The sequence below is a fragment of the Salmo salar genome, chromosome 03, assembly GCF_965601325.2.
Source record: "Salmo salar chromosome 03, fSalSal1, whole genome shotgun sequence".
Classification (NCBI taxonomy): Eukaryota; Metazoa; Chordata; class Actinopteri; order Salmoniformes; family Salmonidae; genus Salmo; species Salmo salar.
Genome location: NC_138293.1, coordinates 61,263,102 through 61,405,032, shown reverse-complemented (window position 1 = coordinate 61,405,032; position 141,931 = coordinate 61,263,102). Strand labels below are relative to the sequence as shown.

General features: G+C 43.9%; 7 protein-coding genes and 2 non-coding genes across 22 annotated transcripts; 7 read left to right on the top strand and 2 right to left on the bottom strand.

Moving 5' to 3' along the window:
• Positions 1–1,026: 1,026 nt before the first annotated feature.
• LOC106600791 (1-phosphatidylinositol 4,5-bisphosphate phosphodiesterase delta-3-A) lies at positions 1,027–27,025 on the top strand. Its single transcript, XM_014192451.3, has 15 exons — positions 1,027–1,783; positions 11,739–11,906; positions 18,633–18,861; positions 19,771–19,900; positions 20,770–20,995; positions 21,329–21,530; positions 21,644–21,788; positions 22,235–22,387; positions 22,612–22,752; positions 22,868–23,021; positions 23,255–23,371; positions 23,823–24,001; positions 24,190–24,325; positions 24,783–24,932; positions 25,026–27,025. Exons 1-15 carry the CDS (start codon positions 1,687–1,689, stop codon positions 25,172–25,174), a joined length of 2,376 nt encoding a protein of 791 aa, XP_014047926.1. The 5' UTR covers positions 1,027–1,686; the 3' UTR covers positions 25,175–27,025.
• A 6,441-nt stretch (positions 27,026–33,466) lies between these two features.
• nmt1a (N-myristoyltransferase 1a) lies at positions 33,467–47,647 on the top strand. 6 transcript variants are annotated; one of them, XM_014192456.3, is made up of 12 exons: positions 33,467–33,620; positions 35,790–35,898; positions 36,167–36,311; positions 42,999–43,117; positions 43,295–43,386; positions 43,591–43,707; positions 43,899–44,069; positions 44,185–44,293; positions 44,451–44,621; positions 44,880–45,047; positions 45,699–45,836; positions 46,220–47,647. In XM_014192456.3, exons 1-12 carry the CDS (start codon positions 33,511–33,513, stop codon positions 46,238–46,240), a joined length of 1,470 nt encoding a protein of 489 aa, XP_014047931.1. In that variant the 5' UTR covers positions 33,467–33,510; the 3' UTR covers positions 46,241–47,647. The 6 variants fall into 6 exon arrangements, with proteins under 6 accessions (XP_014047931.1, XP_014047928.1, XP_082829776.1 ...); XM_014192453.3 differs by having other exon boundaries at positions 43,881–44,069; XM_082973650.1 differs by having other exon boundaries at positions 35,790–35,904.
• A 5,646-nt stretch (positions 47,648–53,293) lies between these two features.
• LOC106600792 (uncharacterized) lies at positions 53,294–56,350 on the top strand. The gene is made up of 5 exons (XM_082973649.1): positions 53,294–54,542; positions 54,787–54,983; positions 55,108–55,307; positions 55,432–55,531; positions 55,625–56,350. Exons 1-5 carry the CDS (start codon positions 53,990–53,992, stop codon positions 56,027–56,029), a joined length of 1,455 nt encoding a protein of 484 aa, XP_082829775.1. The 5' UTR covers positions 53,294–53,989; the 3' UTR covers positions 56,030–56,350.
• Positions 56,351–58,885: 2,535 nt separating this feature from the next.
• LOC106600793 (all-trans-retinol 13,14-reductase) lies at positions 58,886–72,393 on the top strand. Its single transcript, XM_014192460.3, has 11 exons — positions 58,886–59,276; positions 60,152–60,334; positions 60,974–61,215; positions 64,813–65,014; positions 65,208–65,405; positions 65,487–65,606; positions 66,324–66,462; positions 70,152–70,261; positions 70,950–71,119; positions 71,307–71,466; positions 71,656–72,393. Exons 1-11 carry the CDS (start codon positions 59,117–59,119, stop codon positions 71,799–71,801), a joined length of 1,830 nt encoding a protein of 609 aa, XP_014047935.1. The 5' UTR covers positions 58,886–59,116; the 3' UTR covers positions 71,802–72,393.
• Positions 72,394–76,556: 4,163 nt separating this feature from the next.
• Positions 76,557–79,673, top strand: cdk21 (cyclin-dependent kinase 21). Its single transcript, XM_014192765.3, has 7 exons — positions 76,557–76,722; positions 77,135–77,395; positions 77,587–77,719; positions 77,919–78,086; positions 78,271–78,431; positions 78,564–78,696; positions 78,811–79,673. The coding sequence occupies exons 2-7, from the start codon at positions 77,163–77,165 to the stop codon at positions 78,886–78,888; spliced, it is 906 nt and encodes a 301-aa protein (XP_014048240.2). The 5' UTR covers positions 76,557–76,722; positions 77,135–77,162; the 3' UTR covers positions 78,889–79,673.
• A 667-nt stretch (positions 79,674–80,340) lies between these two features.
• On the top strand, positions 80,341–117,856 carry LOC106600794 (supervillin). Of its 5 annotated transcripts, none has more exons than XM_082973646.1 (33): positions 80,341–81,933; positions 91,821–92,509; positions 93,187–93,351; positions 93,564–93,737; positions 94,371–94,405; positions 95,951–96,012; positions 97,288–97,436; positions 99,456–99,687; positions 100,281–100,828; positions 101,100–101,208; positions 102,475–102,525; positions 102,731–102,793; positions 102,971–103,045; positions 103,131–103,287; positions 103,398–103,493; positions 103,588–103,668; positions 103,844–104,045; positions 104,269–104,441; positions 104,716–104,835; positions 105,126–105,262; positions 105,479–105,626; positions 106,449–106,594; positions 106,883–107,058; positions 107,157–107,295; positions 107,657–108,100; positions 109,951–110,053; positions 110,171–110,378; positions 110,488–110,621; positions 113,061–113,216; positions 113,478–113,621; positions 116,264–116,376; positions 116,612–116,767; positions 117,182–117,856. In XM_082973646.1, exons 2-33 carry the CDS (start codon positions 92,175–92,177, stop codon positions 117,266–117,268), a joined length of 5,118 nt encoding a protein of 1,705 aa, XP_082829772.1. In that variant the 5' UTR covers positions 80,341–81,933; positions 91,821–92,174; the 3' UTR covers positions 117,269–117,856. The 5 variants fall into 5 exon arrangements, with proteins under 5 accessions (XP_082829772.1, XP_082829774.1, XP_082829773.1 ...); XM_082973648.1 differs by having other exon boundaries at positions 91,818–92,509; positions 103,134–103,287; XM_082973647.1 differs by having other exon boundaries at positions 91,818–92,509; positions 104,719–104,835.
• On the bottom strand, positions 117,657–125,849 carry tmem98 (transmembrane protein 98). 5 transcript variants are annotated; one of them, XM_014192469.3, is made up of 8 exons: positions 125,720–125,849; positions 123,285–123,522; positions 122,896–122,967; positions 122,522–122,653; positions 122,283–122,316; positions 122,077–122,192; positions 121,920–121,979; positions 117,657–121,747 (listed from the first exon to the last, which is right to left on the bottom strand). In XM_014192469.3, the coding sequence occupies exons 2-8, from the start codon at positions 123,413–123,415 to the stop codon at positions 121,546–121,548; spliced, it is 747 nt and encodes a 248-aa protein (XP_014047944.1). In that variant the 5' UTR covers positions 123,416–123,522; positions 125,720–125,849; the 3' UTR covers positions 117,657–121,545. The 5 variants fall into 5 exon arrangements, with proteins under 5 accessions (XP_014047944.1, XP_014047942.1, XP_014047943.1 ...); XM_014192467.3 differs by having other exon boundaries at positions 125,670–125,805; XM_014192468.3 differs by lacking the exon at positions 125,720–125,849 and adding an exon at positions 124,228–124,380.
• Positions 125,850–135,141: 9,292 nt separating this feature from the next.
• Positions 135,142–135,213, top strand: trnac-gca (transfer RNA cysteine (anticodon GCA)). Its single transcript has one exon. It is a non-coding gene; the product is annotated as a tRNA-Cys (tRNA).
• Positions 135,214–141,054: 5,841 nt separating this feature from the next.
• On the bottom strand, positions 141,055–141,126 carry trnac-gca (transfer RNA cysteine (anticodon GCA)). Its single transcript has one exon. It is a non-coding gene; the product is annotated as a tRNA-Cys (tRNA).
• Positions 141,127–141,931: the final 805 nt, after the last annotated feature.

Sequence of the window (141,931 nt, the reverse complement as noted above, 5' to 3'; positions counted from 1 at the left end):
TGGGATTTTCCCATAACATATCAGAGCCATATACTGTATTTAGATAAATATATGGATATGCATTATATTGTTCTATCCTTTGTCTCTGTTTTGATATTACACATCAAAGCTTACAGAGCCTGAATGGTTGTTCTAAAATGGATGCCTTTGGATCAGGTGTCATTAGTTATTAGGGGACCCAGTGCCATTCTGTGAGAGAGAGAGAGAGAGAGAGCGAGAGAGAGAGTGAAGAAGCTTGCATCTATGCTGTAGGGATAGGTCTGTAGATGGCCTGTGAAACATGCCTCTCTCCCCTAGGCCTGGAACCTACAGCTGAGCTCGCTCCTTCTCCTAATTATCCTCTTTATACCCTTATCGAAACCTAATTAAGTCCCAACCCCACGGGTTTGCCACTGCAGTATCGCAGACCAAGACCTGTTAATCTAATCCACAGTTAGTGTTTCCCCCACGGCTTACTTACAATGACATATAGCACATATTAACTCAAGTGCCCTTCAAAAGCATTTCTATTTGCACAAATTGACTTTGTATGTTAATAATATATGGATGCAGAAAAAGTAATAAATCATAATTTGGGCCCAGAGCTATTTGATCATGTTCATCACCACTGCAGCCTGGCTTTGAACAGAACAGCAGGATAGGCTATAGAAATAGCTTTATCTTCAGAATTAGGCCAGGCTACTTGCAGCCTCTGCGATATTATGAAACCGTTTAATCAATGTGTTAGAGGCATATTCAAAGTATACGGTTTATGCGTTTTGGCACTTTACTTGAATGATTTAACTGAATTTGGTTGTAATAAAGCGATAGCCAGATGATCCATTATTCTCATGACAGCGGCTTTCATACTTCAGTATTTCCTGCCTACACCCCACCCACCCATAATGGAGTTGAGATGACAGATTTGTACAACCATATATAACCGCTAGGTGGCGCCCAATGATAAGACTTTGAACGTGGGCTGCAGGTGGGTGGCGCTGTGTGTGTTAGTGGAAGTAGTAATGCAAAAAAAATGCAGTGTGAACGAAGCCTGTGTTTGGAGTGCGAAACACTGCTTTATGCCACCCGTCATTTTGGAGGGAGGAACTGAGCTAAAGAACACTAAATAAATGCAGATTGTAGGCTATATAGGATTAATTGCAATTCTTCATGAACCATGAAGTATAGTCTAGGCTATTAGATCGATTAAAATACCATAATAATAGACCCTACCTATGAAATAGGTCAGTGAGATTGTGAAACTTTCTTTTGGCCATGACCACAATGCCCCTGATAGGCTGCTATGTTAAAAGAAACTAGGCTTCACCCTGATAGGCTGTTATGTTAAAAGAAAGTAGACTATAGGCAGGCAGGCTATATGAACGTGTGACTGTGGGTACAAGTGATTTGATTTGCGTCTGTGGGTATAGTTTTCAAGAGTTTCTGCGCCCCTGGCTGAACTCAGATTACGCATTGCTATTAAATCACGCTGGTAGGGACTTCACATGGAAAGGGAATTAATTACTGTAGTGCGCTATCCTGGTGACGCAACGGAGTAACACACAACCCAAGACTTGCTGAAGAGTTAAACAACTGCACCTGCACTGGGAATTTGCGCTCCCCCAATACATACCCCTGACTTTTTCATATCAGTCAAGAGAGCAACGGACAGAAAACTACAACGAGGACAGCATTGGAACTTGCATCATGTTGGGCAGGAGCAAGAAACCTCCTACCGCCGTGCATCATGAACCCAAGGCAGTGGAATCCCAACCCAAGACGCAGGACCCACTTAGGAGACTGGGTAAGAGAATAGTGATTCTCATTGGTTTTAAAACGTTTCTTCTTCTGTCAATATTACTCTAATTTGTTTCCTTGAATCATGTTTAATTTTGCTACAACAGATATAAGAGCACATACTTCAGTTTTGCCTGTTGATTGTTTGACAAGTTATTACTTATTGTCTGGTGTATATGTGTGTTGCTCTGGTCCATAAGGGGGAAGAAATCAGTGCAGGGGTAAGGTTAATGACAGTTAGGCTATTGTGTTCCACATCCATTGGCATTGGTTTTTATTTTTCCAAGTTTTCAGGAGGCATTGAATGTTTACATATGGACATTAAGACTTCTTCTCATTGACAACTTATAATGCAAGGAAGATAAATGGAGAACAATATGCCTTGGCGGTAATCAGTTTTGCTAAACGAAATAAACTATTGCTTGAAATCCACTTATGCAATGGTCTTTGTAAACATACACACACAGAGGTAGAGAGAGAGAGTGTGTGTGTGTGTGTGTGTGTGTGTGTGTGTGTGTGTGTGTGTGTGTGTGTGTGTGTGTGTGTGTGTGTGTGTGTGTGTGTGTGTGTGTGTGTGTGTGTGTGTGTGTGTGTGAAAAGAGAGCTCAACTCAAGTGGAGAGTGTGTGTGGGAGCTGACAAGTGGTCATGTGTTTGTGCGGTGTCCAACAGCTCCCTGACCCCCAGGCTCTCCACCCCACTCCCATAGACCCTCACTCACCAATGAACAACTCTGACTCAGTGCCTAGCTCCCCCCGCCCCCACATGTGTTACATACACACAGATACTCACATGTACAGTACCTATTAAGGTACAGCAATGCATACAAACAAGACCATCAACACCATTTCAAAATAATGATTAAACATGTCACTCATTATTTATTTGCTCTTATTGCCATGAATGGGATGTGGGAAGGTTATACAAATGTAGTCCAAAGGGATGTAGCTAGATATAAAATGTAGCCAGTGTGTTAAAGTAGGAGGAATATCTGATTTAAGAATAATGTTATTGATTTCTTTGCCGCGAGCACAGGCAGATCAATATAATTTTTGATTGTTCCGTGGATCTAATTCATTTGTCCCAAACAGACAAGCTAGGCATGAGGGATATAAATCTGTAAACCTTTTGAAATTGTGTTGATTACTGATTCCCAAAACATTGAAATAAGATTGCATGTGCTTGCTAACCAAAACATGTGATAAAAAGTACTCTTTTGCCACTTACAGCACCAACAAGGGAAAGACATTTCAGCATTCATTTTGTGAAGTTGGTCTGGTATAGTAAACACTGAATGGTTGTGGGAACATTTGTGTGCTTTCAAACAGATTAACACCACTCTCTGCTTATTTCACCCTGTAAATCTTGTTCCCATTTCAATCTAGTAACATCTGTGTCTACTAGCATATGATCTAACAACTTAGAAACTTTAGAAATATACTTGAGTTTTCACTATCATTCAGTAAGATATCAAGTTGATACTCTTGTTTCAATTTAATCACGTCAGACTTGGTTCTATGACCAAGGGTTTCTATGACCTCTTGTTTTGAAAGCCTCTGAGATTAGCATACTGACCTGTGCTATCACAGAATCACTACACTAAACTTAGAAATATTTTAATTTGCATCCTGGTGGTCATATACCTTTGCCATTGAATGATTTGTGGGGTGCCTAACCCCATGTATGCATTGCTGTACCTTTTCAGGTACTGTACATGTGAGTATTTGTGTATGCAACACATGGGTGGGTGAAAAACGTATTATTTAATTAACTGTGTCATGCCCCATAAACTCTCCATGCATGAGGTCCTGTTAGTCATGACAGACCAAACTAACAGTATCAGATGGGTGTGTCTAACTGGCTAGAATGCAGGAGGTCAGAAGTACTGCTGGCCTTGCAGTTCTGACTTATCACAAGCTGTTTTGGCACATCAAATAGGTGAACCTAAGTCGCGCCAAAGGAGAACTTGCTTTTGAAAACAATTTGCTTTGTATTACAATGTCTCTTTTAACTTCTACCTATTTTGCCAGCATGTGAAATAGCATTCAGTAGTAGTATGGAATCTTTAGGGGAGGGTGATTTGTTTGGGGTATGTGTGAAGACACATTTTCCAAAGTAATGTCTCCATAGAGCTAGTTCCCAGTGGCCCTGTGTTTATCAGATGTTAGGGGTCAAAGGTTGTCTCCAAATGTCATTAACCCTGCAGATGCATACTGTCTAGCTGCAGAGAGGCTGCAATATCAGTGTCACGAACCGGCCCGTAACCCGTAACAAATAAGGGAGATCAAGAAGGGAGATCAAGAAATAACAAATGTATGTATTAACTAAAGTAAACTATAAACAAGTAACAATGGTGTGTGTAGTGTAAGTGAGTGGTTGCGTGCATAGATGTGATAATGAGGGGTGTTGAAATGTGCCAGAGCAAACAAAAAGCTTAAAAAATGCCACAATCAAAAATAACTGTCTGCGTTGAGTCTCCTCAATGAGCCCACACCCGAGCCCAGGTGTGTCCCATTTCGCTGACGACCCTCCCGGCTCCGCCCACCGACATCCTATTAAGGAAAACAAGAGCAAAGAGAGAGAATTCGGCAGACAGTGGGAGGGTCCACACACAGAGTGGGAGGGTCCCCCGTCCCGTCCCCATAAAACCAGGGACCCCAGAACACAACACCAACACAAAATACTGCAGACAGAGTGGAAGGGTCATCACATTTTTTTTCTTCTTTTTATTTCACCTTTATTTAACCAGGTAGGCTAGTTGAGAACAAGTTCTCATTTACAACTGAGACCTGGCCAAGATAAAGCAAAGCAGTGCGACACAAACAACAACACAGAGTTACACATTGAATAAACATGTATACAGTCAATAACACACTAGAAAAGTCTATATACAGTGTGTGCAAATGAGGTGAGATAAGGGAGGTAAGGCAATGGGCAATAAATAGGCCATAGTGGCAAAATAATGACAATATAGCAATTAAACACCGGAGTTATAGATGTGCAGAAGATGAATGTGCAAGTAGAGATACTGGGGTGCAAAGGAGCCAAATAAATAAATAACATTATGGGGAGGAGGTAGTTGGATGGGCTATTTACAAATGGGCTATGTGCAGTGATCTGTGAGCTGCTCTGACAGCTGGTGCTTAAAGTTAGTGAGGGAGATATGAGTCTCCAGCTTCAGTGAAATTTGCAGTTTGTTCCAGTCATTGGCAGCAGAGAACTGGAAGGAAAGGTGGCCAAAGTAGGAATTCGCTTTGGGGGTGACTCAGTGAAAAATACCTGCTGGAGCGCGTGCTATGGGTGGGTGCTGCTATGGTGACCATTGAGCTGAGATAAGGCGGGGCTTTACCTAGCAAAGACTTATAGATGACCTGGAGCCAGTGGGTTTGGTGACGAATATGAAGCGAGGGCCAGCCAACGAGAGCATACAAGTCGCAGTGGTGGGTAGTATATGGGGTGCTTTGGTGACAAAACGGATGGCACTGTGATAGAGTGCATCCAATTTGCTGAGTAGAGTGTTGGAGGCTATTTTGTAAATGACATTGCTGAAGTCAAGGATCGGTAGGATAGTCAGTTTTACTTATTTCCCTCATTAAAATGCAAATTATTTTATAACATTTTTGACATGCGTTTTTCTGGATTTTTTTGTTGTTATTCTGTCTCACTGTTCAAATAAACCTACCATTAAAATTATAGACTGATCATTTCTTTGTCAGTGGGCAAACGTACAAAATCAGCAGGGGATCAAATACTTTTTTCCCTCACTGTATCTTCATATGTGTGTAAAATAGATCTTAGATTTAATTCATACATTTTAGATGTGTAAGTCACAACAATAGACAGACACAGTGTGCTTAAACTAATAAAACACAAATTATTATTTTTCTTGTCTATAATGAGTACATTATATAAACATTCACAGTGTAGGTTGGAAAAAGTATGTGAACCCCTAAGCTAATGACTTCTCCAAAAGCTAGTTGGAGTCACCTAACCTGGAGTCGAATCAATGAGACGAGATTGGAGATTTTGGTTAGAGCTGCCCTGCCCCATAAAAAAAAACACTCACAAAAATGTAGTTTGCTATTCACAAGAAGCATTGCCTGATGTGAACCATGCCTTAAACAAAAGAGATGTCAGAAGACCTAAGATGAAGAATTGTTGCCTTGCATAAAGCTGGAAAGGGTAACAAAAGTATCTCTAAAAGCCTTGATGTTCATCAGTCCACGGTAAGACAAATTGTCTATAAATGAAAGAAATTTCAGCACTGTTGCTACTCTCCCTAGGAGTGTCCGTCCTTCAAAGTTGACTGCAAGAGCACAACGCAGAATGCTCAATGAGGTTAAGAAGAATCCTAGAATGTCAAGGGGTCTGAATACTTTCCCGAATGCACTATATTTTAAACAAATACATGTCTGTCATTGAACAATGCCATGATTAGATAGTTAAAAAAACCACACCAATCTCTCATCATTTCTTTAAACATCAAAAGCTAATTTACAAACATTTCTGAAAATGGATATATGGGGGTTTGGAATGAAACTCTTTATAGGTGTGATCTCAGAAAATCAGTGCCTTAATGTCAACCCTCTCAGCCTAGTTGTCCCATTCTTTGATGTGCTCTCCTCTCCGTATCAGGGTTCAACGTTTTCCTTGGCTTCTGTCCCAGTCTGTGTCTGAGAGCATTGTTTTGATTGAGTTCAACACTGCTGTTTCGACCTCAGTTGGCTCATTTCTTACCTAGTATCAGTACAACACTTGTGTTTACAGCAGGTCCCATGGAGCCAGTACTTAGTTCCACAGACAGACATGGAGAAAGATTTGTGATTCTCCTACATCAAATGTACTACATGTTGACTGATACATTCAACCATAATTCTATCCTCCTGATTCCTGCTTACAAGCAAAAACTAAAGCAGGAAGTACCAGTGACTCTCAATACGGAAGTGGTCAGATTGCGCGGATGCTACACTACAGGACTGTTTTGCTAGCACAGACTGGAATATGTTCCGGGATTCATCCAATGGCATTGAGAAGTATACCACCTCAGTCATCGGCTTCATCAATAAGTGCATCGATGACGTCGTCCCAACAGTGAACGTACGTACATATCCCAACCAGAATAAATGGATTACAGGCAACATCTGCATTGAACTAAAGGCTAGAGCTGCCGCTTTCAAGGTGAGCAACACTAATCCGGACGCCTGTAAGAAATCCTGCTGTGCCCTCAGACTAACCATGAAACAAGCAAAGTGTCAATACAGGAATAAGATTGAATCCTACTACACCGCCTCTGACGCTCGTCGGTTGTGGCAGGGATTGAAAACTATTACGGACTACAAAGGGAAACCCAGACGTGAGCTACCCAGTGACGCGAGCCTATCAGGCGAGCTAAATGCCTTTTATGCTCACTTCGAGGCAAGCAACACTGAAGCATGCACGAGAGCACCAGCTGTTCTGGATGACTGTGTGATAACGCTCTCAGTAGCCAATGTGAGCAAGACCTTTTAAACAGGTCAACATTCACAAAGCCGCAGGGGCCAGATGGATTACCAGGACGTGTACTCAAAGCATGCGCGGACCAACTGGCAAGTGTCTTCACTGACATTTTCAACCTCTCCCTGACAGAGTCTCTAATGCCTACATATTTCAAGCAGACCACCATAGTCCCTGTGCCCGAGGAGGTGAGGTACCCTGCCTAAATGATTACCGCAGCCAGTAGCCATGAAGTGCTTTGAAAGGCTGGTCATGGGTCACATCAACAGCATCCTCCCGGATACCCTAGACCCACTCCAATTCGCGACCACCCTAACAGATCCACAGATGACGCAATCTCAATCACACTCCACACTGCCCTTTCCCACCTGGACAAAAGGAACACCTATGTGAGAATGCTGTTCATTAACTACAGCTCAGCGTTCAACACCATAGTGCCCACAAAGCTCATGACTAAGCTAAGGACCCTGGGACTAAACACCTCCCTCTACATCTGGATCATGGACTTCCTGACAGTCCGCCGCCAGATGGTAAGGGTAGGCAACAACATGTCTACCATGCTGATCCTCAACACTTGGGCCCCTCAGGGGTGTGTACTTAGTCCCCTCCTGTACTCCCTGTTCACCCACGACTGCATGGCCAAACACAACTCCAACACCATCATTAAGTTTGCTGACGACACAGCAGTGGTAGGCCTGATCACCGACAATGATGAGACGGCCTATAGGGAGGAGGTCAGAGAACTGGCAGTGTGGTGCCAGGACAACAACCTTTCCCTCAATGTGAGCAAGACAAAGGAGCTGATCGTGGACTACAGGAAAAGGCAGGTCGAACAGGCCCCCATTAACATTGACGGGGCTGTAGTGGAGCGGGTCGAGAGTTTCAAGTTCCTTGGTGTCCACATCACCAATGATCTATCATGGTCCAAACATACCAAGACAGTCGTGAAGAGGGCACGACAAAACAATAATTGGCCTGGGTCCTCAGATCCTCAAGGTTCTACAGCTGCACAATCGAGAGCATCCTGACCGGTTGCATCATCGCCTGTTATGGCAACTGCTCGGCATCTGACTGTAAGGCACTACAGACGATAATGTGTACGGCCCAGGAGATCACTGGGGCCAAGCTTCCTACAATCCAGGACCTATATAATAGGCGGTGTCAGAGGAAAGCCCATAAAATTGTCAGGGACTCCAGTCACCCAAGTCATAGACTGTTTTCTCTGCTACCGCACGGCAAGCGGTACCAGAGCGCCAAGTCTAGGTCCAAAAGGCTCCTTAACAGCTTCTACCCCCAAGCCATAAGACTGCTGAACAATTAATCAAATGGCCACCAGACTATTACATTGACCCTCCCCATTTGTTTTGCACACTGCTGCTACTCGCTGTTTATTATCTATGCATAGTGACTTCACCCTTACCTACATGTACAAATAACTCTAACCTGTACCCCTGCACACTGACTCGGTACCGGTACCCCCTGTATATAGCCTCGTTATTTATTTTGATTATTTTTTTACTTTAGTTTATTTGGTAAATATTGTTCTTAGCTCTTGAACTTCACTGTTGGTTAAGGACTTGCAAGTAAGCATTTCACGGTAAGGTCGATGCTTGTTGTATTCGGCGCATGTGACAAATAAAGTTTGATTTGATTTTGATGTTTATTACAAATGAATGATCCCGTTTTATAATGGGTTTTCTGTTTTTACCCTGAGACATCTGGCTGTGTCTCAGGGTATTAGGTCCAACAATGGCCAGAAATCTCCCTATCTATTCTGTATCTTCACTATCTTCACTTACTTATTTCCTGTCTTGTTCCTCTCTCCACGTCTCACTCCTCCATATCCCAACCTTTTTATTTTGTCATTCACTTCTTCTGCTGTAGTAATTATCTCTTTCCTTCTTTTGCTCTCTCTCTGTTTTGAACCCCCATCTTGTTGTGTGCTTGGTTTCACATACCTTATTTATCGTTGCTAGCCAGCCAGGTTGTTATGCTGGCCCAAATGACGAAGTGCGTGTCAACAAAATTCTCCTTGGCTTGCTGTAGGAGCTGTGATGAACAGGGTACCCAGCTCATGGGCCTCAAAGCCCCTTCTTTCTCCCTTCACACCCACATGTGCTTCATTACAGCAGTGTTACTGTATGGAGTGCTTGATACTAAAACTCTCTCCTTCTTGGCTCGGTTGGCAGTGGGGGTATCCTGCATCCCTGAACATTTGCATATGTAACCATGTGCACAGATTTTTCATCCGTATTCCTGGATGGGGAGGTATAGGGACGGGACCGAGAGAAAATAATGGGGTTGAGGTCAGTGAGGTGACAACAGTAGGTCCAGGAATAATAATTTAACAGCCTCATAAGGGTTGGGGTTAGTGGTGTGAGGATGGGCAGAGCGAGAACACAGCTCAGTTAGGACAGCTTAGCATGGTCACTGACCTGCTGTTAATAGGGTCCTTGTGCTCAATGCTCAGCCTGTGGGAATTCCTTGCATGTGGTAACAGCTTGGTGACTGACTGTGTCAAAAACACGGTTGTTACGGTGGAGGCTTGGGGTTGGGGAGGAGGAGGAGAGGGGTTCTCTTTGTGTTTGACCAACGGCTTGAGAGAGAGACAGACAGACAGACATGGCTGGGCTCAGTTTGCTTCCCCCCTTTTCTACTGAGGGGAGTGGAGTGGGTGAGAGCACTGACCTGCTCATGGATACAGTCTCTCATAGCCCATGACTGCATTCCAAATGGCACCCTGTTCCCTATATAGTGCACAACTTTTGAGCAGGACCTAAATGCACCCTATTCCCTATAGTGCACTATTTTTGGTACTACTATGGGCCCTGGACAAAAGTAGTGCACTTTGTAGTGAATAGAGGTCAGCTCTGGAAGCCAGTGAAGAGCTCAGTCAGAGACTGGCATGGTATTGTCAGCATGAAGAACTCTGAAAGGGATTTTAGCTGATTCAAGAGAATAATAGATGAGGGCATCCATGGCCACAGTTTTTGAAATAAATCTTTGACGATATACTTGAGAGACTTAGAGAAGAGAGGAGGGAGGACGGGAGAGAGTTTCTTTCAGAGCACTCCTTTTGAAATCCTATTTTCTAGGTGAAAACACAGTTGAACAGTGTACGAGGTCCCATTCATCTACTGCAGAGAAGGAAAGAGGCATCCAACTGTCAGACGGAGAAACAGAGAAAATACTGTCTCTTTGTTTTCAGTAGTGTCTGAATGCAGTTCCAAGTACACAATACCATGTACACTTACAACATGACGGCGCATGTCTTGTTACAGCTCTGCCTATCTTTCCCCTCAATTTTCCATATTTGTCTGGTAACTCGGCTCTTAACATGGATGATAAAGCTGCTCAACATTTCTGATGTTGGTTTTTCTCTAAAAGGTCCCTTGTGACATGCACGTCAGGGATGGCAGGCTGTATCTGTGAATCACATTAGTATCAAGTAGCCATTAGCAGAGAGCGGTTTCCCTGGCTAGATGAGCTGCTGCAACTCCAGACTGACTGACTGACTGGTTGTTTGTGACAAACTGTTTCTGCAGCTCTGTAAACCCCTTTCCGGTTCTCTGTTGGACTGCCTCTGGCCTGTGAGGGAGATTAATCTGTGGAATATTGGCATTTGTTCCAAATCCTAGCATTCTACTTCTTCTTTTTGTTGTGCAGCGTTCCAAAGTCTGGCTTGGCTCATGCCGCATACCGCAACGAACCATGGAAAATAAACAACATGTTCTAACACACATGTAGAAAAGTGTGTCTTCTCTTCAAGTCAGTCGATTCCGTGGTGATTTCCTGCTTCAGTAATCTGAATGTCAACCTTGATGCAGCGTTGCTCCTTTCAGGGGTTTGTATATGAAACAAAGTCCTATGTTTAGGCCCTAGTTATGAGATCATGGCCTGTGTTTGTGAGTCATGGAGGCCGTGCTTCCAAAGGAAGATGACTGGTGTATGTATAAAGGTGAGTGAGTCATCCCTGGAACTCCCACTGCTGCCAAGCCCTCAACACACAACACAACCACAGTAGAGATATTGAAATGGGTTGTGCTTGACTGGTTTGTTAGCATACTTGTTCTCTTTCATAAATAACTCCCAACCCTCCCTTTTCATCCTCACATGATACTGAGTGTTTATGAGTCCCTATACAGTAAAATAAACGCCACAGTCATTTTACTGTAATAGCATGACGAGGGAAGGCCAAGAAGGAATATGGCTCATAGACTTCTACTGCCATTTACGACAGTAGAGCAGACAGACTGAACTCTCAATGAACTGCCAGCAGAGCTTGGTGTGGATGGCCTGCCATTGAATTAGACTAGAGTGAATGATATATGGGTGTGTTCAACAATGACATGGTATCAGTGACATACTATATTACATCCTACTGGAAAGTTCACAGTGATACTGCACGTTACCAAAAAGGGTATAACAGTGTATTTGACCATGACCTTGCGTGTGTGTGTGTGTTTCCAGGAGTGCTGGATGATGAGAATGTCCGTGCGATGATGCACGGTTCCAACATGGTGAAGGTACGCTCCCAGAGGTGGCAGAAGAGCCGCAGCCTGCGTCTGCTGGAGGACGGGGTCACCGTGTGGTGCGAGTCCACCAAGAGCTCCCGCAAGGCCAAGGCACAACAGACCTGTGAGTATACAATGGGGGACAGATGAGGAGGGGGGTAGATGAGGGGAAAGGGGAGGTATGGGGAGAGAAAAGAGAGAGATTGGATGAGGGGAAAAGAGTAGGTATGAGGAGGGGGAGAGAAAATAGAGGGGTGGGCGAGGAGAGAAAGGAGGCATAAGGGAGGAGAAGGAGAAATGATAAGGGTTCGGATTAAGGGAAAGGGAGGGTAGAGGGTAGGTGTAGATTGAGAAGAAAAGAAGAGAGGAGTGGGGATGGGGAGTGGTCACGAGAGGGGGATGTTTTGGTCTTTTTGCTTTTCAGGATCTGAGGCTTTCGCGATAGTTGGAAAGGAAGCTTAACTGGTATCAGATTAGGAGAAGTAGCCATGTATGAAGGGAAGACTATATACAGGAAAATAATCATGTATAAACAAACGAACAGGACTTCCACAAGCACACTCCCTGTTCTAGTCCATTCAACCCTCCTCTTAGACCTGATTCGGTAGACTAATTTAGCCAGCTCTTTGTCCTAAGCTGTTTAGGCTTTTCATGTTGACCAACAATAATGCCCTCTTATCTACATTTGCCTTTAATCATTTAAAGGGATACTATGATGTGAGCCAGGATTTAAGTCGGATGCTATAACCTGTGTAATTGTATGATACAGGTAACTGCCACAATAATGGAACCACTTGAGTAAATAAGGAATACAAAGTATATTGAAAGCAGGTGCTTCCACACGGGTGTGGTTCCTGAGTTTATTAAGCAATTAACATCCCATTATGCTTAGGGTCATGTAAATAAAGGCTCAGCATGCCATTATTTTGGCTACCATGTCCTCATAGGATGACAATGCTCCCATCTACAGTGCACGAGGTTTGTTGAGCATGAAAACGATGTAAACCATATGCCATGGCCGCCTCAGTCACCAGATCTCAACCCAATTGAATACTTATGGGAGATTCTGGAGCGGTGCCTGAGACAGCGTTTTCCACCACCATCAACAAAACATCAACTGATGGAATTTCTCTTTGAAGAATTGTGTTGTTATCCCTCCAATAGAGTTCCAGACACTTGTAGAATCTATGTCAAGGTGCATGGAAGCTGTTCTAGCTCGTGGTGGACCAACGCCCTATTAACACACTTTATGTTGGTGTTTCCTTTATTTTGGCAGTGTCACCTGTAGTAATGCATCCATATAGTACACACAAAATCTCCATACCTGCTGAAGGTTCATATCGGTCAACCACTGTTACAAAGAGGTGTAAAAGGACACAAGCTGCATTAGAAACAATGAACATAGACTTGTTATCCGTTAGCCTCAACATATGGGTTTACCTCAGCACGCTAATCTTTTGCAGGCAATGAGCCAATCAGAAAGGGAAGCAGGCACTTCATATTAGTGCTCTAATGATCACAACCCCCTTAAAGAGAAAAAGGAAATGTTGGCAGTAATCCTAGATGTTTTGGCCCATTAAACTGTGGGAACGCTATTTCTAATCATAAACCTTTGACTGTTTCCCCTTCCTCACACACACACACACACGCGCGCGCACACACATGCGCACACAGTCAAACACACACACACAGTTTTGTATTGCTATCTTTCTGGGGACCAATGAATTGATTTCCTTCCAAAATCCTATTTTCCCTAACCCCTAACCCTAAATCTAACCCTAACCTTAACCTTAACCTACCCTAAGCCCTAAGCCTAGCCTTAACCCCTAACCCTAAAACTATACCTAACCCTAACTCCTAAACCTAACCTTAACCCTGACCCGATTCTAACCCTAATTGTAAACCTAACCCCTAAGCCTAAAATAGCATTTTTTTCTCATGGGGACTGGCAAAATGTCGAATTTTCCTTGTTTTACTAACCTTGTGAGGACTTCTGGTACCCACAAGAATAGTTAAACAAAAAACACACACATACACACATTTAGGTCCCGTGTGGCTCAGTCGGTAGAGCATGGTGTTTGCAACGCCAGGGTTGTGGGTTCGATTCCCACGGGGGACCAGTATGAGGGGTAAAAAAATGTATGAAATGTATGCATTCACTACTGTAAGTCGCTGTGGATAAGAGCGTCTGCTAAATGACTAAAATGTAAATGTAAATGTCCTTGTGGGGAACAAAAAAATGTATTCCCATTCAAAATCCTGTTTTCCTGAACACTTAACCCTAAACCCGTAAACCTAAATATAACCCTAACTCTTAAACCTAACCTATAACCCTAAACCTAACCCATAACCCTAATTCTAACCTTAACCCTAATTTTAACCCTTAACCTAACACCTAAGCGTAAAATAGCCTTTTTCTTTGTGGGGACCAGAAAAATGTCCCCAATTGTGCTAACTTTCCTTGTTTTGATATTCTTGTGAGTTATGGTCCCCACAAGGATAGTAAAGCCAAAAACACACACACACAAAGTTCAATGGTTTAAGGAGAAGGATAAGTGGGCAGCCGGTGAAGCGCTTAGAGTACTCAGGCCTCCTAAAGCAGTAGTAAATCTCAGTATAATTTAATAGATCTACACCTTCAGGGTTTGCCTCTCAGATTGCTCTTGAAATATCCCTCCTCTCCATGTTCCATAGGACAAATATAGGGCTCCTCTGCCCTGCCCATAGGAATCTGATGGCACAGGCTAATTATTATTGTTGTTGGCATGCATGACGAAGTGTGTGTGTGTGTGTGTGTGTGTGTGTGTGTGTGTGTGTGTGTGTGTGTACACGCTTATGTCATATTATAGCCCTACCAAATGGGTAAACCTCTTTGACCTCCCAATTGCAGGGTTTGGCCGTGACCTGCCAACCACCACTACACTACTATCTTTGAGATTTGTCATTTAAAGAGTCTAAACATGTCTCTGACTCACATCATTTTATGAATTAGTGCTGGCGGTCCTTAGAGCTTTGGAGTTGCCGAAGTCAATCTGATTTATTTCTTTTCTTTTCATTTTTGAGTCATGCTGTACAAACATATTATACTAGTGATCTAGATAACACGCATGCAAACACCCCCACCTACACACAGAGTGGAAACACACATGCAAACACACCCACCTACACACAGAGTGGAAACAACACAGAGAAGTTTATGTCGACTCAATTCCAAAGTCGAGGTAATGAGTACAAGGTTTAAGAGATGCTTTGTGACGGGTTATAAATGTCAAGGTCAGGAGAGTACATTCATCATGTCGACTCAGACAGCATACAGCCACATTGGTTCACTTCAAGTGGAACACAACACTTCCTTAATACCTTCTAACACCCACTAGTCCGAGTCTGATAGCACTGCTGCTAACCTAACACACCCTGGGCTGGGAGGCAAGCTGAGGGGCAAAGGTTAAGAATGGGATAATGCTGATGGGAGGTTGTAATTGCATGACCTCCTTGTAACTCTCTCTTTCGCTCTACCTTCATCTCGCTCTCTTTATTTTTTTCTATCTCTCTTTCGCTCTCTCTCTCTCTCTCTCTCTCTCTCTTTCTCTTTCACTTGTTGCACAATCCACCCCCACTATGTCACTTCAGCAAGGCCTATTCCTCAGTCATGAAATTCAGATTATGTCCCTAGTTCTCTCCCATCGCTGTCTCTCAGGGACCCAGGAAGCACCCGCTGCTGTGGGAAATGGATACGGCCAGATCTATGTGTTTAGAGTTGGGCCAATGCGGTTCTGCATTATGATGCATTTACATGACACTTCAACATTCTATGGCAGCCATGTTAGCTCCCCATTAACATCACATGGGGAATATGTAAACAATGCTATGTAACTGAATGTCTAGAATTCGAGCAATATTCAAAATTCTAAAAGTTGTCCCAACTCTCTAAATATACAGTGCCTTCAGAAAGTATTCAGATCCCTTGACTTGTTCCACATTTTGCTACGTACACACAATACCCCATAATGACAAAGCAAAAACAGGTTTTGAGACATGTTTGCAAATGTATTAACATTTTTAAACAGAAATACCTTATTTACGTAAGTATTCAGACCCTTTTCTATGAGACTCGAAATTGAACTCAGGTGCATCCTGTTTCCATTGATCATTCTTGAGATGTTTCTGCAACTTGATTGGAGTACACCTGTGGTAAATTAAAATGATTGGACATGATTTGGAAAGGCACACACCTGTCTATATAAGGTCCCACAGTTGACAGTGCATGTCAGAGCAAAAACCAAGCCATGAGGTCGAAGGAATTGATTGTCCGTAGAGCTCCAAGACAGGATTGTGTCGAGGCACAGATCTGGGGAGGGTACCAAAAAATGTCTGCAGCATTAAAGGTCCCCAAGAACACAGTGGACTTCATCAATTCTTAAATGGAAGAAGTTTGGAACCACTAAGACTCTTCCTAAAGCTGGCCGCCCAGCCAAACTGAGCAATCGGGGAGATGACCAAGAACCCGATGGCCACTCTGACAGAGCTCCAGAGTTCCTCTGTGGAGAAGGGAGAACCTTCCAGAAGGACAACCATCTCTGCAGCACTCCACCAATCAGGCCTTTATGGTATAGCGGCCAGACAAGCCACTCCTCAGTAAAAGGCACATGACAGCCCACTTGGAGTTTGCCAAAAGGCACCTAAAGGACTCTCAGACCATGAGAAACAAGATTCTCTGGTCTGATGAAACCAAGATTGAACTCTTTGGCCTGAATGCCAAGCATCATGTCTAGACGAAACCTGCCACCATCCCTACGGTGAAGCATGGTGGTGGCAGCCTCATGCTGTGGGGGTGTTTTTCAGCGGCAGGGACTGGAAGACTAGTCAGGATTGAGGCAAAGATGAACGGAGCAAAGTACAGGGAGATCCTTGATGAAATCCTGCTCCAGAGGGTCACTGAGGATGTGTTTAGGGTTAGGGGTTCTTTCTTTTCTGGAGAGACCTGAAAATAGCTGTGTAGCAACGCTCCCCATCCAACCTGACAGAGCTCGAGAGGATCTGCAGAGAAGAATGTGAGAAACTCCCCAAATACAGGTGTGCCAAGCTTGCAGCGTCATACCCAAGAAGACTCTAGGCTGTAATCGCTGCCGAAGGTCCTTCAACAAAGTACTGAGTAAAGGGTCTGAATTCTTAGGTAAATGTGTTACTTCCAAAATTTGGAAAGATTTATAAAAACCTGTTTTTGCTTTGTCATAATGGGGTATTGTGTGTAGATTGATGTGGGGGAAAAACTATTTAATCAATTTTATAATAAGGCTGTAACCTAACAAAATTTGGAAAAAGTCAAGGGGTCTGAATACTTTCTGAAGGCACTGTATGTCTCCGGATAAGGCCTAATGTACAGTAGGATGAGAGGCCAGGTGGCTGATGTGGGGGTCAGGGCTTGTGACGTCATCTTCCCTCAACCAGGCCACAATTAGAGCCAGTGTGGTGGTGTTGCGGTATCACTTCAGTCACACCTGGCTAACGCTACAGAACATCGACAGGCCACAGGACAAAGGCAGGCTGACCACTTCAGCAGACAGCTACTGACAACACAAAAGCGGCTGTGTCGAAGGACATATGCATGCTCATTAACACATGCATGCATGCAGACGCGCGCGCGCACACACACACACACACACACAGGCAAATGCTGACTACAGGGGGTCTCAAGGGCCCCTCAGATGGGCTTTAGAGAATATGCACCGCACTTAACACTTCGGCTGTGCCAGTTTCTCACACACACACACACACACACACACACACACACACCACACTTCCCCCTACTCTCCGCATTGAAATGTCACCCTTGTCATGGAGCGATGGGTCAGGAATTTGTCAGCGATTTTGAGGAGGTGGAGAGGCGTGGGCTGTTCAGCAGAAAGAGGCCGTTGTCAGAAGAGACAGTTGTCTAGTGGCTGCCCCTGGCTCTGGCACAGTCAGCCCTGTGGCTGAGCCATCGTTGCTCTGTGTGTCACTATTTGCCTGGAAAGCTGATCCCAGTGTAGAAAGGCATTGCTAAATGTACTTAAATTAACTGACTGATTCTGAAAGCTACTCCACAAACCCAACCACAAATACATGATAATTCCATCTATTCAATTAATAAAGGGATATGGGGTTTGTCGTTGTAGTGGAGATAGTCTTATGTTTGAAACCTTCACTGGGCTCTATTCTGGATGTGTTGCAGGGAGGGTAATGGGGTAGTAGGCTGGTGTTGTGTTGCTGGGCAGAGGGTCAGCCATCACGTGTAAAGCCCTGCCCACTCCCACAGATGTTACTGTTTATAAATAAGAGCTGAAATACATGCTAATCTCTCTAGAAATCAATGAGAGCTGAAATACATGCTAATCTCTCTAGAAATCAATGAGACGGCGTCCTTCTTTCTTCCTTTATCTCTTTACACACACAAACACGCCATGGCATTGGGCCAAAGGTCCTGCCTACACTTGAGTGTCAGTTTGACTGCTGTGCCCTGAGTGTCGTGGAGTTGCCGGTTAAATTTGGATCTTGTCATGCAGATGAATGTAGGCCTGAGTCGTAAACATATTCTGCAGCCGCAGCTGACGCAGGTCTGTGTCTGTACAGGTCTTATTATTTAAGAGCCAAATCAGAACCGAGATGCCATGTCACACTGCTTCGTCGGTGTTACCACACTCCCCCTGAAGTTCACGACCTTTCAGCTCTGAGCCTCCCTCCAAGTTCCACGTGTTTTGGTGCCCTGTTTGTAATTCTGTTTATTCGTACACCCAGATTAATACAATCCCCCTCTCTGCTTCTCCCACCATCTCCTTTCCCACCTCCCCTCCCCCACCTCTCCCTGTGCCAGTCTCAGTGACAGAGGTGGAGTGTGTGCGTGAGGGCTGCCAGTCTGAGGCTCTGCGGAGGCTATCCGGGTCAGTACCAGAGAATCAGTGCTTCACGGTGGTGTTCAGAGGAGCCAGGAAGAGTCTGGACCTCCTCTGCTCCTGTGAGGAGGAGGCAAGGCGCTGGGTCAAAGGGATACGCACACTGAAGGAGCGCGTGGCCAACATGACCCAGAAGGAGAAACTGGACCAATATCCTTTACCCCCCCCCGTGGGCCTTTGTTGCGCTGTGCCAGGCTGCCAGCTTTCGACTCAAGGTAAATATAGTGCAGGCTGGGCAGCCAGGATCGCTATGGTGACTGACTTTGAACATAACACTGTCACAAGCACCATCCCACATCCACAGCATACCTAAGATGTGCAGCAATGGCCCAGCAAAAAGCACCGTCTAAATATAGTCTGAATATCCTGTCAAACATGATCCCTGGTATAGCCGCTGGGTTGTTAGCGACACGGGGGTACAACAGACACACCTGTGTAAAACGCAAAGCCAGATCTTGAGAACAGATAGAGCAGTAGGTGCTCTGGGACATGTCCAGGCTAGAGCGGTGCGGTTTTAAACTGGCAGGTCCCAGCGGTGTTTGCAGTAGATTGATAAAGACCATCCTTGCAAAAGCTCCTATTGTTGTGTGTGTGTCCTGGAAGAGGGAGGTGTCATATAGGCTCCTCTCTCTACGTCAGCCCTGTGTTCTATTCCATTAGAGGCCTTGGAGGAGGCTTTTAGTATTTTGACTTCAGATGGATGTTGGCACAACAGGACGTGTGTATCTACAGTCAACACACATCTGAATCATAGGCTGGGGTGTATTCCATTTCAATTCCTGGTAGTTGAATTAGACACTGATCCTCCTCGGAACGGTTACACAATTGGTTTCTGGATTGCTGTAAATTTAAGAAATGATGTAATTGACCCTTACCCATAGTTGGATGTGGGCTGTAATGTGCCCATATACACTATGCATGTGCATCAACTCTGCCTGTATGTATAGATGTGTTATGTGTCTATACATACTGTATATACCATAGTATGTACTTTTAAGGATGTGTTTCGGGTTAGAGGTTCGGTATGCTCCCCTGGTTGCTCTCCTTAACCCCCCACACCTGGATCCGTGGCTACCTGAGACGGGCTGATGAGAACGACGATGGGAAGATGAGTTACGACGAGGTCAAATGCCTGCTGCAGATGATCAACATAGACCTGAATGAACAGTACGCACGCTCGCTATTCAAGGTGAGCACGTGCTGTATATGTGTGCAGCATTCAGCATGCTTGTTTGTTAATGTGTATAGACCTTGACTTCATGGGTGTGTGCATGTGCGTATGTGTGTGAACGAGATGTTGCTGTTGGTTGAGGGCCATTGTTTACCCAGTGTGCTTTTTGGGGCTGCGTTTCACTCTCAGCCTGGAGTCTGTGTTCAATTACCAGCCCAGTGGCAAGCCAACCAGGAGGCCTTTCGTTCTCTTTCTCACTCTCTCACTCACTCACCACTCATTCTCTCTCCCTCTCCCGCCCTCTTCTCTCTACTGCTGTCTATCTGTCTCCCCTGACGGTCTTGTCCTCCCCCTTCCTTCATCTTCCCCCTCTCCCTTCTCCCCCTCTCCCCATCCCCTTCTCAAATGATCAGGCAGCCAGTCATTTCTCCATAGTTGAGCATTACTGCTAGCTAAGTCTCTCAGCTCCCCTCTCCGTTAATGTCCAGGTGTTTTCCTGCTCCTGCCTTCTCCAACCCTGCCTCTCCTCAGAGACTGAATATCAAACCAACTGCAGTGCAGTAATGTGTGGAGTGTATGTTTGTCTGTATGGTATGAATTATGGGAGTGGACGGGGTTGCTGGGCATTTGATAATATAAACATGGCTCACCTATAAGAATTGAAGATATTAACTTTGATCTAGCTCTCTGTTTTTAGGGAACCGCTTTGAAAATGTGTGGAGGGGTTGTGTATGTGAGAGTGTTTTAATCAGATCAGCCCTAACCAAGGTCTCTCTGTCTGTCCGTCCGTCCATTCGCCCATCTGTCTCTTTGTCCCTCCCTCCCTCTCCTCTGTCTGTCTGTCCCTCCTCCTCCTCTATTCGTCCATCCGTCCGTCCGTCTCTCAGAAAGCTGACCGGTCATGTGACGGCCGTCTGGACCACGTAGAGATCGAGGAGTTCTGCAGGGAGCTGATGAGGCGGCCGGAGCTGGACGCCGTGTTCAGACATTACTCTGGTAACGGCTGTGTTCTGTCCACCGCTGAGCTGAGAGACTTCCTGGGAGACCAGGGGGAGGACGCATCACTGATCCACGCTCAGAGCCTCATCCGCACCTATGAGCTCAACGACTGGGGTAGGCCGAAGAAACATAATTTTAGCCGTGGATTTTTCGGACCTTACATTTCACATTTTATTCATTTAGCAGACGCTCTTATCCAGAGCGACTAATCCAGAGTGCATACGTTTTCATATCTTTTTGTACTACATTCCTTATATTCACTGTGCTTTTATTTATCTCAATGTTTTATGCATTTATATTTTACATCATTTAATTGCTGCAAATTCAGGGCCAGTTCCGCACCTGACTTTATTTTCCCACAATCGTATGAGCATGTCTATACCCGTCTCTTCCTGTTCATAACCCTCGTAAAAGGTTGATGATTTCATGTGCGCCTCTTCCCTGCAGCCCAGAAGAACCAGTTCATGACCCAGAACGGTTTCACCGTGTACATGCTGTCCCTGGAGAACGATGTGTTTAACCCCGACCACGCCAGGGTGCACCAGGACATGACCAGACCTCTGGCCCACTACTTCATCTCATCCTCACACAACACCTACCTCACCAAGGACCAGGTCACCAGTGCCAGCAGCGCTGAGCCATACATCAGGTATTGAATACACACACATGCGCACACACAAACATACATATGCATGCGCATAGACACAAAACACATAAACACACATGCACACACACGCTAAGAATATGTACTGTGTGAACCAGGGCTCTGAACCAGGGCTGTCGCTGTGTGGAGCTGGATTGTTGGGACGGGGACAAAGGAGAGCCTGTCATCTACCATGGACACACCCTTACTTCTAAGGTGCCCTTCAAAGAGGTAATCGAGACCATCGCCCAGTATGCCTTCAAGGTGAGCAATTTATTAAAAAAATTACAACAAAATAAATACAACAAAAAGTGAGCGCACCTGGCCTGTGAGAGCCTGTTAGTGGGTTGGGGGGATGATGGACAGATGGTTGTGTGGTTTCACCTTAACCATCATGCCCATATGTCTTCTGTATGTGACTCTTTATGGAAAGCAAAGTATCCCTTATCTCAACAAAATAGAGTTAACAAGTAAATGGCAGCAGGCCAGTGGCTGAAAACAAATCTAGACTGTTGACTTTCTGCCTCTGCCAACATGCAGTTGAAGATACAGTCATAGTCTTGGCTCAGAGTCTAATAAGACTGTCCAACAGCTTCTTGGCCTCAGTGTAGTCCAGAATAAACCCTGGCTTATTACCTAATGAGCTTATGGTTTCTCTTACATTTTAATGAATGGCCTCTTATGAACCAACCCCTTGTTTTTTCCTTTAGGCCTCCCCGTACCCCCTGATCCTGTCCATTGAGAACCACTGTACGGTGGAGCAGCAGACGGTCATGGCCAGACACCTGCGCACCATCCTGGGCAAGAGGCTGCTCACCAAGCCCCTCAAAGACCAGCCTCTGAAGGACCTGCCCTCTCCTGAGGTACGGCACTCACCCCTGTCCCCAGCTCTCTACTCACCCCTGTCCCCAGCTCTCTACTCACCCCTGTCCCCAGCTCTCTACTCACCCCTGTCCCCTTCTGCCTAAGAAACCCGTTGTCTTTTTCTACTCTCTCTCCCATCCCTTCGCATGTTTATGGGACGATTGTGGAATACTAACAGGAGTATTTACATATGTTCTGAAGCATCTCTGTCTTCCCTCTGCAGGAGCTTAGGGGTCGTATCCTGGTGAAGGGGAAGAAGGATGTTCACCACCTGAACCAGCTGGGGAAGACCAGCAGCTTTGATACCAGCTCGGACGACGAGGCATCAAGCAGAAACAAAAAGGACAAAAAGGACCCTGCCAAGGTGCTACACATTTACCTTCCATGTGACTGAGACGGCACTGTAAGTCTACAGAAGTTGATCAGGAACATACAATATATCAAGCTTTTCTCATGTGCACTCTGTGTTTCTGGCTCAGGCGGTCTCATCTAAGCTGAGCCCAGAGCTGTCTGAACTGGTGGTGTACTGTCGAAGTGTCCCCTTCCGCGGGTTCCAACACTCTACCCAGAAACCACCCAATGAGATGTCGTCCTTCAATGAGAATGACGCCCTCAAACACATCAAGGACACAGGCAAGGGGCTTAGGAAGACATAACTCGAACCGAACCGTTTTCTGTGAATCAGTTCCTGATTAGATCCTATAATGACTCATAGTTCTTACTGGCACTGTAGTTGTAGAGAAAGTCATTGAATACACGGGTGCATTTGTGCATCATGTTGTCGTGCATATTTGTGTGTCTGTCTTTTTATTTGCGTTTGAGGTATTATAATGGAGCTCTTACCCTGTCCTCTCATCACCTTCCAGGAAAGCTGTTTGTCAGACACAACAGCAGGCAGCTGAGCCGGATCTACCCCTCTGGGCAGCGCCTCCAATCCTCCAACTACGACCCCCAGGATATGTGGAACGGCGGCTGCTCGATGGGTCAGCACTCTGGGCTGGAGCGGGGGTTGGAGGTGGGGTGGGGTGGGGTGGAGGAGGGAGTTGGTACAGGTGGCTCATTTATTTAACATTATCTAGCCTGGAAGTCCCTGGAGATAGAAAGCTATTTTACATTGGGCCTCCTCTGAGAGCATTGCAAATGTTTGGTGTTTGCCTCCTATTCCTCACTTCGCTTGTCATAATAGCTGACCTCACACTCTGCTGCCTGGTAAAGTGTGTTCTGTTGTTCATGTGTTGCGGTAGGTTGTTGTCTCTTTTCACACCCCTGCCTGTTTCTCTCTCCCTCTCTCTCTGTCTCTCTGTCTGTCTCTCTCTCTCTCTCTGTGTGTGTGTGTGTGTGTGTGTGTGTGTGTGTGTGTGTGTGTGTGTGTGTGTGTGTGTGTGTGTGTGTGTGTGTGTGTGTGTGTGTGTGTGTGTGTGTGTGTGTGCGCAGTTGCTCTGAATTTCCAGACTCCAGGGGAGCAGATGGATCTGAACCAGGGCCGCTTCCTGCCTAACGGTCGCTGTGGATACATCCTCAAGCCCAGCTTCCTGTGCAGCCCCAGCTCCCACTTCAACCCAGAGATCACAGGAGGTGGGCCAGGACACATCCCCACACAGCTCACCATACGGGTGAGAAACCTGCTGGGAATCAGATTCTGTTGTGGTGGTTTATATGTTGGAATAGTAGGGCACATTTTAGTTAGCAGTGTTATGGAAGCAGACCAAGGTAGTAAAATACTTCACTTTATTAGTAATTTTCATATTAGAATTTTATATACAAAGGCACAAAAAGTAATTTGGGGGGATTTTGTGTTCAGATAATATCAGCACAGCAGCTCCCTAAGATCAACACAGACAAGCCCAACTCCATTGTGGACCCGCAGGTGTGGGTGGAAATTCACGGGGTGGCCATTGATAATTCCAGAGACAAAACCCACAGAATCGACAACAATGGTAACCTTCCACTCATCTATTGCACATCTATTATATTCCCATTATAAACATGGATCACAAGGGTTGTATACACCCTTGAGTTCACATATTAACCATATTAGAAATATAATTAGAAGAACATAATAGTACTAGGAACACTTGACGTTTTACCATGAAATAACATAAGTATAGAGGGAACCAGTATGACTCCCAACACCCATGGCACTATTCCAAACAGAAAATTGATCCGGAACGTTATTCTGTACTCCCATATTTATTTTTACCATAATGATAATAAAGCATGATAGATACCCCAGCTACTCCATTATCTTTGCTCAGTACAGGTTTTCTCAGACATGTGAGCACCAGAAAATGATACTTCTCATGTAGAGTACCATTATCCCGGTCTGTGGAGTAGTTTCAGGCTGTGAATGGCGTTGGATGGCAGTGTCTGACAGCTCTCCTATGCCCCCTGCAGGTTTTAACCCACGCTGGGACAGCACTTTGAGCTTCCAGCTGCAGGTCCCTGAGCTGGCCCTGGTACGCTTTGTAGTGGAAGACCATGACCACAAAGCCAGGAACGACTTTGTGGGCCAGTACACCTTGCCCTTTACCAGCCTCCGTACAGGTACTAGGATACTGTCTCTGTATTGTAGGGGTGTTTGTGTAGCTAGTGTGTCTGTGAGGTGACACTGACACCAGTGGGTCTATTTTTCTCTAGGTTACCGCCATGTCCACTTGCTGAAGGCAGATGGCTCCAGCCTCTCTCCATCCACCCTTTTCATCCATGTCAAGGTGTCCGGTAAGGGGGTCCCCATCAAGACTGTGTCCGAGCGCATGGCCTTGGCTAAGAGCAATGGCAAAGCATGACCCATATCTACCTGAAGTGGTGCCACGCTTATCTGATAAGCGCCATGCTTATGTCTTGGGGGGGGAAAGTCTCCCTAATTGGGGTGAAAAGGACAAGCTGCTGCCTGCCTATGTCCCAGTGCTCTTTTAATACATCCCATTTAGAATTGGCAGGACATATAGGGCTCCCTGGCTACAGAGAGGAAGACATCATTCCTTCTCAGTCAAACCTGGATGGGAGTCTTGCCTGTTGATGAATAGTGTTAGCTGGGAGAGAAACTCACTGGCGTGTTGCTATTGTGGGAGTATTCTGTACTCTGTTGTCAGTGCATTCAGAGTGTTCATGTCTATTTCCATAGAGACATGACTTTGGCGCTGACCTGTTTTACACCAGAACTCTACCTGGCAGCCGTCTGCCTACTATGAAGCCAATATAGAGGGGTTTTTTTTCACTCAAAGCCAGGTTTGTGTCCTGGAGTCCCTGGAGCAGATCATGAAGATGTTTCCCAACATTTTTTACATATTTAAAGTTAAGAAGTATTTAACTTTTTTGCTACTTTTAGCTGATGTGTGGTGAGCGTTGTGGCACAAAAATGGTCACCGGGCATCACCCAGGTGGGTGCCGCATATTGATGGTGGATGAGGTGAGTTTCCCTCTACCATGTAAAGCTCTCGGAGTACCTCAGTTGGTAGAAAAGCACTATATAAATCCAATCAATTATTCAAACTTTTTTACTATTACAGAATATTATGTTTGAAACTTTTAGAAACGTTTTATCAGGGCAAGACTTTTAGTTGTGCTCCTTTTTCCAGGACAACGATAGTGTTTATTGACTAAATTTAATCTGTAAATTAAGTCTAGTTGTTGTTGTTGTATTGGTCTGTCACACCTGGCATGACACAGTCCAAAATACTGAATGAATGACTTAACCTTAGTGACAGAATTAATACATTTCAACACTTAATGTTTTTGTAATGTGTTTGCAACAAATTGTGTTAGTTGCAATTGATGAAACACACTTCTTTCTGTGTGAAATTGCTGATAGAAGTTTTTAGATTATATTTAACATTGTTGTAAAATGTTATATTCTAATGTAGTTACAGTATTCTAATTCTCTCAGTAAAATGAATTCATTTGCATACTGTATGTACTTTCTCTGACACTAACTTCCTTTTGCTAAATAAAAACAGCATCAAAGTCACAGAGGGTCAAATCAAGACTAATGCATCAAAGAAGCGTTTTATCACCGGGCATCATGATTACGTTGAATACATATAATTGAAGTATTAGCTTTCATGAATTTCCAAGGTCAGTTCTCATTTCAAAGCAGTAATCCATAATGCACTAGTAGAATGTATTGTTACTGGACTTTATTATGTGTATTCTTTCTTGTGATCATCTAAATTTAAATTCAAAGTCACTTAAATTTTGAAAACCGGCAAATGGTTTTGACAGTTTGAAATGCCTTATTTGCTTTATTTCAATGGAAACAGCTGTTAGTATTCTTTCTTGTAGTTGCTTAGACAGTATATACTTACCTGTTTACCTTAGTGTCTCTTTCATTGTGTACTTTTTTGTGACTTATTTCTTCATATGGGTCAGTGTGGGTCAGTGTTCATATGGGTCAGTGTTAAATCCAGCCACCAAATCTGAAAGGTCTCCCAGTCTATTTAACAACAAAAAGCACTTGAATCCAAACTTTGAAGATGGTGTGTCTTTATAGTACTATAGAAACAAATAATTTCCCTGAGCTTCCGGGGCAATATTCTCATTGACGTTACTATAGTAAGTGACATTAGTACAGTATTTCTTTGTCTGTGTGAAAGCCAAGAGAAGCATGTTCAGTTTTTATAAAAAGTTTTTTAACCCCATTGTGCCCTTCTGTATTTTCAAATTTGGCACACTATTTCAATGTTTTTGTGCTTGAATGGTGTTTGTGTGAGAAAACCGATTTATTTTTGAGGGAAGTGAAGTAGGAGATGGTATGCACACCATACTGACACACAACACACACAGAGCCGCCTCCTGCCATATAAATGAGTCGTATAAATCTCTAGTTAGTCTGTAGTGCTGGATTCATTGGAGACCATCAAACTATCACAACTCATTTAGTATCAGTGTAGATGATTAAACCCCCATTTGTAAGTTTTACTTGTTTCACCTATCCAGATGTTGTAAAGATGTATGAGTAATGTGAAATCAAGACAGATATCAGTGCATCATACAGTGGTGGAAAATGTACCCACTTGTCATACTTGAGTAAGGGAATAGGTACCTTTAGTAGAAAGTTACTTAAGTGAAAGTCACCCAGTAAAATACTACTTGAGTTAAAGTCTAAAAATATTTGGTTTTAAATACACTGCTCAAAAAAATAAAGGGAACACTTAAACAACACAATGTAACTCCAAGGCAATCACACTTCTGTGAAATCAAACTGTCCACTTAGGAAGCAACACTGATTGACAATAAATTTCACATGCTGTTGTGCAAATGGAATAGACAACAGGTGGAAATTATAGGCAATTAGCAAGACACCCCCAATAAATTAGTGGTTCTGCAGGTGGGGACCACAGACCACTTCTCAGTTCCTATGCTTCCTGGCTGACGTTTTGGTCACTTTTGAATGCTGGCGGTGCTTTCACTCTAGTGGTAGCATGAGACGGAGTCTACAACCCACACAAGTGGCTCAGGTAGTGCAGCTCATCCAGGATGGCACATCAATGCGAGCTGTGGCAAGAAGGTTTGCTGTGTCTGTCAGGGTAGTGTCCAGAGCATGGAGACGCTACCAGGAGACAGGCCAGTACATCAGGAGACGTGGAGGAGGCCGTAAGAGGGCAACAACCCAGCAGCAGGACCGCTACCTCCGCCTTTGTGCAAGGAGGAGCAGGAGAAGCACTGCCAGAGCCCTGCAAAATGACCTCCAGCAGGCCACAAATGTGCATGTGCCTGCTCAAACTGTCAGAAACAGACTCCATGAGGGTGGTATGAGGGCCCGACGTCCACAGGTGGGGGTTGTGCTTACAGCCCAACACCGTGCAGGACGTTTGGCATTTGCCAGAGAACACCAAGATTGGCAAATTCGCCACTGGCGCCCTGTGCTCTTCACAGATGAAAGCAGGTTCACACTGAGCACGTGACAGACGTGACAGAGTCTGGAGACGCCGTGGAGAACGTTCTGCTGCCTGCAACATCCTCCAGCATGACCGGTTTGGCGGTGGGTCAGTCATGATGTGGTGTGGGGTGGCATTTCTTTGGGGGGCCGCACAGCCCTCCATGTGCTCGCCAGAGGTAGCCTGACTGCCATTAGGTACCGAGATGAGATCCTCAGACCCCTTGTGAGACCATATGCTGGTGCGGTTGGCCCTGGGTTCCTCCTAATGCAAGACAATGCTAGACCTCATGTGGCTGGAGTGTGTCAGCAGTTCCTGCAAGAGGAAGGCATTGATGCTATGGACTGGCCCGCCCGTTCCCCTGACCTGAATCCAATTGAGCACATCTGGGACATCATGTCTCGCTCCATCCACCAACGCCACGTTGCACCACAGACTGTCCAGAAGTTGGCGGATGCTTTAGTCCAGGTCTGGGAGGAGATCCCTCAGGAGACCATCCGCCACCTCATCAGGAGCATGCCCAGGCGTTGTAGGGAGGTCATACAGGCACGTGGAGGCCACACACACTACTGAGTCCCATTTTGACTTGTTTTAAGGACATTACATAAAAGTTGGATCAGCCTGTAGTGTGGTTTTCCACTTTAATTTTGAGTGTGACTCCAAATCCAGACCTCCATGGGTTGATAAATTGGATTTCCATTGATTATTTTTGTGTGATTTTGTTGTCAGCACATTCAACTATGTAAAGAAAGAAGTATTTAATAAGATTATTTCTTTCATTCAGATCTAAGATGTGTTGTTTAATTGTTCCCTTTATTTTTATGAGCAGTATATATTTAAGTATCAAAGGTAAATGTAATAGCAAAAATATGCTTAAGTGTCAAAAGTAAAAGTGTAAATAATTTCAAATTCCGTTTTCTTGGTTTTAAAATGTACGGACAGCTAGGGCATACTTTAACACTCAGACATTATTTTCAAAAGATGCATTTGTGTTTAGTGAGTCAACCAGAACATAAGCAGTAGGAATGACCATGTGTTCTCTTGATAAGTGCGGGATTTTCACAATTTTCCTGTTCTGCTAAGCATTCAAAATGTAACGAGTACTTTGGGTTGTCAGTAAAAAGTACAATATTTCTTTAGGAATGTAGTGAATTAAAAGTTGTCAAAAATATAAATAGTAAAGGCCAGTGACACAAGCCTACTAGACGAGCTGAACTACTTCTTTGCTCGCTTCGAGGCAAATGACACTGAAACATGCATGAGAGCACGAGCTGTTCCGGACAATAGTGTGATCACGCTCTCCGCAGCCAATGTGAGTAAGACCTTTAAACAGGTAAGCATTCACAAGGCCGCAGGGCCAGACGGATTACAAGGACGTGTATTGCGAGCATGCGCTGACCAACTGGCAAGTGTCTTGACTGACATTTTCAACCTCTCCCCGTCCGAGTCTGTAATACCAACATGTTTTAAGCAGACCAACATAGTCCCTGTGCCCAAGAACACTAAGGTAACCTGCCTAAATTACTACTGACCCGTAGCACTCACGGCTGTAGCCATGAAGTGCTTTGAAAGGCTGGTCATGGCTCACATCAACACCATTATCCCAGAAACCCTAGACACACTCCAATTTGCATACCGCTCTAACAGATCCAGAGATGGTGCAATCTTTATTGCAATCCACACTGCCCTCTCCCACCTGGACAAAAGGAACACCTATGTGAGAATGCTATTCATTGACTACATCTCAGCGTTCAACACCATAGTGTCCTCAAAGCTCATCAGTAAGCTAAGGACCCTGGGACTAAACACCTCCCTCTGCAACTGGATCCTGGACTTCCTGACGGGCCGCCCCCAGGTGGTAAGGGTAGGTAACAACACATCCGCCACGCTGATCCTCAACACGCTGATCCTGAGCACGCACCTTCAGGGGTGCATGCTCAGTCCCCTCCTGCAGGGGCGAAAATCTGATATCAACTTTGGAGGGGACAATTACATTAAATTTTCTCAAGAGCAATTCCTGAGGGGTACACCAAAAGTAGTGCTGTAACACATAGCCTACATTGTAATATGGTAAATGTATATTGAGGAACCAAAGAAATAAGGTGTTTGCCGTACTCCTAACTACCGGTACCCAAAACTACACAACTAATCACAACAGCAATACCATTGCCTTTAACAAATCTTAGTTCAGTCACCAGTTTAAGTTGAGAGTGGGGGTATCCATGGCATTTTCCAATTATGTTCCTATTTTACAAGTTAAAAAAATGGAGAACGTTTCATAATGTTGCCAAACAAAGACTCAACAAACTTACCTGAGACTCCCTGTCTCTGCCAGTCTGTCCCTGCATATCTGTCCCCAACTCTGCTGTCTGTGTGCGATCTGTTGCCTGCTTTGCCTAATGACATCATTGTGAAACATTTCCATTAGAATTTCATTTCTTTCTTATGAACATTTTATCAACTAGTCTTTGAGATATTAGGCTACTAGGGTTCTTACTTTGCGTTTTGGTGTACTGAAAAATACTCTGATGTCCGTCTTTTATTTTTTTGCCATTTTTCTACCTGGCTGGCTGGCTACACACACACACACACACACACACACACACAGTGTGTAGGTTATTTACAGTAGGAGATGGGCTTCTATCATCTTATCTTTTATCATTCTATTTGGGCTTCGATCTAAAAGGTAGCTAGCAAATGTGAAACGGATTAAAATGACAAGAGTTGACAGCTGTATGAGTTCACCATTTACACAACATATGCTGCAACCTTTTGTAATTTTAATAGTTTGTTTCATATTGGCTGGCTTCCAACAATAGCTGAATTTGCAAAGCTAGCGAGCACCAATTCCGTTTCAGTGGTGTTTGCTATAATCTTTGCTACCCGGGTTAAATAAAGGTGAAATAAAATAAATAAAAAGTTCCCTTGCGACAATTTAGCTTTTGTACCGAGACCATTAAATATATTTAAGACAATGGTAGAAGAGAGTGTAGTTCTGTTCAGTTTGGACTTCAGTTTATCGCTAACCTTATCACAGGGACTTTGAAGCACTAATTTACATCATCTGCATGCTGATCTTGGAATAAATTGACGATAGCAAAGATTCCATCTTTGACGAGGCCACATAAATGGAATAGGTACTAGCTAGCTTAATAGTTAATATTTGTGCATATTCAGCTAGTGTGTGTGCGCGATTGACTGGATTAACCTCACGTCAGTTACGTTCATTGAGTGCCTTTCAGACAGTAGACACGACCCCTCTGTTACCTTGCCAACTAAGGAACTGGCAGTGGATCAAACCATTGTGAGGCAAAGGGTGGGGGGGTCGCAATCTTTTGAAACTTAAAAACGCGCTATTAAGTGTCTATAATCAGCACAATTGCTTTCATTGCGTATTATTAATATTATTTAAATTACATAGTTATGTTTCAGTGATATATTGGGGGGGACAAATCATATTTTTCCCAGGATGGGGGGGTCGTGTCCCCCCCGTCCCCCCCGGGATTTCCGCCCCTGCCCTCCTGTACTCCCTGTTCACTCATGACTGCACAGCCAGGCACGACTCCAACACCATTATTAAGTTTGCCGATGACAGAACAGTGGTAGGCCTGATCACCGACAACGATGAGACTGCCTATAGGGAGAAGGTCAGAGACCTGGCCATGTGGTGCAAGGACAACAACCTCTCTCTCAACGTGATCAAGACAAAGGAGATGATTGTGGACTACAGGAAAAGGAGGACAGAGCACATCCCCATTCTCATCAACGGGGCTGTAGTGGAGCATTTTGAGAGCTTCAAGTTCGTTGGTGTCCACATCACCAACAAACTAACATGGTCCAAGCACACCAAGACAGTCGTGAAGAGGGCACAACAAAACGCATTCCCCCTCAGGAGACTGAAAATATTTGGCATGGGTCCTGAGATCCTCAAAAGGTTCTACAGCTGCATCTTCGAGAGCATCCTGACTGGTTGTATCACTGCCTGGTATAGCAGCTTCTCGGCCTCCGACCACAGGGCACTACAGAGGGTAGTGCGTACGGCCCAGTACATCACTGAGGCCAAGCTTCCTGGCATCCAGGACCTCTATATCAGGCGGTGTCAGAGGAAGGCCCTAAAAATTGTCAAAGACTCCAGCCACCCTAGTCATAGACTGTTCTCTCTGCTACCGCATGGCAAGCGGTACCTGAGCGCCAAGTCTAGGTCCAAGAGGCTTCTACCCCCAAGCTATAAGACTCCTGAACATCTAATCAAATGGCTACCCAGACTATTTGCATTGCCCCCCCCCCCCCCCCCCTTTACGCCGCTGCTACTCTCTGTTATTATCTATGCATAGTCACTTCATAACTCTACCTACATGTACATATTACCTCGACTAACCGGTGCCCCCGCACATTGACTCTGTACCAGTAACCCCTGTATATAGCCTCACTATTGTTATTTTACTGCTGCTCTTTAACTACTTGTTACTTTTATTTCTTATTCATATTTTTTAAACTGCATTGTTAGTTAGGGGCTTGTAAGTAAGCATTTCACTGTTGTATTTGGCGCATGTGACTAATAACATTTGATTTTGATAACCCAGAACTCTTCTTAAGTAGTACTTCAGAGTATTTTTACTTAGCTACTATACACCACTGGGTCATGATTATACCCAGGTCAGGTGACAAGATTTGCTTGCACCCCCATACTGTCTATGAATGGCACATATCAACACAGGTGAGTCCAATGATGTATCTAATCCCTTGATTGCTGATGCCATATTTGCTCTTCCCAGAATGAGCCGTCCTCCATAGGAATGAATGGAAGTGTACAGTATTACAAATAAATATTTTAAGGACCAAATTACATGTATTCAAGTAACTTTGTTGTAGTGGGGACAGTAAAATAGATACTTTCTAAAAACAATACTTAAAGGAAATTTGTTTTAAATTGTTTCAATTTTTATTTTTAGTTCACATCTGAGCTATCATCTAGTGTATATATAAATCATTGAGTGAGTCACAACTACGTGACATTGCTTAATAGACAACTGAGGCTCAATCCTGTTTAGGGACATGTACCTTAAGAAGCCTTATGCATCCATTTGCCTGCTTCGAAAGTGTTGTTAAAATTAAGATTAAAATTTCACAACCTGTCACATGAATAACTACAGGAACCAGAATGCACCACAACAGTCGGCCAATAGTATCGCAGGTTGTGTTGAGGCGTTGAATGCACGCGGTGGTTCTTCACTTCCTGGTTAAAGATGGCGGATGAGAATGAGACAGCGCCGAAGCCGGAGAAAGAAGAGGAGGTAGAAGAAGACCATGGACACTGCAGTGATTGCGAAAATGAAGAGCATCACTTTGATGATGGGTAAGGGTGCAAACTTGTTTTTGTAGCATTATAGAAAATGTGTCATGCTCTTGCGCTCGTTTTAAAGATACGATACGATGCGAGCTAAGCTTGAGTATACCAATTCAACTAATCCCTCCCACTTTCTTTTGGACGATTGGTGATAACGGTTTACTAATTGCCTGCTTGTCGCTCTGATTGGATCTAAATTGGGTATTTTCCTGTTGTGGGCGGGGTTTCATGCCATTCCTCTGTTGCTTTTATCGCGAGGCATAGTTAACTACCATTGGTCACTGTACAAGAAATTGAACCCATTATTATGATACATTAAATACAGTTATGCGGTGAAGACCAACACAAATCAGATTGTAGTACAACATTAAACTGGAACACTTGGCATTCGAATAGAGAACAGCGTCCAAATGTTAAATACCACGTCGTAAGTCAAATGCGAAACTAATAACGTTAGCTAACTAGATAGCCAGCTATGCCTTTTTACGACGATGACTTGTTAGCTAGCTGACTCCCGAACTTGTGACACTGTCAAAAACAATCAGCATATTATTTACCCTGATGATGCATCGTTTGTTTTCCTTTTCAGCACAGCAACACCAGCATGATAGGTGCTAATTTATTTAGCATAGTTGGTTCATTCCCACCATGCGCTGCATTTTCTGTCCCCAGGAAATGTCTCTTCTTATTTAGTGTAAAATGTGGATTCCAAAAGGCTTTAAATATATGGTCGGGTGTACTTTACCATAACACAAAAATATGGCCCTTGAAAGTGAATGTTATGCATTTTTGAACATTATTTATCAACTTCCATGAGAAATGTAAGCCCTTGTTAAATTATCTTATCAATAACGTTTTTTCCATGGTTATTGTATTTTTTTATTTAAGATTTTCTTTGTGTCCCTGATAGTTTGTTGTAATTCTGCATTTAAGAAAACAATATTTTTCTAAAATGACACCACATTCAGGAAGTTGCATAATTTCTTTGGTGGGAAAACGGTGGTGCAAATGTACAACAATATAAACACACATTTTTATCTATTTTTCCATGCTTCATGTTGTTAGTCTGAATGGCCCACTCATACATTTCTACCCTGTTAGGCTAATTTATAGAGAACTAACCACATTTCATATGTTTAATAGAAAAGTTAAAATCCGGTTCAAGTGTTCACTATTATGCTAGCTCAATCTTGCGCACTCACAGAGCTATGGCTAATTTGAGTTCAAATTTCCACCCAGTTAGATTCCCCCCCCCCCCCCCCCCCAAAGAAAATAAGTGCCAGAGTTTGAGCTCTAGAGCTCCCTTATTTTGCCAGGAGAAAATGAAAGTAACTACTCAACATTCCTTCTGTAAATTGCAGGGTTGACCTAACCATATAGTGACATGTAGCTAGCTTGCTATTTGTTTATCTGGGATGCAACCATTGTCAAAACTCCCTTGCTTGCATTGAAGCTATATTTGTTCTGCCAACAATCAACAACAACCAATTTAAACTGGGTGTGGATTACAGCCCTTGTGTGGCTTGACGATGTCAGCGTGTATGCGAGCATCTGGAACCCTGCTAGGTAGATAAGTTAGCTATCAAATATTCATGTTAACGTTAGTTAGCTAAATGAAATGAAAGGGTGAATGGTTCTGGATGGTAGTTAGGCTCAACTGCTAGAATGGAAGCCTGTCGAATAAGCCATTGAATGCTTGGTCGTCTATTGTTCCTGTCAGTGTCCCCTTAACATCCCTCATACACACGTACACACAGACGCATAGCCACACATACTCCCCCCCGGGATCATGTGATTCACCATCTGTCCTGGTGCTACAAATACAGGCCAGTCCCTAGCCTCACTCCCCTCTTGGAAGCTAATGGGATTATCCCCTGTTCTTGTAAGTATGCTGCTGTCTCCCTGTCCTGCCCAGGAAATGGGGGTGGGGGCTCTTCTAGAGTCATTGATGATCAGGGGATGGAGGAATAACTCCAACCAATTTAAACTAGCTTGGGGATGAACTGTAAGTTATGTGTTTTTGAGACGAAAGGTCACCACATGCTTGTTGCCAACATATCTTTAAAAAAAAACGGTGTATTCTAGGTTGGTAATGAAGAGGACTGAAACAGTTGTGGCACTCTCCTGGCCTATGGAAAGTCTTATAGTTACATGTTTTGTTTTTTTGTCCTATGGTAGTGAGAAGGGCCAGGGAGATGACAGCGGTGCCAAGAAGAAGAAAAACAAAAAGAAGAAGAAGAAGTCTGGGGCAAATAAAGAACCTGCTGAGGAGGATCCGCTAGCCAAGGTAGATGTATGTACATGTGTGTAGGCCACATGAGTGAGTGTGGGGGCAAATGTCTTTGCCTTGTGTTTGTGTCCCTCTGTTTGTTCCTTTTGCGAGAGTAGTGCTAGAAAGACCGACATTGACTTATTGTTCTGTAACTTTTGAAAACGGACTCTACAAAACTGAATGGAGATTAGTGGGTGTGTTTGTCTGTGTAGACATTGTTTTGCATTTGGCAATTTATTTCCTTTTCAACCCTACATTACTCTTTCTCTCTCTCTCTACACAGGTGAACTCGCTGCCTGCTGATAAGCTGCAGGAGATCCAAAAGGCCATTGAACTGTTTTCTGTAGGTCAGGGCCCTGCCAAAACCATGGAGGAGGCAAGCCGACGCAGCTACCAGTTCTGGGACACACAGCCCGTCCCCAAGCTAGGTATGACATTTGGCAGGGGTACAGAGATGTCTCCACAACCTCACTGTAGTGACTAGTAGGGATTAACACGGGTACCGGGTTACCGGGAACTGTACTGGGACCACTCTTCACATTTTCCCAAAAAATAAAATGACAAGACATGGTCCAAGCAAGAAATTACTAAATTTCCCCCAAATGTCACACTAATGCAATTCCACAAAATACACATGTGCAGTAGCAGATTGGCAAAAATAAAATGGCACAATATCCAAGCAGGTTGTCTCATGGAAGCCTTGAACCTAGCGTATTTACTTCACAAAGTCGCCATAAATTCAAAGTTCATGCATAATTGACACTGCCGGACTTCAGACGAGACCCGAATGCAGTTTAGATTTCTTATCAGAACTGAAAATTCAACCATGGTCTGACCCAAGCTCGGTGAGCTGAAAACCCGAGCCCTGGTCCGACATCACAGAAATGAAATGAACCTGAAAAAAAAGCCACATTTCTAGAAAACAGTAGCGGAGGCGGGCGGAAGCGGAGTAAAAAGAGATGAGAAAACAGCCATTGGGCCTAGAAAAAGCGCAGAGAGAGAACACACCATAGTGATGCAAGTGGCTTTTGGTTTTCACTCGCATAGCAGCCTGTTCTACTCCTGACCTAAAGCCTGTGACTTGTCTGATAATCAATGGGATTTTGTGTCACAGATTCGCTCTATATTTGGTTAATTGATCTCTGTCTGGACAAGTGGAAGTGGTAGCTCATTTATTCGTTTGCTGATCTTTCACTGATCAGAAACATTTAGTTTGCAAAAATGTAGCCTAAATCAAGTGTATTATTTATCTTTTGACTCAAGTAGTAGCCTTATAGAGCCTAGGCTATTGTCCTATCATCCCAATCCCACTGAAACCCAAAATTCTGACTCCTGTCTCACATGATCAAAGAACTGTATATATTTTTTAAGAGTTGGTCCCTGTTAAGATACCTTGATATTTAAACCATTTCCTGTCCATCTCCCTGTTATTCATGAGCTGATCTGCTATCTCTGTAATCATCAAGTCAATTTAGCCAAATAGGTTATATTCTGTCATTTGTTGAGTTTATCGAGCAAGCTTAGCGACTTTGGTCTTTGACTTTTCTTTGGCTGCTGTTAAAGTTTTGAATGATTCGACAATGCTATGGCCTACTCGGGGTGTACTCTGTGCGTGCTGAGCACGCTCAGTGTCGAGCCTAGATCTACCGCTTAATTAGTTGAGGAACATAATAACGCTCTGAATTTTTGAACGGCCTGTTTCGCAATTCAGAACAACGTTATTGGTGATCAAAGTCCCATACACACTCGCCCTAGTTAGATAACCTATGGCCTCTACAAGTTTGTCTATCATCCCATCTGGTAGTGCCTGTCTTGACTGCATCAATTCGATGTAAAGAAGCTAGCTATGTTAGCCAGCTAATTTTTAGCTAGCTATAGTGCATTCGGAAAGTATTCAGACCTCTTGGCTTTTTCCACATTTTGTTATGTTACAGGCTTATTTTAAAGTTGATTAAATATTTTTTTTCCTTATCAATCTACATACAATTATCCATAACGACAAAGCAAAAACTGGTTTTTAGAAATGTAAATATCACATTTACGTAAGTATTCAGACCCTTTACTTAGTACTTTGTTGATATACCTTTGGCAGCGATTACAGCCTCCAGGCTTCTTGGGTATGACGCTACAACCTTGGCACATTCTTCTCTGCAGATCCTCTCAAGCTCTGTCAGGTTGGATGGGGAGCGTTGCTGCACAGCTATTTTCAGGTCTCTCCAGAGATGTTCGATCGGGTTCAAGTTCGGGCTCTGGCTAGGCCACTCAAGGACATTCAGAGACTTGTCCCGAAGCCACTCCTGCATTGTCTTGGCTGTGTACTTAGGGTCATTGTCTTGTTGGAAGGTGAACCTTCGACCCAGTCAGGTCCTGAGCACTCTGGAGCAGGTTTTCATCAAGGATCTCTCTGTCTTTTGCTTCGTTCATCTTTCCCTTGATCCTGACTTGTCTCCCTACCGCTGAAAAACATCCCCAGAGCATGATGCTGCCACCACCTTGCTTCACCGTAGGAGTGGTGCCAGGTTTCCTCCAGACGTGCCGCTTGGCATTCAGGCCAAAGAGTTCAATCTTGGTTTCATCAGACCAGAGAATCTTGTTTCTCATGATCTGAGAGTCCTGAGAGCAAACTCCAAGCAGGCTTTTTACTGAGGAGTGGTTTCTGTCTGTCCACTCCACCATAAAGGCCTGATTGTTGGAGTGCTGCAGAGATGGTTGTCCTTCTGGAAGGTTCTCTCATCTCCACAGAGGAACTCTGCAGCTCTGTCAGTGACCATCATATTCTTGGTCACCTCCCTGACTAAGGCCCTTCTCCCCCGATTGCTCAGTTTGGCCGGGCATCCAGCTCTCGGAAGAGTCTTGGTGGTTCCAAACTTGTTCCATTTTTTTTATTTTCACCTTTATTTAACTAGGTAGGCCAGTTGGGAACAAGTTCTCATTTACAACTGCGACCTGGCCAAGATAAAGCAAAGCAGTGCGACAAAAACAACAACAGAGTTAGACATGGGATTAGCAAACGTACAGTCAATAACACAATAGAAAAATCTATGTACAGTGTGTGCAAATGTAGTAAGATTAAGGAGGTAAGGCAATAAATAGGCCATAGTGGCGGAATAATTACAATTTAGCATTAACACTGGAGTGATGGATGTGCAGATGATGATGTGCAAGTAGAGATGCTGGGGTGCAAAATAGTAAAAAATAACAATATGGGGATGAGGTGGTTGGGTGGGCTATTTACAGATGGGCTGTGTACAGGTGCAGTGATCGGTAAGCTGCTCTGACGCTGATGCTTAAAGTTAGTTATGGAGATATTTCTCCAGCTTCAGTGATTTTTGCAATTCGTTCCAGTCATTGGCAGCAGAGAACTGGAAGGAAAGGCAGCCAAAGCAGGTGTTGGCTTTGGGGATGACCAGTGAAATATACCTGCTGGAGCGTGTGCTACGGGTGGGTGTTGCTATGGTGACCAGTGAGCTGAGATAAGGCGGGGGTTTACCTAGCAAAGACTTATAGATGACCTGGAGCCAGTGGGTTTGGCGACGAATATGTAGTGAGGGCCAGCCATCGAGAGCATACAGGTCGCAGTGGTGGGTAGTATATAGGGCTTTGGTGACAAAATGGATGGCACTGTGATAGACTGCATCCAATTTGCTGAGTACAGTGTTGGAAGCTATTTTGTAAATGACATCGCCGAAGTCAAGCATTGGTAGGATAGTCAGTTTTACGAGGGCATGTTTGGCAGCATGAGTGAAGGAGGCTTTGTTGTCATATAGGAAGCTGATTCTAGATTTAATTTAGGATTGGAGATGCTTGATGTGAGTCTGGAAGGAGAGTTTACAGTCTAACCAGACACCTAGGTATTTGTAGTTGTCCACATATTCTAAGTCAGAACCGTCCAGAGTAGTGATGCTAGTCGAGCGGGCGGGTGCGAGCAGCAATCGTTTGAAGAGCATGCATTTAGTTTTACTTGCATTTAAGAGCAGTTGGAGGTCACGGAAGGAGAGTTGTATGGCATTGAAGCTCGTCTGGAGGTTAGTTAACACAGTGTCCAAAGAAGGGCCAGAAGTATACAGAATGGTGTCGTCTGCGTAGAGGTGGATCAGAGAATCACCAGCAGCAAGAGCGACATCATTGATGTATACAGAGAAGAGATTCGGCCCGAGAATTGAGCCCTGTGGCACCCCCATAGAGACTGCCAGAGGTCCGGACAACAGGCCCTCCGATTTGACACACTGAACTCTGTCTGAGAAGTAGTTGGTGAACCAGGCGAGGTAGTCATTTGAGATACTAAGGCTGTTGAGTCTGCTGATAAGAATGCGGTGATTGGCAGAGTCAAAAGCCTTGGCCAGGTCGATGAAGACGGCTGCACAGTACTGTCTTTTATCAATGGTGGTTATGATATCATTTAGAACCTTGAACGTGGCTGGGGTGCACCCATGACCAGCTTGGAAACCAGATCGCATAGTGGAGAAGGTACGGTGGGATTTGAAATGGTCGGTGATTCCATTTAAGAATGATGGAGGCCACTGTGTTCTTGGGGACATTTTTTGCTACCCTTCCCCAGATCTCTACCTCGACACAATCCTGTCTCGGTGCTCTACAGACAATTCCTTCGACCTCATGGCTTGGTTTTTGCTCTGACATGCACTGTCAACTGTGGGACCTTTATATAGACAGGTGTGTGCCTTTCCAAATCATGTCCAATCAATTGAATTTACCACAGGTGGACTCCAAGTTGTAGAAACATCACAAGGATGATCAATGGGAACAGGATGCACCTGAGCTCAATTTCGAGTCTAATAGCAAAGGGTCTGAATACTTATGTAAACTTATGTATTTTTATGCATTTGCGAAGATTTCTAAAAACCTGTTTTCGCTTTTTCATTATGGGGTATTCTGTGTAGATTGATGAGAACCCTCCCCAATTTAATCAATTTTAGAATAAGGCTGTAACGTGGAAAAAGTCAAGGGGGCTGAATACTTTCCTAATGCACTGTACCTAGGCTATTTGAGGCTATTTTGCTGCTCTTCCTGTCCTTGTTTACTACAACTCCATTCAGAATAAACAACAGCCTACCTGATGATTGCTTGGTGTAGCTTTCACCTTCTCATTTAGCTAAATTAACTCTGTAATTTAATAATTCCATTTTGCATTGATTAGAGATCTCCCAAGTTGCTTGCTACACATGGAGCTAGTGCCATGTTGATTGGTTGACTATAATAACAAAAGCGTGTAACCAGTATAGGCTACGTTGTCTTTTTTTATGGGGCGCACGTCATAAAAACTACATTCAAAAGGTTGTTTTATTGACTTAAGAATTTCAAATGTCATGGTATATCCGTGTCACAAACTGAAAAATGTGTATATATATATATATATATATATATATATATATATATATATATATATATATATATATATATATATATATATATATAAATAAATAAATAAATGCAACATGCAACAATTTCATTGATTTTACTGAGTTACAGTTCATAAAAGGAAATCAGTCAATTGAAATGAATTCATTAGGCCCTAATCATATGACTGGGAATACAGACATGTGTCTGTTGGTCACAGATTCCAAAAAAAAAAGTATGGGTGTGTATCAGAATCAGTCTGTATCTGGAGTGACCACAATTTGCCTCATGCAGCGTGACACATCTCTTTCGCATGGAGTTGATCAGGCTGTTGATTGGCCTGTGGAATGTTGTCCCGCTCCTCTTCAATGGCTGTGCGAAGTTGCTGGATATTGGTGGGAACTGGAACACGCTGTCGTACGCGTCGATCCAGAGCATCACAAACATGCTCAATGGGTGACAAGTCTGATTATGCAGGCCATGGAAGAATTATTAATTGTCTGTAATTTATACCTGCCCATACCATAATCCCACCGCCATCATGGGGCACTCTGTTCACAATGTTGACATCAGCAAATCGCTGGCCCACACGATGCCATACACGAGACCTGCCTGGTACAGTCGAAACTGGGGTTCAGCCGTGAAGAGCACACATTTCCAGCTTGACAGTGGCTATCGAAGGTGAGCATTTGGCCAGTGAATTCGGTTGCAGCGCTGAACTGCAGTCAGGTGAAGACCCTGGTGAGGACAGCGAGCACGCAGATGAGCTTCCCTGAGACTGTTTCTGACAATTTCTGCAGAAATTATTTGTTTGTTCAAACCCACAGTTTAATCACCTGTCTGGGTGGCTGGTCTCGGACGATCCTGCAGGTGAAGAAGCCAGATGTGGAGGTCCTGGGCTGGCGTGGTTACACATGGTCTGCTGTTGTGAGGCCGGTTGGACGTACTGCCAAATTCTCTAAAATGATGTTGGAGGCTTATGGTAGAGAAATTAACATTAAATTCTCTGTCAACAGCTCTGGTGGACATTCCTGCAGTCAGCATTCCAATTGCATGCTCCCTAAAAACTTGAGACATCTGTGGCGTGGTGAAACATAACTTTACATTTTAGTGGCCTTTTATTGTCCTCAGCACAAGGTGCACCTGTGTAATGATCATGCTGTTTAATCAGCTTCTTGATATGCCACACCTGTCAGGTGGATGGATTATCTTGGCAAAGGAGAAATGCTCACTAACAGGGATGTAAACATATTTGTGCATAACATTTGAGAGAGAGAAGCTTTTTGTGCATATGAAACATTTCTGGGATCTTTTGTTTCAGCTCATGAAACATTTGACCTAGACTTTGCATGTTTTTATTTTTGTTCAGTGTAGATTAATTACATTTAGACAGGCTTTTCATTGTTAAAATAGGCATCTGATTTTATTTTTTTTATTCTAAAAAGTGGTAGTGACCTGAGGAGATTTGATATGAGTAGTCCAATTGGGCCCTATGTTTTTGGATTAAACCTCCTATAATGGCTTCCAAGTGACGCAGAGGTCTAAGGTATTGCATCTCAGTGCTAGAGGCGTCACTACAGACACTGGTTCGATCCCGGGGTAAGGTTTGGCCGGGGTAGGCCGTCATTATAAAATAAGAACAAATTCTTATCTGACTTTCCTAGTTAAAGGTTAAATTAAAAAAAGTATGCTTTGTATATTTACATTGAATATGCAGATTGCTAATAACCTCTTACATTGCGTTTTGTTGTTTACCTTAGGGGAGATGGTGACATCACATGGTTCCATCGAGCCTGACAAAGACAACATCCGGGAGGAGCCCTACAGCCTTCCTCCAGGCTTCACGTGGGACGCCTTGGACCTGGGCAACGCCGCTGTGGTGAGCAGGCTCCTCTACAACCCCTCCACCCCAGACTGAGTGTCCCAAAACAATATAGTGATAGCAATCAAAATACTTCACTTGTGGTTATTCCAACAGCTGACACCACTTTACCCTACTCAATTTAACCCTAGACCTTTTTCCCATGGCTCAGTCTCTTACTCTTCCTCCTCTTAGCTGAAGGAGCTGTACACTCTGCTCAATGAGAACTACGTGGAGGATGATGACAACATGTTCCGCTTCGACTACTCTCCAGAGTTCCTGCTCTGGTAACTCTTTATTTCTTAGCTACGTCACCTTTGTTACTCAGCTAGTCTCATTTATGTAACAATCTCTTTCAATAGAGAGCTATTTTATGTTAGTTGTGTCATCTTTTAAAGGCAGGAGTTGTTTTCTGACCAGGAAAACTTGGCCCTCAGGTTTTCTTTCATAGTTGGGAACTGACCTGCAATTGTAATGTCTCTCTCTGTCAGGGCTCTGCGCCCCCCCGGCTGGCTGCCCCAGTGGCACTGTGGGGTGAGGGTGAACTCCAACCAGAAGCTGGTGGGCTTCATCAGTGCCATCCCTGCCAACATCCGCATCTATGACCAGTCAGTGAATATGCATCATGCTCTTGTTCAAACACTTTTATTACTCCCATACACTGTAGTATTTTAATATAGCTAACAATAGGAATGTAATATTAATTTGCTCCTTGACTATATCATTTCATGTGTTAATTTGCTGTAAGAAGTCAGACATTAAGAGGCCTTTGTCACTTTAGACTGTTTTTGTCATTTAGAGATAAGAAGATGGTGGAGATCAACTTTCTGTGCGTCCACAAGAAGCTGCGCTCCAAGCGGGTAGCGCCAGTCCTGATCCGAGAGATCACCAGACGGGTCAACCTGAAGGGCATCTTCCAGGCTGTCTACACCGCTGGCGTGGTACTGCCCAAACCCGTGGGCACCTGCAGGTGGGTCACTGAGAGACATACCAACCACACCACACCAGACAGATACCCATCCAACCAAATGCATATGCTCTTAAACACAAAAACAAAGTGATTATAAAATCTGTTATCTGTATAGGTACTGGCATCGCTCTCTGAACCCACGCAAGCTGATCGAGGTGAAGTTCTCTCACCTGAGCCGGAACATGACTATGCAACGCACCATGAAGCTGTACCGTCTGCCTGAGGTGAGTCAGTGAGCAAAGCTCCATCTAGAGGTTATCCTCTGCACAACACCCGAACGCTCAGCCATCACCTGATGCCTCTATTTGAAATGTCTATTGTGTTGACATAAAACTCTCCATTGAAAAGGATTGCCATGACCTTCCATCTCCTTCTCTCCAGTCCCCAAAGACGTCTGGCTTGCGGCCGATGACCAGGAAGGATGTTCCGGCGGTGCATCGCCTGCTCCTGGAGTACCTGAGCCAGTTCCACCTGGCCCCCGTCATGAGCCCCGAGGAGGTGGAGCACTGGTTGCTGCCCCAGGAGAGCATCATCGACACCTACCTGGTCGTAGTCAGTACCATTGATAAAACGTACACTACCGTAGACACCTATAACATTACAACACCTTACACGCTTAGTATATATGGTATACACTAAGTAGACCATTACACACGACCATATATGGACAGCTACCCAGATAGCCTCTAGACACTTCTACCTCTAGACAACATTGTTCACATTATGTCAGAGCTCTGGAAATGCATTTCACACACATCTAAAATGGAGTGAATGTAAAGTCGGAGGATGTGTGTCTTCTCCCTGTGGCAGTCCTCTGGGGGCAAGGTGACGGACTTCCTGAGCTTCTACACGCTCCCCTCTACTATTATGAACCATCCAGTGCACCGCAGCCTTAAGGCAGCCTACTCCTTCTACAACGTGCACACCACCACCACCCTGCTGGACCTGATGTCTGACGCGCTCATTCTGGCCAAGTCGGTGAGTTGGTCCTCTTCAGGGGGTTGGGGGTCAAATGGGAGTTGGATTTGAGTACCAGGTCAAATATTTACTGTGTACACTGAGTATATCAAACATTAGGAATACTCCTAATATAGCGTTGCACCCCCACTTATTTGCTCTCAGAACAGCCTCAATTTGTCACAGGGATGTTGGCCCATGTTGACTCCAATACGTCCCACAGTTGTGTCAAGTTGGCTTGATGTCCTTTGGGTGGTGGACCGTGCTTGATACACACAGGAAAATGTTGTGTGAAAAATCCAGCAGCATTGCAGTTCTTGACACAAACTGGTGTGCCTGTTACGTACTACCATACCCGTTCAAAGGCAGTTAAATATTTTGTCTTGCCCATTCACCCTCTGAATGGCACACATATCTTAGTTGTCTCAACTTAAAATCCTTTTAGTCGGTCTCCTCCCATTGATCTACACTGATTTGAAGTGGATTTTAACAGGTGACATCAATAAGGGATCATTGCTTTCATCTGGATTCACCTGGTCAGTCTGTCATGGAAAGAGCAGGTGTTCTTAATGTTTTGTATACTCAGATAAAGATGAATTATACACAACTCAATCCCTCTCCGCTATCTCTCTGTATCCCCCTCTCTCACCCCTATCTATTGTCAATATCCAGAAAGGGTTTGACGTTTTCAATGCACTGGACCTGATGGAGAATAAGACTTTCCTTGAGAAGCTCAAGTTTGGCATCGGAGACGGAAATCTACAGTATTATCTGTACAATTGGAAGTGTCCTAGCATGGGATCAGAGAAGGTGCGTCATGATGCCCATAGTTCACATTGACTGATAGTTCAGTCAGTTCCTAGAGAGATGACTCTTTTTCGCATTGATATAAATTATCCATGGTAATATGACGATATTGAAAGAGTTTTGTGTTACCTAGACTGTACTGTAAACCAATGGGTCATTAGATCATGCCTATGGCGATATCCACCACTAAGAGCTAAATAGTTATTTTTTTCTAGTACAAAAGGAGGAAGTGTAATGAGAGAGGGAGGGAACCATTGACTTGATTATCTTGCTATCACAGTTAAGCCAGGCAGAGAAGTATACAGGCCTCACAGAACTCATCGTGTGTGTTCTCATTTTAACTTATGGTGAAACTATCATAAGCTTCCTTTTTCTGTGGTTCACAGGTTGGCTTAGTACTACAGTGACATCCCTCTTCACCCCCCCACTGAGCGTCACAGTTAGGCCAGGAGACCACAAAACGCACTGACCACCTGACAGATGGACCGATGGACTTCCTGCTTCAGGAAAGAGAACCCACCGCCCATTTTTACTTCTTGACCTTTGAACTTTGACCTGCACTACCGCTGCCAGGCAGGGAGTCGGGGGAGTTGGTCCTTCTCCACGCTCTCTCTCCCTCCCATCACATGGACCTTAAGCCATTTTAGTTACCATCCCAACTGAAGTCTGTCATGATTGTACCAGATATCTTATACACACAATGCACAATTCGCCAAATAACACACGCGTGTAACTACACAACATACATGTACTGTAAGACAAACATGATAGGAAAATTATACTAACACATACTGACCCAGGGGTGGGCAACTCAAGTCCTCGGGGGCCTGATTGGTGTCACAGTTTTTCTCCATCCCTAGCAAACACAGCTGATTTAATCAAATTGCATTCTAAACTGAAGATCATGATTAGGTGATTATTGGAGTCAGGTGTGTTAGCTGTGGCTGGGGCAAAACTGGGACACCAATCAGGCCCTCGAGGACTGGAATTGCCCACCCCTGCACTAGACGCTAACATTTTGTATTCCTTCATGTGTGCGATGCGCTTTTTCAAAACAAATCTCTCATCATCCCCGAAGTACAGTGTTAGAGAGAAAAAAATCGAAACAATCAAAAACATTTAAAAAGGAAGAACTAAACAAAAAATATATAAGGTAATTAATATCCGAAGTGGACACAAGACAAGGGCTTCTGTCAATGTTTTTATTCTTTTGCTATTGAGGCTTGAAACTGCAGATTTACTATCAACCCCTCAATTTTCTTCAATGTAGGCGTTCTAGACTTGACTCTGTACACAGCTGACCGAGGGGTAAATGAGGGGTTTTGTCCTTCATCTTTTTTTTTTAATATATATATTTTTTTGTCCCATCTTTACTAACTGTCGTGACTCATTCAGAAGCCCTGTTCAGAAGAAAATACAACGATGACCGTTTAAATGGAACAGCTGTCAACAAGAACTTAGTAGTTCGGACTTCTTTTTTTTAGTTTTCAGAAAAAGCTGCGGTCAGGAGAGCAGATATTTGGAGTAGGGAAATGGTTGGGTGGGGGCTGCTGAGACGGGGCATGGAAGGGACTGGATACTGTTTGTTGGTATAACACCTCTGAAATTGAGAATTGAAACTGTCAAGGATTCTGGGACCTGGGCCGGGGAGGGGGCGGGGTAACACCCCAAGTAAACGTTTTGTTTTTATGTAGAGTGTTGGATGGGATGCAAACCGAAATTAATAACGGGTCTCATGGTTTTATGATGCAGGAAAACAAATGTGAAGATGCAGGGGAATTTTTGTGCAAAATAAAATATAGAAGTTGCTGTGAGGTTTTGTAATGGTTGCTCTCAGGTGATTTCTATCCTTTAGTTTATCATGAAGATATTCACTGAGTTACTTCTGCCTTACCCATCACCCCTTGGTGGTCAAATTCGACTTAAGAGGTGTGACTCCAAAATCAGTCAAAACAATTCATTTGGATTCTTGTTATACTTGTGTTTCTTGTTCTGTAAATAATTTCCCATTAACCATTTGGTTTGAGTTTGCTATTTTAGTGCAGACATAAAGGTTATAACGTTCAAAGGAATTTCACAAAAAATGGTTTCAGACTACAATCATCTTTATAATTACTGCACCAGTGCCCAAAATGGATGTATACTGAACAAAAATATAAACACAACATGCAACAATTTCATTGATTTTATTGAGTTACAGTTCGTATAAGGAAATCAGTCAATTGAAATAAATTCATTAGGCCCTAATCTATGAATTGCATATGTCTGGGAATACAGATATGCATCTGTCGGTGACATATCTTAAAAAAAAGAAAGGAAGGGCCTCATAATGGCCTCAGGATCTCATGGTATTTCTGTTCATTCAAATTGCCATCGATAAAATGCGTTTGTGTTCGTGTTCTGGAGCTTATGCCTGCCCATACCATAATCCCACCATGGGGCACTCTATTCACAACGTTGACATCACCAAGCCGCTCGCCCACATGACACCATACACGTGGCCTGCGGTTGTGAGGCCGGTTGGACGTACTGCCAAATTCTCTAAACAACGTTGGAGGCTTATGGTAGAGAAATTAACATTCAATTTTCTGGCAACAGTTCTGGTGGACATTCCTGCAGTCAGCATGCCAATTACACACTCCCTCAACTTGAGACATCTGTGGCATTGTGTTGTGTGACAAAACCACATTTTAGAGTGGCCTTTTATTGTCCTACCACAAGGTGCACCTGTGGATTATCTTGGCAAGGGAGAAATGCTCACTAACAGGGATATAAACAAATTTGAGCACATTTGAGAGAAGTACGTTTTTTGTGAGTATGGAACATTTCTGTGATCTTTTAGTTCAACTCATGAAACGGCACACTTTACATGTTGCGTTTTATTTTTGTTGAGTGTATATTTGATCAACAAAACAGAATTGTATCCATAGTGTCATGCACAAACATCTAATTTACCTCTCATGGAGATATAACATTTGTAAGGCACGACACACTCCAATTCCACCACTGTTAATACTTTCCTCTGACTTAAAGACTTGGCCGTCTATCTTAATGTATTTAGTAAAGGTCGGCCTTTTGCTATGTGGTGACACTGCAGCATACACCCAAGCCAATCACTAAAAGTACAGATTCTTTAACTTTCTTTGTGTATTATTAATTGCTTGTGAGGCCAACTTGTATATACTATAAATTGTATCCTTGCTATGCCACATGTTATTTTAACCACTACATTACACACCGTGACCTCTGTTTTAGGTTCTTACTGGCTCCCAGACAACTATACCACTAGCTTTCTGAAATCATTGGTTTAGGATTCGAGATTGATCTGAACCTGCAGCTCTCAGATAAGACCGGTTTGGCAACTTAACGTTCTGATTAGATCAAGATAACCTGAAGAAAGAGGACCTTTTGAGACTTTATATTACTATGCAGGTAGGTTATGTTATGGCCTTTTCAACTTTGCTCTTTTTCTTTGATTGTTTCAGATCTGTTGAAACTGAAAAAATATAAAATGCGTAAGAGTTGATCGGATATAGATGGAAAACAAAGTTACAAATACATGCATTCCCTCGTTTTCACGATTCACAGAACTAAAAATCATCAGGTTCCCTTTAAATTGTCTTTATAATATCTTTAGGTTTTTAATAAATTAGATGGTTAGAACATAACATTACAACATCATTACAATCATTCCTAGTAAGGACATGATGAAAAATATCAATGATGATGTAATTGTAGCATTGTAAAACCTCTCTCCCCTTCCTCCCTCTCAGTTATAAGCATTCTACCTTCCTCACCAAACAACCCTTGTCCTTATATCATGAAAAGGATGGACATTGTGGTGGTTAATTTCTGCATTACCAAATGAGGAGAGTTACAAACACACCAGTCTGAGTTAAACTACATATTTAATAATTAAGATACTCTCGAATGAACCAGGAAGGTCTCTACACAACAATACAATGAGCTTTTTATACCAAAGAATCCACCCCTTCAACGTACATTGACGAACCACAAAAGTTAAGTTTTGTCTGAAAGATACCTATAAAACATAATAGACAGCAACTGCCTGTTGTGTCCTGGGGTAAGGAAATATTTTTGTCTTTAAATCTCTTCAGCTCTTGAGCATACTATTGTTTTCCAAGGACGTTCTTGCAGAGAGGGTTGGCAGCATCAGTTCCTCTTCACTTCACAGGATTGATCTCACTGATTCATGGAGAGGGTACGTGGATCTGGGTGGGTCACACTCCCTTAGATTAAGTGCTTACGATCAGTTGATCACTATCTATAATAGCTTATGCTTGACTATCACAGAAAACAACGAGCTCACAGAACAGGGCTCCGGGCAGCCGAGCGGAAATGGAGGAAAACTCGCCTCCCTGCGAACCTGGCATCCTTTCACTCCCTCCTCTCTACATTCTCCTCTTCTGTCTCTGCTGCTAAAGCCACTTTCTACCACTATAAATTCCAAGCATCTGCCTCTAACCCTAGGAAGCTCTTTGCTACCTTCTCCTCCCTCCTGAATCCTCCCCCCCCCCCCCCTCCTCCCTCTCTGCGGATGACTTCGTCAACCATTTTGAAAAGAAGGTTGACGATATCCGATCCTCGTTTGCTAAGTCAAACGACACTGCTGGTCCTGCTCACACTGCCCTACCCTGTGCTTTGACCTCTTTCTCCCCTCTCTCTCCAGATGAAATCTCGCGTCTTGTGACGGCCGGCCGCCCAACAACCTGCCCACTTGACCCTATCCCCTCCTCTCTTCTCCAGACCATTTCCGGAGACCTTCTCCCCTTCCTCACCTCGCTCATCAACTCATCCTTGACCGCTGGCTACGTCCCTTCCGTCTTCAAGAGAGCGAGAGTTGCACCCCTTCTGAAAAAACCTACACTCGATCCCTCCGATGTCAACAACTACAGACCAGTATCCCTTCTTTCTTTTCTCTCCAAAACTCTTGAACGTGCCGTCCTTGGCCAGCTCTCCTGCTATCTCTCTCAGAATGACCTTCTTGATCCTAATCAGTCAGGTTTCAAGACTGGGCATTCAACTGAGACTGCTCTTCTCTGTGTCACGGAGGCTCTCCGCACTGCTAAAGCTAACTCTCTCTCCTCTGCTCTCATCCTTCTAGACCTATCTGCTGCCTTTGATACTGTGAACCATCAGATCCTCCTCTCCACCTTCTCCGAGTTGGGCATCTCCGGCGCGGCCCACGCTTGGATTGCGTCCTACCTGACAGGTCGCTCCTACCAGGTGGCGTGGCGAGAATCTGTCTCCGCACCATGCGCTCTCACCACTGGTGTCCCCCAGGGCTCTGTTCTAGGCCCTCTCCTATTCTCGCTATACACCAAGTCACTTGGCTCTGTCATATCCTCACATGGTCTCTCCTATCATTGCTATGCAGACGACACACAATTAATCTTCTCCTTTCCCCCTTCTGATAACCAGGTGGCGAATCGCATCTCTGCATGTCTGTCAGACATATCAGTGTGGATGACGGATCACCAGCTCAAGCTGAACCTCGGCAAGACGGAGCTGCTCTTCCTCCCGGGGAAGGACTGCCCGTTCCATGATCTCGCCATCACGGTTGACAACTCCCTTGTGTCCTCCTCCCAGAGTGCTAAGAACCTTGGCGTGATCCTGGACAACACCCTGTCGTTCTCCACTAACATCAAGGCGGTGACCCGATCCTGTAGGTTCATGCTCTACAACATTCGCAGAGTACGACCCTGCCTCACACAGGAAGCGGCGCAGGTCCTAATCCAGGCACTTGTCATCTCCCGTCTGGATTACTGCAACTCGCTGTTGGCAGGGCTCCCTGCCTGTGCCATTAAACCCCTACAACTCATCCAGAACGCCGCAGCCCGTCTGGTGTTCAACCTTCCCAAGTTCTCTCACGTCACCCCGCTCCTCCGCTCTCTCCACTGGCTTCCAGTTGAAGCTCGCATCCGCTACAAGACCATGGTGATTGCCTACGGAGCTGTGAAAGGAACGGCACCTCCATACCTTCAGGCTCTGATCAGGCCCTACACCCAAACAAGGGCACTGCGTTCATCCACCTCTGGCCTGCTGGCCCCCCTACCTCTGAGGAAGCACAGTTCCCGCTCAGCCCAGTCAAAACTGTTCGCTGCTCTGGCACCCCAATGGTGGAACAAGCTCCCTCACGACGCCAGGACAGCGGAGTCAATCACCACCTTCCGGAGACACCTGAAACCCCACCTCTTTAAGGAATACCTAGGATAGGATAAAGTAATCCTTCTACCCCCCCCCCCCCCCCCCCCCCCCTTAAAAGATTTAGATGCACTATTGTAAAGTGGTTGTTCCACTGGATATCATAAGGTGAATGCACCAATTTGTAAGTCGCTCTGGATAAGAGCGTCTGCTAAATGACTTAAATGTAAATGTAAATGTAAATATCGTTTAGGACCATGAGTGTGGCTGAGGTGCACTCATGACCAGCTCGGAAACCAGATTGAATAGCGGAGAAGGTACGGTGGGATTCGAAATGATCGGTGATCTGTTTGTTAACTTGGCTTTAGAAAGGCAGGGTAGGATAGATACAGGTCTGTAACAATGGATCTCAGGATCTCGTCACGGTATCTCTGCATTCAAATTGACATTGATAAAATACAATTGTGTACATTATCCATAGGTTATGCCTGCCCATACCATAACCCCACTGCCACCACGTTGAAATCCGCAAACCGCTTTCCCACACAACGACATGCACGTGGTCTGTGGTTTAACTCCGTTGGCCTTACTGCCAAGTTCTCTAAAACGACATTGGAGGCAGCTTAGGATAGAGAAATTAACATTCAAGCCTCTGGCAACAGATCTGGTGGACATTCCTGCAGTCAGCATGCCAATTGCACGTTCTCTCATCTTGAGACATCTGTGGCATTGTGTTGTGTGACAAAACCACAGATTTTAGAGTGGCCTTTTATTGTCCCCCAGCACAAGGTGCACCTGTGTAGTGATCATGACGTTTAATCAGCTTCTTGATATGCCACACCTGTCAGGTGGATGGATTATCTTGGCAAAGGAAAATACTGACAGGGATGTAAACAAATTTGAGCACAACATTTGAGACAAATAAGCATTTTGTGCATATGGAAAATGTATTTATTTCAGGTCATGGGACCAACACTTTACATGTTGCGTTCATATTTTTTTTCAGTGTATTTTGTCAGCTCTTTCAACCCTGTCAGGGGGCTGGTCAGAGCTATTACATTTTTATATTTATCCATTAAAAGCAAAGGGGTCGAGTCTCTGGGGAAACAATTATCTTTATGACATTTCCTCTCTGCTGTGTCCAGGCAAATGTTATGTGCAATTTATGACACCACCTATTTCAATATGAACAATTCACTTGTCTCGATCATTGGCACCATTACTGCTGAATAATTACAGTCAAATCTCTGTACACTGACTGGCCTCACACCGTTCTCTTTTTTGACGCCTGCGGCCTCTTGCTGATGACGTTTTATTTAGGGGACGAAAGTTAGCTAGAATCGATAGCTAGCTACAACGCTTCAAAATGTATATATTAATGTTTTACGCATTGTAGCTTTGGTTTAAAGTCCCAATCCCGCGTAGACTTCAAGTATCGTTTCGATCATTTGCAGTGAAATGTTGGTGACGTTAACTAATTGAATTAATCTAATCATTTACAGAGATAGCTTGTAGGAAATGATTAGCTAGCGAGCTTGTTTTGTTGCTAGCAAGAGTAATGGGAACAACAATGGGAAAAGGGGATACCTAGCCAGTTGCACAACAATGTATTGAAATGTGTCTTCCGCATAATATGGTAGTAATGTAACTAGTTAGTGATCCAGCTTAGCTAGCTATGCTGACATTGTTTTTTGAGTTGCCAAGATAGCTGTAGTTTTAGGGTAATTAGCTAATATGATTGTTCTTAGTAAAATTCATATTACTCAGTGTGTATCTCTGGTTGACGCTCCAAGTGAGAGAGGCTTCGAGATGTTGTGGTCATATCAGTTATCAGAGAGGAAGAAATAAAGCAATAACTTACACTAGAAAATCTTTGACAATACCCAGTGTTGGTGTTTTTTTAAATAGACTAGCTACATACCGTCCTATAGAGCTCTAACCTGTGGTTGGTGTCTAAAGTCACAGAGACAGCCAGGTAGAGCTGTGCAAAGATGGATGTCCAGTTGTCTATCAGCTTCCTGAGGGACAGACTGGGTGGGGCCATTGAGGAGGCAGTGCGTACAGCAGTGGAGTCTGTGCTGTGTGAGACTGTGCGTCTGTTAACCGGGCTCCAAGGGGACCAGCAGCATGGACTTTCTTCAGTGACCCTGAGGGACCAGGACACCCTGGGACTGAAGCAGAGGTTAGAGGCCCCCAGCGGGGGTGACTGGAGGGTGCAGGCTGGGTCTTCAGGGGCATTCTGTAACACAGGACCGAGGGGTAGTGGTGGGTGCAGCAACACTAAGAATCCAATGGGTCAGACTACTTGCTCAACCTCCCAAGCATCACAAAGGACCACTGTGGAGCCCCAACCCCAAGAGGTGGTGGAGGACTGTGCTGGACTGCCTGACCCGTTTGACCTTGTGTCGGCTGGGCCAGTGATGGTGGACTTTGAGGAGGGTCAGGGCATGGGGATCCCAGAGGAGTGGGAGCTGATGAACAGAGTGTACAAGACAGAGCACAATGAAGACATGGCCCTTATTGACGGGGGCGGTAGCACTCAATGTAAGTCCTGACTCAATGTAGTGAAAGATGGTTGTGATGTAGTTTCACAGAGAAAAGGCAGCTTTAGTGAGAGCCTCTCTTGATGTCTTGACTTGCAGTATTTTCATGTAGCCTCGCAAGCTGCCTGATATCGCAAGCTTATATGAATGGTATATCCGTACAATGAACCATTCATGTAAGCTTGCGAGATCTGGCGGCTTGCTAGGCTACCTCTCCTCATTGTCTCCTCTCTGCTAATGTTCAGTTGCAGATGACCACAGGCTGCATGAAGGAGACCAGAGGACTGTGGCTGTGCCCCTGGAAGGAGAGATGGCTGCCAAGCCCCAGGACACATTGCACCCCTGTTTCAGCCCAGCCAACATCAAAACAGAGCGACCTGAGATAGAGAGATGCTGCATGGCTGAGGAGGCCCTTGCTCTGCCTTTGCCTCATCCTGCCAATGTGAGTAAAGCACATCTACTCAGTCTTCAAACGCCGACCTCGCAATCTCATAAACAATATTAGGCACTAAATGTTCACTGACATAATGTGCGCCTCAGTCCTTATCTAAACCTGTCATTCTCAGAGTGGTGTGGAGGCCGGTGACTTTGGGCAGGAGCAGGTGGAGGCTGGTCCACAGGACTTTGTAGGTCGCCTGCGCCTGTGGCTGGAGCAGCTATGTCCTGAGGTGGTCCGGGAGTACGAGAGGGAGGGCTGTCTGTGTGAGCTGTCCCGCAGGAAGCTTATCAAGTTCTCTGTGTCCTTCATCGTGGAGGAGTTTGGATTGTGAGGAGCTGATTGTATGTGTATTTGGGCCGAGAAGGGACGTGACTGAGAGATTTTGCTCTTCTATTTAGACTCAATGTTTTGTGAGTGTTTCTGACGTTTAATCTCCTGTCCTTCTCTGCAGCTACCCTACCTCTGCTCAGAAGACCATGCTGGCAGAGCACATAGTGGAGCTCTTCCCAGGACTCAGGCTCTGTGCACCCTCTGCTGGCATCAATGGCATAGTGAGTTAGTAAATTGATTAGCGGTGTAAGATTCACATAATTCTCAGTTACTGAGTAGACGATTATGTCTTATCATTTTTTCTCCTTGTGTAGGAACACTTGTACGACCCTTTGTCCCGTACGGGTTACATTGAGACGCGCCTGCGCAACTCTCGACGCACCCTTGAAGACCACAAGAAGAAGTATGTGCTGAAGAGGCGTCGGCCAGAGCCAGGCCTAGCGGACCCTCCTGGACCTAGATCGGGGCCTGGGCTCCTGGAGAGACAGTCCAGCGAGGAGACCCAGAGGTGGATGGAGCTGATGAAGAGAACCAGGCCCCTGACCAGGAACCTGCCTGCCATCCACAGTGCTATGGACCTCACATTCAACGCACGCAGGAGATGGATCAGCAACACACGGCCTAGTATGAGGGCTGTGCTGGCTGAGTACCCACGTTTTCTTGACGTTCCCGCCACGGTGAGTCCAGTCTTCATGGAGAAAGCTACGAATGCTCTCTAGACTAGAAAGGCCACAGATAAACTTGTATTAGGGTCATTCCATGTCATTTTAGCCAGATATGACACCCACCATCTCAAATTGTTATGAAATTGTTTCTGAAGTTAGAAACAGATAAGATCAGCATTCCTGCAAAATTATTTTAATGAAGTATAATTAGATTTCTGAGAAATTAAGCTAACTGATTGCACCCAAAATGGCCTTTTTTTTATTTATTTATAGGATTCATATAATATTCCATAAATATAGTACCTAACATCCAATTTGAACCAAACTTTGTTCTAACAATGAGTAAGATATTGTGTGAGGAATCAAAGTGGTCAAAAGCCACTCACTGACCCCCCCCCCCCCCCTCCCCCACACCAATCCCAGCCCAACAAAGAGTATACAGTATCAGTTCTCTATGTCTGACGAGTAGTATGGAGCTGCTGCTCAGAGAATTGTTTCTTCATCCTATGTAATCTGCCGTCAATCCTACATCCCGATATTACCAGGTTTGACCACTAGAAGGTGCTGTTCCTGCTATTAGATGATAACCCCCCCTTCAATGTTAAAGGGATAGTTCACCCCAATTACAAAATTACACATTGGTTTCATTACCCTGTAAGCAGTCTATAGACAAGGTATGACATCAGCCAATTGTTTGGTTTTGTTTACCTGGCAAATGTTTAAAATGCAAACGTTTCAGCATCGGTGGCACAAATCCAATGCGAGTCAGTGGTTCCTATTTTAGCATTTTTGCATTTCATATCCAAATCATCTACAGGTAACTGCCAAAATAAAGGAAATACCAACATAAAGCGTCTTAATAGGGTGACCAGAACAGCTTCGGTCAGTGTCGCGCGCATGGCGCAATTCGTGACAATAAAATTCTAAATATTCCATTACCGTACTTCGAAGCATGTCAACCGCTGTTTAAAATCAATTTTTACGCCATTTTTCTCGTAGAAAAGCGATAATATTCCGACAGGGAATCTCCTTTTCGGCAAACAGAGGAAAAAATCACAAAGGCGGGGGCGGTCGGGTCACGCGCATAAGCCCAGAGTCCCTTGATCGGCCACTTGAGAAAGGCGATAATGTGTTTCAGCCTGGGGCTGGAATGACGACATTCTGTTTTTTCCCGGGCTCTGAGAGCCTATGGAAGACGTGGGAAGTGTCACGTTAGAGCAGAGATCCTTAGTAAAAGATAGAGATGGAAAAGAAGTTCAAGAAATGGTCAGACAGGCCACTTCCTGTAAAGGAATCTCTCAGGTTTTGACCTGCCATTTGAGTTCTGTTATACTCAGACACCATTCAAACAGTTTTAGAAACTTTAGGGTGTTTTCTATCCATATGTAATAAGTATATGCATATTCTAGTTACTGGGTAGGAGTGGTAACCAGATTAAATCGGGTATGTTTTTTATCCAGCCGTGTCAATACTGCCCCCTAGCCCTAACAGGTTAACAATTTTTTTTGGTTACTACATGATTCCATATGTGTTATTTCATAGTTAAGTCTTCACCATTATTCTACAATGTAGAAAATAGTAAAAAGAAAGTCAAACCCTTGAGTGAGTAGGTGTTTCCAAACTTTTGACTGGTACTGTATATTCACTGAGTTTCTCATTGACAATGCAAATACTTGCATAAAACTAACATCTTGTATGAATTTTCTGTGTGGGGAAATTATACTGTATTTTGTACTTTAGGATACCTGTTCAGTTTTTGCTCAATTTCTTTAGTATTTAACTTGCTCATGATACTGTTGTGGTTTACTTTTTTTAAATAAAAAAAGATCTGTTTCACTGTCCAATATTTTAATATGTGAAATACTGGTGAGGTATCATTTTCTGTCCTGTCAACACATTTAAGTAATGCATGACTAAGTGATATGTTCTTTGTGAAGTCTATGTTCAATCGGTGGCAGCAGTCTAATATGGCCTCGTTTGAACCTGCCTATGGGCCATCACTTCACCAGGTGAAGCCAGTGAGGGAGGAGTGCCCAGCTCAAATCGAACAACAATCTGCGCCACTCCCTTATGTTGTCAACAAGGCAGCATAATCCGTCGTTCAGAAACATCTCTCTTTTCCATAAAATATATGTTCAAATTTTCAAACTAGTTTCATGTGGAAGGCAGATACGTTGTCAAAAGCAATCACTTTTGCAATTGAAAACAGAATCCTACTCATTACTCCACGTGCTGACCTACGTCACTTTTGTTTTGAGCCTGTTTTGAGCCGATTTATATTGAACAGAAATATAAACGCAACATGTGCACTGTTGGTTTCATGAGCTGAATTTTTCCATATGCACAAAAAGCTTCACAAATTTTGTGCGCAAATTTGTTTACATCCTTGTTAGTGAACATCTGGCCTCTGGGGTCTGAGACCAGCCACCGGGACAACTAATGAAACAGGAGTATTTACGTCTGTAATAAATCCCTTTTGTGGGGGGAAACTAATTCTGATTGGCTGGGCCTGGTTCCCAAGTGGGTGGTTCTATGCCCTCCCAGGCCCACCCATGCCTGCACCCCTGGCCAGTCATGTGAAATCTGTAGATTAGGGCCTGATGAATTTATTTCAATTGACTAATTTCCCTATATGAACTGTAACGCAGTAAAATCTTTGAAATAGTTGTGTTTATATTTTTGTTCAGTATATAACTATTTTCCTAACCTCAACCTAATCATCACAACCTGCTACGTGAATTCTCCTAACCTGCTGCGAAAAGTCAAATCTGACGTTAATTCGACTAAAACGGAGTTTTACGTGCAGCCGGCTAATGCCTGAGAGGCAGCTTGCTTCCAAAACGAACGCAATCACTTTTCACCCGGTGGAAACTACGCGCGTTGAGCCCGGGTCAGTTTAATAGAATCCTCATTATACCGCCTGGGCGAATCAGCTGTGGGCGTCGTTTTTACACTATTTAGTAATCCTTATGTTCTTTGGCTGAAAACGACGGAGATACGACCACAAACACTTGAATTAAACACGTGCTGTCTGTCATGCGTGGAAGGGTTCCAAGTGGCTCTGAACCACTGCAGACCTTGTTCGCACGCGGAAGTGTCCACTTCGAAAAGTGAGAAGGTGCCCTGATTAATATTCGCAAAATGTGGATCATTGTAGCAATCATTTGTGCGGCTCTAGCTACATTCCTATACAAATATGTGTTCCGTACATCCGGACCAAATCCTTTCGATATCGACACTCGTGCGCCGCTTAAACCACTGGTCACCCAAAAGAAGGAGAAAAACAAAGTTCTGAAGCAGGGTGAGTCTCTTGGACACAAGGCTTGACCGATCACCAATGCATGCACGAAATATAGTTTCCTAGGAATATGTGCGCAAATAGATATACATTCTGTAAATATTTTTTGGCAGTCACCCTTGTCCTGTGTGTGTTTCGAAAGTTATATCTTGTTGCATAATTAAATTGTTCTGTCGTTCACATGTATCGCAAGAGCATTAGTATTCATTTGAAGTAGGAAAGCAGGTCAGGCAACTATTTCGTCTGTTAGAACCGTTGACATAACGTTTTACAATATCCTATGGCTCCACTGATTGTCAACGACGGTAGTGCGTCACAAGTTGGCCAAAGCTGCTGTACTGCACTCGTGACTAAACTCATTGTTGAAATGAAATTCACCCCGCACTATATCATGTTTATAGCTGCTACTCAAACACTTGTTTCAGTACAACTAGCTAGGGTTTCATCCAATTTAGGACAGATTTTCATTCGAATATTCAAAAATCTGTATAAAACCACCAGACATGTGTTTCCATCACACGGACTTTTTGCGGATAAAACGCTGTGCGTAATTAATCAGTGCACATAATTAATTTATCGCATAATTAATTTTACCGACACAAAAAGATCACACCATGTCGAACGGACAAATTATGTTTACATGTATGCCTATATAATTGTACTGCATTTTAACGTTTCCATGAAAATGCGGTCGAAACTTTTTTTCATGGGTCAGGTAATTCATCCGCATGAAATGGTTAGATGGAAACGTGGTTATTGGCTGTCTGCACACTCCATGGGATAATATTTCTGCAACACATCGTTATTTGTTTCATGTAAGAAGATTTAACTGACAATATCTGTGTTAATTGTATGTTTTTATTACTCTTCACTACCAGGTTTCTTGGCTAGTAAAGTACCTGAGAAACTAGATGCCATTGTCATTGGCAGTGGAATTGGTGGTCTTGGGGTGGCGGTGCTGCTTGCTAAGGTTGGAAAGCGGGTCCTGGTTCTGGAGCAACATGATCGGGCTGGAGGCTGCTGCCACACCTTTACAGAGAAAGGCTTTGAGTTTGACGTGGGTGAGAAGGCTCTTATCAGTTGACCTTTCCTTACCTAGAAGGCAGCTATCAGTTTACCTTTCCTTAAAAATGTGGTAGATACCTTCCTTTACTCAGAGGTGGTAGTGGCGATGAACCTAGTCTATTTCTGTTGTTGACCTTAACCAGGGATGGGCAACTTTGATGGTTGTGGGGTTCTGCATAGTGGCTTGTGGTTCCGCATACCTACATCAGATACCGACACATGCAGACAGAGCCGGCCCTAGCCTTTTGAGGGCCCTAAGTAAAATGTACCTACACATTTTAGAGCCCTCCCCCCTCTTGACAGTGAAATGAGAAAAAATTACATTTTCCTGCAGTTCTACACATTTTGCCATGGGGCGTAGAGAAAAATGGCACCTTATGTATTGTACTATTCCAACTCTCAACAGTAAGTTGAGACCCCGAATGAGTTCCTAAAAAAAAAAAAAAAAAATGAACGCATGTCCTGGGCTGACCCTAGCCTGATTTTGTCTCAACAACTAAGTGTGAAACACTGTAAATGCAAACTATGTATCAATAATACTGCCTTAAAAGCCCCATGTGATGTGAGCTGGACATCCTAAATATATAAGACAATCTAATAATAAAATACATCTATCAATCATGCCTCCACCTCAGGTATCCACTACATCGGGGACCTGTTGGAACATAAGCCCTTCCGCTGCATGCTTGACCAGCTTACCAATGGTCAGCTGCAGTGGGAGCCCCTGGACAACCCGTTTGACCAGGTGGTGTTGGGCCCTCCTGGAAACAGGCGCACCTACCCCATCTACAGTGGCAGGGACCGTTTCCCCGACGAGCTGAAGAAGTTCTTTCCTGGGGAGGAGGCGGCCATCGATGAGTACATGAGGCTGGTCAAGGTATGGTGCTGTTACATGATGTCATCAAATAACTTCATACCGTAGACATCAGTTGACAAGTGTTTGAATGGAGCAGTAAAGGTGATTGTTTGGTATTTGATGTTTAAGGTCAATTAAGTAATCAGCTTTGCAAGATGAGTAGACTACTATGCTGCTGGTTGTGCTAATGTTGCTGCTGTTATTGGAAATTGTGGTTTATGCTGACTGAGCTCAACCTTTTCCCTACTTATTTCAGGGATAGGTTGGGCTCTATGCCAAATGCAGGGAATTGTGAGATTGCACTTTGGCAAAGAGGAGCTACCATGTGGGGACTGGTCTGTTATCGTTGTCATCTGTGTTGAGGGCCAGGGTTGTGGAGTCAGAGTGGAGTCAAGAGTGTGCATAGCTGTCATTATAGCAAAGGGTGGCTACTTTGAAGAATGTCAAACATAAAATATATTTGGCTGATGGCGCCAGACAGGAAGGCTGCCGTCTTATCGGCTCTTAACCAACCATGCTATATTGTTTGTTTTTTGCGTTGTTCGTAACTTGTTTTGTACATAATGTTGCTGCTACTGTCTCTTATGACCGAAAAGAGCTGGACATCAGAACTGCGATTGCTCGCCTCAAACTGGATGAAGAGTTCTTCTTCAATGAGTCGGATGGGAGGGATATAATACAGACTCCCGGCCAGGCCCAGATCCCCGTTATTCGCTGGAGAAGGAAACGGAGACTTCGCAGAAAGAGATCAGGGTGCCTTGTGAGCATCAGGGGGCGAGTGGCTAATCTGCCCTTGCCTTCCATCCTGCTAGCTAACGTTCAATCGCTGGAAAATAAATGGGATGAGCTGAAAGCACGTTTATCCTACCAACGGGCAGGACGACGACATTAAGAACATACAGCTGGCTGGTTATACACTATCGGCAGGACGGAACAGCAGCCTCTGGTAAGACATGGGGCCGGGGCCTACGCATTTATGTGAACAACGGCTGGTGCACGATAGCTAAGGAAGTCTCAAGGTTTTGCTCACCTGAGGTAGAGTATCTCATGATAAGCTGTAGACCACACGATCTACCTATAGTGTTCATCTGCATTTTTTGTAGCTGTCTACATGCCACCACAGACCGGTGCTGGCACTAAAACCACACTCAATGAGCTGTATACCGCTATAAGCAAACAAGAAAACACTCACCCAGCGGCGGCGCTCCTACACACAGAGACGCGTACAAAGCTCTCCCTCGCCATCCATTTGGCAAATCTGACCATAATTCTATCCACCTGATTCCTGCTTACAAGCAAAAATTAAAGCAGGAAGCACCAGTGACTCAGTCTATTTAAAAAGTGGTCAGATGAAGCAGATGCTAAACTACTGGACTGTTTTGCTTGCACAGACTGGAATATATTCCAGAATTCTTCCGATGGCATTGAGTACACCATCAGTCACTGGCTTCATCAATAAGTGCATTGAGGACGTCATCCCCACAGTGACTGTACGTACATACTCCAACCAGAAGCCTTGGATTACAGGCAACATCCGGACAGAACTAAAGGGTAGAGCTGCCACTTTCAAGGAGCGGGACTCTAACCCGGAAGCTTATAAGGAATCCTGCTATGCCCTCCGACGAACCATCAAACAGGCAAAGTGTCAATACAGGACTAAGATCGAATCATACAACACCGGCTCGTCGGATGTGGCAGGGCCTGCAAACTATTAGACTACAGAGGTAAGCACAGCTGAGAGCTACCCAGTGACAGGAGCCTACCAGATGAGCTAAATAACTTCTATGCTCGCTTCAAGGAAAGTAACACTGAAACATGCATGAGAGCACGAGCTGTACCGGAAGACTGTGTGATCACTCTCTGTAGCCGATGTAAGACCTTTAAACAGGTCAACATTCACAAGGCCGCAGCGCCAGACTAATTACAAGGACGTGTACTCCGAGCATGCGCTGACCAACTGGCAAGTGTCTTGACTGACATTTTCAACCTCTCCCTATCTGTCTAATACATGTTTCAAGCAGACCATGATGGTCCTTGTATTCAAGAATACTAAGGTAACCTGCCTAAATGACCCATAGCACTCACGTCTGTAGCCATGAAATGCTTTGAAAGGCTGGTCATGGCTCACATTAACACCATTATCCCAGAAACCCTAGACCCACTCCAATTTGCATACCGCACCAACAGATCCACAGATGATGCAGTCTCTATTGCACTCTACACTGCCCTTTCCCACCTGGACAAAAGGAACACCTACGTGAGAATGCTATTCATTGACTACAGATCAGCGTTCAACACCATAGTGCCCTCAAAGCTCACCACTAAGCTAAGGACCCTGGGACAAAACACCTCCCTCTGTAACTGGATCCTGGACTTCCTGATGGGCCGCCCCCAGGTGGTAAGGGTAGGTAACAACACATCAACCATGCTGATCCTCAACACGGGGGCCCCTCAGGGGTGTGTGCTCAGTCCCCTCCTGTACTCCATGTTCACTCATGACTGCACAGCCAGGCACAACTCCAACACCATCATTAAGTTTGCTGATGATGCTAGAGTGGTAGGCCTGATCACTGACACCGATGAGACAGCCTATAGGGAGGAGGTCAGATACCTGACTCTGTGGTGCAAGGACAACAACCTCTCCCTCAATGTGATGAAGACAAAGGAGATGATTGTGGACTACAGGAAAAGGAGGACTGAGCACGCCCCCCATTCTGATCGACGGGGCTGTAGTTGAACAGATTGTGAGCTTCCAGTTCCTTGGCGTCCACATCACCAACAAAATAACATGGTCCAAGCATGAAGAGGGCATGACAAAACCTATTCCCCCTCAGGAGACTGAAAAGATTTGGCATGGGTCCTCAGATCCTCAAAGTTATACAGCTGGACCATCGAGAGCATCCTGACTGGTTGCATCACTGCCTGGTATGGCAACTGCTTGGCATCCAACCGCAAGGCACTACAGGGGGTAGTGCGTACGGCCCAGTACATCACCGGGGCCAAGCTTCCTGCCATCCAGGACCTTTATACCAGGCGGTGTCAGAGGAAGGCCATAAAAATTGTCAGACTCCACCCACCCCAGTCATGGACTGTTTTCTCTGCTACCGCACGGCAAGCGGTACTGGAGGGCCAAGTCTAGGTCCAAAAGGATCCTAAATAGCTTCTACCCCCAAGCCATAAGACTGCTGAATATCTAATCAAATGGCTTCTCAGACTATTTGCATTGCCCCCCCCCCCCCCCCTCCCACACTTTAATAACTGTACTTACATATACGTATTACCTCGACACCAGTGCCCCGCACATTAACAATGTACCGGTACCCCCTGTATATAGCCTTGCTATTGTTATTTACTGCGGCTTTTTAATCATTTGTAATCATCCTTTTTTTAAACTGCATTGTTGGTTAAGGGCTTGAAGGCTGTATTCGGTGCATGTGACAAATAACATTTGATTTGTTTAATCCTTTTTTTGCTTACTACATGATTCCATGTGTTATTTCATAGTTTTGATGTCTTCACTATTATTCTACAATGTAGAAAATAGTCAAAATAAAGAAAAACCCTTGAATGAGTAGGTGTCTAAACTTTTGACTGGTACTGTATGTATTCCATCTACAGAAAGCAGGACACAACATTTGGTTCCTGGGTCTGCTGAAGCTCATTCCTGTCCCCCTGGCCAAGTTCCTGGTGTACACAGGCCTGGCCAATCGTCTGTCATTCTTCTTCCGCATGGCGTCTCGCAGCGTGACAGAGGTGGTCAATGAGCTGACTAAGAACAATGACCTCAGGGCCATCTTCAGCTACATCTTTGGCACTTACGGTAGGGTAGACAGCTGTAGTTCCTGATAGTGGAGAGCATAACCACAGCCATCTCAAATGATAGACTGTGTTCCTATTCCCTATGTGGTTCACTAATTTGTGCTATTTGGGGGGGACACATGGACCAAATTAATTGCATCTCTTTTTGTAGTGCGTTTGGTTTTATAGGACTCCATTTTGTTGTGTAACTGCAGGTAACATGCCCAAGGATGCCAGCTTCTCCATGCACAGCCTGATGGTCTGCCACTACCTGACTGGCGCCTGGTACCCAATAGGAGGAGCCAGTGAGATCGCCTACCACATGATCCCTATCGTTGAGAAAGCCGGGGGGGCCGTGCTCGTCCGCGCCCCAGTCAACCGCATCCTGTTCAACGACAACAAGGAGGCTATTGGTGAATAGGATTGGTTGAAAGATGACTTGATTGATCACACAGATGGTCAGATTTGACCACCCCTGGTTCCCATGGTTTCAGGTGTGAGCGTGATAAAGGGTCAGGAGGAGATCCATGTACATGCTCCAATGGTCATCTCCAATGCCGGCATCTTCAACACCTACCAGCAGCTGCTGCCTAAGGAACTCCAGGCCATGCCAGGTGGGTGAGGGTATTAAGGTGTATGTTCAAGATGTCTGTTTAAAAAGACTGAATTGTTAGTTGACGCTTGTCTAGATAATGTTTCTTTGATCTTGTGATGCCTAATGATTAATGATGTAACAGTTCACCACTGGGCATCGGTCCCTGGTTCAAATGTTTAAGATATGGGTGCATCGAGACCCCAAACCGATCCAAATGTAGCATGCATCGGTCAGAAAATCGATTCAAATGTTACAAATTGTAGGTACAGTAATTTTATGGGGCTCAAATTACTTTCTTTCTACCTTCCGAAAATACCTCATCTTTTCTGACACTTGTTTCCTCTCCTTCAGTGTCAAACTAAGCGTGGAATTATGTTGACAGTCATTGATCTTGAAGTCATTTTGCATGCCTAACAACCCCAGGTAATGTCAGTTGCCTAGTTAAACTGCACGCTGTCCATAGCTTTGCGCACTGACCAGTGAGAGGTAGGCCTAATCATAGACCTATACATCACTTACACACACAGCTCCATCAGCTGCAGATTTGAATTTAAAATGAATGTGTTTATGCAACAAATGTTAGTGCACCGAACCGCATCGATTTGTTCCTCCTAATCAAACTAAAACTTAGCGTGTCGGAGCCCATGTGTCTTGATACGTATAGAATCTTCTTGAAAGGGAAAGATGCACATCCCTACTAATCATGAATGTTGTATGATCCTGTGATGCCCTTCAGCCATCCAGAAGCAGCTTGGTATGATGAAAAACGGGGCAGGAGGTCTGAGCATCTTCCTGGGCCTGACCGGAACCAAGGAGGACCTGGGCCTCAAAGCAAACAACTACTGGATCTTCACAGAGCACAACATGGATGAACTGTAGGTCCTTCCTCTGTTTGTTTAACCCGAAATGTTTGGCGTGTCCCCGTAGGCCCCACTGTCTAATGACTTGTCTATTTATTTTAATTTACACCTTATTTGGTCCTTATTAACATATATCTGATGTGTTGCATAGGCATACATTGTGTAATGTATTGTGGTTTGGACTTTGAGAGAAGTGTATTAATGTGACATTACATAGCCTACGGTACATGAGACTGTGATAGTGAGTATGTAGTCACGTATTCTGTATTTCACTACCTTTTACTGTGTGCATCAAAGATTGTGCTGTTACAGTAATCTGTTTGGTATAAACTAAAATGTGATGTTGTCAAAATAGACAGTATCAGTTCACACTCACCACTACACTAATTTCACATGTTTGGAACCTCAATAGATATTCGCACTGTTTAACAAGCACGGTCTACAGTGCATTCGGAAAGTATTCAGACCCCTTCACTTTTTCCACATTTTGTTACGTAACAGCCTTATTCTAAAATGTAAAATATTTTTTTCCCTCATCAATCTACACACAATACCCCATAATGACAAAGCGAAAAATGGTTTTTAGATTTTTTTGCAAAAGGATAAAAAAAAATAAAAAATTACACCATATTTACATAAGTATTGAGTCCCTTTGCTGTGACACTTGAAATTGAGCTCAGGTGCATCCTGTTTCCATTGATCATCTTTGTGATGTTTCTACAATTTGATTGGAGTCCACCTATAAGGTCCCACAGTTGACAATGCATGTCAGCGCAAAAACCAAGCCATGATTTCGAAGATATTGTCCGTAGAGCTCCGAGACAGTATTGTGTCAAGGCACAGTTCTGGGGAAGGGTACCAAAAAATGTCTGCAGCATTGAAGGTCCCCAAGAACACAGTGGCCTCCATCATTCTTAAATGGAAGAAGTTTAGAAACACCAAGACTCTTCGTAGAGCTGGCTGCTTGGCCAAACTGAGCAATTGGGGGGGGGGGGGGGGGGGGGCGGGGCCCAAAAACCTGATGGTCACTCTGACAGAGCTCCAGAGTTCCTCTGTGGAGTTTGGAGAACCTTTCAGAAACAACCGTCTCAGCAGCACTCCATCAATCAGGCTTTTTTTGGGTAGAGTGGCCAGACGGAAACCACTCCTCAGTAAAAGGCACATGACGGCCCGCTTGGAGTTTGCCAAAAGGCACCTAAAGGACTCTCAGACCATGAGACACAAGATTCTCTGGTCTGATTAAACTAAGATTGAACTCTTTGGCCTGAATGCCAAGTGTCACATCTGGAGGAAACCAGGCACTGCTCATCACCTGGCTAATACCATCCCTACGGTGAAGCATGGCGATGGCAGCATCATGCTGTGGGGACGTTATTCAGCGGCAGGGACTGGAAGACTAGTCAGGATCGAGGGAAAGATGAACGGAGCAAAGTACAAAGAGGTCCTTGATTTAAAAACCTGCTCAGGACCTCAGACTGGGGCGACGGTTCCCCTTACAACAGGACAACGACCCTAAGCGCACAGCCAAGACGACACAGGAGTGGCTTCAGGACAAGTCTCAATGTCCTTGAGTGGCCCAGCCAGAGCCCGACCTTGAACCCGATCAAACATCTCTGGAGAGACCTAAAAATAGCTGTGAAGCGACGCTCCCCATCCAACCTGACTGAGCTTGAGAGGATCTACAGAGAACAATGGGAGAAACTCTCCAAATACAGGTGTGCCAAGCTTGTGTCATACCCAAGAAGACTCGAGGCTGTAATAGCTGTCAAAGGTGCTTCCACAAAGTACTGATTTTAAAGGGTCTCAATACTATGTAAAAGATATATATATATATATACTGCTCAAAAAAATAAAGGGAACACTTAAACAACACAATGTAACTCCAAGGCAATCACACTTCTGTGAAATCAAACTGTCCACTTAGGAAGCAACACTGATTGACAATAAATTTCACATGCTGTTGTGCAAATGGAATAGACAACAGGTGGAAATTATAGGCAATTAGCAAGACACCCCTAATAAAGGAGTGGTTCGGCAGGTGGTGACCACAGACCACTTTTCAGTTCTTATGCTTCCTGGCTGATGTTTTGGTCACTTTTGAATGCTGGCGGTGCTTTCACTCTAGTGGTAGCATGAGACGGAGTCTACAACCCACACAAGTGGCTCAGGTAGTGCAGCTCATCCAGGATGGCACATCAATGCGAGCTGTGGCAAGAAGGTTTGCTGTGTCTGTCAGCGTAGTGTCCAGAGCATGGAGGTGCTACCAGGAGACAGGCCAGTACATCAGGAGACGTGGAGGAGGCCGTAGGAGGGCAACAACCCAGCAGCAGGACCGCTACCTCCGCCTTTGTGCAAGGAGGAGCAGGAGGAGCACTGCCAGAGCCCTGCAAAATGACCTCCAGCAGGCCACAAATGTGCATGTGCCTGCTCAAACGGTCAGAAACAGACTCCATGAGGCCCGACGTCCACAGGTGGGGGTTGTGCTTACAGCCCAACACCGTGCAAGACGTTTGGCATTTGCCAGAGAACGCCAAGATTGGCAAATTCGCCACTGGCACCCTGTGCTCTTCACAGATGAAGCAGGTTCACACTGAGCACATGTGACAGACGTGACAGAGTCTGGAGACGCCGTGGAGAACGTTCTGCTGCCTGCAACATCCTCCAGCATGACCGGTTTGGCGGTGGGTCAGTCATGGTGTGGGGTGGCATTTCTTTGGGGGGCCGCACAGCCCTCCATGTGCTCGCCAGAGGTAGCCTGACTGCCATTAGGTACCGAGATGAGATCCTCAGACCCCTTGTGAGACCATATGCTGGTGCGGTTGGCCCTGGGTTCCTCCTAATGCAAGACAATGCTAGACCTCATGTGGCTGGAGTGTGTCAGCAGTTCCTGCAAAAGGAAGGTATTGACGCTATGGACTGGCCCGCCCGTTCCCCAGACCTGAATCCAATTGAGCACATCTGGGACATCATGTCTCGCTCCATCCACCAATGCCACGTTGCACCACAGACTGTCCAGGAGTTGGTGGATGCTTTAGTCCAGGTCTGGGAGGAGATCCCTCAGGAGACCATCCGCCACCTCATCAGGAGCATGCCCAGGCGTTGTAGGGAGGTCATACAGGCACGTGGAGGCCACACACACTACTGAGTCTCATTTTGACTTGTTTTAAGGACATTACATCAAAGTTGGATCAGCCTGTATTGTGGTTTTCCACCATTTTGAGTGTGACTCCAAATCCAGACCTCCATGGGTTGATAAATTGGATTTCCATTGATTATTTTTGTGATTTTGTTGTCAGCACATTCAACTATGTAAAGAAAAAAGTATTTAATAAGATTATTTCATTCAGATCTGGGATGTTATTTTAGTGTTCCCTTTTATTTTTTTTGAGCTGTGTGTGTATATGTGTATATGTATGTATGTATGTATTTTTATATATATTTTTATATATGACTACATTTGCAAACATAATGTTTTTGCTTTGTTATTATGGGGTATTGTGTGTAGATTGACGAGGGGAAAAAACAATTGAATACATTTTACAATAAGGCTGTAACGTAACAAATTGTGGAAGAAGTGAAGTGGTCTGAATACTTTCCAAATGCCCTGTATATGTGCATCAGAATCTGACAAGGGTGAAGTGTTCTTTACTGTAGTGTTAAAGAGCCTACAGTATCTTACTAAACCCATTATCTGGATGTTACAGGGTTGAGACCTATCTGAAGGGAAACAGGGAGGAGTCAGCGAAAAGTGTTCCCGTCCTCTTTGTGGCCTCTCCATCAGCCAAAGATCCCACCTGGGAGGAACGATCACCAGGTACAGAAACAAGACTGGTGTTAGCACTGATATTCACCATAATATATTATTTCATTATTTTTATCCTTGGAAATGAATCAGCCACTGACTGACTACTTATTTAAACCCGTGGCTCCTATAAGGAGTATAATCCATTGACTAATGTCCTACATCTTACTCGGTTCGGAGGCAAGTTTTTCCAGGTTGTACCAGTTGAGGCTGCCTGGACATCTCTCCTCCAGGTGTTTCTAGGTTGACCCTTTCTTTTCCCCTGAGGGTTGCCATGTTGGATGTTAGGCCTAGTTTTAGTTTTATTCCTGATGTGAGACTGTCTTTTGTTTTTGTGAAACGTTTTATTTACTTAATGGAAACACAGACAAGACAACAGTTGGAACAAAATACTAAAGACGACATGCAACAGGATTCAGTAGTTTTCTATTAGGTACCAGTTGGATGCACTGTCCAGGCTATCAAATGCCTTTTCAAAGTCTTAAGTTTGTAAGTGTTCCATTCTATTGACTCTCCAATGTTAATGCATTAGTGTTGCAATGTGTTCCTGAACCCAGCCTGCTGGTTGCTGATCTACACCATACCAAAACATTTTGTAATTTAGATTATTGGAAGTGCACACAACTACAATATCTGATGCCATCAGATTGAAGGCTGAACAGACATGTTTCGACCCCTTTTCTTTTCCCATTCTTCACAGGCAAGTGCACCCTGAGTCTGGTGAGCTTTGCTAACTATGAGTGGTTTGGGGAGTGGAAGGATGACAAGGTGACCAACAGAGGGACTGATTACAAGGAGCTGAAGCAGATATTCTGTGACTCGATTCTGGAGGTGGTGATGAGCGTCTTCCCCAAGATTACCAGGGACAAGGTAGAGCATTTAGCCCATTCATACTAAACTCTGGTAGACTGCTTTTTCCAGGAAACTAACATCTCTATGGAGGATGCACTAGTAAGCTGTAACATAGACACACTTCCTTTCAATTTTGACAAATGGTGTAACTTAATACCTTGATTGGAAACATACATCTCCCTTGTCTCTCTCGGTCTGTCTTTAGGTTGAGTTCATCGAGGCTGGAACACCCATAACAAACACACACTACATTGGAGCCCCAAAAGGGGAGATCTACGGAGCAGACCATGGCACCGCTCGTTTCAGCGCTGAGTGCAATGCTACCGTGAGGCCCCAGACACCCCTGAAAAACCTCTACCTCACAGGTCAGAAACTTATACGGCTAATAGAGTTCCAAGGACATATCATAGAGAAGCTATATGTCTGTTTTCGATAGGCTAACTAATGGCTTAGCATTTGGATAAGTCATACGTTTTGACTTCAGTATTAAAGGTCTATATTGGCTCTGGTTTCTACTGCGTGTTGATGTTCCTGTGTTTGTGTTCTGTGTACAGGTCAGGATGTGTTTGTGTGTGGCTTTGCTGGTGCACTGGCTGGGGCTCTCACCTGTGGTTCTGTCATCCTCAACCGTAACCTGCACCTGGATGCCATTGCTCTGGCCAAGAAGACCAAACGTGTCGACACTAAGAAGTTGAAGTAACACGCTACTCACCACCTCCCTCAACCCATTGTTGCTCCGGGTGAAGTTTCCCTTAAGTACAGGTCTAGGATCAACTTCCTCTCCCCCAATCCACATTAGTTGGGGAAAATGCCCAAGATCAGCGTCTAGGGGCAACTTCACCCAACTCACCAAAGCTACAATAACACAAGCCCAGGGACAGGCTTCAGTCTCTGGTCCTACAGTCAACACAGTGAAAATATGGTTACTGTGTGTTTGAGTGTGTAACTATTCTTATCAATGAGTGTAGAGAACTCTGCTCTCTCTCACTGTTAAGGGAAAACAAAATTGAAAGTTGAGGAATCTTTCAATCAAATGTATTTTGTAAAGCCCTTACATCAGCTGATGTCACAAAGTGCTGTACAGAAACCCAGCCTAAAACAGCATACAATGCCGGTGTAGCAGCACGGTGGCTAGGGAAAAACTCCCTAGGAAGAAACCTAGAGAGGAACCAAGCTATGAGGGGTGGCCAGTCCTCTTCTGGCTGTGCCTGGTGGAGATTTATTAAAAAACATGAGCTGGTGTACACCCAGAAAAATGTGTTTGTGTGGAGGTGCTGACTAACGGTGAATAAACTATCAAAAAAAGTCGCACACTCCATATATAAACTCCCAGCAATTTAATGGGTATTTACCAGTGTTTCGGCATCACTGTGCCTTCCTCGGGGTAGGAAGGCAAACTGTTAACAAAAACCAATAGTGTATGGCATAGTAAATATATTATGCTATTATCATATATAAATCAATATTATGCATCAAAATACATTGTTTCATTTCATATTTGTTACATGTAATCTTTTGGTTCAACTTTCATGTATAATAAGCCCCATCAACAGGGGGAACATATTAGGTGTACGCTAATAAGCTGTAGAAAGAATATTAATTTAAAAGACTTGTTCATAAAAGAAAGAATTGGTCAGGAGAAGGGCCTGAGAACAGTCAATATTCACACTTCTAGGTGTCAATGTTTTTAAATAGGATGTCCAGTAAGCCTCCCTTTGTAGTAGTAGGATCTCGATGTTACGTCCTCTCCTTGGTAGAGCAACATGCTCAATGCCTGTGCATTTTGAGGGAGGAGATTGGATGGTTAGCTTCAACAAAGTGGGCTGCTACTGGATAGTCAATGTTCTTACACCTGATCGAGCTGCGGCGGGGGGGGGGGGGAACCCATGGCTACTTCCTGAATTTGAAGGAAAAAGTCTGACTCAAAGACAAAGTAGTTATTGGATAATACCAGTTCAGTAAGTTGTGTGATGCAATCATTGGATGGAGCAAGGGCAGAGTCTCTCTGCTGAAGGAAGTGTTGCAGCGCCTGCAAGCCTCCAGTGTGTGGAATGTTAGTGTACAAGCTCTCCACATCAAAAGTGGCGAGCAGGGTGTCCTCTAGTATCCTTCCTAAGCCCTCTATCAATGAGATCATGTGACTAGTGTCTTTGACATAAGATGGGAGATTCTCACAGAAGAGATTATAACAGAACATTGCCAAGATGTTCATAGATGACCAGCAGGGTCAGATAATAATAATCACAGTGGTTGTAGAGGGTGCAACAGGTCAGCACCGCAGGAGTAAATGTCAGTTGGCTTTTCATAGCCGATCATTCAGAGTATCTCTACCGCACCTGCTGTCTCTAGAGAGTTGAAAACAGCAGGTCTGGGACAAGGTAGCACATCCAGTGAAGTGGTCAAGGTTCCATAGCCGCAGGCAGAACAGTTGAAACTGTAGCAGCAGCACAACCAGGTGGACAGCAAGGAGTCATCAGGCCAGGTAATGTTGAGCGAGAGAGAGAATATACACACAGGACACTGGATAAGACAGGAGAAATACTCCAGATATAAGACTGACCCTAGCCCCCTAGACACATAAACTATTGCAGCATAAATGCTGGAGGCTGAGACTGGAGGGGTCGGGAGACACTGTAGCCCTGTCCGACGATACCCCCGGACAGGGCCAAACAGGCAGGATATAACCCCACCTACTTTGCCAAAGCACAGCCCCCGCACCACTAGAGGGATATCTTCAACTACCAACTTACCATCCTGAGACAAGTTTGAGTATAGCCCACGAAGATCTCCCCCACGCTACGAACCCGAGGTGGGGCGCCAACCCGGACAGGAAGATCACGTCAGTGACTCAACCCACTCAAGTGACTCAGCCCTCCTAGGGATGGCATGGAAGAGCACCAGTAAGCCAGTGACTCAGCCCCTGTAATAGGGTTTGAGGCAGAGAATCCCAGTGGAGAGAGGGGAACCGGCCAGGCAGAGACAGCAAGGGCGGTTCGTTGCTCCAGTGCCTTTCCGTTCACCTTCACACTCCTGGGCCAGACTACACTCAATCATAGGACCTACTGAAGAGATGAGTCCTCAATAAAGACTTAAAGGTCGAGACTGAGTCTGCGTCTCTCACGTGGATTGGCAGACCATTCCATACAAATGGAGCTCTATAGGAGAAAGCCCTGCCTCCAGCTGTTTGCTTATAAATTCTAGGGACAGTAAGGAGACCTGCGTCTTGGGACCGTAGGTATAGGTATGTACGGCAGGACCAAATCGGAAAAATAGGTAGGAGCAAGCCATGTAATACTTTGTAGGTTAGCAGTAAAACCTTGAAATCAGCCCTAGCCTTAACAGGAAGCCAGTGTAGAGAGGCTAGCACTGGAGTAATATGATCAAATTTGTGGGTTCTAGTCAAGATTCTAGCAGCTGTGTTTAGTGCTAACTTAAGTTTATTTTGTTCTTTATCTGGGTAGCTGGAAGGTAGAGCATTGCAGTAGTCAAACCTAGAAGTGACAAAAGCATGGATGAATTTTTCTGCATCATTTTTGGACAGAAAGTTTCAGATTTTTGCAATGTTATGTAGATGGAAAAAGGCTGTCCTTGAAACAGTCTTGATATGTTTGTCAAAAGACGAGATCAGGGTCCAGAGTAACGCTGAGGTCCTTCAGTTTTATTTGAGAGGACTGTAGAACCATCAAGATTAATTGTCAGATTCAAAAGAAGATCTCTTTGTTTCTTGGGACTTAGAACTAGCATCTCTGTTTTGTCCGAGTTTAAAAGTAGAACAATTGCTGCCATCCACTTCCTTATGTCTGAAACACAGGCTTCCAGGGAGGTCAATTTTGGGGCTTCACCATGTTTCATCGAAATGTACAGCTGTGTGTCGTCTGCATAGCAGTGAAAGTTAACATTATGTTTCCAAATGACACCACCAAGAGGTAAAATATATAGTGGTCCTAAAATGGAGCCTTGAGGAACACTGAAATGTACAGTTGATTTGTCTGAGGACAAACCATCTACAGAGACAAACTGATATCTTTCCAACAGATAAGATCTAAACCAGGCCAGAACTTGTCCGTGCAGACCAATTTGGGTTTCCAATCTCTCCAAAAGTATTTGGTGATTGGTGGTATCAAAAGCAGCACTCAGGTCTAGGAGCAGATGCAGAGCCTAGGTCTGACGCCATTAAAAGATAATTTACCACCTTCACAAGTGTAGTCTCCCTTTTGCGGGATGCGCGGGGGATATGGTCACTAGTGTAACCAGGAGGAGAGGCCTCATTTAGCACAGTAAATTCATCAGCCTTAAGCCATGTTTCAGTCAGGCCAATCACATCAAGATTATGATCAGTGATTAGTTAATTGACTATAACTGCCTTGGAAGTGAGGGATCTAACATTAAGTATCCCTATTTTGAGATGTGAGATATCACAATCTCTTTCAATAATGACGGGAATGGAGGAGGTCTTTAAGGCGAACACAGCCATGTTTAGTTTTGCCCAACCTAGATCGAGGCACAGACAGGGTCTCAGTGGGGATAGCTGAGCTGACTACACTGACTGTGCTAGTGGCAGACTCCACTAAGCTGTCAGTCTGACTAGCTAACTGGCCTGCAGGCTGTGGATGCTGTCAACATCAGATCTGTAAATTGGGTGTAAACTCAATCAACATTTGGAAATTATTGCTCAGGGATAGATAGCTTAAATTATTTTTACAAAAAAATCATAAATCAAGTGTTCAGATGTGATTAGCACATTTCATATTTTCACTCGTAATATATTGAGAACAAAAGTGTTGGGTGGAGTAGATTAAGTTACCAATACTTTTGATACCAGTACCAATACAACTGCTGCAAACATGTTAATAATGTGTTATAACTCAATATACTGTGGATAACAGTGGCTTCTGTCTTAAGTTTTCAGACAGTCTTCCAACCAGCTATGCGAAATGCACCCTAATGTAGGGTGAAACTGTAACTCTCTCTATGGGTGCAAAAAAGCCATAACACAACAAAATTGTGAACCAGGTTTAAAAGCTCTGTAACACTAACCATTATAAATGTCTAATGCCTCCGTTTGAACACAGATGTACAGACTGGACTGTTTTGAATTAACATGCCTTGCTTCAAATGTACAAAGTTAATTACTCGTTATTAAACATTGAATACAAAAACATCTTCACGCGGCTCATTGTAAAAATGAATTATTCCACTCTAAATGTATGGGGAGACTTTGTAACAATAGCACAAACTGTGATAATGAAGGACTCATTCATCAGAGATTGAATAGATATTTTCCCAACCTTTCTGTCATTATCATCCCTTAGAATTCTATTGATACTGGCTGGCCTGGAATATTGCTTGATTATTATGATGATAAAAGTCACAAAATGGGTTTACCATTCTTTCACCAATATCCCATGAATAAACTGTGGTGTATATATTAATAAGAAAATGTTCATAATGTGTAAGACTTGATGGCACGTGCACAGAGGTCTTCTGCGAGACGTCTGTCTGGAGGTGATGAGAGATCTGATTAGTTGAGGAGAATTAGGGGCCGTACCAGAATGTGGTCTCATCATTTATAAGCATCTTGAAAATGTATAGCATATCTCTGCAGTTTATGGTGTGAGAAGGTAAGTTAATCACAATTCATTAAATATTAGCTAGCTAAGTGTAGCTAACCACACATTGCACAAAGCATCTTTGACATTCCCTTTTGATTAGCTAGCAAGTGGTTCCTAAGTGGTTGCTAGGTGGAGCTGGAGGAAGATTGCTGGCTACTTAGCTGCTGGCTATCTAGCTAACGTTAACTATGTCGTGGCAATGCATAACATCGTTGTCTCGTGTAAAGCGTACTAAACTCTTCAATAATTAACTTCACTCTTGCATAAGTAGTTCATTCAGCTAGCTCAATAAGTATCGTGAACTTATTCACCTCCCAGGCCTCTGGCTAACGTTAGCCAGTAAAAGGCCTAGGCTTGTGGAAGCAGTGTATTACTTGACAGCGTGTTTACATGCATTTACGCATGGTCTATTCCATCCTAGTTGCAACCAACTACGAAATCGGCCGGTCATGGAGGGCAATGGGTGCGATGAACATCGGAATTATGAAATACTTGCAGAGATAGGCGAAGGCGCATATGGCAAAGTGTACAAGGCCAGAGAGGTCCGCGATCAACAGCGACTCGTAGCGGTGAAGAAGTTGAACATACCCGGACACACGGAGAGTGGGATCCCTGCTTTCATGATCCGAGAGGTGGCGCTCTTGCGTAAGATCGGGTATTTCAACCATCCCAACATTGTAAAGTAAGTTCATTTTTCTGGAATATAATTATATCTGAAAATGTTTGCATAGCCTATGAATTATACATAATTATCTTTAGGTTTAAAATCAGTTTGATGGTGTTTTATAATTGTATACCATGTTGTTTGTCATGCCATTTCATTAGCAGAAATGGTTCACAATGATTGACCTTAATTGCTGATCTTACTGAAAGGTTGTTGGATGTATCTGCTGGTCTGAAGAACAGGAGTTTGGACCTGATGCTGGTGTTTGAGTACATCGACCAAGACCTGTCTACCTTCCTCACCACGGTCCCCAGCACTGGACTGAGTCTTGACAAAATTAAGGTGGGAATTCTCCCCCTTACATACCTGCATCTGAATAAAATCTCAATGACTCCAAAGCACTCCATTAAGAATTAGTATAACATTTTACTCTACTCTCTTTTGAACTTTTCATAACAGATGTCCTCATATCTTTTCAGAATAAGCCACAGTCAGAGAAAGTGTTTGAGCAATGCTGTCATGCTGCTTCCTGTCTGTACAGGATGTGATGGTGCAGCTGCTGCAAGGGCTGGACTTCCTGCACACCAACATGCTGGTGCACCGCGACCTGAAGCCGGAGAATGTACTGGTTAGTAGCCGTGGAGAGGTGAAGATCGCTGACTTTGGGCTGGCGCGCATCTACACCTATCACATCGCCCTTACACCCTGTGTAAGTCTACAGAGTAGAACATCCTCCTTTTCAATGCACAATCTGTTCAATTGTCACGGTGCCATTGTCCCCCAGCCTAACTAAGGTAAAGGAACTATACTTTTTACTACTTATCTTTCTCTCTATGTCCTATCCAACGTCTCACACCCTCTCCCTTCCTTTCCCTCACTCTCTCTCTCTTCAGGTGGTGACACTGTGGTACAGGGCCCCCGAGGTGCTGCTCCACTCTGGTTACATGTCCTCCGTGGACATGTGGAGCGCTGGCTGCATTTTTGCCGAACTATTCCTTTTGAGACCGTTGTTCCGTGCATACACTGAGGCTCAGCAGCTCCAGAAAATCTTTGAGTGAGTTTTTTTCTTCTACCGTGCTCTACTTTTGATCGGTCATTTATGATAAGCATTTGAATAATGTATGATGTGTGTTTTACCAGTGCCTTGTGTTGGGGGTGTGTCTGTGCTCTTCCCCATGTCCCACAGGGTGATTGGCTTGCCCAGCGAGGAGGACTGGCCCAGGGAGAGCCCCATCTCATACTCTCGTAGCTGGTGCCCCAGAGACCCCTGCACACAGCTCTTATCCAACCTGGGCCAGGAGGAGAACAACCTACTCCTTGTATGTACAATATACACATTTTGAGTCATGTTTCTGTTACAAGGCATTTACCATGTTAATGAATAATTGAATTCTATTGTACTTTTAAAGCACACACTTGCTCTCTGCCTGCAGCAATGTCTAGAGTTCAGCCCGACCAATCGCATCTCAGCTTCCAGAGCCCTCTCCCACCCTTTCCTGGTGTGCGCCTGAGGACTCATAACCTGGCAGGATGTGGAGAGGATGAAGGAGAGCTGGGACAGAGGTTCATTTCCCTTGGAATCCTTTTACCTAGCCTATAGAACACTGAGGGTTCTCGTGCCGTAAGATCCAATGTACCTGTATCGAAATGTATAATTTTTTGGAATGGAAATAAAAGTGAAAATATTTAGAAGGTAAATCTGCAGGTTAAGCAATAAAGTGGGCACCATGCCACTGTTTTGGTAAAAAGTTGAGAGATGGGGGTGGAGAAATTGAACTAATCTCAAATTCATAGACAGAGCTAAGGATGCAAAGACTGACCATCCATGATGTAAAAATTATAGATTTAACTGTGTTTTAAAGCTATATAGTGTTTGTTAACATTATGTACAAACAATGAAGTTAAACAGGCTTATTTATTGGGCTCCGATGGGGTGCGACAGTTGAACTAAGCTAATTAGGTATTTATAAGTTATATTCTTTAACAATCAATGGGTATATATCATCAATTTAAAAGTCAAAACATTTATGTAGTGTTGCCCCTTTAAAGGTAATTTGTTCTCAACATGAATATCCAAATCTTGACTGGTTTTATCTGAAATGCATTTCTGAAGACTAGTTTCGTATTATGAAAAAACACATTTATATCAAGCGATGTAGAAACTGCGATTCTTATGGCATGAAAACCCAAAGTGGAAGGAAAAGGAAAGTTGATAGTAATTTAAATTACAACAAATATATTGCTTTACTACAACAAATTAGTTTATAGCTAGAATTCTTAATTGCTACATCTATTTTTTTTTACTTATACATGAATAATACATACCCATTCATTCTTGAAGAATATAACTTATAAATGCCTCATGAGCTTAGTTCAACTGTTGTACCCCATCAGAAACCAAAATATAAGCTTGTTTTACTCCAGTGTTTGTGAACGATGTAAATGTAAACAAACACTGTATAACCTCAAAACATGTTTAAACCTATCATTTTTATATCATGGGTGGTCAGTCCTTGCATCCATAGCTCTGTCTTTGAATTTGAGAGTTCGTTACATTTCCCCAGGCCCATCCCTCAGATTTTAACCAAACCAGAGGTGGGGTGGCCACTTTGTTATTGTTTCAACAACAAAAAATGCATTGTTGCTTGATTTGTTTTCCACTCAGTATTTGATACCGGGCAGTCAGAATGCAGAAACAAGAGCTGCTAGAACATTTTGCAGGAGAACAAAATGTTAATCATTCAGAATGTGTATGCTTTCATTTATTACTGAGGCATATTGTTGTTACAAGTGCTATTATTCATCTCCAGCTGCTGCAGTGGATGACAGTGCTGTATGAGCATATAAGTGAATGCATTCTTTTTTATATTGTTCCAACTGCACCTTTGGTTCTTTATGGCCCTTTTTATTTCCTATATATATATATATATATATATATATATATATATATATATATATATATATATATATATATATTCTTTGTTTAGATACTTGGAAAGGTCATACCTGTACATCTGTTTTATTGGCCATAACATACACTTTCTTTTTAAGTTTTGAGGTGCAATTTTAATGTTAGGGGCATTTTTTCAGGACAGAGAACATTCTGTGATCTTGTTTTATTTGAGCAAATGTAAATTCATTTGATTATTAGTACTTTCGACAGTGTTACTGATTTCACTCATTCAATTGAGCAGCACCTGTTATTGGACTTGGTTTGATTTCACCCACATCTTACAAGTATTTTAATGAAGATATGTTCACAATATCATGTTACCAAATGTCTGTTTTACTATTTTGTACAAGAAACATGGCTATAAGGTTATCCCACCTCCACGACCTTAAGTGGTTACAGCCACAGTGCTGTTTACCCTTTCCTTTCATGACCGTTGACCTTAGTATGGCCACACAGGGTCAAGTGCAATGATGTTTATAAGGTCAGATATATTGTTATTGTTCAAGACCTGAAGTGGCCCAAGCTAGAGTATGAATCAAACGTCAGACTTTCTCTGGCATACTGCACTTAGGGAGAGGTTATTCTAAGTAGTTATCCGTGACTTTGTGTTATTTTAGAAGTTAGGGAGAGGTTATTCTAAGTAGTTTTCCGTGACTTGGTGTTATTTTAGAAGTTGTATCTTTGGCCTCTTCAGATGTGGGACTGCCCGTGCTGCATCCTTCCCTCTCCCTTGTTGCCTAATTTGTACACCGGCCTCTATCCCAGCTCTCTGATCTGTTCCCCCTTTCAATATAATCTGGGCCTTGTACTCTGTTAATTTAAAGGCCGAGTCAACGATATGACGTAGATGCACAAAGTAACATTTTCCGCAACAACTAAGAGCATTGGAGCGCAATGCTAAACTTCACTGTTTTGGTCCCGTGGCTTCCACGTTGTAAAAGTGTGATGCGAACCTGTGCGCAAGCGCAGATAGAGTTAGACCGTTTGAGAGCGAAGTCTTGCATCTGGCTCATTTTGCATCACACTCATTGCAATATTTGCGTTAGTGCTTGTGCAACGTCATTTCGCTAACTTTAAGTTAAGTGGCAAAGTGCCTGTTTGGGAACTGGAGCCAGTGTTTTATACTGAGAGTTGGTAGGGTACTTCTCAAATGAGTTTGCCTTACAGTATTTTGTGTTAACTTTCAAACAGGTGCATTTTATTCCTGAGTCATATTTATATAAATACAAGTCTCTTTACGTTTCAAGTTATCTTTATTCAAGTGTATCTTGATCCATGAAATGGAGATGTAGCCTATGCTGTTGCAAAGAAGTTAACACATCCAATCATAGCTTAAACGATAGAGATGACCATGCTCTATTGACAGTGTGCTGACATTGTACTGGTTCTGTCAGTTGCTGTCTATAGCTCTCCCAGCCTTGGCCCTGCATGTGGCATGCCGCAGAGCCCGGGCGAGGGGAGGGGGTTATATTTTTAACCGGGACACGCTGCGCTCTGCGCTCGCCGTAAATGGTCTTTCACGCTCTCTGTTGCTGCGGCGCACAAATGCCCAGTCCCTGCTGTTGTTAGTGACCATAGCCGGTCCCCTACGATTCGAGTACATGTAAGTACCCTAGCAAAATTCCATTATGTTGGCTTCTAAAACAAAACATGTTGAAAGCCAACTTACAATGGGAATTGTTTAGCTTTTCGTTCATTGTAAATTACACCGTGAGTTTTAGTGCGCTTTGGCACAACTAGATTACAACAGTTGATTTGAGTCAAATAAACGGACACATTTTCGGACATAGTTCATTTAAATAATTTGCATTTAAATACAAATTTGATCTATTAATCGTATAGCTACACAGTTAGAAAAACCTCTTCAGTGCGCACGAGTGGCAAGGAAAATAGACCCTCGAATTGTGTCCATTACGCGTCAGTAACTGACAAGGAATTGTGTCCCGATTGCAAGGTCTTCCCCAGGTTTTTTTTTTCGTTGGCATTTGGTATCAAATAGTGATTATAATCTGTTAATAGATCTGTAATATCAAACTGCGGAGAGACTTGTTCGGCCTAATGTCATTATCTTTCCAAACATTTGACTTGAGACTTGTTTGCATAGGAAAATTGCTCTCATTCGTGCCATGACTCATGTCTTGTTTTGTCATAGTGTTTTTTTTTTCTTCGTTTGCGTTCTTTCATACTATACTGTGAGATCCTATTTTTGGATAAATATTTGGTGGTAATGATGTTTGTTGCCATGGTGTTTTCTGTGGTGAGCTACTGACTGTTGTGGCTGATGTAGAGGGTGGAAGTTAGAGTGGACTGGCATATCAACTAGGACTGAACTACATGTACAGAAAGGAATAGTGATGTCATCATTGTAATTCATCACATGTAATTCATGTGATTTAGGCTAGATCTTTTGGATACCATCTGGCATTGGTGGAGCAAAATTTCCCCAATTGTTCACACTTGGATGTCACACAGTATACAACTGTTAATGTGTCATATCATTCCAGGGGCGGGTTACCGTATGAGGGGCGGAGGGGTGGGTTACAGTATGAGGGGTGGAGGAGGAGGAGGAGAGCTACAGCTGCTCTAGAGGGATTATGTTCCGTAGTGTAGATAAGTCCTAGAAGCTGCAGTTGTTATCATTTCTAAACTCAATTAGAGTGTATTTGTATAGGCTCTGCAGAAGTCTGCCCCAGTGATTGCAGCATTCTGAGCTATTTAAACCCAGAGCATTTTATTTTAAATACAAGGCTCTGGTTAAATCTATCCCCAATTCACCTGCATCACATGTCCATTGTGCCCAGTGATTATCCAGAACATGGGTACAGAGAGAGGTAACACCCCTTAAGCCTTCCACATGCTTCGGTTCGGCTAGCGCCTAGACGAACCGAATGAGTGTGCTCGCACACTCCCTTAATAGACCTTCGCTTGAAAAGCTAGAAAAAAAGTGGCAATAGTACTGTTTTGTCCATCTTGAGACGCCGTAGCCAGTATACACTTCCTCAAAATAGTCAGAAATAATCTAAGATAACTCAAGAAATCTGTCATTCATTTTGACATTTTCTGCCGAGGAGATCTTTTTACATCGAACTAAGATGTTTGGTGCGGTATTTCTCAAGTGAAAAAATGTTGCATGAAAACGATTGGTCTCTCATTGAATGACAACAAACACTTCATTTAAGAATCCATATTGTTCACCAATCACCGTAGAAGGGGCGTAGACTTCGGCTACCGATTTCGGCTTGCCTCAAGAAAAAATGTAATGTGCACAAACAGCTGAAAAACCCCTTGCCCGAAGACCAGAACGAACAAAAAGTTGTCATAATATATGCACAAAGTGTTCAGAACTGTTTCAGCTGGGAAGCATGCGGACGCCTTTAGAATGGGAAGAGTGGATGGGAAGCCACCGCTCAACTGCCCTTAAGTTACTCTGCTGCCCAGTGGGGGGCTACAGATCTAATCACGTGTAATTCTTCTCTGTCTCTTTAATCTGGCCTTTACAGTCTGTTCCTTTCCTGAACTTGGTGACATCATCTGATGTAACTCCTTTAACTTCAATGGGGGAAGATGTGAGTTCAGAGACCCCATGTTTGGGAAAAATCCATTGCATTTGTACTGGAAGTTCTAAGGTTTAGTACGGACATTATCTATGAATAATCATTTTATGATTATAGATTACTGTGTGGGCATTTTGAGTTCTGTTAAACCAAAAAACAAATGCTAATAGGATAAGGGGCAGTGGCGATTTTTGGTAGGGCGAAATCTTTAAAATGTGTGATGCATGCCAGCAAAGCCAATACACAACACTAAACAATACATTAATTGCACTATAACGGTGACAAACGGTACCCACAAACTGTTAGGGCCTACATAAAGCTGTCCCAACAGCAGAGTCCCAACAGCAGTACCAACACCTTATCACTGCTACACCTGGCTATCAGCTGAGCCTTGTCTGGCAGTGAAACAGTTCATTCAGCCTCATTTACTGCCTTTAAAAAAAACATAGCTGATATGGCTGACTTGCATAAACAAATGTGGTTTCTACTCACAATTGAGATGTACAAACTATGGCATAAGGGGACAACAAACGGATAAGAGGCAATCCGTTATTTCGATTAAGACATCACTGAGCAAGCTAGAATGGATGTAGTCAATATGTTCAGCACTTTTGAAATGTACAGCGATAGAATTCAGAACATGGGCCGTTCTTACAGTGTTCTCCCTGTACAACAAGTCAGAACCGTGGGATAAATTAAGGGGGCATAAGCAGACAATGAAAACTCTTAAAATATTCAATGATTATATTTCTCAAAACAGGTTATAGGCTACATGTGCACCACCAAGTCAGAACAGTAGGTGAAATTAAGAGGTGAAAATAAACCAAATTATTAGGGTGAGGCACATGGGCTTACTACACAACATACACTTAGTATTACTTTCTTAGCTACAGTATACATATCTCCCTGGCATATTACATCATTTATGCAGCAGCATACAATATATTTTTGGACTCACCTTGTTGTGCTGTGATCACTTGAACAGGAAGTTGGCGCAGAGGTCCATCAGGGCAAATTTTGTCATCAAAGTCTGCCGTTCTCTGGATTTATGGTGCTTTCAAGACAACTGGGAATTAAAAGAATAATCATTTGAATCATGATGATGTCAGTGATCTTCAGGTCGTATGTCTAGAAAGAGGTCCGAGTTCCAGATTTACAATTCCGAGTTGGATGAAAGTTCAAAACGTATTTTCCCAGTCGTAGCTCACTTTTCCCGAGTTCCCAGTTGTTTTGAACTCACTAAAGTCAGATTTTGCAGTTCCGAGTTAACAGTTGTTTTGAGCGCGGCACAAATCATGCTTAATTGATAGCATGGCCAATGTTGAATGTTTATAATTTTAAACTAGGAACAAATATATTTAATCTTAGACTTGGGACCACACAGCCACTCCACTGAATAGCAGGCTAATGATTGCTTTGTAATGCTTGCAGTTGCTTTGCAATGCTTGCAATTAGCCACTGATTCCTTCCAAACCACTCATTGTCGAATTTGCGATATCCAACTTGTCATGTAATGTTTATGCCCAATGGCCGATGAGCACCGATACGTTTTATCTATAATTTCTGTTCATTATTTCTCTTCATATTGGGGCAGCAGGTAGGCTAGTGGTTAGAGCATTGGGCCAGTAACTGAAAGGTTGCTAGATCGAATCCTTGAGCTGACAAGGTAAAAATCTGTCATTCTGCCCCTGAACAAGGCAGTTAACCCACTGTTCCTAGGCCATCATTGTAAATAAGAATTTGTTCTTAACTGACTTGCCTAGTTAAATAAAGGTTAAATAAAAAATAAAAAATATGACAGGGATTAAAAAGGATTTGCCAGTAGATTGTCGACTTGATTCATGATGATGACTGCTAGCTAAGATTTTATCTGTGGCCAATGACCTTGAGCCTTCTTCGATGGGCACTTCTAATGTAACTCTATGGCAGCACCCAAGGGGCTTGAATTTTCGAGGTCTACCCTTAGACTTGGCGGTGACGTAGTGTCCACATGAGTGACAGAACACTGAACCAATCACGACGCAATGCTCTGTATTTTTCTGCTGGCTAGCCCCACCACCACAGAAAGCACTGAGCTAGGCTGAAACACCTGCATTTTGGAGCTGCCTTACTCAAGAAAACAAAAAAGACGCAAAACAGGCAAGCCTCCCTTTTTATTTTTGGGACTCTGCCCCATCTGCCCTGAATGATGGGTCGCCACTGGTAAGGGGATACCTAGCCAGTTGCACAACTGAATGCATTCAACCGAAATGTGTCTTCGCAATTTCACCCAACCCTTCTGAATCAGAGAGGTAATATGTCCTACATCACAGAAGGCTGGTGGAAACTTAATTGGGGAGGACGGGCTTGTTGTAATAGCTGGAGCTGTGCAGGTGGAATGGTATCAAACACATGGCTTCTATGTGTTTGATGCCATTCCATTTGCTCCTTTCCAACCATTATTATGTGCCGTCCTAACTTCAGGAGCTGCCACTGTCCTGCACTACATGACCAAAAGTATGTGGAGACCTGCTCATCGACCATCTCATTCCAAAATCATGGGCATTAATATGGAGTTGGTCCCTCCTTTGCCGCTATAACAGCCTCCACTCTTCTGGGAAGCCTTTCCACTAAATGTTGAAAGATTGCTGCAGGGACTTGCTTCCATTCAGCCACAAGGGCATTAGTGAAGTCGGGCACTGATGTTGGGCGATTAGGCCTGGCTCCCAGTCGGCGTTCAATTCATCCCAAAGATATTCAATGGGGTTGAGGTCAGGGCTCTGTGCAGGCCAGTCAAGTTCTTCCGCACTGATCTCGACAAACCATTTCAGTGGACCTCACTTTGTGCACGGGGCATTGTCATGCTGAAACAGAAAAGGGCCTTCCCCAAACTGTTGCCACAAAGTTGGAAGCACAGAATCATCTAGAATGTCATTGTATGCTGTAGCGTAACGATTTCCCTTCACTGGAACTAAGGGCCCTAGCCTGAACCATGAAAAACAGCCCCAGACCATTATTCCTCCTCCACCAAACTTTACAGTTGGTACTATGCATTCGGGCACAGAACACAGAACAGCGCAAACTGGCTCTAACATGAATAGAAAGAGGAGAAGGAGGCCCCGGTGCACAACTGAGCAAGAGGACAAGTACATTAGAGTGTTTAGTTTGAGAAGCAGACGCCTCACAAGTTCTCAACTGGCAGCTTCATTAAATAATACCTGCAAAACACCAGTCTCAATGTCAACAGTGAAGAGGCGACTCCGGGATGCTGGCCTTCTAGGCAGAGTTGCAAAGAAAAAGCCATATCTCAGACTGGCCAATAAAAGGAAAAGATTAAGATGGGCAAAAGAACACAGACACTGGACAGAGGAACTCTTGCCTAGAAGGCCAGCATCCCGAAGTCTCCTCTTCACTGTTGACGTTGAGACTGGTGTTTTGCAGGTACTATTTAATGAAGCTGCCAGTTGAGGACTTGTGAGGCATCTGTTTCTCAAACTAGACACTCTAATGTACTTGTCCTCTTGCTCATTTGTGCACCGGGGCCTCCCACTCCTCGTTCTATTCTGGTTAGAACCAGTTTGCGCTGTTCTGTGAAGGGAGTAGTACACAGCATTGTACGAGATCTTCAGTTTCTTGGCAATTTCTCGCATGGAATAGCGTTCATTTCTCAGAACAAGAATAGACTGACGAGTTTCAGAAGAAAGGTCTTTGTTTCTGGCCATTTTGAGCCTGTAATCGAAACCACAAATGCTGATGCTCCAGATACTCAACTAGTCTAAAGAAGGCCAGTTGCATTGCTTCTTTAATAAGAACAACAGTTTTCAGCTGTGCTAACATAATTGCAAAAGGGTTTTCTAATGATCAATTAGCCTGTACGCCTATGTAGATATTCCGCAAAAAATCAGCCATTTCTAGCTACGATAGTCATTTAGTCAATGTCTACACTGTATTTCTGATCAATTTGATGTTATTTTAATGGACAAAATGTTTTGCTTTTCTTTCAAAATCAAGGACATTTCTAAGTGACCCCAAACTTTTGAACGGTAGTGTACTTTTGTATATATAATGTACATTAAAGCTGTTCGTAGCAGTTCTTCAATGCCCTGTGTGTCCTCAGGGTCAGCGTGGGACTGGGGTGAAAGAGGGACATAAAAGATAGTGTCCGTGACTACTTCACCTCAGCTCTGTTTACAATGACATGTGGGGAGATACGATACTCACCTTCCGTTTTACCTCATTAAAACCTCTCTGTGAACTTACTTTTGCAAGTTGATTCAACTTTATCTTGGCAATAGTGTATACAGTATCATTGCTCTGTGTATTCCTAGCGAGTACTAACTAGTCTGTTCTTCCGGGTGCTTTAGAACAAACTTGTTAACTAGTGTTACTGGATTAGGGACTGATGATCCATGCTGAGCTCAGATGGCAACCAACCTCTCTCACCCAATCCAGCCCTGCCTAGCCCGTCACATGACCTCTGCACCGGTCTGCCAAAAAGATGGACACTGTCTCCTTCTTCATTGTCTTACTCTCACTCAATTACATGGTATTGGGACGTTTCTCATCTTGCCCTCTGTTACTCTTGGGAAGGTAGGGTTGTCTCTATTCTTGTGGTAGTCAATTTTGTGGTTGTGTTGAACTTGACCTCACATAGACAAACGTACACACATGAGCACACGCACATACACAGACGTAGCACACAAACACAGCTGCCCTTCTGATCTTGATGTCCCGTGGGGATCACTGCGTCTGACAGCTCAGCTTTCGGTGCATGGCCTTTTGCTGTCGTCCGCGGCAACGTCAGATTTGCAGATTCACCTGGCTCTATGTTAGTCACTTGCTCACACTGTCTGAGAGCTGTAGTCAAAGTCAGGGGTGAATGCAAAATCAATTTAAAAGTCAATCATGTCTTCCGTTTATAAGCTTGCAATCTGGAAGACACTCTGTCTCACACCATTCCCAATACTCCCAGAGCAAGCGGTGTATCTATAGTGTAAGCGATGTCTGTGTTTATCTGTTTATGGTGAAACCATGACTGTTACAGACCACCACAGAGTACAGTGCCCTTTAGGCCTGCAGTACCTCTGCTGTACTAAGTCCTATGAGTCCCGTAGCTCGCTCTGCTCATTGTTCCCTAGGCCCCATTGTGTTTCAGCTGTGGTGGGAAAGGGACAGGAATGCTGACGCTAACATTTAGCCATTTCAGAACACCACTCACACACCAATTTTTGGCGGCCAAGCAAATGGCTCAAGTCCCTACTGATTGAGAATACAAATGTGGTGATGTCATTATTTATATACAGTTGAAATCAGAAGTTTACATACACCTTAGCCAAATATATTTAACCTCAGTTTTTCAAAATTCCTGACATTTAATCCTATAGAAATTCCCTGTCTTAGGTCAGTTAGGATCACCACTTTATTTTAAGAATGTGAAATGTCTGAGTAATAGTAGAGAGAATGATTTATTTCAGCTTTTATTTCTTTCATCACATTCCCTATGGGTCAGAAGTTTACATACACTCAATTAGTATTTGGTAGCATTGCCTTTAATTAAATTGTTTAACTTGGGTCAAATGTTTCAGGTAGCCTTCTACAAGCTTCCCACAATAAGTTGGGTGAATTTTGGCCCATTCCTCCTGACAGAGCTGGTGTAACTGAGTCAGGTTTGTAGGCCTCCTCGCTTGCACGTGCTTTTTCAGTTCTGCCCACAAATTGTCTATAGGATTGAGGTCAGGGCTTTGTGATGGCCACGCCAATACCTTGACTTTGTTGTCCTTAAGCGATTTTGCCACAACTTTGGAAGTATGCTTGGGTCATTGTCCATTTGGATGACCCATTTGCGACCAATCTTTTACTTCCTGACTGATGTCTTGAGATGTTGATTCAATATATCCACATAATTTTCCTACCTCATGATGCCATCTATTTTGTGAAGTGCACCAGTCCCTCCTGCAGCAAAGCACCCCCACAACATGATGCTGCCACCCCCGTGCGTCACGGTTGGGATGGTGTTCTTCGGCTTGCAAGCCTCCCCCTTTTTCCTCCAAACATAACGATGGTCATTATGACTAAACAGTTCTATTTTTGTTTCATCAGACCAGAGGACATTTCTCCAAAAAGTACAATCTTTGTCCTCATGTGCAGGTAAACTGTAGTCTGTATTTTTTATGCCGGTTTTGGAGCAGTGGCTTCTTCCTTGCTGAGCGGCCTTTCAGGTTATGTCAATATCGGACTCGTTTTACTGTGGATATAGATAGTTTTGAACCTGTTTCCTCCAGCATCTTCACAAGGTCCTTTGCTGTTGTTCTGGGATTGACTTACACTTTTCGCACCAAAGTACGTTCATCTCTAGGAGACAGAATGCGTCTCCTTCCTGAGCGGCATGACGGCTGCATGGTCCAATGGTGTTTATACTTGCGTACTATTGTTTGTACAGATGAACGTGGTACCTTCAGGCGTTTTGGAAATTGCTCCCAAGGATGAACCAGACTTGTGGAGGTCTATAATTATTTTTCTGAGGTCTTGGCTGATTTCTTTTGATTTTCCCATGATGTCAAGCAATGAGGAACTGAGTTTGAAGGTAGGCCTTGAAATACATCCACAGGTACACTTCCAATTGACTCAAATGATGTCAATTAGCCTATCAGAAGCTTCTAACGCCATGACATCATTTTCTGGAATTTTCCAAGCTGTTTAAAGGCACAGTCAACTTAGTGTTTGTAAACTTCTGACCCACTGGAATTGTGATACAGTGAATTATACGTGAAATAATCTGTCTGTAAACAATTGTTAGGTAGATTACTCGTGTCATGCTCAAAGTAGATGTCCTATCCGACTTGCCATAACTATAGTTTGTTAACAAGTCATTTGTGGAGTTGTTGAAAACCGAGTTTTAATGACTCCCACCTAAGTGTATGTAAACTTCCGACTTCAATTGTATGTTTAGTGGTTCCGATCCTTGTTTGTGTTCAAACAGCCAGGCAACCTAATAACCAGGATGGAGGTTTTGCATGTATTTGCTTGTTGAGAGAGACATTAGACTGTCAGATGAGTGATTATGGACAGTCCTGCTCAGGGATATTTCTAGGGACATACATTCCCAATGACATGTTTAGTACCATGTTATTGGTAGAGGATCCGAATGAATGCTGTAGCCTACATGAACCATGATTGGGTTTGAACAACCAGCAAACTATACCAACTCTGGTGAGGCCTATTTGAAATATGATTTATTTTGTAAATGTAATATTTTGTTTTGTTAGTGAACTTAGTACTTGCCGGACAGCGTCTCCAACCTTTCAGCTCGCTAACATAAGAAGGCACTAACTAACGTTGAAAGCAAGAGGGACTGATCTTGTCCAACTTGCAGAAAGTCAGCCATGTACTGTAGGACTGAAGTGGAGCTGACTGGCTGGCTGGCTGGCTGGGAGTAGTATAGGGTTTCAGTGCAAGGGGAGATTCCTGCTTTGCAGAGCAGCCTACAACAGGTCAACTTACAGGGCTTCAGCAGGAAAGAGGAGAGAAGGGAGACGGACGACAGGGGCATGGGAAGGAAAAGAGGGGGCAATTATAATGTAGCTGGATGCCTACAGATGGCATGCTGCTATAAAATGAGATGAAGCAAGACGCTGATTTTATAAGGGACATTTCAGCTAGGTATGGTTTGTTTTGGTCCAATGCTATGTGGAATTGAGAGAGACTTGTGTAAATTCTGGCTACTGTAAATTCTTTCGCTTTTTTGTCATCATAGCTTCATGTTATTTGATTTAATAGTGCAGTGGTACGCTGGTGCTCTGTTTATGTCATAGTGGTTGACTTAACGAAGAACATGCGGATGTGAAACAAACAGTGAATGTGTTATTCAACTGGTAGTGAATGAATGTGTGGCTAACTGATTGAGAAAGTGAGATTGCGCAGTTATCTGATGTTTCTATTGCTCCCTCTGTCTCAGCAGTGCGATGAGCTCAAAGGAAGGATTCATCTGTCTGACAGCCTGCTGATTGGAAGAAGACATTCCCAATGCCAACGACGGAGGTGCTGATTGGTTCCACATGCCAACTTTGGACTTTTTGATTGGTGGAGCACATTAGGATATCTGACTGGTGTTTGCGGTTGTTTGGAGCACACACTAACTTACTGGAGGAGGATTTGGTTTTTGAACATCCATTTATCCTTTGGTGTCTGATAGCTGAGAAGTGACGTAGGAGGGAATCTCTTGAGGTTTGAGTCATCAATGCCCAGGTCATTGTTAAAGGAGACCTACTGAGACCTTCTGACTAACGGACAGACAGGGAGTGGAACAGGCAGCATGGACACTATAGAGAACCCCGACTTGGAGCCCAGATCGGAGCGGATCGCCCGCTACAAGGCTGAGAGGAGGCGTGAGCTGCAAGAACGCTATGGCAACATGGAGGAGCTTCCATCCAAGTGGGTGAGAAGGGATGGGACTCTCATGAACTCAGACGGCGCACCTCCCTCCACAGACAGGACCCTCTCTGGGGGGGTGAACGGCAGAGCGGGGGGGCCGGAGGGTGGCCGGAGGGGCCTCCACTGGGAGAGTAACACCCCTCTGGAGTCAGAACCACGGAGAGTCTCCAACGGCTTTGAGGCAGACACTGCTGCAGACCCAACATACTTCCAAAGGTGAGTCCCTTCCATGTGTAGCAATTAGCCAATCAGTAGTGGAGATCTGTCTCAACCCCATCAGGAAGACAAGTAAACAAAGAGTGATGCAGCAGACAGGTTGCATACACTGACAATTGTCTTTGTTTCTGTCTGTGATGTCACCCCACATGCTGACTCAGACCACTGAACCTAGTTATGCTGAAAGTATGCAGGTAATGCCTGCTGGCCAGTGAATTGCTGTGTTATACAGTATCAGGCCATGTGCCTTTTCCCTGTTCCCTAACAACAGATTGATGAATAGAAACAACCATATTATGTGTAACCACCTCTTAAAACAACCCCCTTCCAGTCACCAAGCTCATTTTCCAGTGAAAAGTCTTTCCTGTGACCTTTCAGCCTCGTAAAACAGTTGTCAGAGTTCACCTGTGCTTTATGGCCTTTGTTGCTAATTCAAATGGAGCGAGCTAAACCTGACTCCCAGCGTCATGCAGTACTAGTACAGCAGAGATCACATTGATTCCTCCATGTGTGTTTTATATCCTCCTGACCTGGACTCCCTTTCCTTTAAGAGGTACACTACTTTGTCAGGGGTGCTCTTTAGGAATTGGTGTAGTTGTGGTAGTTTGCCACTTTCCTTACGCCACCTCTCTCCCACCTCCCACCTCCCTCCTCCCCAACTCCTCCCCCGCCTCCAGGAAGTGTTCTTCTGGCTCTGCCGGCATGTTGAGTGGGGTGGAGCCCCTAGCTCCCCCAGGCACCCCTGGACACGACGCGGCCCAGCTGCAAACGCGGGTGTCGGTGGGTCAGTTGAGGAGTGCCCTGCTGCAGCAGACCGGGACTGGAACACAGCCTGAGAAAGTGTAGGGTCTCCTGCATGAAACGGCCTGTGTGTGTGTGTGTTGTTACTTTGAATATGTGTCGGCGTCAGTCTTCTATTTGTTTCTGTTTGTATGCGTCTACAGTGTGTGTTAGTGGGAGTTGTCCCACTGCTTCCAGTTGGAGATTTATTCTCATCTCTCTCTCCCCTTCTCTCCTGATGCTCACCCTGTTCCTCTGTGGTTGGGGATAGTAGTCCTGACAGTGGCCGTGCAGCCTCTTCCCTTGACCTGGTTGTAAAGCCGGGCTCGGAGGGGGGACGGCGGCGCACCCGTCGCTATGTCCCTGGGGTGTCAGGCGGGGGCCGCAAAACCAACGAGCGCTTCAGGACACAGCCGATCACAGCCTGTGAGGTGCAGGAGAGCGGCGGGTAGGGACTGTGTGCTGAGGCCAGCCATATCAACCATGTCATATCAGAGCATGCAGGTCAAGCCTGGGGCTCTGCCCTAGTTTGGTTACTCTTCAGGTGGAGAGGTTTGCAGTGTTTTGTGCCATTGCCGTGGTTTGTTTCTTTGCTGATTGTTTTGATAGTGTGTGATAATGGTTTGCATGCATGTAAATGCTTTCCAGATATTTACTGTCCTCTCATATCGGAGCATCTCTTTTGGTGGTCCTTTTGGTTATTTATTGAAATAGTTTGGCCTTGGTACACTGGCAAGAGGCATGATTTGCATGTATGTTTGCATCCGTTCATGGCGCTTAATAGCAACCATGACATGAACAGTGTTGCTTTGTTGCACATGCAGATATGACCCAGGAACCTGGGTCTGTGTGTGAGATACAGTAACCCGCACAGACATCAGAGAGAGAGAGTGAAAAGAGAGAATTACACCAGGCAGGAATGAGCATGGTCAAACTCTCATCTTTTGTCTTGTGTGCATGTTTCAGCCAATGACCTCGTGTTGACTCTCTCTCTCTCTCTCTCTCTCTCTCTCTCTCTCTCTCTCTCTCTCTCTCTCTCTCTCTCTCTCTCTCTCTCTCTCCCTCTGTCTGTGTCCCACAGGCTGCTAGAAGCAGAGGAAGAGGAGAACGCTAAAGGTACCGAACCCCGCCCACCTGGCTCTCACATGGCCTGTTTTATTTTGCCACACACAAACGGCTGATCCATTGCCTATTGTACAGCCTCTGTACTGCCTCTGTGTTAACTGAGTGGGGGGAGAGAGGGACAGAGAGAGAGGGAGAGAGAGAGAGGGAGAAACAGAGAGAGAAACAGAGAGAGAGAGAGAGAGAGAGAGAGAGAGAGAGGGGGTCACAGGCATAGTGCTGTGTGGCTTGCGAGTGATAATGTTTAACACAGGGACAAAGAAGAGCGTGTGCTGTCTCTCTCTCTCTTTCTCTCTCTCGCTCCCCCCCCTTCTCTCTCTACTCTCTCTATATCACAGAAATGCCGACATGGGCGATAGAAGGTGGCAAAGCTCTCTGATCAGCACTTGTCTCTACAAGTAGCGTGTGATAAAATGGCTCAGCAGGCTACTGTAATAGGCGTTTGTCATCACACAGTTGCTGAAAGAGAGCGAGACAGACAGACAGAGAGAAAGAGAAAAGGGGGGAGGACAACATCGGGTCAAAAACAACCGTTCATATTAACACACAAACTTATATCAACGAATAGTTACTGTATAACAGTGCATTTATAACAGTAAACCTGATGAATATACTCTGACCTCTACTTACACTCAACCCCACTCCGGAGTTGCCTTTACAGAACATCTATAATAAACAGAACATAAAATAAATCAAGGGCTTTTATTTTTAAACACTCCACCAGACCCAGATGGGAACAGGGTGACGGTAGAATGTTGAAGTTCCTCGGTGGTGATGGATTTATGAGCCATAAAAGCATGCCTGAGCACCACACTGCCACTATAAAAAATAGTCCCCACTTGTACACAGTAGCTGTCCAATAAGTTCTCTCTCATGCATTCATTTGACTGTCCACCTAAAATACATGGTTCAATGGCCATTGAGAGCGGCGTTAGAAACAACAGGGACAGTTGACACTCACTCGATCAGCGTTGCTGCCTAACTACCCAACTGCCTGGTCAAAGGATGAACTGCGTGGTCGTTAAGTTCAGGACAGGTGAGAGGAGAAGTAGGCAGCCAGCGGTGCCAGCTGGGAGATAGTGGTGGTGGTGCCATCTGACAGTGTAGTGAGTGCCAGGTGCAGGGCGATGGTCTCACGCGAAGGGATCAGTCACAGAGATCTGTCTATCTCATTGTGTGGCAGTGGACTGACGGCTTGACTGACAGGTAGCCTCTCTGGACTGTATCTCTCCCCAGGCTACTATGAGCAGGTTAACTGTTTTTGCTGTATGACAGGGACTGCTATATGATCACAAGGTGTGTGGGCTGCTGTTACATTTTTTTGTTTGCCTATTTTTATTTCGAGGGTTCGGGTTAATGTGTTTGACAGGCTCAGTGATGCCAAAATGATATCCCTGCTGATGACACAGACCGGCTGACAGGGATTTAGCATTTTAACATGGTGTGTCTTTGAGTGTGTATGCACTTACCTCTAATGTATTTACCTCTGTTTGCCTGACTTGATGTATATATTTAATGTCATGTATTTCCCCCCCCCAGCTGATGTGAAGACAGACGACAGAGCCAAGATGAGTGTGGCGGCCAAGATGTCTCTGTTTAAAGTAAGCACGTCCATCTATCTCAACCTTGGCTGTGCAACAGGACCCCCTCCCAGGACCCCCTTCCTGTTCCCTTGTACCATGCTGTCCGTCTCCATGCCTGATCACAAAAGGTCATCACCATGGAGACCAGGGGGGCTACACAGGGCTTATGACTCACAACAGTACATCAACAGACACAACAGAGCCCATGTTGAGAGGAGAGAGAGAGTTGTTTATTATCTACTTCACTTGCTTTGGCAATGTTAACATATGTTTCCCATGCCAATAAAGTCCCTTGAATTGAATTGAATTGAGAGAGAGAGAGAGAGAGAGAGGCTGCTCACCTTACAGTCACAGAGCAACGCATGATGAGCCAGCAGGCTGAGCTGAGCATGCAGAACTGAATACACTGAACGAATGTTGAGGAATATGAATGGCCAAACAGGTGCTGCTCTCTGATCCAGACAGGGCCTTGTGTATTAGTACTGTACTTTATATCGCTACATGGTGCCTAAATAAGATCAGTTATGCAGGCAGAGGACATATAGGAAGCCAGACCACAGAGTGCATGCAGATGTACCCTTCTGTTCTTAGTTTACTCCCATTGGTCAATGTTTTATTCTTTATGTAGCCTTTGGCAGTCTGTTTTGTTAATCAAGACAGACTGCCCCCCCCCCCCCCAATATTTCACTTCCTGGTGGGTTTTAGTCACGTAGCATCTGTCAAAACCTAGGTGAAAAGTAGCCGGGGACTATCAAGCCATGAACAGCCATTAACAGGTGGTTATAATTAGCCCGCAGCTAGCTTCTGTCAGGCTGGCTGGTGGAGGAGGGAGGCAGGGCCAAGAGGGAGGGGACCGAGGGAAGGGCCAGGGAGGTAACGGTACACTACTGAGGGAGCTCTGGTTACAGTGTGACCTGCAGGCCTGGCATTCTATCCCTCTCCTCTACCTTCTTACATAGGCCACCCACAGCACCTTACAGATCCCTGGTTTATTCACCAGCTATCCCACCCATTTCCGCTGCCTACTGCACCTCCATTCACATGCCAGGAAAGAGAGAGTCTTTCAATGAAAGAGATGAAAAAGGAGAGGACATTTTGTCATTTCTCAATCACTATTATATGCTCTGTTTGATCTAAATGTTGATTATACACCTGTGGCAAAGGCATTATTGTTCAACGTGTAATATTACCTGTCAAATCAGATATTACCTATCAAATATAAACATAAATGTTATGAATGACTATTTCTCTCGCTCTTTCTTTCTCTCTTCTCCGTCTTTCTCTCTGTTGCAGGAGCTAGAGAAGTCAGCAGCCCCTGAGGCCTCCTCCTTTCTGAAGCCTCGCTCTGGCAGCGTCGCGTATGAGCGCAGAGTACGCCGTGGCAACGAGCACCGCTCACTCACTCAGCCAATCACCTGTGAGGAGATGGTGGTGGCCACCAGGTGAGCATGGTCAAGGGTCACACCTCGGTGGTCAATGTACAAGGATATGTTGTATCTGTTGGGAATGAGGTAGCAGACCGTATGAAAAAAACGTTAGCCTCTCACACATAAAAATTCCTTGCCCAGTGGGTTGTGGAATCCACATGGAAGGCAGGTCATGAGATCATAACTGATTATAGTTGTGATACGGTTTATGGTATTTGGTTTATGTATAGCATTCTAGATAATGCATTTTGGTATGGTACCGCTTAGGTGTAAACTCCCCTAAAGAGGGGACTAGTGTACATTTGGTACCGGTTCCGACCAACATTTTCACTTAAGAATCAATGTGGACACCGTAGATCGAAATGGCTTGCATTCAGCAATAGCCCTAGTTCTCTTCCGCCTGTGTGACTTAGGCTGTGAAATCTTACACCACTTGAAGCTGGGATGTCCCACCTACCATTTCATTCGCTCTTCCGACTGTCCATCAACTCCTGGCTGAACGCATCACAGCCACTGACAAAGCACATGCCTGCAATCCTTTAGATCCTAGCGCAGCGGGTGAGCGTGGGTTCGTCTCTCTAGCACATTCAGATAACGATTTATAACCAACTTTATCAAAGTAATCTAAAATAATTCATAGATATTAAACAAAAAAATATTTATATTTGTCATAGATGGACAAGATTAATATGAGATGAAAGGCCATTTCATAACGAGTTCAGGAAGCCAAGCTAGAGCCCTGTGCGATGTTCAGAAGGGTGGGGGCAGAAGTTTTAATCAAGAGAGACCTTAAGAAAATATGCCACATTTTTCTAACACTAAACATACAAATATGTATTTTTCAGTTATAAGTAAGGTGAAATCTTATAGTTAAATCATTTTATAATTTGATTGTACTATATTTAGAAAGCATTTGTCATTTCAAGTCTTATTCATACAGTTTTGTTGAATAGAAAATACATAATATAATTTTTTTTATATTTGTATCATATTTGTACCGTGTCCTTGAGCTTGTGTCCTCAAAAGTGACTACACCTCAGGAATTTATAACAATTTTTATCAGAAAGGTGAGATTTGAATCTTTTTCGCAGTATAAACATTACTAGGTATTGTTTATGGCCCTCTCATGATAAAAAATTATTTTGGGTATGTCTATTTAGGTAGAGAGCTACATTTTGCCATTACATTGAGCAGGTCAGAGAGGAGGCTAAAACACTGATTTACTGCCATGCATTAAAAATATCTCACATTGTGTTCCACAGTTCCTATCAATCCACTTTTTTTATTTTTTATTTAAAAAACATTAATTATTTTTTTTTTTTACAAAAAACACAAGGAGGGGGTAACATTAAAGTATTAGAACATGAAGGACAACCAATACAGCATCAAGACACTATCAAACATGTATCAGTCTTTCCGCAACAGAGCCATCCTTATGTGTGAGGCTGCGTGTGCCTGATAGTGATATAAAATATATGTCATAGTTTCCTTTTCCATGATCACAATCTTGTGAAACCCGAACCCTCCAAGATCCCCCCACAGTTCCCCAATAGCTGTCCCTCAACCATCCGAGACCCCTCCCACAGCCCCCCCCCGGAATAAAAAAAATAAAAATACAATTAATTCCATTCCCCACCCCCAAGAACCCCACAATGCACCAACAACCAAGAGAATGAACTAAAGAGAAAAGAGAAAAACACAGAAGAAAACAGCAAACAACAATGCAAAAATAAATAAATAATAATAATACATTTCAAAACAAAGGACTGTATATGTTTGTGTGCATGTCTGGCACTATTACATGTATGTGTGTGTTCTTGTATGTGTTTATTTGAGAGTGTGTGTATATGCACGTGTACAAACACCTGCACGGCATCAGCCTCAGGCAAACCGGCATTAGTTGTAAAAACACTGCCACTTAGTGTCAATCCGCATTTTAATTAACAGGGCTGTTTCTCTGTTTTAACTATTAACTATTCATCCATGACTTCCATTCACCACCTTCTCCTACCTATCTACCCCATGTCCCTGCAGCACCCCCCAGCCAGCAGAGTCAGGCGAGGCCCAGGCTGTGCAGGCCGAGGCGGAGGCAGTGGAGGACGATGAGAACAATAAGCTGACTATGAGCGAGAAGCTGGCTCTGTTCAACAAGCTCTCCCTGCCAGGGAGCCAGGGGGACGCCACTCCCCATGCCCCCCCAGAGAGACGCAGGCAGAAGGGGGCACGCTACCGCACACAGCCCATCACCGTGGAGGAGGTCAGCCTGGTGAGTGGGAGTGGGACCAAGACATCCTCAGAGGAATGGAAGGGGGAATATTAGAGATGATTGGCAATTGTGTGTGTGTCATTCTTTAACTGAGAAATGTGGATTGTGACACAGGTGAGTGTGTGTGTGTGTGTGTGTGTGTGTGTGTGTGTGTGTGTGTGTGTGTGTGTGTGTGTGTGTGTGTGTGTGTGTGTGTGTGTGTGTGTGTGTGTGTGTGTGTGTGTGTGTGTGTGTGTGTGTGTGTGTGTGTGTGTACTGGATGTTGACGTGAGCATGAGGGAGTGAGTAAGTGTATGTGTACACCGAATTGAATGTCCCACTCTGTGCTTCTAACTGTTGTGAGCACTGGATTGATCAACAGTTTTAATTGATCAGTATCAAGCCATTATCGACCATAACACTGTCCAGAGGGTAACATTACACTCGCGTCCAATTCAATCACACTAAAATTAGACAGGCCCAACTTGATGACTCAGAAATATGTAGTAACCTCTTCTTCTTATAGTTTTCATACTAATTTACACTATTGTGATGAGTAGAATCTACCATCTCCATGTCTCTGACAGTATTCTTCTCGCTTTGTCCTCCCTCAGCTCCAGAAAGGCCCCATCCAACTGCCCCCGCTGCGCCTGTCCCCCACCCTCTCCGACCGGCAGCAGGAGCAGTCCATCAATCTGAGGTCCAGTGAGGTGCGTCAGGCCCAGCCTCGACCCGGGGCCGACGTGGAGCCTACCACAGGACCTGACCCGTCCCAGCAGGGCCTGCAGCAGCGCAGGGACTCTGAGCCAGGAGAGATCAGAGGCATCCTGAGGAAGAGCGCCTCTGGAGGACCAGTATGGGACCGAGACAGAGACACTATGTGGGAGGACAGACAGCTGGACCAGAACGGAGGAGGGGAGAGGGGGAACGAGGTGGAGGAGAGGAGGGCAGAAAGACATGATAATGTACCAGTGCCTTGTAGAGAAAGACCAGCCTCCTCTGCCCCCTGGAGACAGAGGAACAGGAACAGGAGGGAGACGGTGGCCGTGTGTGGCCCAGCCAGGCCCTCCTCAGAGCAGGGTCACCCCCAGGAGGAGAGGCCTTCCCTGGCTGAACAGAGAAAGCAGATGGACCCCCCTGGGAACACCTCTGGGAGAGACAGGTACACAACTAACACAAGAGCCAACATACAGGCCTTTTAAATGATGTGTTTGTGTGTAAACGTTGAGGGAACGTTGTGACCCTGAGCGTGTATTGACATTTGTGTGCTGCAGGAGGGATCTTTATTGCTGAGTGTCATGGAAGGTTTGTCTTTGTGTTTTTAGGTGTGTGTGTGTGTGTGTGTGATGGCGAGCATGTGTGCGAGCAAGCATGAGCACGAGAGAGAGATTTGCATGGCTATTTTTTTAGACCTCCCCTCTGCCTCTGTGCAGGCTGTCAGATGCTTCCAGGGAAGAGGAAGAGGAGGAGAGGGGGGGCAGGGTGAGAAGAGACACTCCTCCCAGACAACACGTCCAGGTGACCTTGGCGGACCAGAGGAAGGTAAGACCAGCGGCCATTTTACTGGACCTCGCTTTAGTCTAAACACACAGACACACCTCAGTCAGAGCTGGCAGCTACTGGGAATGGTGGGCAGTGGATAGATGCTGACATCACTGTTTTGCATTGGAAATCTCACACGGACTGAGCTCATGTGTTTTGGAGCCAGTTGGTTGACTGTTATAGTTGATTTGGGTCTGCACTTGTGTTTAGCCTCTTGAATATGTTGGCTCAGAATTACAGTGGGGCAAATCCAGTCTTAGCCTGGAAAGCAGAGCAGCGGACAGCTGTGGACATATCATTCTCAGTCAGATAGATAGATAGATCCACAGGAGGCTCCCAGACAATCCCTAGTCCCCAGGGTCTGTGATACTATGGCTTGGTCCCACTGTAACACTCCACACCAGCCCAGCCCAGAGAAAAGGCCCTGTCTTCCACTTGTAATCTCTAATCCTCTGGGTGGCTGTCTGGAACCAGTGGGTTTAGTGTAACCTGTCAGTCAGGGAAAGAGGGGAGGATGAGGGTCACCAGGGGGATAGATCACAGGGGAGATGGCCTGGATTTGGGATGCATTTTAAAAGAGGGGAAGCTGTCCGCACACTGCCCGGAAATTATATCGAAATAGTATATTTATTTAGAAAAAGGTGAAAAGGTTAAAAGGTGCGTAGTGCGTGGCCAGGTAGGAGGAGTTAGCTGTCCTTTCTGTTCTGAAGGTAGACGAGATATGTTGTGTTGGCTGGTTCAGAAAGCAGAGTGCTTAATATCAGAGTTTCTTATAGTTTTGCCATTCCACTGAAACCAAAAGAGCATCATAACATCATAGCACCTCTACACCAGCCCCATACCTTACTATGGTATGTGTTTAATATCATAGCACCTCTACACCAGCCCCATACCTTACTATGTATTCAATCACTGAGAGCTACGTACCTTGCTTTACTTATTTATGGGTGCAGCTTCTGCTGGTGCTAATGCCCAGGAATGGGCTGAATGGCTCTGAATGACTTGGAATGTTAACAGATAGACTGAGAGGCTTCCATGAACACCCTCTTGACCCCATTAGGCCCCCTTAGCTGGACAGTGTTGACAACAGTTCACTGGGTTGTGTGTGTATGTGTGTGTATGTGTGTGTGTGAGAGCTCTCCATACATTTTCTCATCGCTCTTCACCCTCTTTTTCTCCCGTTTGACATCTTTTTTCACCTGCTCGCTCCTCTCACACTCTTTTTTTCTTGGCTTTGCTGACCACACCCCCTCTCTGCTCCTGTAGGAAGACAATGAGATCTCCCATGATGCACCAGTTGTCAACCCTCAGTGCTGGGTAAGCGGAGTGCTGGCTCTGTGGCACCCTATTCCCTACATAGTGCACCCTATTGCCTACAAACCTCTGTGTTTAGTTATTTGAACCTAACTTATTACCCTGGTTTGTTGACTATGCTGCTAGTCCAAGTCATATTAAATCTATTCTGTTCTACCCAATCCTGAGCTTATTCCTTTATCCTCCTCCCCTCCTCCCCTCCTCCCAGGTTCCTGTCTTTTCCTCTGTCTATTCTAACAGTACACCTCAATATGTCATGTGCTACAATCAGGTGAGTGTGTGTGCAAACACATGTTCAGGTGTGTGAGTGTGAAGTGTGTCCATTGCCCTCAATTTTCTATTTAAATGTGCTTGTTTGAGTGCTGTGATTTGAGTTGTGTTGATACTGCAGTGAAACATGTTGACGTAGTTCCCCCTTCATATATCCTGTTTTTTTCTCCCTCCTCAGACCAGCTCTTCCTATGAGGCCCAGGAGGTCTCCTCTCCCACACAGACCCGCTCTCAGCCCCAATGGAGACAGAAGGTGACACATACACACAAAACCCCCCCCACACACATACTGGTAGGTGTTACTGTATGGCATCTGATCCCGGTCTCTGCCCGTGCAGCAGACTAGACCAGTAGAAGCGGAGGAGCTGCCACAGGCGTCGGTGGCTGAGCGCATGAGAACCCTACAGGAGAGTGAGGAGCAGTGGAAGACCAGAGGGAGAGGAGCCGCCAACGACTCAGCCCAGTACACTGTGGCCGGACGCCTGGCGAAAAGAGGTGAGGTTTCCCTCTTTCTCTTTCTCCTTTTCTCTCTCTCTCGCTCTCTCTTTCTCTCGTTCTCTCTTTCCTTCCCTCACTCAGACCTGTGTGGGATTGTCCCATTGCAGGTTTGGTGACCCCTGTATCAGACATAGACGAGACCCCTCCATCTCACACTAAGAGACCCTCCACAGAAGCCACAGCAACAGCATGCCCATTTGAAGGTAAACATACCCCATCCACAAAAGAGAAAAGATGTTTGTGTCTGGCTTGTGATTGTAGATCCTCTTCCCTGCCCTCTGGTTCTCCTCTCAACAGAGATCTCCAGTCACCCTGGGATGGAGGTGGAAGAGGACACAAAGCTGGACAAACTGGATTCCATTGTGGACAGGCTGAATAGTACGTCTTATTATCTATTCTAGGAGGATTTGTACAAACCTCAGATTAAGAGAGGAAGTCTATCCACTAGTGTCTATTGTCTCACTTCCTGTGTTTTTCTCAGTGATGCTTTGAGTATCCTAATGAAGTAGAATACCTGTAACTTCTCTCATGTTGTCCCCCTCTCCTCCCCCAGCCGCTCCCCAGGATACGCCCCTGGAGGTGACCTCAGTGGGGGTGAAGAAGGTCATGACCCCTGATGACCAGGAGACGTGTGGTGGTTTCTACAGGGAGGTGTCTCCCCACTCACCCTCTGCCCTCCCTGCTGGGGCTGGAGCTGCCACTGGAACTGACCCAGAACAGGACCTGAGTGCCCTCTGCCAGACAAACACACCCATGTGAGTTTGTTTGTTTGTGTGTGTGTGTGTGTGTGGGGGGGGGGGGGGGGTGTATGTGTTTACATGTACACTTCTATCTAATTGTATGACTGTGTTCATTGCCTGTGTTTGTGTCTTAATGCCTCTTTGTGTGTGTGTGTGTGTGTGTGTGTGTGTGTGTGTGTGTGTGTGTGTGTGTGTGTGTGTGTGTGTGTGTGTGTGGTGTGTGTGTGTGTGTGTGCAGGCTGACATCAGAAGTAGCACAGCACAGGCGGTCGGTGCGTCCATCCCGTAGGACCCAGGGCTCCCGGAACCCTCTGCGTGCTCTGGCGGCCCGCGATGACATCAGACAGGACTTCATGGGAGAGAGAGTCACCATGGCTACCGTGAACACTAACAGGACACAGGTGGAGACGAGTGAGTGATGTTAACATATACCAGAGAGATATCTCTCTCTCTCTTGCTCCCTCTCTCTTTCTCTCTATATTTTTCTCTCTCTCTCTCGCTATCTCTGAATTTTTCTTTCTCTCTCTTGCTATCTCTGTATTTTTCTTTTTCTCTCTCTCTTTCTCTCTCTCTCTCTCTCTCTCTCTCTCTCTCTCTCTCTCTTTTCTTTCATCAATCTTCTTATATACTGTTTACGACTTTCTCATCTCTGATCTCTCTGTCCCATGTCTGTCCTGAACTCTAGCAGGTCTGGCCAGTACAGAGGACTTCAGTAACGTCCACCTGCATGATGTCACTTCCACAGAATCAGTAAGGAACAGCAACAACCTGCCCATCAGCAACCTCATGCTCATTCACATCAAAGGTCAGTACAGATTGTGTGTGTGCGCGCGCGCGATCATATGATTGCGTTTATGAGTGTGTATGTGTGCATGCGTGTGTGCATACAAACTCTCTATTCAACATGTCCCGTGTGGCTCAGTTGGTAGAGCATGTTGTTTGCAACGCCAGGGTTGTGGGTTCGATTCCCACGAGGGACCAGTACGGGGAAAAAAATGTATGAAATGTATGCATTCACTACTGTGATTCGCTCTGGATAAGAGCGTCTGCTAAATGACTGTAATGTAAATGTGTGTGTGTCTCCTACGGCGCCAGGTTGGCATCATGTGCAAGTGCGTCTGGTGGAGCCCACAGCCAGGTCTCTGAACAGTGGAGACTGCTTCCTGCTGGTCACACCCACTCACTGCATCCTCTGGAGCGGAGAGTTCGCCAACACCACAGAGAAAGCCAAGGTACGACTTCCACACGACACACACATTGTATCACATACTGACTGGCTACTCTCAATTCCTTGGCCACTAACTAAATCCCTGCCTTGTATTGTTCATGAGGGATTGCTGTTGGATGTCTTATTCATCTGTAATTCAAACCATATATGACTTTTGAATAATACCTTTGAAGTACATTCTGGTGATGATGTTTGCTTGTCTTCTGCTGTCTCTGTCCAGGCGTCAGAGCTGGCATCATTGATCCAGACACAGGGGGACCTGGGCTGCCTGGCCTGTGGGGTCATCCACCTAGAGGAGGGGGTCAATACTGACAACAGCCTGGCCTCTGACTTCTGGAACCTTCTGGGAGGAAAGACACAATACAGAGGTCGGACTAGAACTAGTCACCAACTAGTCTACTCAGTAGACAAAACCATAAGAACTGTACAAACTATGTGAATATCCTATTAAAACAACCAGAACGCCCTTTTAAGCAAGTCAGTCAGTCAGTCAGTAAACTAAGTCAGTCAGTCAGTCAGTAAACTAAGTCAGTCAGTCAGTCAGTAAACTAAGTCAGTCAGTCAGTCAGTAAACTAAGTCAGTCAGTCAGTCAGTCAGTAAACTAAGTCAGTCAGTCAGTCAGTAAACTAAGTCAGTCAGTCAGTCAGTAAACTAAGTCAGTCAGTCAGTCAGTAAACTAAGTCAGTCAGTCAGTCAGTAAACTAAGTCAGTCAGTCAGTCAGTCAGTAAACTAAGTCAGTCAGTCAGTCAGTAAACTAAGTCAGTCAGTCAGTTAGTAAACGAAGTCAGTCAGTCAGTCAGTAAACTAAGTCAGTCAGTCAGTCAGTAAACTAAGTCAGTCAGTCAGTCAATAAACTGACTGACTGACTTACTTACTTAAAAGTCAGTCAGTCAGTCAGTCAGTAAACTAAGTCAGTCAGTCAGTCAGTAAACTAAGTCAGTCAGTCAGTCAGTAAACTAAGTCAGTCAGTCAGTCAGTAAGCTAAGTTAGTCAGTCAGCCAGTAAACTAAGTCAGTCCAGTCAGTCAGTCAGTAAACAAAGTTAGTCAAACAGTCAGTAAACTAAGTAATTAAGTAAGTAAGTCAGTCAGTCAGTCAGTAAGTAAGTATACAAGCAACCAGTAAGTGACCATTTGCGTCTGTCTTTGTGTACTGTATGTGTGATCGTATATGTGTGTGTTCCCTGTAGGGGCGGGAGCCCCAGAGGAGGATGAGCTATATGAGAGTGGGGTGGTGGAGTCTAACTGTCTGTACAGGCTGGTGGAGAACAGACTGGTACCTCATGAGCAGGCCTGGGCAGCCATCCCTACTGTCTCCCTACTGGGATCCACTGAGGTCAGTCCCTCCCTGGATCCCCCTGTGTGTTTCCGTGGCTTCTCAGCCATTACTGCCTTGGTGCTGCATATCAATCAATGAGTTTTAACTCAATACAAAGATTATAAACTGGAATGCCATCTGTCAACTTTTGTGTGATTTTCAACACTACAGATAGAATCTGATCTCTGAATGGTTCTCTCTCTCTGCCTCTGTCTCTCTGTCTCTGCCTCTGTCTCTCTGTCTCTGCCTCTATCTCTCTGTCTCTGTCTCTCTCTGTCTCTGTTTGTTCCCCTGTCTCTCTACCAGGCCCTGGTGTTTGACTTTGGCAGCGAGGTGTATCTGTGGCATGGGAAGGATGTTGCCCCTGGCGACAGGAGTGTGGCTGTACAGCTGGCCCAGCAGGTGTGGGGTGGTCCCTACGACTATAGCAACTGTAGGGTCAACCCACTGGACCCCACACACTGCAACCCCAGCATACAGCCGTAGGTACACACCACACAGGCGCTTACATAGTAAAATACCTAATTTAAATACATACTGTTGTATTCATTGATACATTATGTGTGGGATTTGTGTACAGGCAAGGTGAAAGACGGCCCGACTGGGCCCTGTTTGGCTGTGTCTCTGAGCACAAGGAGACAGCCCTCTTCAGGGAGAAGTTTCTGGAGTGGGCTGGAGATAAGGAGGAGACCACTGCAATGGTGGTAGAGGAGGCACAGGTTAGTTAGAGAAAGATTAAATCAAATTGTATTTGTCACATGCGCTGAATACAACAGCTGTAGACCTTACCGTGAAATGCTTACTTACAAGCCCTTAACCAACATAACGTTTGAAGAAAAATAGGAGTTAAGAAAAGATTTACTAAATAAACTAAAGTAAAAGAAAATATTTAAAAAAGCAACAATAAAATACTAATAATGAGGCTATAGACAGGGGATACCGAGTCAATGTGCAAAACACATGACTCAAAGCCAAATAGGACCCATCCTGTACAGATTCAGAGTGACTGTGAGAAAGATGCCTGGTCTTTGACTGTATTTCTCCTCTCCCTTCCTCTCTCTACTGTTTCTCTCTGTGCAGACTGCCATGCCAGTGTTGCCCCAGCAGCCCCAGCAGCAGTTAGAGTGTGTGTCTCTGTGTGCGTGTGATGCCAAGGCGCTGGTGGCAGGGCAGGGGGTGGCGCTGCCAGGGGACAGGGTGGTCCCTACAGTCCTGGAGGGGGTGGATGTTCAGAGGGGGCATGGGGTTGTACCCCTGGTGGACGGGCAGCAGGTGGAGCTGAGCACTGTTGCCGTGGATACCTGGCACATTCAGGAGTTTGAGGACAGCGAGGCCCAGCTGGAGAGCCCAGGGCAGCTTCATGAAGGAGACACGTACCTGGTCCGCTGGACCTATACTCTCAGCCCAGCGGATCAAAGCGGGCAGCCTGGGAGGGAGTGCTCTGCTGTCTTCATCTGGCAGGGCCGGCACTCCAGTATCAATGGGCGAGGCGCGTCTGCACTCAGGGGTCATGAGGGAACACAGGTGGGTGGTTCTTCCAATTCAAATCTTAAACCACCCATAGCCTCAGTTAAAAACATAGAACATATAGAACATGCAAATTCATGTACCTTCTCCGCTGTGCAATCCGGCTTTCGAGCTGGTCATGGGTGCACCTCAGCCACGCTCAAGGTACTAATCGATATCATAACCGCCATCGATAAAAGACAGTACTGTGTAGCCGTCTTCATCGACCTGGCCAAGGCTTTCGACTCTGCCAATCACCGTATTCTTATTGGCAGACTCAACAGCCTTGGTTTCTCAAATGACTGCCTCGCCTGGTTCACCAACTACTTCTCAGACAGAGTTCAGTGTGTCAAATCGGAGGGCCTGTTGTCCGAACCTCTGGCAGTTTCTATGGGGGTGCCACAGGGTTCAATTCTCGGGCCGACTCTCTTCTCTGTATATATCAACGATGTCGCTCTTGCTGCGGGTGATTCCCTGATCCACCTCTACGCAGACGACACCATTCTGTATACATCTGGCCCTTCTTTGGACACTGTGTTAACAAACCTCGAAACAAGCTTCAATGCCATACAACACTCCTTCCGTGGCCTCCAACTGCTCTTAAATGCTAGTAAAACCAAATGCATGCTTTTCAATTGCTTGCTGCCGGTACCTGCCCACCCGACTAGCATCACTACTCTGGAAAGTTTTGACTTAGAATATGTGGACAACTACAAATACCTAGGTATCTGGCTAGACTGTAAACTCTCCTTCCAGACTCATATTAAGCATCTCCAATCCAAAATTAAATCTAGAATCGGCTTTCTATTTCGCAACAAAGCCTCCTTCACTCACGCCACCAAACATACCCTCGTAAAACTGACTATCCTACCGATCCTCGACTTCGGCGATGTCATTTACAAAATAGCTTCCAATACTCTACTCAGCAAACTGGATGCAGTCTATCACAGTGCCATCCGTTTTGTTACCAAAGCCCATATACCACCCACCACTGCGACCTGTTGGCTGGTCCTCGCTACATATTCGCTACATATTCGTCGCCAGACCCACTGCCTCCAGGTTATCTATAAGTCTATGCTAGGTGAAGCTCTGCCTTATCTCAGCTCACTGGTCGCCATAGCAGCACCCACCCGTAGCACATGCTCCAGCAGGTATATCTCACTGGTCATCCCCAAAGCCAACACCTCCTTTGGCCGCCTTTCCTTCCAGTTCTCTGCTGCCAATGACTGGAATGAATTGCAAAAATCGCTGAAGCTGGAGACTTATATTTCCCTCACTAAGTTTAAACATCAGCTATCTGAGCAGCTAACCGATCGCTGCAGCTGTACATAGCCCATCTGTAAATAGCCCACCCAATCTACCTACCACATCCCCATATTGTTTTTATATACTTTTCTGCTCTTTTGCACACCAGTATTTCTACTTGCACATCACCATCTGCTCATCTATCACTCCACTGTTAATTTGCTAAATTGTAATTACTTCGCTACTATGGCCTATTTATTACCTTACCGCCTCATGCCATTTGAACACACTGTATATAGACTTTCTTTTTTTCTATTGTGTTATTGACTGTACGCTTGTTTATTCCATGTGTAACTCTGTGTTGTTGTTTGTGTCGCACTGCTTTGCTTTATCTTGGCTAGGTCGCAGTTGTAAATGAGAACTTGTTCTCAACAAGCCTACCTGGTTAAATAAAAAAAATAAAAAATAAAAAATTATAGGATGTCTATGGTTAAACCTGCCTAGCATTTCAGAGGCCTGAGTTTCACCAGTGTTATTGCTGAGAAGGATGCCTTTGTTTGTTAAGTACACTAGGCTCTCTGACTGATGTTTCTACCTGTGTTGTTGTTGTTGTCCTGTTGAAGGTGATGGTGCCTCAGGGGCAGGAGCCTCCATGTTTCCTTCAGCTCTTCCAGGGAGGTCTGGTCATCCACAAAGGCTGCAGAGCGGACACCACCAACCACACAGGTGGGATATTACCTTGGCTTTACCTCCTCTGATTTAGGTGGTGTGTGTGTCTGGTTGTGTGTCTATGTGTTCTGCATAGATGTGTGTTCCTAACTACACTCTCTCTGTGTCCCGTAGGGGTCTGGCGTCTGTTCTGTGTGCGTGGGGAGCTGCCTGAGGAGGCCAGTCTGTTGGAGGTGGACTGTAGCTGTGGCGGCCTGCGCTCCCGAGGTTCTCTCATACTGCTCAACAGTCAACAGGGGGCGCTCTACCTGTGGCACGGCTGTAAGGTCCACGCCAGCTCCCGGGAGGCGGGCAAGAGGGCTGTGGAGCGACTCACTCAGATGTAAGTCTCCCTTCATGGATGTGTTATTGTGCTTCTGTATGTATTAATTACTTGGAATGCAAACAGTATTATATGTGGTTATGTGTGCTTTCTGCTGTCTGTGTGTTAGGTGCCCTCCTGAACTGGGCCTCAGCAGTGATAGCCCTTCGAGGGTGCAGGAATTGGAGGAAGGGGCGGAGCCTGTGGAGTTCTGGAACGCTATTGGGCAGCAGGACAGGAAGACCTATGACTGCATGCTACAAGGTACTGAACACACCTCTCAACTCCTGTTCATACCTGAACAAAACACACCTCTCAGCTCCTGTTCATACCTGAACAAAACACACCTCTCAGCTCCTGTTCATACCTGAACAAAACACACCTCTCAGCTCCTGTTCATACCTGAACAAAACACACCTCTCAGCTCCTGTTCATACCTGAACAAAACACACCTCTCAGCTCCTGTTCATACCTGAACAAAACACACCTCTCAGCTCCTGTTCATACCTGAACAAAACACACCTCTCAGCTCCTGTTCATACCTGAACAAAACACACCTCTCAGCTCCTGTTCATACCTGAACAAAACACACCTCTCAGCTCCTGTTCATACCTGAACAAAACACACCTCTCAGCTCCTGTTCATGCCTGAACAAAACACACCTTCACATACAGTGCCGTGAAAAAGTATTTGCCCCCTTTCTAATTTTCTCTATTTTTGCATATTTTTGATACTGAATGTTATCAGATCTTCAACCAAAACCTAATATTAGATAAAGGGAACATGAGTGAACAAATAACACAACAATGACATACTTATTTCATTTATTTAATAAACCAAGTTATGCAACACCCAATGCCCCTGTGTGAAAAATAACTTTGGCCCACTCTTCCATGCAGAACTGCTGAAACTCAGCAATATATTTGTGTGTTTTCAAGCATGGACTGCTAATTTCAAGTCCTGCCACAACATCTCAATTGGGATTAGGTCTGGACTAGGCAATTCGAAAACGTAGAAAATGTGTTGCTTTTTAGCCATTTTCATGTAGACTTGCTTATGTGTTTTGGTGCTGTGTGTTGTTATCTCTCATCTGCGCTTCAGCTTCAGCTCACAGACAGATGGCCTGAGATTCTCCTGTAGAATTCTCTAATGCAGAGCAGAATTCCTCCAGGACCTGAGGTAGCAAAGCATCCCCAAACCATCACACTACCGCCACAATGCATGACCTTTGGTATGAGGTTCTTACTGTGGAACGCAGTGTTTGGTTTTAGCCAGACATAATGGAACCCATGTCCTCCAAAAAGTTATACCTTTGAATCATCTATCCATAGGACATTCTTCCAAGAGTCTTGATGATCATCCAGATGTTTCCAGGTGCTTTTTGGCAAAATTGAGTCAACTTTTTGGACAACATTTGAATTTAGTATTTTATTAGGGATCCCAATTAGCTGCTGTCAAGGCAGCAGCTACTCTTCCTGGGGTCCAAAGCACCCACATTACATATAAAACAAAAGATAAAATAGTGAACTATGTTTGTACTGAATGAGCTAAAGATTAAACAGGACATCATATAACATCCCTACACCACCACATATCCACAACACAAAATGTTCAATACCACCACACAACAATATCACAATGTACAGTGGGGGAAAAAAGTATTTGATCCCCTGCTGATTTTGTACGTTTGCCCACTGACAAAGAAAGGATCAGTCTATAATTTTAATGGTAGGTTTATTTGAACAGTGAGAGACAGAATAACAACAAAAATATCCAGAAAAACGCATGTCAAAAATGTTATAAATTGATTAGCATTTTAATGAGGGAAATAAGTATTTAGTAGTTCCATAAGGAATATTTTTACCTGCTTTTTAAATCTTATTCTACTGCTTGCATAAGTTTCCTGATGTGGAATAGAGTTCCATGTAGACATGTATCAGAGAATTCTACAGGAGGTCAGGCCATCCGTCTGTGAGCTGAAGCTGAAGCACAGCTGGGTCATGCAGCAAGACAATGATCCAAAACACACAATCAAGTCTACACGAAAATGGCTAAAAAGCAACAAATTTGAAGTTTTGAAATGGCCTAGTCAAAGTGCAGACCTAATCCCAATTGAGATGTTGTGGCAGGACTTGAAACGAGCAGTCCATGCTTGAAAACCCACACATGTTGCTGAGTTAAAGAAGTTCTGCATGGAAGAGTGTGCCAAAATTCCTCCACAGTGATGTAAGAGACTGATCAACAACTACAGGAAGCATTTGGTTGCAGTTATTGCAGCTAAATGTGGCACAACCTGTTATTGAGTGTAAGGGGGCAATTACTTTTTCACAGAGGGGAATTGGGTGTTGCATAACGTTGTTAATTAATTAAATTAAATAAGTATACTTTTTTTTTGTTATTTGTAAACTCAGGTTCCTTTTATATAATATTAGGCTTTAATTGAAGATCTGATAACATTCAATACTAAAAATATGCAAAAGTAGAGAAAATTACAAAGGGGGCAAGTACTTTTTCACGGCACTGTATTTAACAGAATACCTGAAAGCTCAGAATAACCTGAACAGATATCCCAGCCCAAATGTCTTCTTTTTAAATGAACACACATATGACTAATGTAAGAAGGTATACACCAGCTGAACTTGACTGAGTGCTGGAAGGTTGAGAGGTTGATGTGATGAGATGCTGTGTGTTGTTATCTCTCAGATCCAGGGAAGTATAACTTCACGCCACGCCTCTTCCATCTGAGCGCCCGTTCCGGAACCTTCCAGGGGGAGGAGCTGCAGAGCCCTGCCCGGTTGCCAGGAGTTGTCATGGCGATGCCCTTTGTCCAGGAGAGCCTGTACTTTGTGCCACAGCCAGGTGAGTGTCCGCTCAATGCCCAAACACACACGTACATGTATGCATGCAAGCACTCATAAACACAACATCCATTGTTATCACGGGGATTTGAGGTACAAAACACTCACCTAATATCCCTCCTTTTCTTTCCCTTTCTCACTGTTTCTCTCTCTCTCTCCCTCTCTCTAACTCTCTATCTTGCTCGCTGTCTCTCTCTCTCTCTCCCTCTCACTCTCTCTCTCTCTCTCTCTTTCCCCCGCTCTCTCTCTTATCCCTCTCCAGCCCTGTTCCTGCTGGATAACTGTATGGAGCTGTATCTGTGGCAGGCAGGTGAGCCTGAGGACAGTCAGACCGCTGGCTCAGCCTGTATCCGCTGGGCTAATGAGAGGAGGTGTGCCATGCAGACAGTGCTCCAGTACTGCAAAGGTGAGAGCATGTAGACAAAGCAAGTCAGCTAATAGAAGAGTTGATTTATATATATTTTTTATTTTACCTTTATTTATACAGGTTTTTCTCATTGAGAAAACATCTCTTTTCCAAGAGAGACCTGGTCCAATAGCAGCAGGGGAAACAACGTTTGAGACAAAACAACTTACGTACACTAACACAACATTAAACAAAACTATAAACACACATATATTACAACAAAAACATTTTACGTAAAAAACACGAAAGTCTTGACTAAAAACAGCTGTCCTAAAGACAATTACACTCTTCTATGATATATACATCGATCAAGTGTTTAAACTCCACCAACGAAACTAGATCATCCAATTTTTAAATGTTCAGGAGAGAATTCCAGGACCACGGAGCTGAGTAACTAAAACTATTTCTACCATGACCTGTTCTAATTTTTGGTACTGTTAGAAGCAAATGAGAATGGGACCCTAATTGATATTTATTTACTGACCTGACTAAAAAAGAACAGAGATAAAATGGCATTTTACCCAGTATGGCCTTATAAATCAGTGTATACCAGTGTTTAAGCCTACGAAAGGTCAATGACGACCAGCCAACAGCGCTGTAGAGATCACAATGATGTGTTAGACGTTTTTGATTTGTAATGAACCTGAGGGCTGCATGATACACTGAATCAAGTGCTCTCAGGGTAGTGGTTGAGGCCTGCATATATATAACATCACTAAAATGTAAAACCGCCAGTAATGTACATCGTACCAGCTCCTTCCTGGCCTCAAAAGAAAAACAAGCCTTTTGCCGGTAATAAAAACCTATTCTCAGCTTGAGCTTCCTTATCAAGTTCTCTACATGCACAGTGAAGCTCAGCTTATCATCAACCCACACACCCAAATATTTGTAGACTTTAACTTGCTCTATAGTATGTCCAGCCAATGTAGCAGTGACATGATTAGTAACATGCCTGGCATTTGAAAATACCATGCATTTTGTTTTACCCGAATTTAGAACCAGCTTTAAATCATACAGATTCTGTTGTATGATGTTAAATGCTCTTTGGGCATTTTCAAAAGCAAAAGATAAACTACTTCCACTTGAATAAAGAACAGTATCATCTGCATAAAAATGAACATCCGCTGTTTCAATAAGATCCCCAATGTTGTTGATATACAAAATGAACAACAGTGGGCCCAAAATAGAACCTTGCAGAACACCTGAGCACAACTCTATGGACTCAGATTTACAACCATCTGTCATTACACATTGTGTACAATTTGATAGGTAATTTCTAAACCAATCTAGAACATGACCAGTAATTCCACAACATTTTAACATTGCACTAACACAGCATGGTCCACGGTGTCAAAAGCCTTCAACAAATCAATAAAGACAGACACACAATGTAACTTACTATCAAGAGCACAGTGGATGTCATTTAAAACCTTCAATGTTGCTGAAACAGTGCTGTGGCCAGACCTAAAACCTGATTGCATTCCATTTAAGATGTTGTTTACTTGGAAGTAGGCCTTTAGCTGCCTACTAACTAAGGACTCCAGTACCTCAGACAGTACAGACAATTTTGATATGGGTCGATAGTTGTCAAGTAGCGAAGGATCTCCACCTTTCAGGAGAGTCAGTACAAAAGCAGATTTCCATAACTTGGGGATTTCCTTAACATTAAGCGTGAGGTTAAAAACACATGTTATAAGGGGGGAGAAATGATGTCTGCAGCTAGGTGCAGGAAGCGGGGGTCTAGTTCATCAGGGACAGGGGATTTTTTCCATCAATTTCTTTCAGGGCTTTACACACTTCTGAAACAGAGAAGGATGAAAAGGAGAACCTGGTGAAGGAGTGCACAGGGGTGTCAGGTAAATTCATAGGGCTCAATTATACCTTTGACCTTTTCCAATAAACTGCCTGCATCCAAAATATGCTGATTCAAGGCTTTCAGAACGGAGGTTCTCTCAGTTACAATCTGTGTGTCTACCAACAATTGTTTGGGAAGCTGTGTATCTTTTTTGCACTCCAAACCTTTCACTACTTTCCAGAATTTGGATGGATAATTTAAATTATGTGAAGTAGATTTCAGGTAGTGGTCTGCTTTCAATTTACGGATCATAGCCACACCCATATTTCGAAGACGTTTAAAAGCCATCCAATCATCTGCCAAACCAGTCCCTCTTGCTTTAGCCCACATAGCATTTCGTTCCCTTATGATTTTTGTAAGTTCCTTAGTAAACCAAGGGTTCTCTCTGCCCTTAATCCAGAATTTTTTTAAAGGGGCATGCCTATTGCATACGTCCTGGAATGCGTTGTGGAAGTAAGAAAAGGCTAGTTCAACATCAGGGATTAATTCCATTCTATTCCATTCAATGCTAGATACATCATGTAAAAAAACCTTGATTGTTTAGATCAGGGGTACCCTATGAGATCCAGAGTACTGCTGGTAATTGCACCCACCTGGTGTCCTAGGTCCAAATCAGTCCTTGATTAGAGGGGAAGAATAAGTTAAAAAAGCAGTGGAACTGACTTCGAGGTCCAGATTTTAATCTGAGGTGTTTAGATGGTTGGAGTGTGTCGGGGATATGCTGTAGTTAGGGTTTAAGTTGTTCTGTGGTTCTCTGACGGTTTTGGGTGTGTTGGTGGTGTTTTAGAGAGGAACCCGAGGCGCCCCCTTCAGGCCTACCTCATCCAGGACGGAGTAGAACCCCTCACCTTCACCAACGTTTTCCCTCGCTGGGAGAAGAGACCCACACCCACCACACAGGTACAGGAAAAGGGGACTATTTGTCCTCCTCCTCATAATAATTTTCATGATCAATAATAGCATCTGTACGCATCAGTAGCATCATCGGTGATAACTTCACAACAGCAGTAAACACAGTTCAGTATTATCTGGTTGGGTAAAGACTGTTGTGTCATAGCAACACCACAGTCTTTGTCTTTCAAAGTCAGGTATGTTTTAGATTTAGATATGCTGACTTGTGAATGCTGTTGTCCAGGGGGAGGCTGGGTGGGTCAAGCTGACCTTGGTGCAGGACGCCCTGGCCCAGCTCAGTAAGACCCAGTACCCCCTAGAGGAGCTGCTTCAGACCCCTCTGCCAGAGGGAGTGGACCCCCAGCGCCTGGAGATATACCTCTCCGACCACGACTTCCAGGTTGACACACAAACACGCTAGTCCTGTGTGGCTCAGTTGGTAGAGCATGACCCTTGCAACGTCACGATAATGGGTTTGATTCCCACTGGGGCACTCATATGAAAGTGTATGCACGGACTATGTATTCACACTTTGGATAAATTTGTCTGCTGAATGTTTCGTACAGTATTATAACGTTATATTAAACAGAGTGCAGCTACACCTGACAGCCACTAGGGCGCACCACTAACGTCTTAATGATATGGCCAATTGAAACATCTTCTTGTGGTAGTCTCAAGATGATAAAACCTTGTGACATATGTAGGTTCTATGTCAATATTTCACAAAACGTTCATCCCTAAGACCAGTGGATGCTTGCTTTTCTCCAGTATTCTACAGTATCTGAAGTAACGTCTGTTTGTTTATATGTTTCAGACTATTTTGAAGATGAAGAGAGATGAGTATGACTCCCTCCCAAACTGGAAACAAATCAGCCTGAAAAAAAGCAAAGGACTCTATTGAAAACTTAAACAAACACAAAAAGATCCCATTTTATTTATGTCAACATATCCTGAGGATAATTTTTTTTTGTATTTTCTATTTTGAAGAGAATGATATTTTCTGGTCAGGTGATGACAATCGTGTACAGTGTTTTCTGAGTAGCTGTATTTAAGTTGTATCTGTGTGTCTTCTTTAAGTATGGTGCTTTAGGGCCTTATTCGTTCTCAGCCAATCGCTCTCGCTTGCAGCGAGACAAGACTGCCTATACCTTCAAACAGAAGGACAACCATCCTTATCCCCAATCAATCAACTGGATCCATTTTCTTATTCCTAGAGTTTACATGAGTGTGTGGTTTTCTTACTGACTGTGGATTCCCTCAGAAATGTTAACTAAAAAGAAGAAACAGCATTACACATTTTCCTATGAAACTTTAATTTACCTGTACAAATCAATGAAGGAAAAAAAGAGAAAGGTGAAAAAGGCAGGATATAAGGAAACATCCCTAACGAACGGTGGGTGGGGAGGAGAAAACACAGGAGAGCTTACATACAAAAGCAATCAATTGTAATAAACAACGGAAACCAGGAAAATAAAGGACTGGCCACTTTCTTCATGTTTCATCTCAATCAATATCATTCCATCACAGAGCTCTGCTTATCTGATGTAGGCTGCAGTTATACTGGCAGTCTTCTCTTAGGCTGAATTTCAGAGCTTGAATTATTTCAGAGCTTGAATTATAAGAAGGAAAAAGGCACAAAAGGCATATCTTCTCAGAAAGACAAAAGTGAAAAAACACCTGATTTGACCGTGTGTTTAACAATATAGTTTTGCCTATAAACTCTAATGTGTGTATTTACATTCTCCATGCTGTCTTGTTGCGTAAGTGTGTGTATCACTGTACAGTTGCTCCTTAGGTTAGCAGTGTGTGAACTCTGTTACAGTTGCTCTGTAAGCTTGAGTGTGTGGTGCAGTGTTCGCAGCTCTGTGAGCTGTGTTAGGGCTGGGCAGTGTGTGTGTAAAGCTGGGTTATACTGTGATTACTGCTCTTGGGTTTCAGTTCAAGCTACGGTATTAGGCATGCATGGTGAGGCAGCTAGCCATGCTCCAATAACATCGCACCACCGGTCAGCATAAAGCCGCCCAACACCTTCAGCTGGAAGGGAGGCTTGTCTTGACTCCGGGTTCTAAGTAGCAGTGTATTGCTTTAAGTAGCAGTGTATTGCTCTGAGTAAGAGTGTATTTCTCTGAGTAGCAGTGTATTGCTCTGAGTAGCAGTGTATTGTTCTGAGTAAGAGTGTATTGTTCTAAGTAAGAGTGTATTCCTCTGAGTAGCAGTGTATTGCTCTAAGTAAGCATGTATTGCTCTGAGTAGCAGTGTATTGTTCAAAGTAAGAATGTATTGCTCTGAGTAAGCGTGTATTTCTCTAAGTAAGAGTGTATTGCTCTGAGTAGCAGTGTATTGCTCTGAGTAGCAGTGTATTGCTCTGAGTAAGAGTGTATTGCTCTGAGTAAGCGTGTATTTCTCTAAGTAAGAGTGTATTGCTCTGAGTAAGAGTGTATTGCTCTGAGTAAGAGTGTATTGCTCTAAGTAAGAGTGTATTGCTCTGAGTAGCAGTGTATTGCTCTAAGTAAGCGTATATTGCTCTGAGTAGCAGTGTATTGCTCTAAGTAAGAGTATTGCTCTAAGTAAGAGTATATTGCTTTGAGTAGCAGTGTATTGCTCTGAGTAGCATTGTATTGCTCCGAGTAGCAGTGTATTGCTCCGAGTAGCAGTGTATTGCTCTGAGTAGCAGTGTATTGCTCTGAGTAGCAGTCTAATGCTCTAAGTAAGAGTGTATTGCTCCGAGTAGCAGTGTATTGCTCCGAGTAGCAGCGTATTGCTCTGAGTAGCAGTGTAATGCTCTAAGTAAGAGTGTATTGCTCGGAGTAGCAGTGTATTGCTATAAGTAAGAGTGTATTGCTCTGAGTAGCAGTGCATTGCTCTGAGTAGCAGTGTATTGTTTTGAGTAAGAGTGTATTGCTCTAAGTAAGAGTGTATTGCTCTGAGTAAGAGTGTATTGCTCTGAGTAGCAGTGCATTGCTCTGAGTAAGAGTGTATTGCTCTAAGTAAGAGTGTATTGCTCTGAGTAAGAGTGTATTGCTCTGAGTAGCAGTGTATTGTCCTAAGTAAGAGTGTATTGCTCTGAGTAAGAGTGTATTGCTCTAAGTAAGAGTGTATTGCTCTGAGTAGCAGTGTATTGCTCTGAGTAGCAGTGTATTGCTCTAAGTAAGAGTGTATTGTTCTAAGTAAGAGTGTATTGCTCTAAGTAAGAGTGTATTGCTCTGAGTAGCAGTGTATTGCTCTAAGTAAGAGTGTATTGCTCTGAGTAGCAGTGTTTTGCTCTGAGTAGCAGTGTATTGCTCTAAGTAAGAGTGTATTGCTCTGAGTAGCAGTGTTTTGCTCTAAGTAAGAGTGTATTGCTCTGAGTAAGAGTGTATTGCTCTGAGTAGCAGGGTATTGCTCTAATTAAGAGTGTATTGCTCTAAGTAAGAGTATTGCTCTAAGTAAGAGTATATTGCTTTGAGTAGCAGTGTATTGCTCTAAGTAAGAGTGTATTTCTCTAAGTAAGAGTGTATTGCTCTGAGTAAGAGTGTATTGCTCTGAGTAAGAGTGTATTGCTCTGAGTAGCAGTGTATTGCTCTAAGTAAGAATGTTTTGCTCTGAGTAGCAGTGTATTGCTCTGAGTAGCAGTGTATTGCTCCGAGTAGCATTGTATTGCTCCGAGTAGCAGTGTATTGCTCCGAGTAGCAGTGTATTGCTCCGAGTAGCAGTGTATTGCTCTAAGTAAGAGTGTATTGCTCGGAGTAGCAGTGTATTGCTATAAGTAAGAGTGTATTGCTCTGAGTAGCAGTGTATTGTTTTGAGTAAGAGTGTATTGCTCTGAGTAGCAGTGCATTGCTCTGAGTAAGAGTGTATTGCTCTAAGTAAGAGTGTATTGCTCTGAGTAAGAGTGTATTGCTCTGAGTAGCAGTGTATTGTCCTAAGTAAGAGTGTATTGCTCTGAGTAAGTGTGTATTTCTCTAAGTAAGAGTGTACTGCTCTGAGTAGCAGTGTATTGCTCTGAGTAAGAGTGTATTGCTCTAAGTAAGAGTGTATTGCTGTAAGTAAGAGTGTATTGCTCTGAGTAGCAGTGTATTGCTCTGAGCAGCAGTGTATTGCTCTAAGTAGCAGTGTATTGCTCTAAGTAAGACTGTATTGCTCTAAGTAAGAGTGTATTGCTCTAAGTAAGAGTGTATTGCTCTAAGTAAGAGTGTATTGCTCTAAGTAAGAGTGTATTGTTCTAAGTAAGAGTGTATTGCTCTAAGTAAGAGTGTATTGCTCTAAGTAAGAGTGTATTGCTCTGAGTAGCAGTGTATTGCTCTAAGTAAGAGTGTATTGCTCTGAGTAGCAGTGTTTTGCTCTAAGTAAGAGTGTATTGCTCTAAGAGTGTATTGCTCTGAGTAAGAGTGTATTGCTCTGAGTAGCAGTGTATTGCTCTAATTAAGAGTGTATTGCTCTAAGTAAGAGTGCTTTTCTCTGAGTATCAGTGTATTGCTCTGAGTAGTAGTGTGTTGCTCTGAGTAAGAGTGTATTGCTCTAAGTAAGAGTGTATTGCTCTGAGTAGGTGTGCATGTATTTCCCAGGCCTTTGGTCCTATTGGGTGTCTAGGGTTTTCCCCCACATGGATTAGTTGACTAAATTTAAGCTTTCATGTGACTGTGCACTCCTAACGGGGTGGATTATAGCTCACCGCTGGGAGATGGAAGACACCCAGGAATGAAGATCAAGGGGGCAGTCGTCCATGGCAACAACTACACACAAGCCTGTCTCAGTGAGCTCTCCACTTACAATACAATCAGAGTCTGAGAGTGTAACATAAAATCTATATAAATCCTAATCATAACATGCATTATGGTTATACATAACTATATACAAAACCAGAAACATGGTAAAAGTGAAAGGATCAAGAGCAAAATAGCACAAGGATTTGGCAACCCATCCGTTTCTAAAACCAGCTCTTTTCTTTTATCTGGCAACCCATCTGTATGTAAATCAGCACAGAACAACAGTGGGAAAGAGCATTGGGAATGTGTGTTTTGGGAATGTGTTGAGTTTTTTTTATTGTGTGTTTATCAAGCATTGTGTATGCGTGAGAATGTGTCCGAGATATGCATTAATGTGTCTATTTGTATGATGTACAGAGAAGGAGTGTATGTGCCTGCTTGCCAATGTCTATGTGAATGTGTGCATGCATGTGTGTATGTACATGTCTGTGTTCTAGATAGCCTGCTCTCTCTGCACATCTATTCCAGGTAGACTCCGTTCCGGTTCAGACGCTAGCGCCGCCTCCCGCAGCACCACCATGTGATCCTCAGCGGCGTGCAGTGATTGGTCGATCCAGTCCATGCTGCCAGACATGTGACAGGCGTTGCGTGTCACCAGCACCAGGTGACTGACTGACAGGAGGAGGGCGGTGGCCCTGAGGGGACAAAATAGACAAAGGACATTTAGAATTTCTCCATCAGACACCTCTTATCATATGAGTTCCATCAGCAGAGCTATGGTCTATATTGTCTATTTGCCCAGCTATCTTGGTCCCCTCAAACCATTATAAATGATGCCATCTAACAAAAGCAAACTTCATTAGGTACCTGGCATCAAGAAGTATGGGGTCCAGTGGAGGGTACATTGACCGCACAACGTCATCCACCCTACAGACACACACGGGATGATGGGAGGTCATGAAGGACGTAGCACGGTCAGATCATTTAAGGGTTACGTGATAGCACTGTATAACCTGACAGTTACCTCGGACTGATGCGTTTAGCCACAGTGATGATGTCACTGAGGCTGGCTGGGGCTTTCACCTTAGCGCCTGAGCCCATTGTCATGGCAACCAGCTTTTCAGTCAGGGTGTGGCAGATCTGCCAATGGAGAGAGGGTGTAAATATCATTGAGTTAGATCGTAATGAAAACGATGTATTCATGCAGGGCGTACAGCACATAGACATTACCTTTAAGATGGAGATACAATGTGAAACCAATCCACTGTTAGAGAAAGAGAGAAAAGCTGTAAATAAGGGTTCATTTTTGTATGATCATGTCAGAGATCTATCACTTATTTGAACTTGATGATGTTATGATCATGTTAAAGTTATTACTCTTGTAACCACGGAAGGCTATATATACGAATAGCTACAACAGCTGGCCTGATCTACTCCTGGCACATGTCAGTGTCACACGGCAGACGTACGAGGCGTCCTCGATCCAGTCCTCGTTCTCCAGGATGGCCTCGATGTGAGGGTTGGTGATGACCACGTCGTCCAGCTCCAGCTCAGACGGCTCACTCTGGGTCTCCATGGCACCGATCAGGTCAACATTGGGTCTGTGGGGAAGGAGAGAAGTTCTGATGAAGGGAAGAGAGAGAGTGTGTGAGAGAGAAAGGGAGGGAATGTGTATTGAATAGGTGTGTGAGAGGGAGGGAATGTATTCTGAATAGAAGCGTGTGTGTGTATGAAAGAGAGGGAACGCGAGGGAGAGCGAGAGAGTGAGACAGAGAAATATTACTGGCTCTAGAACTTTGCCCCTGTATGTTGACTTAGTATTAATCGCGTGTATCGTTTTGACCTTAGTGCTGTGAAGTCGCTCTGTTCAATCCATAGACTTATAGCTTCAAACCAGCAGGTCAGTCCATTGGGCCTGGGTAAGAGTGGGATACAGTTGAATCAGCTATATCCAGGACCCCTTACCACCACCTAATGCATTGTAGGGCCTAGGCCACATATCCCATCACTAGGGCCAAGAGTTTTCCTGGTCTGGACAAACTCAGGGCACTACCCATAACCACCCAAAATGCCACTGTACCCTCCCTCCCCCTCCCAGATGAAGCTAGCTAGGTATACTAGGCACGGCTAAGAGTAAGGCCCTAACCCTGACGACCCAAGATGCCACTGTTCCCTTCCTCCCTCCCCTCCCAGATGTATTGTATGTAGCTAGTAGGTATACTAGGCACTGACTTGGAGTTGAAGTGGTGCAGCAGGTGGTGGGGGTGGCAGTAGCGGTGTCGACACACCACCACCAGGGCAATGAAGGAGGCCAGGAAGATGGTGGCCAGCACCCCAATGGCCACGATCACCACCGTCTCCATGGTGACGACGGGTCCCAGGGCGTCGGCAGTCGGCAACAGGGGGAGAGAAAGGGGTTCTGACCGGGGTTCTGGTTCTCTGGGCTTGGTGGTTATGGCTGGTCGCTCATCTGTGGAGGAGTTGGTCATTAGTGGTTGGTAGTTTAGAAGTTACAGACAGTTGATTTATAGACGTACGGTTACATCTTAAAGACGTTTTAGCTGAGAAGCTATCTGAAAACGACCTACTTCCACTTCCATTTCGACCATGTGCAACTACGTAGTTAGATATAGCCTAGTTCACAAACCACAGAGAACATGCCCTGTGACTTGGTCACTAAATATGAAACACCTCCAAAGAAAACAGAACTCAGATCTTTATCTGAACTCATAGAAAGCTATCAGCGGACAAGCCCTTTGTGTTTGTTTTGTTTACTGTAGCAGAGTACATACACCCATTAATATAACACAGTTAGTTGATCATAACATCTGAATCTCAACATAAAATAATATAATCATACATTATAGGAAGATATTAACATATTATTGCATGTTTTTCTTTTTCTCGGCACAACCACATCCCACAAGAAACCCACGATAAATGATGTGACTGCTTTATAACCTATTTCAGATCCAAACCAGAGTTTCTCAAAAGCTTTTAATCAGAGTTATGTGAGCTGTTTACGGTGTACTGTGAGTGTTGTGTTTTTGGTATCTGACGTACTTTACGACTAGCTGTTCAGGATCCAAATATACACACAGCAAAAGAAACAATATCCTTTCAAAAGAAACAATATATTTTCAAAAGAAACAATATCCGTTGTCTACCCTCTTACCCTTTTTGGGGTTCTCAGGTCCTAGTTGTGCGAATCTGGAATGTACTTCTGATGGTCTTACCACAGTGAGTAGTTTTCACACAGGATGTGTCAAACAAAGACTACACAAAATACAGTACCTGTCCTCTGCCTGGTATAGTCACTCATTAACCTAGCCTTGCCCTACCTGGGAGCCCAATGTGTGTGTGTGTGTGTGTGTGTGTGCGTGTGAGTCTCACTACTACTATAAGAGGCCATGAGCAGAAAGACAAAATTACTTCTGGTACAGCATAATAGCTTTGTAATGAGTTGGCACTCATACAGTGGAGAGACACCATTGAAACACAGCTTTTGTGCAGTCACTATGGGCAACGGAATTACCGAATTACAACATTCCCAACCAACATTTTGATCCAGATGATTATATGAGATTACGCTTTGGAATGTTGTAATTCTTTAAGCAGGTTAATTTACAGCACACTGGCCGTATCATACAGTTCTTTCGCCGCTCTCTTTCAATCAAGCATTTCGGACTCCTTTTCTGTTCAAAGGCCAACGGTCACTTCAGAGGCACTCACTCAGGGTGGAGTTTTGACTGGTTTCTCCACACGTTTCCATTGCAAAAGGAGGAGTTGATAGACAGATGACTGTTTTATTCTGTCATTTTGGGCAGATCCATTGGACCAAACACTATTCATTAACCTGACCAGCCCTACCAGCCTATAGTGTGTCATGCGTAACATTGTAGTACTTCAATTTAAGACATCCTTCAACCGTCTGACCAAAGAATATTCTGTGGTCACCATCTTTGATTCTTATGTAGTGAGACACAGTAGACTAGAGCCTGGAGACATTTTGTAGGCTTAATGTAAACATCTCTGTGCCCCCTCACAAAGGGCCACATTCTGTTCCAGATTGCAGTTCCCACACCTCCAAATTCACTACACCAACAATGTTGATGATGGAATAGTGAGAAAAGGGTGCATCCAGTCATTTGAGGAATATCTGCAATGTGAGACCAAGCTCTTTAAAAACAAAGATGTACTTGAATCGAGTTGAACTTCCAACTACAGATCATTCATGGAACAATGTTCCGCAAAAAAAGCAAAAGCGCCTCATCTCATCATCTCCAATCTTTGAAATGAATACATAAATAATGATAAATAGATATTTATATTCACTAGTCAAAGTTACAGTTTCCCAGTTGTGTTGTGGTTTATGAACTTCCTACATATCAGAACTGCATTTGCAATATTTGCAGAATTGTTAGGTCAGTGAACCCCAAATAACGCCCCAAATCATTATTATTCCTCAAGGAACAGTTCAAATTTCATAGAGTAGTACAATTCATTAAATTAATTCCCCCCAACCTAATATAATTCACACTTGCATCATCCTATTCTGAATACGGAAAGTAAACTAAACACACCTATCATAAATGTGTTAGAGAATAATAGACCTACCTATACATTTTGTCAGTTTTCTTGAATTGTAGCTTTGAGAAGCAACGCACCTTTTCCCCGAGGCGAGTGGAGATGGCACCGACCTCTCCAAACCGGGAACGCGCACAGGCCATACGTGAACGGCTCAGCAGTGAGCAGGCAGCCGGTGAGTGAGTAGTGATGGCAGTTCGCCTAATTTTGCAAGAGTGAACTCAAATTAGCAGTGCCGTGCATGAGCAAATGATTACGGTTACGCGCGCACAAGAATGTATGGTCTGCTTGCTGAAATACTTTGTTTGTAACCGGCTAAGAAATAGGCCTATTTTATTTATACAGGGTTTATAGACATACACAAGATTTAACCTGTAAATCTTCCTGTAGCCAGGGTTTTGTAATAAGAAAAAAAGTTTATAATCAGAGATATGTAGTTTATATCTGAAACGTTATTATGTGACATCAGCCAGGCTAACTTCACTTGGATTCTGATTAAACTATAGAAATGAACTTCGTTGTAACCAGACTCTCATCGAACCCACGGGCCCTTCAGAGGTGATAAATAATTAGGGTTATAGTTTATTGTTAGCCTACCTTTTTGACGTTATTGACGTAGCTCTGACCAATAGGCTGAGTACTAGGCCTAGCTTGTAAGACCAATTAATACGCTATATACAGCCTATTAGCAACAGATTGGTATGGTATTATTATCATAACATTCATTTCTTTGGTAAAATGTTTGATAACTCTAGAATGCATGCGTTTTTTGTTTTACCATTTCCGATATTGGCCATTAATAAAAAGAATGCAACATTTAGCAGATCTTCAAAAACCCGCTAGATGGCGTGCCCGTCCATCAGATCTCGGAAGCCTTCATCTTTTGGAGGATTGAAAGGTAAGTTTTTTGTAAAATAAATAAATCAAATAAAAATCATTAGCTAAATGGAGGGGAGCATGTCAGTCAATATAGTCGTAACATTATGGCTAGGGTTACACACTCCCTGAATCTATTATGAAATCAAATACATGCAAGCCATAGGTTCAATGGTTGAAGACTCCTTCAAACCCTTGCTTTCGGGTATCAAGTAGGGGTGCTGAGGGTGCTGCAGCACCTCCTGAAAATTCTTAATAAAAAAATATTTTAATAGTTTTATTTAGTGGTGCACTGGGCCTTTAATAGTCCTGTATTAGTGGACGATATATCATCAGCAGCACCAGCGAGGGCAAAAAGATTAGTCCCCGCCCCGTTGGAGAAAAAATGTACAGCACCCCCAGGCCCAAATGACTTCCAGCAGCTACACCTAAAGTCCATTGAGACAAGAAAGATAGTCTAATGAACAGTCAGATAGCCCTCTGTAGCTCAGTTGGTAGAACAGGGATCATCAACTGATTTTTACTTGAGCGGATGGTCAGGTGGCTGGAATAATTACAAATAATTTGTAGACTGCAAATTGACCGCAAGAAGCCCAAACAGATATAATATTTGGCTAAAATATAATCATTTCAAACCTTGCTTACGTTTGTATATGATCACATATGTCTCTCTATAATGTGTGGGAATACTTTGAAACAGATTTCCTAAATTAAAATCACTTGGATCTGATTTGCTGGTGTTTTTACAGTCTTTTATGTCCAACAATAAAAAATACAAATAAAACATTTATTCTTTTTGGTTTTTCTGAAAAGTTGGGGGGGGCCAAATAAAATCACTTGCCTGCGGGCCGCCAGTTGGGGAACCCTTTGGTAGAGCATGGTTCTTGCAATGCCAGGATAGTAGGTTCGATTCCCGGTACCACCCTTACGTGAAATGTACAGTATGCACGCATGACTGTAACCTGCGTTGGATAAAACCATCTTGCATATATTTATATATTATAACCCTGCTACGACCCCACTGAAAGGGTCAGGCCCCTTGATCTCACAGAATAGGCACTGAGGATTAGAGACACATAGCCCCTTGTGATAGATCTCTATGGGTTGCTTTTGTTTGTAGTCTCTCTGCTAATGCTGCTGTGCTACTCCTGCTCAAGTGTGTAATGACAGTATCCAGTGCACCAGATAGCAGTGATGGAGATAATAATATGCTACACTGTTATGTCTGTTTCCTGCAATAAAGTAAGGTTCTCTTTGCAGAGACTGGTTGGTTAGAGTGTTTACTCCACTGTTCCTATCAGAATAATGTGTTATGGTGGAGTGTCAGCTAGTGCAGGAGTGTGCAGGCAAGCAAACCCTACAATTCCAGCATATCATATGTAGTTTGAGTTTGAATAACCCTGGCACAAAAGGAAAAATAATCAATAAAAACATGTTTTGCTACACTAGTTCAAGAGAAGCACCTTGTGTTTTCAGCGGGAATGTAACATAGTTGTGTGTAACAGAAGCAGGGTGATTCCATGCCAGCAGTAGTGGAATATATTTTGGGTATCAGATTGTTCTGGCAATTCTCACATAAAAACTTCATTGGGAGAAATTATGTTTGAAATGCTTTTTACATTTGTATCACAATTTCTTTTGAAAATTATGATGAAAGTGGCCATTTTAGGCCCCTTTTAAATCAAATCAAATTTATTTATAAGCCCTTCTTACATCAGCTGATATCTCAAAGTGCTGTACAGAAACCCAGCCTAAAACCCCAAACAGCAAGCAATGCAGGTGTAGAAGCATGGTGGCTAGGAAAAACTCCCTAGAAAGGCCAAAACCTAGGAAGAAACCTAGAGAGGAACCAGGCTATGAGGGGTGGCCAGTCCTCTTCTGGCTGTGCCGGGTGGAGATTATAACAGCACATGGCCAACATGTTCAAATGTTCATAAATTACCAGCATGGTCAAAGAATATTAATCATAATAGTTGTCGAGGGTGTAACAAGTCAGTAACACAAGAGTAAGTGTCAGTTGGCTTTTTCATAGCCGATCTTTGAGAGTATCTCTACCGCTCCTGCTGTCTCTAGAGAGTTGAAAACAGCAGGTCTGGGACAGGTAGCACGTCCGGTGAACAGATCAGGGTTCCAGCAGGTCTGGGACAGCAGGTCTGGGACAGGTAGAATGTCCGGTGAACAGGTCAGTGTTCCATAGCCGTAGGCAAAACAGTTGGAACTGGAGCAGCAGCACGGCCAGGTGAACTGGGGACAGCAAGGAGTCATCAGGCCAGGTAGTCCTGAGGCATGGTCCTAGGGCTCAGGTCCTCCGAGAGAGAGAAAGAAAGAGCGAAAGAGAGAATTAGAGAGAGCATATTTAAATTCATTTTAAACCTACAGTATGCATGCCTCCAGTAAGACCCTATGATCTGTGAACCGTACATGATACAGACAACATCTTGGTGTCGTTATATTCCTTATAATGTCCTCTATGTCAAAATAAAAAACCATTGTTTTTTTTATATTTATATTAATATTATTCATGTTGAATAAATTAATGTGAAAATTTTTATTTCATAATATAGACATACTCCATATTTTACTGCACATTATAAGGAGTATAATGACACCAAAATGTTGTCTGTATCATGTACGGCTCACAGATTATAGGGTCTTACAGGAGGCATGTTTACTGTAGGTCTAAAAGGGGCCTAAAATGGCCACTTTCATCATGATTTTCTAAAACATGGTTTGTGATCAAAAATGAAGTTCCTATGTGAGAATTACCAAAACAATCTCAGATACCTAGAACGTTTTCCGCTGGTGTGGAATCGCCCAGCAGAATGATGGCCGGGTGTAGTTGTCACCTGATGGTAGCAGGGAATATAAATGATTCACTTCACAATAAACACATCCGTCTCAGGCCACAGCTCATTACCTCACATTAAGGGCATCTACACTGTACACTCAAACAGTAACATACAGGTTCATCTCGGCACCCAGAACTCATGTGCTGTTGGCCATTTACTAAATTTCAACATTTCAAAATGAGAGTCATGAGAGACTACATACAGGTGTACCCTCCCTGTACAGTTCTGCTAACCGGAAAGTAAGTTTCCCCTTTCTCACCCCATTCAGTATTACTCTAGGCAGGCTTTGAGATGGACCACCTCACACCTCAGAGTGTGTAGTGTTAATAGAATCCTCAGCCAGAGAGTTGTGCAGCAGTAGTCGTGATTATAGCAGGACTAGTCAGTCAGCAGCTGCTATGTGAACATAACAGCAGATCCAATCTCCTGCTAACAGTCAGAGGGGGAGAGAAGGAAAAAGAGAGTGAGAGAGAAGGAGAGAGCGAGAAGGAGAGAGAGAGAGGGAGTGGCAGAGCGAGAGAGAAAGGGAGAGAGAATTGAATGGAAATTGAGAGAGACACTGTATATAAACATAATATGTCATTTGAAATGTCTTTATTCTTTTGGAACTTTTCTGAGTGTAATGATTACTGTTCATTTGTTCTTTTTTTATCTATTTCACTTGCTTTGGCAATGTTTCCCACTCCAATAAAGCCTCTTGAAAGGAATTAAGAGAGAGCCTGGCTCTGACTGTTGTGTAATTGAACTATTTGCTGTCATTAAAACTGCCTGGCTGGCCTTGCTGCACAGTGTGACTTAGAGCTGCAGATCTAGCTAATGTCAGGCTGAAGGAGATTGTGACCATAGACCATAGAGGAAGTTGAGAGTAGTGCAACTTATCTCTCTGTGGTAGCTAGCCCTGTTGGAGACTAGAGGATGCAGTAGAAATGGCCAGGTATGGTCTTGTTATCTGGGCTTTTGATATGCCAACCTGTAAGGCAGCTGCAGGACAGGGCATTGCTTTCTACTGGTTGTACTGTACTGTTTTAAAAACAACTTTTATTTTCTCCCCAATTGGTAATTACAGTCTTGTCCCATCACTGCAACTCCCCTATGGACTCAGGAGAGGCAAAGATCGAGAGCCATGCGTACTTCGAAACACGACCCTGCCAAGCCACACTGCTTCTTGACACACTGCTCGCTTAACCCAGAAGCACCAATGTGTCAGAGGAAACACCGTCCAGCTGGCGACCTAAGTCAGTTTACTGGCTTTGAGCTTAATAGAGTGCAATGGGACATGGAAATCCAGGCTGGCAATCTCTCCCCTAACCTGGACGACACTGGCCCAATTGTGCGCCTTCTCATGGGTCTCCCAGTCACGGCCAGCTGTGACACAGCCTGGGACTGTAGTGACACCTCAAACACTGCATTGCAGTGTCTTAGACAACTGTGGCACTCGGGACTACTTTTGCACTACTTTTGATCAGGGTCCTTAAGCCCTGTGATCTCTCTTCTCTCTCTGCGTCACACAATTCAGACCCACATCAGGGCACAGGACTGGGCTCAGTGTGAAATGGATGCTGGGCGCTGTTTGTTAGATCGCCACAGCATGGTTTGCCTTCATCACACACTATTTAGACATTTTGATATTGATTAGTCACAGTTATGTTGAGTTAGACTTCCTTCAGTTCTTAGAAAAGCAGCCATTGCTGCTAAAGCCTGACAGATATGATTTTTTGGGTCCGATACCGATTATTTTTGGGGGCAAAACTTACCGATACCGATATATCTGCTAGTATACTGTTTTACAGCAGCGAAATTAAAGTGTAATTTTTCCACACTGAATTTTCATAAATTGTCATCCAAAAGATAAATGGTCCAATAATTATTATTCAAATGTTGTTTTCGTACATTGTGACAATAATGATACATCATGAGAATGCCCTCAAGTGTTCAGATAAACATGAGATTCCCTTTTTCCACCCTATTTATTGAATAATGGTTATTGGTGCAGATAATATTGGTGAACTGATATATCGGTTGGGCTCTATTTGCTGCTGAGAATATCTCCATTGTCCTTTTTCCGGCATCTGTAGTCCTCAGCGTCTGCCTGCATTGGGACACAAAACCTGTATAAATACCATGGGACCACGCAGCCATCATACCGCTCAGGAAGGAGACGCATTCTGTCTCCTAGAGATGAACATACTTTGGTGCGAAAGGTGCAAATCAATCCCAGAACAACAGCAAAGGACCTTGTGAAGATGCTGGAGGAAACAGGTACAAAAGTATCAATATCCACAGTAAAACGAATCCTATATCGACATAACCTAAAAGGCCGCTCAGCAAGGAAGAAGCCACTGCTCCAAAACTGCCATAAAAAAGCCAGACTACGGTTTGCAACTGCACATGGGGACAAAGATCGTACTTTTTGGAGAAATGTCCTCTGGTTTGATGAAACAAAAATAGAACTGTTTGGCCATAATGACCATCGTTATGTTTGGAGGAAAAAGGGGGAGGCTTGCAAGCCGAAGAACATCCCAACCGTGAAGCATGGGGGTGGCAGCATCATGTTGTGGGGGTGCTTTGCTGCAGGAGGTACTGGTGCACTTCACAAAATAGATTGCATCATGAGGTAGGAAAATTATGTGGATATATTGAAGCAACATCTCAAGACATCAGTCAGGAAGTTAAAGCTTGGTCACAAATGGGTCTTCCAAATGGACAATGACCCCAAGCATACTTCCAAAGTTGTTGCAAAATGGCTTAAGGACAACAAAGTCAAGGTATTGGAGTGGCCATCACAAAGCCCTGACCTCAATCCTATAGAAAATTTGTGGGCAGAACTGAAAAAGCGTGTGCGAGCAAGGATGCCTACAAACCTGACTCAGTCACACCAGCTCTGTCAGAAGGAATGGGCCAAAATTCACCCAACTTATTGTGGGAAGCTTGTGGAAGGCTACCTGAAATGTTTGACCCAATTTAAACAATTTAAAACCAATGCTGCCAAATGCTAATTGAGTGTATATAAACTTCTGACCCACTGGGAATGTGATGAAAGAAATAAAAGCTGAAATAAATCATTCTCTCTACTATTATTCTGACATTTCACATTCTTAAAATAAAGTGGTGATCCTAACTGACCTAAGACAGGGAATTTTTACAACGATTAAATGTCAGGAATTGTGAAAAACTGAGTTTAAATGTATTTGGCTAAGGTGTATGTAAACTTTCAATTTCAACTGTATATAAGAATGGATTAACTTTTTCAATGATAGTTAAGGATACTGTAGGCCTAGTTACCACATTGGATTTATTAACTACAAAAAGGTAAGAAGGATTTTTAATTCTGGTGCCGCTCTGCACACACAAGTATGTTAGCTAGCTAGCTCAAAGGACATTCAAAGTTCCTTCATAGAAGCCACTCCTCGGTATAATTCTGTGGACCTAATTCATATAATGCATGTCATAATAAGATGCCCAGCACTTCAAGCCTCCTCCTCAACCCTCTCTTGCTCTCTCCCCACCCGCAGAATTTCAATCGCATCTTGCGCCATAGGCTACACTTGTCTGTCCATGACGCATGTAAACAACTAACTTGCCTGCTCTATCCGCAATGATTGGTGAACTAAATGAATGAGCTAAATGTAAAAAATGGTCGATTTCACAGGTTAAAAAAGGAACGGAAACTAATGATATGAACCAGTACTTTTTGGGGGTTTGAGCCGATTCAGAACTTTGTTTTGGTGGTCGGAACAGTGGAACGAAACAAATATAAAAAAAAAATGATGTTCAGAACAAAACAACTGGAAAATAATTTAGATTCCAACCCCTGTTATGTGATTGATGAGGATGCTGAGTTACTATACTGTAGATCCTCACTATCTAGGGTTGTGATTGAAGTGTTGCTAAATGTGTATGTGCAGAAGAGCGTATCTCATCTATACATTTTGAAAGTTCTATGGTGTCATCCCTTTACTTCAGAGATGATCTGTTATGTGTTTTAATAAGACAAGCAGTTAAATGAGAGACTGTTGAAGGATTGATCCATCAATACAATATTGGGATCAATACTGATCAATATCATTGCCTTACCATGGTGGATCAGTGTTATTGGTATCTGTGAAATATGCTGATCTTGTGTGTGTGTGTGTGTGTTCTGCATATTGCCATCAAATTAGGTATTTTTACAATGATAAAATATGTCCACCCATACCTGTGCCTTGAGAGGGTTCCCGTACTAAACTGAGTGTTTTTGTCTTCCCTGCCTTTTCTATTGGCACTTTCTTGTCTGAGAAAACTGAGAAACCATGACAACGCCATCTTAGCCCCCTGCCCATAACAAGCAACTAATGGTCCATGAGAATGCTGCCCATTGGAATCTGTTGTTCTGTTGACATGGCAATGGACAGGAGAGGGAGTCTTGTCTTGATGTAAGGTATTATGACTATGTGGGACTGTGGGTGAAAGGACTTGTGAAGAGCAGGAATGATGAAAGGAAGGAATTCCAAATGATGATAATTGAAATATGTGTTTGAGAGAGAGAGGAAAAAGAACAACAGCGCATCATTTTTCCTTTGATGATGGTTTGGTCTGTGTATGTGCTTCCAGTTGTGTTTGCATCATTATGTGTCTCTCTAGCCTGTCAAATCTATAGAAAACCCATTACCTGTGAAAAACGACCCTCAAAGTCACTGGACTTTGGCTCTCAGAACTGCGCTTTCTCCATTCTGATAGAATTAAAAGAGAAAAAGAGAGAATTTAGTGTGAACTTTCCTAGCTGTGCCCTCTGGCTTTTTCAATTTCTACAGCTCCTCCCGGCTTACATGGCTTTACGTTCCATAAGCGGCTGAGTGAGAATTGCAGGGAAAGCTTTCCCCCGACACTGAGACAGAGCCGATGGGGATGAGTAGAGGACACTGTAGCGTCCTTGAAAATCAGACCAATTCAGCACGCTTTTAGTCAGAGAGCTTTTCTTTGTTGTTCTTTGTCTCGCTACTCTGTAAATACAGGACTGTTGAGAATCAGCTTCTTGGCAGAGAGTATGTACAAAATACAGTTCATAGACATTGGATACTGCTCGGTTGAGACTTTATAAAAAAAACACACATAGTGTTTAGAGTTTAGAAAAGTTTATTAAAGTGGCACTCCACAATATAACAACAATTGACAAGATATCTTTTAGATGAAAAACCAACATTGGAGACTACCCAGGAAGAGTCTTGAGGATCTATAAACATCCATGAAACAGTATCATAAGCTTTTGTTGTCAGCCGTATTGAAACCTGCACAGGAACCTCAATGGATGTCTAGTCCATTGCCTTAATCACTCAGCCAGGACAACCTGATAGTCTTGACACACAAGCAGTGCCCTGATGCTGACTCTTATCATTGAGTGTTCAGAAGCAGCATGAAGGGGGCACAATGCAGGGTCTCGGTGTGTGTGTGTCTGTTATTGTTAGGGTTCAACAGTTCGTATTCAGAATGACTGATGGAAAGATGTGTTTTGTGCGACTGTATCAGAGTGGCAGTTTGTATGTGACCATCACGCAACTTCCTTTGTTTGCTATTGTTTGCTCAGCAGAGCAGTGCATGGCATGGCCCATGCTACAGTGTGAAGTTGAGTGGCTCTCTGTTCTCTGATACTGTTGACACACACGCACACACAATAACTGATACTCAATGAGAGAAAGGAGGTGGTTCCCCAGTCTGATCACATGGCTCTGGCAGTAATCACATGGCCCTGGCCTAAAACCAACAATACAATGATAACACCTCTGTTTGCACTTCATTGCAACGGGGGTATAGCTCAGTGGTAGAGCAATTGACTGCAGATCAATAGGTCCCTGGTTCAAATCCGGGTGCCCCCTCATTTTCTCTTGGATTTCTGTAGTAGTCAAACGTCACAATACAATTGCTTCACTCATGCAATTTGATTATGTTTTCTCTGTCTCCAGTCACTTATTAGATCAGATAACCTCGCGATATCAGTCAGTCAGTCAGCAAACAGCACCTCTGAGAATGGAGATGTTTGACAAATGATAGCTCTCCCCCTCCATCTGGGTCCTCATCTGTCAGGGATCGCTCCATCCTCCTCCTGTCCATCTGCAGGAGCGATTGCTTCTGTCTTCCAATACACCTTTCAAACCAATACGTTTTTTTGCCAACTTTTCTTTATATGTGAAAGGTTTTGCCGGACACAAAGCCTCTACTTTTATTTCCGCCAACCGACCTAGTCATGATTGTGGTAAAGTTCTGCTTACGGCTTACATGCTGACAAGACCGCAGGTGCCATCACGCGCATGTTGATTTTGTCCACCCACATCAGACAAGATCAGGTCATGCAGGTTGAAATATCAAAACAAACTCTGAACCAACTACATTCATTTGGGGGCAGGCTGAAAAGCATTAAACATTTATGGCAATTTAGCTAGCTAGCTGTTCCGAGCTAATTTGTCCTGGGATATAAACATTGGGTTGTTATTTTACCTGAACTGTACAAGGTCCTCTACTCCGACAATTAATCCACAGATAAAAGGGTAAACCGAGTTAGTTTCTAGTAATCTCTCCTCCTTCAGGCTTCTTCTTCTTCTTTGGACTTTATATGTCGGTTGACAACCAACTTTAAGGTGCATTAACACTACCAACTGGACCTTAGTTCATCTTTCAATCACCCACGTGGGTATATGCTCCTAAAAACTAATGAGGAGATACGAGAGGTGGGACTTGCAGCGCGTCAAGTGTCACGAAGAGAACCAAGTTCTATTTTAGCGCTTGGCTACCCAGGCACTTGTTGATGTGCGCGAGCAGGGTGGGTGCAATGAGAGAAAAAAAAAGAGACCATGTTTGTATGCGGCTTTATTAACTCAACAATATACAGTACCAGTCAAAAGTTTGGACACACCTACTCATTCATGGGTTTTTCTTTATTTTTACTATGTTCTACATTGTAGAATAGTAGTGAAGACATAACTATGAAATAACACATATGGAATCATGTAGTAACCAAAAAAGTGTTAAACAAATGAAAATATATTTTAGATTTTAGATTCTTCAAAGTAGTACCCTTTTCCTTGATGACAGCTTTGCACACTCTTGGCATTCTCTCAACCAGCTTCACCTGGAATGCTTTTTTAGTGGGACTATCATTTAACATGCAAAACTGAATGACGGGTCGCCACTGCTATAATGTAGCCTAAATCAAGTAGGCCTATTATTATTTTGCTTGATCGCATATAGGCAACTCCAAAAGCCTGCGGAGGTTGTGAAATATGAACACGAGACACACATACTTTAGAAAATATAGATTGCTATTATTTTCTATCGGTATTATGAAGATACTCTCAATGTAAGACCCTACGCCTACTCCCTAAGAAAGCAGAGTGAGGGTAGGAAAAACATGAAACGTGGAACAAAAATAGCAAAGACTTGCCTCGGGCTCTGTCTCAAAATATATATTTTTTTATATGAAAGCAGTTCCACATGTTGCCTTGACGCAAGCTGTGTGGTAAAAATATTATTTGTATTTTATTCTGTTATATTTCATTATGTAGCCTACTGTAAAATATGTGTGTTGACAGTGATCAGGGTAGCCTTGTCTGTTTAATGAGCACAGATACCTATTGATTTCATGTGCATGGCGCAGCTACGTAGCCAATAGGCTGCACAGACACCCACATCGGCCACGTACTGCCACTCTTATTAAAGTTGCCGGCATGTGTACGGGAGATAATAATCTGGTAAAAATGGGACTGTATGAATTGGATTAAAAAAAAAACATTGCCCGATATTTTTACAGGCAACATACCGTAAAGTCTGTCTGTGAAGGGAACAAGTCTCATTACTCAAACTCTTCTCCCTGTATTTCAAGGCTCACTGTAGAGAAATCGCTCTCCCCCGGCTTCCATCCATGATATTGTCCTTATTGAGTATTCTCCCCTACATTTTTAATTTAAGTTAACACAATTACTCCCCTATGAATTCTTTATCACTCCACCTTCAGATCCTTCTCTCCAATCTCAGAGAAATTGTTCCCGCTCAGGTCTTGTATTCAATCTTTGAGCAATTTCTCCTCTCGCTGAGCCTAAGTGTGGGTATGAGAGCTTGCGTCCCAAATCGCACTCTACTCCTTTTATATAGTGCCATTCGGGATACACACAGAGACAGCAATGATAGTTAAGGGAGGACTTTTATCACTCGCCCAGATTGGTAATTGGACGTATTCAATGGTGTCGTGAAGCCATGCAGTAAGAGGAGTCGAAGGAGAGAGCCAGCCTTCATCATCCAGATGGGAGAAGTAAAGTGAATTAACAGACCCAACATTCAGAGAACCCCTGTGGAGTAGAACACCCTCTGTGTGGCATTTAACAAAGCAGACCTGCATCAGCTCATCCAGTACTGCCTGGGAGATGGGGAGAGCGGCAGAATTAACTTGAATTTGAGTCTCCGATTGACATCAAAGAATGATGTACGTGAAAGTCATTGTATGCGCTTATCTCGACTCTGAATCGACCCATAAGAGAGAGAAATATGAATATGACTACATTGGTATGTTACACGGGCAGGCATGTTATTTTCCTGATGGAGGTGGTGAGTGGGCGTTTGAAAAGGCGCCCGGCTGGAAGCGATGTGTGTAACAGCCGTGCTCTGCTCGACACTGCAGCACTGATGAAATCCACTCTGTGGTCTATTGATCTGGCCTGCAGTTTGATTGATGCTGTCTTTAAAAATTCATTAAGTTGAGGCATGGGGGAGCTGCAGGGCAGCGGGTGCTCCTGTAGGGCACGTTTGTCTATGTTTACAGAGCCACCAGCATTCACTCAACAGCAGGAAAAGTCACTAGGCCTAATGAGTCTGTGTGTTGTTGTGTTACTCTGTACCACACACACACACACACACACACACGTGATTTGAAATCCCTGTAGTTTTGAAGTGCATATGTTGGAATATGCCCTCATCTCTGTGAAGTGCTTGGTGTGACTACGTTTGCTATTGATTTCTGCATGTACCTAGAGCTCTGCACTGCTGCTGCCTGTACCCATAAATCACATGACAACTACAGGACGACGACCTCGGGGATTCACTCTCATCGACCCCTACATCCATTTAAACATGTGGCGATACTACAGTGTCGGGTCAAAAGTAGTAGTGCATTATGTAGGTTGCCATTTGGAATGCAGACCACGTGTCAGAGTGAGGCCACAGAGGAGCAGGCAGCACACAAAGAGTTAATGATCATCAGAATAGAGCAAGTCCCCCCTCATAGGGAAAACAGCAGGTTGATGAGGGATGCCGTTTACTATTAAGACACGCTGTTAGTTAAGACTGCATGCTTCAATTAGCTGGGTAGTGCTTAAAGGACGGACTGGGAAGGGGCCTGGGGTTAATGTTCTACTCAGGGTTAGAGGGAGAGAATGGACTGTACGGCAGGGGAGGGAGAGGGGGAGAGCGTACTTGCCTCTAGTAAGAATGCTGCAGAGGGAAGCCTTGACTTGCACATGAAACTCTGCCTGCCTGGATGTTGGTTGTTTGAAGCAGGGAAATCAGAATTTGGGTATGGCTGTGCTCCTGCTTCAGCCCTGGATCTCGCCCACTCTGCTGTTCCAGAGTGGGAAGAGTTTACATACACACACACACCGCTCCACTCCAGCACAGAACTCGCTTGCTTCTGTGTGTGTACGCTCTTAGAAAAAAAGGGTTCTGGAATGGTTCTGCGGCTGTCCCCATAAGAGAACCCTTTTTGGTTTCAGGTAGAACTCTTTTGGGTTCCATGTGGAACTCTTTGTAGAAAGGGTTCTACGTGGAACCTAAAAGGGTTCTACTTGGAATTGAAAGGGGTTCTCTATGTGGAAAGCCGAAGAGCCCTTTTTGGGAACCATAACAATAACCTTTTTTTCTGAGTGTTTGTGTGTGTGTGTGTGCTCTTATACAGCTAAGAACTTACTAGAGTTTAGTATGAGAGACTCCTTCATTGAAGATGTATGATTGTCCAACAGTGTTCTCTAGAAGGCATTTGTAGCTCTGTTGAAGGGGGTGCTTGTGTGCGTGCATGAGTCCAGTTGGATTGTGTGTGGGGGAGTGCATTTACACGTGTGTGTGTGTGTGTGTGTGTGTGTGTGTGTGTGTGTGTGTGTGTGTGTGTGTGTGTGTGTGTGTGTGTGTGTGTGTGTGTGTGTGTGTGTGTGTGTGTGTGTGTGTGTGTGTGTGTGTGTGTGTGTGTGTGTGTGTGTGTGTAAGAAGCGAGTGGTTTATGAGTAGAGTAGACTGCATGTATATAAAAATGGGCCCCTGGCTTTCTAATCCCCATATTATTTTCATTACTGGGTTAGATTGAAAAATGGCACCTCTGGCTGCATGCAGCAGGTTGTAGTTGGCCACCAGGTTTGCACACATCTCAGGAGGGATTTTATAGACTGATAATTTCTTTGTCAGTGGGCAAACGTACAAAATCAGCAGGGGATCAAATACTTGTTTCCCTCACTGTACATAACAGTCATGTAAAAACCTGACAAAATAAATTTGTTCTTCCTTGGAATTTGCGTCACATCCCATATATTCCCAAAGGAAACTTTTCAAAATGCTGGTTTTTCACCTGCAGAGATAAACAAAGAGATAAGCATGGCTTGTGTGTTTGTGGAGAGGTCCGTCAGCCAGTGAGTCAGCAAGACATCCAGCCAGTCAGTGAGAGCCTTATGGAATAATGAGTCCCCATTGTTCTGAAGCATAGTTTTTTTTTTTTATCGCTTTGGAACTATTTTCACAAGTATGTGGCACATTTTCACAACTCAGTACAAAATCAATAAAATGCAACTTAATGATATCTTTAATTTAGTAGTTTTAACTACCAGTTAATCCAATAGCAAACAATGCAAGATATGTGTTTCAAATCGCCCTTAGAAGTGCTGAAGTAATATGCTACAGTACTGTAAATTATAGTAGATTACACAATTCACATTAGGTAATACACTTACATTACCTAACAAAATTGACAGAAAATCTATAATTTCCATAATATCTATCCGATGTGTGATCAATGAAGACATCCCCTACAATAATTTATGCAACAAAAAAAACAATCAGATATAATTGCGACATAGGTGTACTGTCTGTAAAAAAAATATGTATAAATTAAATAATATAAATTAAATGAAAATAAATCAATGTTTAGCATGCATTAATTTGCATCAAGCCTGTCTTGAGCATTTGGCCATAAATTCTCATCCACATCACAGTGAATGTCCTCATTGTTCATGCACTCACCATTTCCACCACTGCCCACTCCTGCTGGTTGGTCAGCACATGGCCATGACCACCACCCTGGGGTCTTCTATCAATTATTAGGGTAAAACAGAGTGTATTGTCAATAGATCATGTTACAGTATTATTACAGTATGTTTTGTGAATTTGCATGCATTGCAATATGTCATTTACTGTAAATGTAATGGTTGAGCATAGTGCATATCCTGCAGACTTACCGGTTTTCTTGCTGAAATGTTCTCATGATCAAATTGACATGGTCAACGACAATGGCCCGGACGACATTAGACACAACAGTTTCCTGCCGTCTGCTTCCCTCTCTCTGATGTTCACCTCTTAGATGTGGCCCATGGCCAAGCTGCCTGTAAATTACCATAAAATTCATGGTAACCCTTTTTAGGTGTACTGTTGTCTTGTATTTGTGATAGGTAATTATGGAAATCTAAGAGAAAATGAGGGGGCACCCGGATTTGAACCAGGGACCTAATGATCTGCAGTCAATTGCTCTACCACTGAGCTATACCCCCTGTTGAAAGCTTGCCGCAAGTGTTATCATTATGTTGTTGGTTTTAGGCCAGGGCCATGTGATCACAACTACCAGGCCAGTGCACCGCCCTCTTTTCACTCTTTCAGGCTCAGGTCACATCAGTGTGCTTCTCAGGACACAGAGTTCTCTATGAAAAACAATCAGGTTGTTGTGGCTGAGTGGTTAAGGTGATGGACTAGAAAGCCAAAATTTACAAAATAAACTAAAGTAAAAAATTAAACACAAAGTAACACAAATAACAATGTGTGGGGGTACAAGTTGGGTCATTTGTACATGTAGGTAGGGGTAAAGTGACTATGCATAGATAATAAACAGCAAGTAGCAGCAGTATAAAAACACATGAAGTGGCAAAAGACAGAAATAACTGCACAACTCTCATCTCCTTCCCCCTCACGCCCTACCTTTAACATCAGTGGTGTTCCCCTCAAAGCACCACCCTTTGTGCTGCTCTCTCTCCGAAGTCCACACTCTGTCAATAGAGTCTCTGCTTCCTTCGGACGCCATCGTGCCAGGGTCTTCAAAAATCTAAACCCCAAGACCCAAACCAAGGTGGCAGTATACAATGCTGTTTGTTTCTCCACCCTGCTTTATGTCTCAAAGACCTGGACCCCATATAGGCGCCACATCAACATCTTGGAAGCCTTCGACATCAGGTGCCTCCAATGCATCTTTGGGAGGACAGACTATCCCATAATGAGATTTCACCAACGCCAAGTCGACCTGTATCGAAGCAAGCATGGCTAAAGGACACCTCTGTTGGCTTGGCCACGTAATCCGAATGCCTG

Excerpts from the sequence above, each read along its gene's own strand:
- nmt1a (XM_014192452.3), top strand. The coding sequence starts at position 33,511 with ATGGCGGATGAGAATGAGACAGCGCCGAAGCCGGAGAAAGAAGAGGAG. Across the intron at positions 43,387-43,590 it reads TCTCCAGAGTTCCTGCTCTG|GGCTCTGCGCCCCCCCGGCT; the intron begins GTAACTCTTTAT and ends TCTCTCTGTCAG. Across the intron at positions 43,708-43,880 it reads AACATCCGCATCTATGACCA|ACTGTTTTTGTCATTTAGAG; the intron begins GTCAGTGAATAT and ends TTGTCACTTTAG.
- LOC106600793 (XM_014192460.3), top strand. The coding sequence starts at position 59,117 with ATGTGGATCATTGTAGCAATCATTTGTGCGGCTCTAGCTACATTCCTA. Across the intron at positions 59,277-60,151 it reads AAACAAAGTTCTGAAGCAGG|GTTTCTTGGCTAGTAAAGTA; the intron begins GTGAGTCTCTTG and ends CTTCACTACCAG. Across the intron at positions 71,467-71,655 it reads GAAAAACCTCTACCTCACAG|GTCAGGATGTGTTTGTGTGT; the intron begins GTCAGAAACTTA and ends TTCTGTGTACAG.
- LOC106600792 (XM_082973649.1), top strand. The coding sequence starts at position 53,990 with ATGGATGTCCAGTTGTCTATCAGCTTCCTGAGGGACAGACTGGGTGGG. Across the intron at positions 55,308-55,431 it reads ATCGTGGAGGAGTTTGGATT|CTACCCTACCTCTGCTCAGA; the intron begins GTGAGGAGCTGA and ends CCTTCTCTGCAG. Across the intron at positions 55,532-55,624 it reads CTGCTGGCATCAATGGCATA|GAACACTTGTACGACCCTTT; the intron begins GTGAGTTAGTAA and ends CTCCTTGTGTAG.
- LOC106600791 (XM_014192451.3), top strand. The coding sequence starts at position 1,687 with ATGTTGGGCAGGAGCAAGAAACCTCCTACCGCCGTGCATCATGAACCC. Across the intron at positions 18,862-19,770 it reads CAGAAGGAGAAACTGGACCA|CTGGATCCGTGGCTACCTGA; the intron begins ATATCCTTTACC and ends AACCCCCCACAC. Across the intron at positions 21,531-21,643 it reads AGCGCTGAGCCATACATCAG|GGCTCTGAACCAGGGCTGTC; the intron begins GTATTGAATACA and ends TGTGTGAACCAG.
- tmem98 (XM_014192469.3), bottom strand. The coding sequence starts at position 123,415 with ATGGAGACGGTGGTGATCGTGGCCATTGGGGTGCTGGCCACCATCTTC. Across the intron at positions 122,968-123,284 it reads CTGCACCACTTCAACTCCAA|GCCCAATGGACTGACCTGCT; the intron begins GTCAGTGCCTAG and ends ACTCTTACCCAG. Across the intron at positions 121,980-122,076 it reads GCTAAACGCATCAGTCCGAG|GGTGGATGACGTTGTGCGGT; the intron begins GTAACTGTCAGG and ends GTGTGTCTGTAG.
- cdk21 (XM_014192765.3), top strand. The coding sequence starts at position 77,163 with ATGGAGGGCAATGGGTGCGATGAACATCGGAATTATGAAATACTTGCA. Across the intron at positions 77,720-77,918 it reads TGAGTCTTGACAAAATTAAG|GATGTGATGGTGCAGCTGCT; the intron begins GTGGGAATTCTC and ends CTGTCTGTACAG. Across the intron at positions 78,432-78,563 it reads CAGCTCCAGAAAATCTTTGA|GGTGATTGGCTTGCCCAGCG; the intron begins GTGAGTTTTTTT and ends CATGTCCCACAG.
- LOC106600794 (XM_082973646.1), top strand. The coding sequence starts at position 92,175 with ATGGACACTATAGAGAACCCCGACTTGGAGCCCAGATCGGAGCGGATC. Across the intron at positions 103,288-103,397 it reads CGGACGCCTGGCGAAAAGAG|GTTTGGTGACCCCTGTATCA; the intron begins GTGAGGTTTCCC and ends GTCCCATTGCAG. Across the intron at positions 105,263-105,478 it reads ACACCACAGAGAAAGCCAAG|GCGTCAGAGCTGGCATCATT; the intron begins GTACGACTTCCA and ends GTCTCTGTCCAG.